The sequence below is a fragment of the Thamnophis elegans genome, chromosome 11 (genome assembly GCF_009769535.1).
Source record: "Thamnophis elegans isolate rThaEle1 chromosome 11, rThaEle1.pri, whole genome shotgun sequence".
Taxonomy (NCBI): Eukaryota; Metazoa; Chordata; class Lepidosauria; order Squamata; family Colubridae; genus Thamnophis; species Thamnophis elegans.
In genome coordinates, this window is record NC_045551.1 from 17,238,347 (window position 1) to 17,382,525 (window position 144,179).

The 144,179-nt window shown below is 40.4% G+C and overlaps 1 protein-coding gene and 1 long non-coding RNA gene across 3 annotated transcripts; one reads left to right on the forward strand and one right to left on the reverse strand.

Annotated features, from left to right (window-relative positions):
* Nucleotides 1-12,385: 12,385 nt before the first annotated feature.
* PDK3 (pyruvate dehydrogenase kinase 3) lies at nucleotides 12,386-110,362 on the reverse strand. 2 transcript variants are annotated; one of them, XM_032226974.1, is made up of 12 exons: nucleotides 109,917-110,362; nucleotides 91,892-92,033; nucleotides 86,834-86,905; nucleotides 71,122-71,306; nucleotides 54,922-55,011; nucleotides 48,429-48,506; nucleotides 47,855-47,931; nucleotides 45,814-45,915; nucleotides 45,203-45,313; nucleotides 33,699-33,812; nucleotides 32,948-33,072; nucleotides 12,386-13,848 (listed from the first exon to the last, which is right to left on the reverse strand). In XM_032226974.1, exons 1-12 carry the CDS (start codon nucleotides 110,020-110,022, stop codon nucleotides 13,845-13,847), a joined length of 1,206 nt encoding a protein of 401 aa, XP_032082865.1. In that variant the 5' UTR covers nucleotides 110,023-110,362; the 3' UTR covers nucleotides 12,386-13,844. The 2 variants fall into 2 exon arrangements, with proteins under 2 accessions (XP_032082865.1, XP_032082864.1); XM_032226973.1 differs by lacking the exon at nucleotides 12,386-13,848 and having other exon boundaries at nucleotides 31,924-33,072.
* A 157-nt stretch (nucleotides 110,363-110,519) lies between these two features.
* LOC116515076 lies at nucleotides 110,520-114,629 on the forward strand. Its single transcript, XR_004256187.1, has 2 exons — nucleotides 110,520-110,693; nucleotides 112,949-114,629. It is a non-coding gene; the product is annotated as an uncharacterized LOC116515076 (long non-coding RNA).
* The last annotated feature ends 29,550 nt before the right edge of the window (nucleotides 114,630-144,179 follow it).

Sequence of the window (144,179 nt, forward strand, 5' to 3'; positions counted from 1 at the left end):
ATGCTGGTTTGTGTGTTCTCCAACACCACTCTCACAACGCTTCTCTGAATGCATTCGCTCCCCCAACGGGCAGCATATCTAACAGCTCTGCTCAAGCTTGACTCAGCCTTCCATCCTTCGAAGGTGGGTAAAATGAGGCCTCAAATTATTGGGGATAATATGCTATGTAAATTGCTTAGAGAGGGCTGTAAAGCACTTTAAAGCGGTATATGTCTAATTGCTATTGCTTATGCAAGTGCGGCTACAAATGCTGGTATCTGCCATTGCACGAGTGGGGCTGTGCATGCATATGCACATGCCAGCCTGCCTCTCAGGTGGCTCACTTGCGAATAGGAAATGGCCCGATAGTGGGCTGTGGCACACAGGTTGGGGACCTGCTTTAATTATAGGCACTGTGTTCCAGAAGAATGGAAGACTATATTGTTTTGGCTGTCAGTATGTTTTATAAATGGGGACATGGTGGCTCAGTGGCTAAGACACTGAACTTGTTGATCAGAAAGGTCGGCTGTTCAAATCCCTAGCACTGCATAACGGAGTGAGCTCCCATTACTTGACCCAGTTTCTGCCAACCTAGCAGTTCGAAAAGCATGCAAAAATGCAAGTAGAAAAAATAGGAATCACCTTTGGTGGGAAGGTAACAGTATTCTGTGTGCCTTCAGCTTTTAGTCATGCTGGCCACATGACCACAGAGACATCTTCAGACAGTGCTGGCTCTTCGGCTTTGAATTGGAGATGAGCACCGCCCCTAGAGTTGGGGACGACTAGCACATATGTGCGAGGGGAACCTTTACCTTTGCCTATGAGCCGAGGTGGTGCAGTGGTTAGGGTGGAGTACTGCAGGCCACTTCAGCTGACTGTTATCTGCAGTTCAGCGGTTCTAATCTCACCGACTCAGCCTTCCATCCTTCCGAGGTGGGTGAAATGAGGACCCAGACTGTGGGGGCAATATGCTGACTCTATAAACCGCTTAGAGAGGGCTGAAAGCCCTATGAAGCGGTATATAAGTCTAACTGCTATTACTATTGCTATGTTTTATAAGACCATTAAGACTATCAGACTCATTATTTCTTGCATACCTAATTTCCAATCAAGTAATGGGTTACACTAGGTGAATAGCAACACTTTTTAAAAAAATGATTCATTATACAGCTGCATATACTTCAAAAGAATTTCTGTATTGGAATATACTTCAAATTACCACATTAGTAAAATAATAATGTAAGCATTTAAATGCTTATTGCTTATAATGGGTGGGGATCCAATAATGGTACCAATAGTAATATTTCTGGTTTCGATTTGTGCATACCGTATCATACCCCTTGAAACCCATCTCTGGTACAAAAGCAGTAGATAATGAACATAGGAGTAGTGCCTGCAGCAATAGTAGTAATGGTACTAGTAGTGTTTGTAGCAGGGAGAGTAGTAATGAACTGATGAACAGTTTACTGTGACTGAGGTCAGAGCATACAGTGTTAGGTATGAACCTCAGAATTACCAGGAAACGTTTGTAATACACAATGTATGTACTATTGCTGAAAGCTGTAAATGTTAATGTAATATAATAAAATTCATGAATTTTATACTTATTATAGAACATGCTTCACACCAGAGGTGGGTTGCTGACGGTTAGGCCCAGATTGGCCGAACTGGTAGTAGTGGTGGCGGGAGGCTCCACCCACCCACCTTGGCGCTTCTGCACACGTTGGCGCTTCTGCACATGAGAAGCACAGCTTCTCTGCACGTGCAGAAGTGTCGTGAGCATGCACAGAAGTGCGCCCAAACCGGTAGTAAAGAAATTGGCAACCCACCTCTGCTTCACACATAGAACTTGACTCCTGAACAACTATAGGCTTCTTATATACTTAAAAAGGCAAGAAATACCACAATATCAAAAGACATGAAACATGGTACGTGCAAAGTTGTTGGTAGATAAATTAAGATAAATGTTTCACAAATGTACACCATTGAGGGGATATAGATTTTAAGGGATGTGTACAGGTAGTCCTTGAGTTGCAAATGTAATCGAGCCTACGCATTTCATTGTAACCCAAGGATTCGTGGGAGTCTTTTACCTTGAACTTGATCACTCCCTCCTTAACCCACACATTTGTTAATGCCATTATTAGCCTAATGGAATGCGAGTGACATGCCTCGTCAGAGCTTGAATCTGCGGAGGATGATGAGCTGAGCTGGAGCTGCGGGGCAGCATTGTTGGCTTCAGAGGAATGTGGGGAGGAGCAGGATAAGGAAGGCCAGAGCCCCTCAGGATTGAGATGATTTATTAGCAGGGAGGAGCAGTGGCAGGATGACCCAGAGAGGGCAAGGAGTGGACATGATGAGCAACGGAGCTCAAGTGATGAACAAAGACTGCCCCTCCTGATCCCTGAGCACGGAGAATGGAGAGAAGGTGGGAATAGTGCAGGCTGACCCGATGACTCAGGAAGAGAACACACCTGGGGACTGAGATTTAAGGAGATGCTGTGGCAAGGGGCATTTGTCAGGAACAAACACTGAATTTGTAGAGTTTGGGGTGCCAGTACAGACATTTGGAGTTTGCAGGACTGCTTGATTTTTCCTGACTTGTGGATTCATTGTTTGTTGCTTCATGAACTCATTTCCCTGTTCCTTTGCTTTGTAAAGGACTGGACTGGGCACAGCCAGAGGCTGCCATGTGTGTATGTGTGCGCTTTGCTCTGGGACTTGCCAAGAATGTGGGAGCATTTGGGGAGAAATTTAGAGCATTAAAGGGGAGTTTGAATTCTTAGCTTGCTGTGTGATCTTCGTGCCTTGTCCTGGACTATCACAGAGAGGCTCTTTATGTGCACATGAAGTATTTCAGGGTGGTAAAGGCTGGTGGGGGGGCTACTGATGGAACAGGCCACCTTTGTAAGACCACCCAAGGCCATCCACTGAAATATTTCATACTCCCCACAATTGCTTCCCCCCCCCAACCTGCTGTGCTGGGTCACTTACCTTGTGAAGAACTAACAAGCAGTGTCTGCAGTCTCTGCAGGCTTTCCCCAGTAGGTTGTTGGCTGAAATGGAGTCTACAGAGGCGGGATCTGGCTGTCTGACACTCAGTTCAGCCCTCTGTGGGTCTCCCTGGCTCATTGCAGGCCAAGTGAGATCAGCGGAGGGCAGAACAGAGTGTTGAAGGGCTGGATCCAGCCCTCAGAAGCTCCACTTTGGCCTGCAATGGATTGGGGGAGGCCTGCAGAGGCTAATGGAGCATCAGAGGGCCGAATCCAGACCTTAGAGGCTTCATTTTGGCCTGTAGTGGGCTGGGGGAGGACCAAACGTCACCTCGGGGAATTGTATCTGAAGCTCCATTTCAGCCTGCATTTCAGACTGCAACGGGATGGGGGAGGCCTCAGTATGCCCAAACAGGGCTTCTGAGGGGTGGATTCGCCGGTCAGAAGCTCCATTTTGGCTGGCAACGCGCAGGATGAATTTTGAAGGGCCTCTGCAGTTGTTCGCAAGGGCAAACAACTACTGTGGTGCTGCAAGATTCATAGTCTCAGGCCTTGTTCACAAACACTAGAGGGCACCTATTGCGTAAATTGAACGTTTGCTAAGGGAACGCTCGTAATCCAGGGATTAATTGTACATGATAATGATCCATCAGATTCATAAGATATTTGTAACAAAATGTAGCTCACTTGTTGGATTAGTTTTTAACTTAACATGACATAATGACTGTCTACAATATTTCTGTAGGAGTCTAGGAAAACACATTTCCCAACATTTTTCATTAAAAAATCAATACAACAAATTAAACTTGAGCCATGAAAGCCATCAACCACTTATGAAAAGTACATTCATTATCACATCCTTTTACAAGTAAAAGACAGATGGTTTGGATACTAACAAGATAATTAACTTTAACAACCTATACTGAGTTCTTATTCACCAAATATTTAACTGAGTTTTTCTTATACTTCAGGGTACCTTAATATAAAGATTTTTACAAGCATTTTGTTTTTAAGAATGTTTATTGTCCTTAAACCTGTAAGTCAAGGACTTTGTTTTAAGAGACATTTCAGCAATTAAAAAATGGAATTTATGATTGTTAGTCAAGTGCTGACAAATTCTATTATGTAAATTGACTGCAAATGCAATTTGATACTTAGATTATTTATGCTGAGTTGACTTTCCTGATTTGAGTTTCTGAATGCCTCAGGTATGCATAACATATTGATAGTACAACCGACAAAAAGGATTTTGTAAAATATTTGTACCATATATGTGGAAAAAGAATGGCAAAAATATACAAGATGATCAGACTAATCAGGTATTTTGTGAGTCAAATAGATGCAAATCACTGTAAATTGTACTCCAAAAGTTCATGAACAGAAATAATAGCAAGGATTTAAAAGACATTTTGTAGCAGAAAAACTGGCAAAATAAGGTGCATAAGATCACCTACATTTGATTTACAGGGAATCAAGATTAGGCATCAAGAATATAGACTACGTGCATTTGCGGACAACTTGGTTATAACTTTAATCCAACTAGAGAAATCTATCAAGGTTTTAATGAATATGATTAATCAATATGGCCAAGTATCTGGGTTTAAAATAAACCTAGGAAAAACAAAGATGCTAGTTAAAAATATGAACACTAATCAAAGGGAAGACTTATAAAAAATAACAGGATGTGAAATAGTTAAAAAGGTTAAATATCTAGGAGTTTACATCTCAACCTCAAACGGGAAACTATATAAGTATAATTATGAGCCACTATGGCACAGTATACAGGCAGAGATAAAAAATTGGGAAAAACTACAATTATCTTTGTTGGGAAGATTAGCAGCAGTGAAAATGAATGTCTTGCCTAAGTTCCTATTTCTTTTTCAAATATACCAATACTTAAAAAAGACACAAATTTGCTTGAATGGCAGAAGGGTATTAACAAATTTGTATGGGCAGGGAAAAAGCCAAGAATAAAACTTAAAATGCAAGATGTACATGAGAGAGGAGGCTTGAAAATGCCAAATTTAAAACTATACTACGAAGCAGTAGTTTTATCAATAATCAGTGACTGGATCAATTCAACAGAGGATAGAATACTTAACATCGAAGGGCATGATTTGGTATACGGTTGGCATGCTTATCTGATATATGACAAGAAGGTGGCTAAGAACTTTAAAAGTCATATTTTAAGGAATGCTCTATTGCGTGTCTGGAAAAAATATCAACATAAACTAAAGGATAAGATACCTATGTGGACAATTCCCAGACATGCAATAGAGAACATAAATATAGCACAAAAACAGGATGTAACTACATATAGACAGCTTCTTACTATAGAAATAGGTGTATTACAGCTAAAACCCTTGAATGTACTAAAAGAGGAAAAGGTAATCCAAACATTGTTTCAGTATGGACAGTTGCAGGCTAGATGGAAAAAAGATCAGAAAATTGGTATTACGCAAAATGAGGACAATCTACTAAAACAAATTAGGGATCAAAGTCAAATGCATATAGAAATGTTATATAATGTATTAATAGAATGGATTCTGAAACAGAATTAGTTAAAGACTGTATGATAAAGTGGGCACAAAATTTTGAAGAACCAATAATGCTGGATACATGGGAAAAGATATGGGTAAGAAATGTAAAATTCACACAAGCCCAAAATCTGAGAGAGAACTTTTATAAGATGTTTTATAGATGGCATTTAGATCCTAAAAAACTGGCCTCTATGTATCCGAATTTACAACCTAAATGCTGGAGATGTGATTGTGTTGATGCTACAGATTACCATATATGGTGGACTTGTAAAAAGGTTAAAGCACTCTGGATAAAAATATGGTGGATTATGCAAAATATTTTTAAAAGAGGATAGTTTACCCCTCAGTTATTCTTGTTAGGTATAACTACTGATTGTACTGTTATGGAGACTAACTTGATTTTGTACCTAACAATGGCAGCAAGACTGTTGTGGCGCAATACTGGAAGGAGGAAGATTTGCCTACTATTCAAGAACGGACATGGAAGAAGGCGGGGCTTAGCAGCGAGAAGACAGGCTTTCAGGCTATTCCTGAAATTCCTCTATTCCGAAGCATTTGGACAGTCCCTTTTTGGACCCAAGCTGTCCCGGAGAGACAGTGAAAGGTAGGAGGAGATCCAGTGGTCCCGGAGACGTTTGCAAAGTCTCTGGGGAATTGGAAAATAACCTCCTTTGCCAGTGACTTCCGGACTAGCCACAAGGCTAATTGAAACTGCAGGCAGCCCCAAAGAATGACGAAAGTGTTTTCAACTGGTAAGATTATTTTATTACTCAGAGATAAACAGTCCGCCTAAAAATTCAAGCTAATTTAAATTAATGAACAGAAGAATTTAGTGGCGATCCTGATTTTTTTATTGGTTTCTGGACGGTGGTTATTCTACTTTTTAAATGTTTTAAATGTTATTCACACGGACAAAGGATAGATTGCTCCAACATCTCCTCTGATCTTCTGCAAGCGGGCTGTAAACCAATTCACTATAATTTGGTTGTTTACAACTTGACACTTTTATTGCTTGGCTGTATTGGTCTAAGATCTGATAAGATTGCATAGCCCTGAGCCTGCTCTTATTTGCAAAATACTTCAGAGCTCTCAAGAAAAAATACTAACTGCGTATAAACATGGCGTCTATTCAAGCCTCTATTCAAATGATTACAGAAATTATCTGCTACACAGGCTAGAATTGAGAGAAAACTTGATTATTTGGTGTTTTTACCAACAAAATACGAGGGAAAAATTGAGAATGTTCCTCAAATACAAGCTAAGGATGTCAGAGATAAAGATTCTCAACTTGCTGATATTCGGGGCAACTGGTTTACCTTTGAGGGAGAAAAAGATGGAATGTCTGAAGGGGGAGCAGCCACACAGAAGATTGACTTCGAAAGACAGGGCGCAGGAGGAGTGAGATGCATTAAAGAATTTATACTTTATGAAATACCATCTGCAAAACTTTTGATACCACCACTGAGAATTAAAGACAAGCTGATAAAGGAAATAAAAGGAGGGCGGCAGCATTATATGAGAGGCACCATAAGCAAAAAGGTGTGAAGATTTTTTTGTATGGACTTGCTCATAAAGATGTTTGGAGAACTGGACCCACGAATGGCAACAAATTTAAGGTGGTTCTGTTACTGGAGAGACACAGGCTGATAGATGGAAGAGATCTGGGTACTTGAGAGGCCACCTGCTGCCAATTACCTCCCACAGACCCATTAGATCTCACAGGGTTGGCCTCCTCCGGGTGCCATCTACCAGCCAATGCCACCTGGCTATTACCCGGGGGAGGGCCTTCTGTGGCAACTCCGGCCCTCTGGAATGAACTCCCCGCAGGGATTCGGACCCTCACCTCTCTCCAGGCCTTCCGAAAAGCCGTCAAAACCTGGCTTTGCTGGCAGGCCTGGGGGTGATGAGTTCCCTCCCCTCTCGACATGTATGGTTGTGCGACTGTTATCTACTTTTATTATTTGTATTTTGTCTTTTTATGTTCCCCTTTTTTCCCCCCCTTGAATTGTTCGCCGCTCTGAGTCCTCCCGGAGAAGGGCGGCATACAAATAATAAAATACAAATACAAATAATTTAAAACTAGCTAAACCTAGTTAAACTCATTTATAATAGATATAGTTGAATAATAATTGATAATGATAGTAATGTATATAATGTTGAGTTGCTATGATAAATAATAATTGGATATGAGAAGGGAAGGTTAGAAATATCTTTGGATTATATATAAAGGTTATTAATCACAATAATAATTAAAGGAAAATGATAATAAATTATATACATTAGAAATCTTTGGTATTAAATATTATGGATGTTTAGCTAAAACAGGATATGAGGAATTAATGTTAATGGAGGAGTATAACTTAAAATTAGCTAAACTTAGTTGAATTCATTTGCAATAGGTATAGATGAATAAAAATTGATAATGATAGTAATGTATATGATGTTGAGTTGATATGATGAGTAATAATTGGATATGAGAAGGGAAGGTTAGAAATGTATTTGGACTATATATAAGATCATTAATAACAATAATTATTATAAAAAATAAAATAAAACTATATATAGTTAAATCTTAATTAATATGGGGAAAATGCTATGATATACGATATAATTAAATAAAGAAAGAAGAATGATAATAAATTATATACATGGAGGATGAAATTTTTGGTATTAAATATTATGGGTGTTTAGCTAAAACAGGACATGAGGATTTGATGTTAATGGAGGATTTTATAAACAAGTAAATGAAATGCCAGCATGTGGTTATGGATTAAATTTTTGGCATAGTTGGATGCTTAAACAACTGTAGTCAACTAAAAGTGGAGGTATGATGATGTTAATATGGTAAACATTTGAGTTAAGATATTTGAATTAATATGAATTAATGGAAGAGATGCACAAAAACTTGTTGTAACCAGCTGATATACTTTTTTATAACATATACTTGTGTTTTTTCTCTTTGTTTTGTTTTTTGTTCTTTTTTGTTTTGACTTTTTTCCCCCCCACTGTTGTGGGTATGTGTTGTTTATGTAACAAAAAAGTAGAAAAAAATTATTAAAAAAAAAGAAAAAAAAGAACGGACATTAAAAGTAACAAACTTAGCAGAGATGGCTAAAAAAATCAGCATATCTTAAGGATCACTCAGATGAGAAATATAAACTGGAGTGGAAAAGATGGATTGACTATATTCAAAATAAATACGGGACTAAGAAATTCCAGATAGTTTATGCCTGAAAAAGCGAGGAATAATATAATCTGTTTAGAGTTAGCCTAACAAAAGAGGAGTTAAAGCAGAAATGAAAGATGATACTAACTTTCTTTTAGTTTATTTTAGAATATGATTGTTAAAGATTTATACCCTGTATTTGCTCTAGGAAGTCGGGGGTTGGGGGGTTTGGGTTTGGGTGGGGAGGGTGCGGGAGGGGAGGTAAAAGTTTTTTTTAAATTTTTCAATAAAAAAGATCACCTACATTATTATTTGTTCTATGCTGTTCAGGATACGAAGTACAGACATCATAAAAGCAAATAGGAAATTGATTCCAAGTGATTTGCATATACTTTTACCTACCTTGTCTAAAGCTTGCACAGGCATATATTCAAAATGAATATTAACTAGATTAATACCCATTTTAATATGAATCTTCCCTAAAGCAATACATAAAAAGTTCAAATTACAAGGTCCTGCTCATGGATGCAGACTCCATTCAGTCCTAAAATTCTTTTTCTGAAATCTGTCACTTCATGCAGATACCCTTTCAAGAAAAACACTGAAGCATTAGATTCGTGATGGCGAACCTATGGCACGCAGAGCCATATTTGCCGGCATGCGAGCCGTCATCACCAGCACTGAAGTTACCCAGATGATTTTCGGTCTCACAGGCTTCAAGAAAGCCTCCGGAGTCTAGGGTGTGTGTGTGAAAAATAGGCCCAAAGGGCCAACCAGAACTTCGAAAATGAACTTCCAGTTGGCCCATTGGGCCTGTTTTTCGCCCTCCCCAGGCTCTGGAGGCTTTCCTGAAGCCTGGGGAGGGTGAAAACAACCTCCCCTGACCCCCCTGGAAGCCGGAAATGGAATCAGGAAAGCCTCCGGAGCCCGGGGAGGGCGAAAACTCCCTCCCCGTGCATGGATAATGTCATGCATGCATGCACAGTTGGGCAGGAGGCATTGAATTGTGGGTTCATGCGTGCAATAGTGCACGTGCACAATTTTGGCACACCTTTACAAAAAGGTTAGCCATCACTGCATTAGATGAACCCATGTGAGGAAGTCCAAATGGTGGCATACAAAGGTAGGAATGCCTGGGTTTGTTGTGTATCACTATGGGAGACATGTTAAATTTAGGCTGAATGTAACTTTTCCAAAACAATCATGACTGTAGAGGGCATAAGCTTGGGACCAGGAAAATGAATCTTTTGATTTTGTAATTTGAATGTCATGCAAAGTAGAAAGTGCTTGGGGAAAGTTATGTTGATACATCAAACATATATTTTTAAAATAAGCATAGGTTATCCTTAAAATGCTTTTTGATCACGAACCTGAAGTAGAAACCTATCATTCGAACCATCATTAAAAAGACACAACAAAGAATGTTCTTTCTGCGTCAATTCAGGAACTTCAGACTGCCCCAGGAGTTATTGATACGGTTTTACAAAAGAATTATTGTGTCTGTAATTTGTACTTCAATAACTGTCTGGTTTGGTACAGCAATAAAGCAGGACAGGTAGACTCCCAAAGGATAGTTAATATTGCAGAAAGAACAATTGCAATTAGCCTGCCTTCCGTAGACCTGTATTTTGTATGGGTCTGAGGGCTGAGAAAGTATCTACACCAGTGGTGGGTCCCGTCACAACTGGTATGCTGCGACGGGGCTGGACGTCCACCTCGGGCATGCATACTGTGCACGCATGTGCATGCAACCGCCCTGTGACGCCCCAGCTGCTTGGCGAGGTTGCGCAGGCACCATATGCTATGCGCACGTGTGCAATAGGCCCTTTTCCCTCAAAAAAACATAAGGAACATGGGTGGGTGGGTAGGCCCACCGAAACACCGTTCCACGGTGGCCACTGTTCCCAGTACACCTGTTCCGGGCCATACCTCCCAGAACCCACCACTGATCCAGACCTGTCACATCTTGACCATAAACTGTTTCAACTCCTCCCCTTGGGATAGTGCTATAGGGCACCACATACCAAAACAAATAAACACTGTATTTTTTCCTCTGTGCCATCATACTGTGGAACACCTAATTCTACAGTGCTGTCTAATGTCGATGTATATTTATCCAAGTAGTGTGGTTGTAATATTATTTATTATTTTCTTTCATCCACCCTTTTATTGGTATGATGATGATGATTCTGTTGCTTTACATGTAGACTGCGTGCTTCTGTACTGGAGACAAATTCCTCGTGTGTCAAATCACTCTTAGTCAAAATAATGTTCAATTTAATGCAAATCAATTTAAACTAAAGATATTTGGGAGGAATTACTTCTTGCCAAAACCACTTAACATCTTCCAAATTACCCATATTATCCTCCAAAATTTATTATCCTCCATGTACTTCAAGTCTTATCTACAATATCTTGTAAAAAAATTAATCACGTGAATAATGAGTTGTAGAAAAAACATTTTCAGTTTTAATCCTTCTCCCACAACCCTTTTTATTGTTTTTAGAACGTGTAAAAAGGCAGATACTGCTTCAAGTGGTTAGAATTTGAAAAAAAGTAGCAGTCCCCAATCTACTGTATCATGACAAAACAAACTCTTCCATCTAGATTTCAACAGACCACTTATGCTACATTTCATGTATTTAATATCATGATGATATTATCCATTCAGTGTATAGGATATGAGATTTACAAGCTCAGGAATGTGCTCTGATTAATGTGCAAAATCATTCATGTATTTTTTTGTAAGAATTGACATTCTTTCTCAGATAATCCCCCCCCCTCCCAAAAAAAACCCACACCTGCCCACACATAAGGCTCTATCCAGAGTATCAATGTGGTATTCTAACTATTGGCAGAGAATATATACATATTTTCTTTTTATAGTAATCTATGTCCTGGGATTGGTTTTCAAGAAAGGAACTGTACCAAAATAGGAAAAAATCCTGTTTTCCTTTGCTAGGCTTTGCTTTTGCAAAAATAAAATGCTGCTAAGGATTCTTGTGCCAGAAGGGAACGCGTAATGCAAAAAGGGGAACATTTCTTAAATGCAAACAGAACTCTGGGAAAAATGAGCATTGCAAGGCCAAATGCAGTTAAGGATAGGGAGAAACTCCCAAGCCTTCTGGGAAAGGGAGTTGAGCTGTGCATGAGATGAGAAAGTCAATCTCTCTCCCAGTTACATGACCCAGTGTATGCAGTGTACCCTGGCTTTCCAGAACAAACAGTACACACAGATGCAACATACAGAAATTACAGAAAGATATATAGATAGGTACAGCACACAACAAGGAAAAAAGGGAGTAAAAGTATGCATCTAGTTTAATGAAACAGCTAGAAAAATCATCCAATGAAAAATAGCTTCTGCCATAGTTGTCTTGAAACATAGACAATAGATTCCATTTATTTATTTCAGAAAATTTATATGGCCCAACTCACTTTCAGTGATAGGTGGCTTATACAAATAAAAACCCAATATAAAAACAATAACAAGCAATAGTCCCTCACTTTTCCAGTGACATTTTTTTAAAGCAGACTAAGTAATAGAATGTTACAAATGAAACAAAAGCATACCATATGTATGGTAATGACTTCAGACTAAAGAATGCAGTCAAATTTGGGAAGTAAATTTAGCTGACCAAACTCTAGCTATTTTAAGAATACTGTACGTATATGGCTAATATATAACCCCCAAAGAATTAATAATAAACATTTTAGTAGTTTTATTGCACAGTATAAAGGGAAGAAGGGACATATGCAGCATTTACAGTGAAATAACTTTATATATGGCAACTCCAGAATTCTAGAATATGTTATACAGTACTATGAAGAGCTCCATGTGTTAACAGTTACTTGAAATTTTAGGATTCTCAATAGAAGCAGCACTCTAATGGAAACCATTAATCTAATTTAAATAAAAAATAACAAAAGAAAAGTTTGTATCAGTTCTTTATCTAAATTATGGAATGGAGAACTGGAATACTCAAATTTTGAAGAATCAAAGGAGTCTAATGTTAAAAAATATAAACTATACCTCCTATGATTAAAAACAAAATTAATTCACCAGAAAGTAAGTCAAGCTTTTGTATCATTCTTAACTATTTTAAAAGGGTTAGGTATTAGATTATTTTGCTAATGCTGTAAAAGATTTGAAGATTCCTTAATGCATACGATCTTGTTCAGATACATCATATTGTTTTCAAATTACTACATATGTTAATAAATTCTGAGACCTCCCATTAAATGGTTAATATTATATTGAATATGGAATCTGTTTTGGCTTTATGAAGCCTGGGCAAGGCTAAGAGATTAATTTTCTCTAAATGCAAATAAACATATCCATCTGTTTTTAAGAATTGGGTTCAGGATATGATTTTCTGTCCTTTTTAGATGTTTATGTATTCTGAAAATAAGTAAATATACTTTCATCTGACATATTTGATATATTTGTTGTTAGTTGCAAAGTCGTGTCTGACCCATCGCGACCTTATGGACAACATTCCTCCACATTTAATATATGGACTGGATTAATTTTGTACCAATATCTATGGATATTATAGGAATCTGTCTACATTTATGTTAGTTTTTCCTTTTTTTATTTTTAATTTAATTGTCACAATATATTTTGGTGTTTTATGTTTTCTTCATTTATAATCATTGTCATTTCTTCCTGCTGGCATTATTCTTATTTTTATTTCATTATTAAAATTTTTTTTTAAAGCATATAAAAGGAGCTATTTCCTCTCATACCAATGAGCTAATATTTGATTATATTCAATAAATATACATTAAGCAGTTTTCCCTTCTCTTAGGAAAGGAAAAGGCTTTCTAATCAAATAAAGCTCTATTCTAACAAAATAAAAATACTACTACCTAACAGTAACTGTAACTTCCATTTAGATTAACAGAATTAATGAAACAGACGAATTTCTGTGGAATGAGTAAAGTACCAATGAAGCACTTGATTGAGGACAATTTCAATTTCAGGAGAGAGAGCAAAGATGCGAAGAATTTTATGCTATTAAATTCTAGGTTTTCAAATTATTTTGAGAGAAGGGAGTACAGCACACTATAAGGGTGGATACATGATGTTCTTACAGCAGGAGGATTCCAAGATAGCTGAAACTTTCCTTTTGCATCAGCCAAGAACTGGCACTGCCGTTATTGCTACCTGTATGAAAGAAATAAAACAACTTAGTGGTTTCCACACATTGTGCTACAATGTGGCTTGGTTGGTTTTGCTTAGTGTGATATGTGAGCTATCAATGGTTAAATAAACTAAAATAGTACATATATGAATCCAGTCATTTTCTTCCTAATGTCTCTACAAGTTTATACTAAAATCACTGCCATCTCTGGTTTTGCCCAAATGAGACTTTTACTGTACAATCCTTCAGCACAAATATACATTTTAAAGCAGGGATGTCAAACCCACGGACCGGATGAGTCATGTGCTGGCCACGCCCACCCCCAGTTTAGTAAAGGGGGGGAAAGTCGCAATGTTATGTGATGATGATGTGACGATGTGAGTTTGACATCTGTTTCAAAGCAACTGAAATTTTTAATGTTCCATTTTATGTTTTCTTCTCAATATTTTTTTTTACTTTTTTTTTGATACTTAAAAAAGAAGAGAAGAAAACTGCACAATTCTTTTTTATTGAAAACAGTTTATTCATGGCTTCGGGGGGTGGAGCCTGCCGCCGTCGGGAGCTCAACGAAGCTCTTGCCAGGACTCTGGTTCGTATATCTTATAAGATCTATAGATATCTCCCCTTTCTGGCAGAAAGGGGCAGGGAGAAGGTCAGTCGTTAGGATCTCTTTGTAATTCATAGCTTTTTTTTTTGCTGTGAATGGAGAAGAGGTTCAACATTAGCTGAGCCTTTACTCCGGCCAGTTTTCCGCGCTGCCTTTTTTGCAGCCTAGGCAGATTGCCCCCCCCCCCAGGACAAAGCTAAGCTATTTAAAAGTCAATCCGGGCGGGGACCATTCCTGAGGAATTTCTTTATTACTATCTAAAATACCAGCTTCAATTTCGCAAAAGGCTCCCTTCCTTTTTTAGCTGCGTCACAAGATGGCGATCTCGTAGTTTTTGTGTTTGATGTGACGTACTTAGCCAGCCCTACCCTCCTGAAGGCTTCTCTGTACTAATTGCTAAAAGATTAACTGAGGGGAGCAGAGACTTTGATTTTTGGCTCGCTTGATTGCTTGTCTTTTATTTCTACTTTGGAATGGCTCCCAAATCTAAACAGAAGCGCTTCCTTAATAACATATCTCTAAAAACTGCTATGAAGCCGCTACCCTTGCCTCCCACACCCTCCACGGGAGATTTGTTAACACAAGAATTTCTTCTCAAAACGCTTAATGACTTCAGACAGGAAATTAATCAACTGATATCGGATTTATATGATCAATTTGATGCTAAAATTGCTCAGGCAAAGAAGGATATGATCGGAGTAATGACAGTCATGACAGATTATATTGCTGAAGCGGAGGACAAATTGGAACTTTTGGAAGAAACTAACCTTAATTTGATATCCAAAATTCAAACGTTACAACAGGAAATGGAAAATGCTCAAAAACAACTTGTCATGATAAATTATAATAAGACTGCCTTTGCAATAAGGGTTAGAGGACTGCGTGAAAACCAACAGGAGAATTTGAAACAGATCTTCTTTGAGGCTTTCAGCCGCTTGGTGGGAAGTCCGGGATTTAACTTTGATTGGCAGATTCAAAGAATTTACCGCCAGAATTCCTGGGTAGCAAAACAGCGACAGCTTCCGAGGGACATAATAATATACTTTACCACAAGGGAATCCAGAAATGAGATAATACAGAGGCTTTACAGCAAGAGGTTGAGAATTGACGGACAGGACTTGATTGTTTTTAAAGAGATACCATTTCAATTATTAAGAACAAGGAAAGAGTACGCTTTCTTAACCGAAGAACTCAGAAATTCTCAGATTCCATACAAATGGGAAGTCCCAGCTGGTATTACAGTTACATTTGGCAACCAAAAACACCGCATTAACTCTGTCTGTGAAGCCCGAGAATTTTACTACGAGACCCTGAAGGCGGGACTTCCTGATTCATCCGGACCTGGAGAGAGACAAGGAGAAGGAGAAGACAAACAGCGAGACACGTGGCTACAAGGCGGAGGGTGTTGCTTTCCTCTTCCGGAAGGGCAGAAGACTAAAGAATAAAGACTAAGTGATGTTCTTAAAGCTTTATGATTTCCGTCTGGGATAAAATGGAAAAGTGGTATATTGATGATGAGACATGGAGACTGAAAGAAGCGTTGCTGATTGTGGACACATATTGTATATAAGATTTGTCTGAATTCTAACTCAAATTGCGCATGAATTATTTTCTTAGGCGAGGAGAGCGGAGATTGCGATCTTTTTGAGTTGTGGTCTGGGTCGAACGGAGTTGGGAGGTGCGTGGGAGAGGGAAGGGTAGCGAAAGCTTAATTAGACTACTTGGGGCTAGAATGCAAGCTGATATTTGTTTGAGTTGCTATTTCAATATAAGGTCAAGAAAGATTGGTCGGAGAGTCTTCAGGAAAGTGGAGTAAATATGGGAGGAGCAATGGACGCGGATAAAATATATATATGGACATGGATAAAGGCAGGGTGGAAGGTAAAAAATTTACATGTGGAGGTGGGTAAGGATAGAAAGGGAGGTGTTGGAAATGAAAAATGAAAGAAGTACTTGAGTTTAATGGTTTTATAGAAAGGTTTGGATATTCGGATAAAAAAGAGAGAAATTAAAGGTTTGAATAGATAGACAAAGCAATGAGACTTTTAGTTGGGGAATCCTAATTGATCAACTTACCTGGCTCTAATATAGTTTGAAACCCTGCAAGTAGTAAATAATCGAAATTTGGAATGAGCTACATTGTTTAAGATTTACAGATAATGGGAAGCTGTGTTAACGTAGTGGGTTTATTGACCCTTCTCTGTTTCCCCTTTCTTTTTAGGTGTGTGTGTATTTTTTATTATTCTCTTTTTTTTTTTTTTTGGCTTTTCTTTTCTTTTCTTTTTTTAATTTTAAAGTTAGCTGGCCTTATTATACTCAAATGCTTGTTAAAGAATTATGCCGGGTATGGGACCTGCGAAGCCGTAAGGGGGTTAGGGAGGGGGGATTATAGGGGGGAGGGGGGAGGGTGGAATTACAGTTTCAATTCTTAGAACAATAAGAATTCACTTGTATACTGCGGCTCGTTTTCCTTTTTTTTTTCTTTTTCTCTTTTATTCTTTAAAAAAAAAAAAAAAAACAAACTGATGGATACACCAAAGCGAGGAGAAGAGGGAAAGAGGAGGGAGAAGTAAAGAGGGAGTGAGAGGGAATGTAAGGAGGGTGAGATGGAGGGAGGGGGAGATGTCTGAGGGGGAAGGGAAGTAGAAGAGGGGAATGCTGGAGGGGTGAAATGAAAGTTGGAGGGGGAGAAGAGAGGGTGTATGGGGGATTGAAGTGTTATGTTGGGGGGTTTTTTTTTTGTTTGTTTGTTTGTTTTTCTCTTTGTTTTTTTGTTACGCACAGTATATAAGTGATTGTATAAAATGAAAATGAAAATGAAATAAATAAAATGTATTTGAAAAAAAAAAAAACAGTTTATTCATTAGCGAGCACTCTACATTGGTGATTTCTATTCTATATCACAACATACTTATTGCACTGGACATATTTTTCCCCCATTCTCTCCCCAGTCTACTCTTCGTGAGACACTAATATATTCCAAATGTTTTAAAAAATAAATGCCTGATACATCAGTATAGGGCAGTGATGGCTAATCTTTTTGTCGTTGCGTGCTGAAAGCATGTGCCTGCGTGACAGCATGTGCGCCCACACCCATAATGCAATATTTGTGTGTGACACCTCTCTCATGCCCTGCCCCCTGCGCATGCGGGACCCCCCCATGCTTCCCATGGATGTTCACGTGACCACCCGCACTCTCCCGCACATGTTCAACCCCCCGTGCCCTGTTTTGGGCCTAGTAGACCTCCCTACAGCCTCCTGGGAGCAAAAACAGGCCTTCCCCCACCCCCATGCATGCAACCCCACCACGTATGCGTCTCCCACATGCGCCCCTCTCCCCATGTATGCGTGGCACAGACCCGAAAATCAGCTGGCTGGCAGGAGACGCACGTGCAGTGGAGTTGAGTTGGGGCAATGGTCGCATGCCCAAAGAGAGGGCTATGCATGCCACCTGTGGCACGCATGCCATAGGTTCGCCATCACAGACCTAACAGCTAGTTGAGCAGTTTTAGCCAATCTCAGCGGGCCCTGAAAAGCACAATAGGGTCATAGCTAATTAGTATCTGGATGGGAAAATATTTCAGGAAATCCCAAGACTTCAGGCTAGCCTGAGGAATAAAAAAGAAATTCCAGAAGGCAACAGCATATCTTTAAAAATAATTCCGCATCAAAATGGCACATCTAAGATAGAATGGGCGTTGGTTACTCATCTGATACACCCCTTCTCCAATGGTGGAAACATCATCCAGACATGGATATTCCAGCCAGTATCCAATAGGAGTGGGTCTACCAAATTGACAAGTCCCGCCCTCCGTGCTAGCCTCTCCAGCTTAGACGAAGGAAGAATAATTGTAGACTGCTGGGTCATTTACAGATTAAAATGTGATCTTATTAACATAAAAAACAAAGATTAGTCTGAAGAAAATACTCCCTGGGTGGGGCTGGATAATGTCTCCACCATTTGGAGAAGAGGCGTATCAGGTGAGTAACCAACGCCCATTCTCCCAGTAGTGGAGACATCATCCAGACATGGGACATACCAAAGCCTAAACTGTCCCATGGGAGGGAACGGAGTGAGGACTTAAGAATCCTGCTGAGCCACCACCCGCTGCAATACTTGCTGTCCGAAAGCTGCATCTGCCGACGCATATCTGTCTATCCTGTAGTGGCGGATGAATGGTGTTGGCATTATCCACATGGCTGCCCTGCAGATCTCCTCCAAAGGGGCCTGCCATTTCAGGCAGCTGAAGTGGCAGCGCTGCGTGTTGAGTGTGCAGTGATTTGTGGTGGAACCGGAAGAGATAAGGCGATATATGCCCTGGAAATAGCTGAGCGAACCCAACATCCAATGTCTTTAGAAGAAGCCTTGGACCCCTTCTTACCTTCAGGTTGGAAATTTACAAAGAGAGATTCTGACTGTCTGAATTCCGCCGTGCGTTTGATGTACACAAGCAAAGCCCTACGCACATCTAGACTGTGCCATTTGTGTTCCATCCGATGTACTGAATTGGGACAAAAGTCCGGAAGCACCAGTTCTTGTGCCCTATGAAATACGGAATTTACCTTTGGTACGAATGTAGGGTCCAAAGGGAGGACAACCCTGTCCGGATGAAATATGCATGTCCTGTCTGGTAGACAATGCAGAAATATCAGAAACCCTTCTGGCCGTAGTGACTGCAACAAGAAATACAACCTTGATTGTCAGATGATAGAGAGATGCTGAATGCAGAGGTTCAAACCGAGCCCCTGTTAATGCCTCCAAGACCTTGTCAATGTCCCAAGAAGGAAACCTATGTATTGTAGGAGGCTTGAGATTGGTAGCGCCTCTTAGAAACCTGCGAATAAGAGGTTGACGCGAAAGCGGCTTGGAAGAATCTATGGACAGGACCGAGACAATGCCACCACATGACAACATAGCATATTTGGGGACAGTCCCTTGTCAAATCCAATCTGAAAGAACTGAAGAACAATAGGTATGGAGGCCTGCAGGAAGAGAATTGAGTCAAAGTGGCATCGTAAATTCAATTAGTGGACGCATGCCTGGCCGCCTGTTCTTATTACATCATGGGACAAATTAGCTGCTGTCAAGGCCTCCCGCTCAATCTCCAAGTGGTGAGACGAAGCCAGGCTAGATCTGGGTGACAGAGGGAATCTTGTAGAAGAAGAGAATGGAACTGAGGAAGCTGCCACTGAGGACCCAGTGCCAGGTTGATCAAGTTTGAGTTTGAGTTTTATTGAGCTTGTATGCTGCCCTACTCCGGGAGACTCAGGGCGGCTAACAATAAAAAGGGAAGGGGGTACAAAATAAAAACAACAGTTAAAAAATTCAGCAACAGTCATAACATAGGATGGGGCTGGATAATTCAACAGCCCCAGGCCTGCCGGAACAGCCAGGTCTTAGTTGCTTTGCGGAAGGCCGGAAGGGTAGTAAGGGTCCGGATCTCAACGGGGAGATTGTTCCATAGGGCCGGAGCAGCTACAGAGAAGGCCCTCCCCTGGGGGGTCGCCAGCCGACATTGGCCGGCAGATGGAATCCGGAGGAGGTCTAGTCTGTGGGATCTAATAGGTCTTTGGGAGGTGCCTGGCAGGAGGCGGTCTCCCAGGTAATCAGGTCCGATACCATGTAGGGCTTTAAAAGTAACGACTAGCACCTTGAAGCATGTCCGGAGACCAATGGGAAGCCAATGCAGCTCGCGGAGAATAGGCGTAACGTGGGTGTACCTAGGTGCATCCACAATTGCTCGCGCGGCTGCATTCTGGACTAGCTGAAGTCTTCGAACACTCTTCAAGGGGAGCCCCTTTAGAGCGCGTTACAGTAATCCAGTCTTGAGGTGACGAGGGCGTGAGTGACTATCCGAAGGGCCTCCCGGTCCAGATAGGGTCGCAATTGGTGCACCAAGCGAACCTGGCCAAAGGCCCCCCTGGTCACAGCCGACAGATGATGTTCTAGAATCAGCTGCGGATCCAGGAGGACTCCCAAATTGCGAGCCCTCTCTGAGGGGCGTATAATTTCACCCTCCAGGCTGAGAGATGGAATAGCTGGACCATCCTTGGGAGGGAGCATCAACAGCCACTTGGTCTTGTCGGGATTGAGCGCAAGCTTGTTCGTTCCCATCCAGACCCTGACAGCCTCCAGGCATTGGCACATCACTTCTACCACTTCACTGAGTTGGCACGGGGCGGACAGATACAATTGTGTATCGTCCGCATATTGATGATATTTAATCCCGTGCCGGCATATGATCTCACCCAGCGGCTTCATGTAGATGTTAAATAGGAGGGGGGACAGGACCGAACCCTGCGGCACCCCATAAATGAGGGGCCTAGGGGTCGATCTCTGCCCTCCAACCAACACCGACTGCGACCTGTCCGAGAGGTAGGAGGAGAACCACCGAAGAATGGTGCCTCCCACTCCCACCTCCCGCAACCGTTGCAGAAGGATACCATGGTCGATGGTATCGAAGGCCGCTGAGAGGTCAAGAAGCACTAGGATAGAGGAGTGACCCCTATCCCTGGCTCGCCAGAGATCATCGATCAGCGCAACCAAAGCAGCCTACGTACTGTACCAGGCCTGAAACTGGACTGAAAGGGATCCAGATAATCGGTTTCATCCAAGGACCACCGGAGTTGAAAGGCCACCACTTTCTCAACAACCTTCCCAACAAAAGGGAGGTTGGAGACTGGACGATAGTTACTCAAAATGGCTGGATCCAGAGAAGGTTTCTTCAGGAGGGGTCTCACCACCGCATCCTTTACAAGGTGCGGGAAGGACCCCTCCTGGAGAGAGGTGTTAACTATCGTCTGGATCCAGCCACGTGTCACCTCCCTGCTGGTCGAGACCAGCCAGGAGGGACACGGGTCCAGTATACAGGTGGAGGAACTCACCGCTCCCATGGTCTTGTCCACTTCCTCAGGAGTGACAAGTTGAAACTCGCTGCATAAAATTCGCTCAAGACCTTTCCCCAGGACCTCGGCTGGTACCGTGCAATTGGAGTCCAGATCTGTCTGAATCAGAGCGACTTTATCCGTTAGAAACTGAACAAGTTCCTCAGCTCTACCTTGTAAAGGGTCGTCCGCATCCCTCCCTTTCAAGAGGGAGTGGGCTATTCTAAACAAGGCGGCTGGGCGCGATTCAGCGGATGCAATAAGAGCGGCAAAATGCGCACATTTCGTCGCCCGTATTGCCACGAGTTAGGTCCTGATAAAGGCTCTCATCAGTGCTCGGTATGACTCGGAGTTACTGGCCCTCCAGCGGCGCTCTAGGCGTCTCTTTTGGCGCTTCATCTCCCGGAGTTCCAGAGACAGAAAAACCTGACAAGAGTTTGAGTCCAGGATGATGCGTGTAGTTGGCTCCAAGTGGCTCTTCTTCAGGTTTACAGAGAAGCCGTGTTGCTGGAATGTTCTGATGGTAGTCCGGACATCCCGCCAGGCTTGGGCTTGGCTTGAGGAATGGATTATGATAATGTCGAGATAACACTCCAGCCAGATGGGGCGGCTCTGGAGGTGGGCAGTTACGACAGCCAGCAGCTTTGTGAATGTCCTGGGTGCCGACAAAAGGCCGAAGGGGAGAGCTTGGTACTTGAAGTGTTCCCCTTTGAAGAAGAACCTCAGGAACTTTCTGTGGGCTGCGTGGATGGGAACGTGAAGATAAGCCTCCTTTAGATCTACTGAGGTGAGGAGATCTCCCCGCCTTACACAATCCAAGATGGAATGGAGGGATTGCATTTTGAACCGCTTGTATGCCAGATGGAGGTTCAGGCGCTTCAGATCCAAGATGGCCCTCCACTCCCCTGAGGCCTTCGGCACTAGAAACAGGATGGAGTAAAACCCTTGTTTCTCCTGTTCCTTGGGGACCAGTTCTATGTTCTATCTCCGCTTGCATGAATTCCCTTTTTAGGGAACTCTTGGGAGATGGGCAATGGATAAAGGTTCTTTGGGGAAATGACAGAAATTCCAGAAGGAGACCCTTCCTGACTGTGTTCAGCACCCATTTGTCTGTGGTTATCTCCCTCCACTTGTCGGCGTAAAATTGAAGCTGACTCCCTATGGGGGGATCCCTGTGGTGGTCACTTCCCTCTGCGGAAGTTTCGGGAATTGGCTCTGCCATGAAAGGGCTTGCAAAAGGAGTGTTGCTGGTGTTGTTGCCTACCCCGTGCACCAAAGGAGCCCCTGTCCTGACCTCTATCGCCTGACTGGGAGTAGGGCCTATGGTAGGAAGAAGAGGTGGAAAGTTGGGCATTGTCCTGTGCTCGAAATGCCTGCCTCTGAAAGGAGCCAGACCCCTTGTGGTCAGATTTTTTAAGGGTCACTGGCAGAATCTCTTATCCTTAGTCTCAATGGTGAATTTGTCTAAGGCATCTCCGGAGAGAAGACCCCCTTTAAAGGAGGCGGACGCCAGCTTCCATTTGGCCTTCATCTCCGCTTGCCAGTGGTGAAGCCAGAGCAGTCGGCAAGAGGTAACGTTAGAAGCTAGCGCCCAGGATGCAAATTTTGCTGCGTTCAAGGACGCATCAGTGGAATATTCCACAGCAGTGATGATTTTTGTTAGGTCGTGCCTCCATCGAGATCCCCCAGAAGGGGGCCTGGATCTCAGCTGTCTGAGCCAAAGGAGAGAAGATCTTATGAAGAATGAGGCCGAGGTGGATGCCCTAATGGCCCAGGCGGCTGCCTGGTGAGTCTTAAGACCTTTTCTGACTTCTTATCCTCCGCCTTGAGTCTTAAGGCCTTTTCTGACTTCTTATCCTCCGCCTTGAGACCTTCCAGAAGGTCCGCTGGCAGATTGGAGGTAGAAGTTAGGGAGACCACCGGAGCGTCTACTTTAGGCAGCTTCAGGGCCTCCTCCATCCTATTCTCCACGGTGTAAAGAGACTTGTCTCCCCCGCTAGGGTTGGTCAAGGTCCCAGGTTGAATCCACTGCCTCTGGACAATGTCCATAAAAAGATCCGGCACCAGAATTAATTCCTGGGCTGGGACAGTCTCCTTAAACAGGCCTTCCTTGTGGTCCCTGGTGCTCGAGGAACCAGCGGTAGACGCCTTGGGAGTAGAGCCCAACTCAGTGGCCGCCTTTGCCTTACGGAGGATGGACTTAAAGAGAGAAGGTTTAAAAAGACCGGTGAAGGCCGGCTTATCGGGGGGAGGTCTTCGTCCTCCGACAACACAAAGTCCTCTACCTCCCCCTCCTCCAAGGCAGACTCTTCCGTAGCTACTGAGGTGCTAGGAGAGGCCAGGGCCTACTCTACATTTTGCTTGGGAACCTGTTTAGGCTTTGAGGGGACCTCTTTGTTAGCACGATACTTCATGCCCTCCACAATGCCTTGGGAGATGGCCAGAGATATGATCTTCAGTGGACAGGGCCGGCCTCCTACTGTCCCTGTGGTGAGGCCTGCTAGAAGCCCCCCGGCTTCTGCACCCCCCTGAGGTGGACTCAGGAATGGTTCCAGCTCCTCCCTCAGGGAAGAACTGGGTGAGTCAGGGTAGTCCCAAGAAGCTTCAGGGGAGGAATCTCTGGAGATATCCCCTGCTGATGAAGGAGACCTGCTCACCCGGGGGGAGTCAGGCCCCTGCTCAACCCTTTGCCCCGGGGTGGGATCAGGTGCCTCCCTGTGTTCCGGGGATGGATCCGGCCACCATGATTTGGGGGAGCCCCACCTGCCTTGCAGTGTTTGGCACTGTCCCTGTTCTCATTGCCTTCAGAGGGCCCCGTGGAGTTCCTATTTGAAGGACCCTTACTCCCTTTACCCCCTTTGGGTGAGTGATCCAGCCTATTGCGCTTGGCGGAGGGCCCTGGTTGCACCTCCTGAGCCTCTGAACCTCAGTCTGGCATGGTGGTTCAGACAAGGAAGAGATCACAAAGTGAAGCTTTCACCAGTAGGCCAGTTTGGGCACGAGCCAGCCCGCTGCGAGCACCTGCAGATCGGTGTGGAGGAGAGGGATGCCTGCGGGACAGAACCCTTCCTCAGGCCGTCCACAGTCGTCTGACTGAGGTAGTGTGGGAGCAGTGACTTGCTGGCGCCCCAGACAAGCCTCCGATCTCCTGGACGGCGATCCACTAATGCTGCTGAGATTCTTAAACCACCCGACTGTAGCGGCGCCAAGCCGATGACAATGGCCGCCGCTACTTTTAGGATTTAGGATTTTTTTAGGATTTTATTGGAAATTTATATGCCGCCCTTTTCCCTGAGGGGACTCAGGGCGGCTTACAACAGTGAAGGGAAGGGAGTGCAAGACAAGACTTAAAAAGAAAAGAATCGTGATTAAAAGAAAATTGATCATAAAAACACAACATTCACTCAACATTCGGGCGGGGTGAGAGTAACCTGCTGACACTAGAGCCCAGCTTAGGCCTCTGCCTCACATGCAGCTGCACACGGCTCTGAAAGGGTTCACCCAAAATGGCCGCTGCTGCGCGCACCGCTCCTATCCTCTGTCGCCAGGGAAAAGTGCACAAAACACTTAAAATGGCCACCGCGACTGCTGGCTTCACTGAGAACCGCCCACACCCTTCGGAGCCTGGATAAGGCTCCACGCTGCTCCGAAACGCCTGGTGGTTGGGGGAGAACACTGGTGGGAGGCCTCCCACCTTTCCCCACAGTTCGCTGGCTGCTGCCGGTCGAACGACTCACGCTTCCACTCCGCTTGCGACCAGCGGTAGCCAGCGATTCCGGCAACCTCTCAGCAGCGATAAACGGCATAACAGCAAGTTTTCGACTTAGATCTTTGCAGGTGGTCTTAAGGATGGCAATTAACAATTTAAAGAGTAAATATAATGGGAAGTCCACTCTATCTGCTTTAGGACCGAGGAACTCCCCAAATTTTAGTCCTCACAGGAGGACTGAGTTTTTAAACTGAGATTGAAGAGGCAAAGGGAGGCGTGGTCAAGGTGAAAAAAGATACTCAGTCCTAGGGCAGATAGACTGTGTTAATCCATGCTTGGACAGCGCTCAGGAGAATCGGGATGTGGAAGTATGCTTCCATGAGATCCACCGAGGAGAGGTGGTCATTTGGGCGAACACTCTCCATTGCAGGGAATGCATCTTGAACCTCCGATAAACTACATAGTAATTTAGACATTTGAGGTTGAGAATTGCTCTCCAACCCCCCGAAGACTTCGGCACTATGAAGAGATGGGAGTAAAAAACCCATCCCAGTTGGTTGGAACGCACCTCCTCTATGACCTGAATCTGAAGGAGATGCTGGATAGTTTTTTCCACCATCTTTTGATGATGTCCCTGGAAACCGGACATGAGACGAAGTGCTGGGGGGCGGGGGTGGTGGTGGAGAGAAACTCCAGAGCCAATCCGAATCTGATGGTGCGGCGAATCCACACATCGTTGGTGATGGCATCCCAACAATCTGCAAAGGCCGCCAAGCGACCTCCAATGGGAAGGGAACTCACAGTCACTTCTGCTTCTTGAATGGACAGTTAGAAGCTCCCTTGTAACGCTTTTTGTATGTGAAACATTGGTTACTCTTGCCTGACCTGTCATAGGTAGCAGATCCCTGCCTGGGGGGAGGCTGACTGTTGATGGGAGTAATTGAAACCCCCATCCGTGTTCCGAAAGGGCTGCCTGCAAAAGAAAGAGGAAAAATATTTATTATCAGTTTTACGCATAGCAGAAGGCAGAACCTTTAGCTTATCTTTAGACTCAACCAGCATAGGTTCAAATAGAGGCCCAAATAGACGTTCCGCAGAAAATGGTGCAAAAGCCAGTCTCCACTTAGCTCTGGCTTCTGCCTGCCACTGTTTGAGCCACAAAAGACACTGCGTGGACACCGAAGAAGCTATGGCCTTGGAGCGAAGCGTGCTGCATCCAAAGAGGCATCCGTGGAATACTCCATCGCAGCCTTAAGTCTGTTTAAGTCCTTGTGGGTTCTTCGTGTCAGAAGGAGGAAGTCTCTCTTGAAGTTGCTTCAGCCAATGCAAAGCTGCCCTGTTAAAGAAAGAGGCAGAAGAAGAAGCCTGCACTGCCCATGCAGAGGCCTGATGCCCCTTGACCAAAGTCTGATCAAACCTTTTGTCCTCCGGGCGGAGGGCATCCTCAGATGCAGCTGTGGCAGCGTTAGGAGCAGACAACACCATTATCAGGAATACCTCCAGAAAAAGCTTAGGCGAAGGGACCACGTCCTTTTCCACCATAGGCTGGAAAACAGAGGATCAGTCATGTCAGTCTTGTCCTGCTCCATTGTGACAGATGGCTTGGCTGCAGGAATGCCAGATACCTTCTTCACCTTAAAGAGAAGGGAGCAAAATAACACAGGTTTAAACAGTCCTTCCAAGGAGGAAGGAGCAGGCATGAGATCCTCATCATCAGAAAGGTCAGAATCCCTGGAGACTTGTTCCTCCACCTCTGAAACCTAAGATAAAGAATCATTAGGTACCCCCCGTGCCCTGGAAGGTTTAGCTTTCTTAGAAGAATGAGCTGCTTGGGAGGTAGAAGGCATAGCAGTGTGATGTTGCAAACCAGCAGCAATGCCTCTTTCTATGGCAGCTGCTATAATATCAGCCATGTCAGCAGGATAACAGGGAATGCCTCTTGGAGGAGGGGAACCACCATTCAGGTCAGGGGTGAGACTCCTTTCCCCTTCAGAATCATACTCATTAGGGACAACCACCCCATCCTCAGGCTGCAAGAGAGATGCGCGGGGAGAATGTTCACCATCTGTGTCAGTGGACAGTTCTTCAGGAGGACTCTGGGCCCTTGGAGAAGGAGTCACTGTGGCCTGAATAGGCTCCTCGCAGTGGTGAGACTTGGCCCTGGCCTTGCGGGGTCCTGTGGCAGGGGTACCATCCTGGGTCTTCTTATTTTGCGCCAGAACCTTGGCAGGCTTGCGGGGGGACCTCCCTTACAGGACCCGCCCTTTTCCTGGTTGCTTCCTCCCCAACCCCCGTAGGTGGTATAGAGGCAGGAGGGCATCTGCATTCAAATTATCTGAGACCTTGGACGCATTCTACTTACGACTTGTACAGAGCTGTCAAAATGGCGGATGGGACCTTTGGTGGTTCAAAATGGCCACCTGCTCTTTTTCTTGCTGAAACCTCTTCCAAGATGGCCACCTGGAATCTTTGAGTCCTCTGAGGGACTGTAAAGGCGAACCGACAACACTGATTATGTCACCACGACCTCCTGGTCGTCAGAGGCTGCAATCGCTAAGGCGATCAACAACAGCCATAGCCCTGGGAAGGGAATCCACTGCTTCACAACGACAATCCGGAGCGACACGTCGGAGTGGCGGCTGTGGACGGCTCGGGAAAGGGAGGCTGATGACCGTCAAGTCTGCAGCAGCAGCCCAGAAGCCGCAAGAATCCAAACAGCGAACGGAGCTGGGAAGCCTCTGTGTAACAACCAAGCACCGAAAAGGCAGCAAACAGGCCGGAGAGAAGAACTCATGGGCCCAATTCCCTCAGAAACCGTTAAGACTTGGGAATAAATCCCGAAACCTTTGCACCAAGCACCAAATTTGTCAATTTAAGATTTAGAGTAGCCAATAAATCGAATCACAACTTAACACCAATTAATCCTACTTTTAGCTAATAAATCTGTCGGAGAGATCACCAGACGCAGCCTGTCCAATGGAAACAGACTGAGTCTAAGCTGGAGGGGCTAGCACAGAGGGCGGGACTTGTCAATTTGGTAGACACAGTCCTATTGGATATTGGCCGGAATACCCAGGTCTGGATGATGTCTCCACCTACTGGGAGAAATACAAGTTTTAATCCACGGCTGTAATTTGGGAAGCAGGGATGTTTTAAAGTTAATGTTAAGTGTTGGAAACTGTATGAATTAATCCTTACAGTTTTCTTGACAAGATTTTTGGAAGTGGTTTACCACTGCCTTCTTCCTAGTGTCAAAAACTGTGACTGGCCCAAAGTCACCCAGTTGGCTTTGTGTCTTTGTGGGACTAGAATTTGCAATCTCCCAGTTTCTGGCGTGATGCTTTAACTACTACACCAAACTGGCACTCAATCAAATAGTATCTATTCCAAATCTTCTGGAAGATTTGAATTTATCTTATAGTGACTAAACCATTTTTTTCATTATTGTTCTTTTCATTCTTTCCATATGAAAAATAATTTACTACATCTGTTTTTTAGGTGCCAAGACACTTAACACAGTAAGATTAATAGTTCTACACACAAGATTAGGAGTTCTAAAAGTTGATATATGATAATATTCTGTTGATCACTCTATACCAGGGGTCTGCAACCTTAAATACTCAAAAGAGCCATTTGGACCCGTTTCTCACAGAAAACAAAACACCGGGAGCCACAAAACCTGGGTGGGTGTGGCCAACTCGATGTCACTCACTCCCACTGAGTCACAACACACCCCCAGCCATGTCTGCCAAGGTTTTGTGGCTGTCTGTTTTCTTTTCTATGGGAAACAGGTATTTTGCTCTGGCTTTCTCCCTCTCTATTTTCCTCTCCCTCCCCCTCTCATCTTTCTTTAACTCTCCCTTTCTCCTTTTGTTCCAGCTCTCTCCCTCTCCCTCTCCCATCTCTCCTTCTCCTTCCTTCCCTCTCATCTCTCTCTTTAGCCTCTTCTCCCTCTCCCCATCTCTTTCTCCCTCTCTCTCCCTTCCTCCCTGTCAGAACTGGAAGCCATTTTGGACTGCCAAAATGCCAGTTTCTACTGTGGGAAAATGGGAGGGGGAATTATACAGAGTGTGGGTGCTATGTAGCCATAACGTTCTTTCTCAGAAAGTCAAGGTCAACTGGCCCTGCAGCTGTGATGAGGTGAATGGGAGGAATTGCCAGTTCGAATGGTGCCTGATTGGATCATGTGATGGACAAGTGGGTACTAGACTGGGACTTGAACTTTCTTTTGAACTTTCTTTCTTTCGGTCTTTCTCCCTCCCCATCTCTTTCTCTATCTTCCTCTCTCTCCCCCTCTTTCTGTATACCTCTATCTCCTGCTGTATCTCCCACTCCCCCCCCATCTGTATCTCTCTCTGTCTCTCTCTATGTCTGTTTGTGTGTATGTGTGTGTGTGTCTCAGAAAGCCGCGGCTGGGCCAAGCCAGCAAACTCTCCTTGGGGCTCTTCACTACTCCTTTTATTTCTTCTTTTTTGAAATCTGGGCTGGCTGAGGCACGATCACCAGCTGCAGCGGAGGTTTCCCTTCAGACGACCCTCCTCCTTCTCCCCCCTCTTCCTTCTCTTCTCGTGACCCCCTAGCCAGCTGTGGTGGAGCTGGGAGGGTGTGCACTTGTGGGGTGACCCTCAAGCAAGTGCCAAAGCATAGCAAAGGTGCACGCGGGGCGGGTGCTCGCTTAAAGAGGGTCTTAACAGATGCAAAATGTTGTGACTTTTCTCTTGCACTAAGGCTCCGGCCATTGCTTTACTGTGTCATCCTCAACCCTGGCAGCTCTTTGGCCAAGCGTGGAAGGTGCGAGCTCCAGCCTGAAGCACCAGGAAGTGAAGGCTACCTTATGCACAAATGTTGTGTGAAGGCAGGTACAGGGCTGCTTCACTCCTGCAATAAGGCTCCGACCCTTGCCATGTCTTCCCCTCCGCAGCTCTTCGGCCGAGTGCAAAATGGCAGGATGCAAAGGCTGTTTTACCCATAAATGTGGCACAAAGGAAGGTACAAGGCTGCTCCGCTCCTGCACTGAGGCTTCGGCCCTTGCTGTGTCTTTCCCCCGCAGCTCCCTGCAGCGTGCATGCGTGGGGAGATCCTCAAGCATCAAAGTGTAGCAAAGGTGCACACGGGTGGGCGGGTGCTTGCTTAAGGAGAATCTTAACAGGACGCAAAAGGTTGCAATTTCTCTCTTGCACTAAGACTCCGGCCATCGCTTTGCCATGTCATCCTCACCCCTGGCAACCTTATGCACAAATGTTGCGCGAAGGCAGATACAGGGCCGCTTCAGTGCTGCACTAAGGCTCCGGCCCTTGCCCTGTCTTCTCCCCCGCAGCTCTTTGGATGAGTACGGAGGGCAAGAGCTCCAGTCAAAAATGGCAGAACGCAAAGGCTGTTCTAGTCACAAATGTGGTGCAAAGGCAGGTACAAGGGTCGCTTCACTCCTGCACTAAGGCTCCAGCAACCCTCCTCCTCCCCTTGTGACCTCCTGGCCGGCTGTAGGTGCGCATGGCAAGGCAATGGCCAGAGCCTTAATGCAGGAGATAAGCTGTATCCTGTTGTGCCCTGTTAAGACTCTCCTTAAATGAGCAGCTGCCCACCCCGCACGCACCTTTGTGTGCTTTGGCGCTCGCTTGAAGGTCTTCCCATGCATGCGCACCATCCCGGCCCCAGCACAGCCAGCCATGGGGTGGCGAGAGAAGAAGGAGGGGGGTCACCCGAAAGAAAGTGGTTTCTCAGCCAGCTTGAATTTCCAAAAAGAAGAAACAGAAGGAGTATTGAAGCGCCCCAAGGCAAGCTTGCTGACTTGGGCCAGCCACAGCTTTCTGAGAAAGAGAAAAGAGACACAAAGACAGAGAACACGACACACATACACATGCAGGGGGATCAGTTGAGGGCATCTTTGAGGAGGGCTTTCTCCAAGCCTGACCCCCGGGGTGGGTGTGCAAGGTTCAGTGGGGCCAGCTTCCTTTTCCCACTGCCCTGAAACTCTTAAAAGCCGTGGCTGGGTGCTGCGGGCCCATCCTCCTTTCCAAAGTCCCCTCCTCCTGGATCCCATTCCCACCCCTCATGTTAACGAGGCTGGTGTCAGTTGCGGCTGGGCCAGGGCAGTGTCTCAGAGTGGAGAGCAGGTTGAGGGTCTTCCCAAGCAACTGAGGCATGCCCAGCATCAACAAGGGCTGGAGGAAGCTCCACAAGAGTGAGGCGCTGTAGAATCAGCTGCGGTCACTTCTCCACCCCCTGCCATTGCCCTTACCGTCTCAGGCCAGGCGAGGGAAGGGTGAGGCCAGCCAGTAATGGAACAGGGAGCTGCAGCTGAGGCCCCCAAGAGCTGCATGTGACTCTGGAGCCATGGGTTGCAGACACTCACTGTATACCTTATTTTCCTTTCAATTAAATTGTGAGCCACTACAAATATACATAGAGCTAATAGGGATATTTTTCAAACTGCAAAGGATTTCTGATGCTCGGAAAGAAGGCAATAGCATAAAATTAATAAGCATGATTAAATGCTTGTATATATCAAGACACAAATATATGTATTGAAAAAGTTTCAAAAAAAGCTATGGATGCCTCAATTGCAACTCAGGTACTTCATTTTAATTAGGAATTAAGATTCTTGCTACATCTAAATAAAGATTGCCATAGTAATTTTAACCATCTAGTCAAAAAAATTTAAACTTTCTCCTTATTTTCACTTTAGAACAAACTATATTACAAATTTGTTGATAGCTTCTTGTTGTCAAAACATAAACAAAGTTACAATCTAAAGATAACGAAGAATCTGTGTGTGTTCTGAAGCTATCCTCCCTTTAGTATTGCTTCTATGAAAAAATATTATAAGAATTCTTCCTTGATTTCTTCAAAAATCAAATTCCCTTTCTAGTCATAATATTAAAGGCAGTATCATTCAAATGTGTCCTCTGTTTCACCTTTATTCTTTGTATCCATTAAAAAAAGTTCTTAAACAATTTTTAGATATTGATGGCAGAGTGCTGTTCAATATTTAATTTAACAATATTTGACATTCCTTTTATGATGCTTTTGCTAATTATTTTCATTTTAATATAAATAGGTCTCAAATGACTAAAATATTAAAATTAATACTGTAAATTAAATATTTGATGTTATGAAGCCAACATTTGAAATTATTGTTTTATGATTAGTATAAAATACTTCAATTATAAAACATAATTGTCTTATTTATCAATAGATTTGGCCTAGCAGAAGAGGCAGTTTACACATTTACAATATTGAAGCTATAAACCAAAAGAGGAAAACTTTATCAAGACTATGCCTGCAAAATGAAAGTCTGACTATTTTCCATGAAAACGAAATCAGTATTAAATAAATTTGCTCTTCAAACTGGGAATTAGAAACAAAACATTTAAAGCCCTAAGGACGTTTTTGATAACATAAAAAATCATATACTGATATAAGATCTGACAAACTTCCATAATAATGAGCATTTTTAGATAACAGATTATATAGTGCCATATCAAAATGCAGCAATGTTTTCTATGAACACATTCAAGTACACAAGATTTTTTTTGTTGCATTATAATGCGATGTAAGACATTACTGTCAAATAACAAGTCAAAACATTTTGTTCAATTATTACATAGGACTAGAAAGTGATCTTAAAAATAGTACCTTTTTACTGTACAATTTTATAATCTAACTGCAGTCATAGTGCAACCCTCTCTGTAATTTATAACTTAATAATCAAGCATGTTTTGGCAAAGTAATTACAATAACTCACACCAAAAATGCATAATGTCAGTCCTTCAAGCCCTCTGTTCTTGCTATTTCAAATTTCTGAACAGATCTTGCTAAAGAAATCTATATTTAGAGGAGTTTTGAAACTGAAACAAAGCATTGTTGAATGCAAGTATGTATCAAAGTGAAAATGTTGGTAAATTATCTGTTAGCTTTATACTTGGAAGCATCTCTTGGTTCACTGCTAGGGTTACTCCAATCATCTGCTTCTGGAGTGGTTTTGTAATGTCGCCAAGCTGACTTATTAAAAACTGGTAGTCTTTCAAAAGATTCACTTGATAATGCCTAAAGAAAGAAACAGGGAGAAAACATCCAAGTGATTACAAGAAAATTTAATCAAGTGAGACAGATCATTCTAAATGAAGAAAGAGTGTACATGCTCAATACAGATTTAATGGAACATGTATTTTATTTCATATTTATATTTTCAATCTTTATTTCACCTTCTGTATTTTTTTTTATTGCAGCATGTGGATGTGTATCTTCTTACTGCAGATACATAGTCATATTTAGTTAATGAAGTCTTACAATAAAATATATTCCAACTCAAATTTGGAGTTTGTTTCAATAATGAAACATTCAATTGTCTGTTAGCTGGAATTATGCTTTCTATCTCAATGTTTCCACTTAGGAGCAGCTTTATTGGAAAGAATAAACAGAGAAAAGTTTAGTAATGTTACAACTGAACTTTGTTACCAATCTGGTTCCGAAGGACATTTTATTATCTATGAATGTTCAAGAAAATGTTCTCAGAATGTGGAAAAATATTATCTTCAGTAAATCAGAACGACTTCTGGTACAAATGCATAGCAATAAAGCTCTTGCCTTGACAACAAAATATAATCAGCTATACAATCTCAAGAGTTAGTAGAGTACATTCATAGTGTTCTCTTAAAATAATCCATTATTACCTTCAAATAGATTACTGCATCTGTACCAACTCCTTCCATAGAATATAATTTGAGGTCACCTTGAAAATATCGAGCATAAAGACGAGATATTGGCAGACCATACCCATATCCAGCCTAAGGGGAAAAAATCATTAATAGAAAAATTAAAAAACTTGAAATGTTAACAGTGACAGAAGCAGGAATCGTCACAGAGATTCCTCTGTGTTTTATAATTAAAAATACCTTCCACTATGAGAACAAAAAGCATGCTATGCATCTTTTCCTTTTTACATAAAAATGAAAATTACATGCATAAAATGGCAATTGCTTTTTTAATATATGTACCATATAGAATTCCAGGAACATTTAAGGTGCTGTGTGTATCAGGTCTAATAGACACTCATTTCCTCCTATAAGTCTGTTAAATTGGGGCTTTATTATGTATATGGAATTGACAAGTAATGGCTTTCAAATACCTTTTTAATTCTCAGAACATTATTAAGCTATTTTCTAGTCTCAAATTCTGAAATTCATCCATGTGTTATCTTATCTATATTAACATCATTTTTATTGTCATTACAAGAAGTGCTCTCCCATACCCAACAATCACAAAGTGGATCACTCAGATCCCAGCTAAGATTCATGATTCAGAGACATTTTGAAACTGGGACTCTTATTTCTAAATAATACACCAATGGTTGTTCATTTTTAACACTGTAAAAGTCAGGTTTGTTTTTAGGGAAAAAAAATATTTTATTTCTATGCCATTCAATCCCTAAAGGTTGCTAACAATCTCAACATAATATTTTTCCAAGACTTTCTAAGTAGCCTTTTTTTAAAAAAAGAAAAGAAAAAAGAAAGAAAATTGCATTTTTCTGTCATTTTCTCCAAATCACTTGTTCTGCTTATTGCTGCCTGTTCTCTTTTATACTGTATAGTATGCATCGAGTGCCATCTAGAGATGCAAGAAAAACTATTTTACATGATTGTATTTTATTTTGAATCATTTCTACAAACTATTATGTAATCTATAAAATGAACATTCCTCATAGCAGAGTCTATATTAAACTTTCAAACATATGTAGCAAAGAACAAATCTCAGCAATTTAAGTTCTGGTCCAGATTCTGTTTCTTACTGCAATTTTTCACATGAATAACCCAATCCTCTTTCATGGCTTCTGCATTAATCATTGTGCAATGTTACATCTGCATCTATTAAACAACCTAATAGAAAAGAAATGCAGAAAGGATAGGTTCCAGTGTAATTAGATTACAATTTATTATGGTCAGTAATACTGCAGCTATGCTGATATAATATTTTTCCAATATTTTTCACAGCAGCTGCAAATGCAATTATATTTTAACTTCTCTCTCTAAAGTTATATCATAATTTTCTACAGGTAGTTCCCAACTTACAACCACAGAGGAGCCCAAAATTTCTGATGGTAAGCAAGCAGTTGGTTAAAGTCATGGTATGACATTTTTGCTGCAGTTATTAAGCAAATCATTGCACTTCTTAAGTGTATCATGCAGTTGTTAAGTGAAGGCTTCCCTCATTATCTTTGCTTGTTGGAAGCCATCTGGGAAGTTACGAATGGTAATCAGATGACCTTGAGACAGTACATTTGTCAAACACATGCCAGTTGTAAAGCACCTAAATTTTTTTATTTTATTTTAATTGAACAAAAACACAAAAAAAGAATCATCCTTCACTTCATCTTGTAGAAAGTGTGTCGATTGGTTACAGATAACTTTTGTGCATTTCTTCCACAGTCATTACTTGTAGTACATATTAGATTATACACTTTAAGTCAAAAATCTTTGTATATTTTACTATCAATGAACCACAATTCTCATTTTACTACAATTATTTGAACATGTCTTTACCTCAAATCATTCATATTTAAAAACACAACCACATAATGGCATTCATTAGCCATTTCAAAAAATCCTCCAATAACATTACACCTTTATAGCATCTTTTAAGTAAAAGTCAATTAATAAAGTTTCTAAGCCTCCCCCCCCCCCATTTTTCCAACTCACTGATTAAAATTTACATCCAAGTTACTTTTGCCAATACCATAGCATGTGTATATTGTTAAACAATGGCCATTAACATTTCCTTGTTATTATTATAATTGGCTAAAAATAATTTACTATTTATGTCCCACCTCCTGTCAGACCCCCCCAAAAGAAAAAACCTTACGACTTTATAACAATATCTAAATAAAAAATTGTTAAAAAAAATTTATAGGTCTTTTTCCCAAGTCACAATTTGCAATTTATATCCAATTTTTTTTGCTAGATTAGCATATATGTATATATTAGTTTATATCCATTATCGTTTCTTTATTGTTATTGTAGTTATTTAATTGTAGTGAATAAACATTTGATAACAATCTAAAACAATCAAAGAGTTACAGAATTCCTACTTATTAATCACCAAAATCAACTGATTTTTTATTATCAACTTTCATTATCCACCTATATCTTTCCAGTAACAAAAAATCTTATCTCTCTTGCCAATTGTGGTATAAGTCTTCTTTTTATCTCCTTTATAAGGTTTTTATAGACTTCTCTCCGCACTTTGAACTCACTGTTTAGGATTTATATCCAAGTTACTTTTGTCGATACCATAGCATGAATATATTGTTAAACAATGTCCATTAACATTTCCTTGTTGTTATTATAATTGGCTAAAAATCATTTACTATTTATGCCCCATCTCCTCTCATCAGCCCCCGCCCCCCCCCCAAAAAACCTTACACCTTTATAACAAGATCTAAATGAAAATTTGTTAATAAAATTTATAGGTCTTTTTCCCAAATCACAATTTACAATTTATGTCCAAATTTCTTTTACTAAAATTGCCCATACATGTATATATTATTATGCTGTATCCATTATCATTTCATTATTATTATTTATGGTTAATTAATTGTTAGCGAGTAAACATTTAATAACAATCTAAAACAATCTAAGAGTTACAAAATTCCTACTTATTAATCACCAACAATAAAAAACTATTTTTTTATTATCAACTTTCATTGTTAACCTATATCTTTCCAATAACAAAACAGTCTTATCTCTCTTGCCAATTGTGGAGTCAGTCTTCTTTTTATCTCCTTTATAGGGTTTTTATAGGCTTCTCTTCGCACTTTATTGCTTGAAGGGTCTCTCAGATAATCTCCTTGCCCATCAGTTGCTACTAAAGTTAACTTGTCTTTGTCAATTTTGCTTCTGAAAAAGTTTCTCTTCTTATGTCTATCATCATTAGTATTTTTTCTTCTTCTGTGTCCTGGAATCTGGGGTAGAGCTCCAATTCATTGAATTCCCTTTTCCATATTCCCTTCTTTCCATTTCCACCCACATTTGCTCCATTAATAAATTCATCTATTGTCTTATCTTTATCTTCTATATCTTCATTCTCTCCTTTAATTTTTGGGGCTCCAACCTCATCATATTTTGCTGTGAGGAAGACTAGTCTTTCCAATTTCTTCTCAATTCTCCCATATCCTTCCAATAGATTTTGAATTCCAGCCAAGATATTTTGGAATTTTAAGGTTTCCTCATCTAAGTATTGATCCTTGTTTCCAAAACAGAAGAGAGAGAAAAAAGAAAAAAAATGAATAGCGACTGCCACTCTAGTCTTCCAGGCCTCTCTTTACTTTTTAAATTGACTTGAACACAAGTTCTTTTATGCTCTTCAAAGGGGAAGGATTCTGTTTCCCCCTTCCTTCCTTCCTTCCTTCCTTCCTTCCTTCCTTCCTTTCTTTCCCTGCCAAAATAATTGTCAGAGGCACCCGTGAAAATAGTTCGTGCCCTTGGTTCTTTATCAGTTTCTGTAAACAAGTTGCAAACCCTTCAGCTGCAAAGAGTGAAGTCAAATAAGAAGAGAGATACGTTGTTTCAAAACCCTCAGCTTCTGACCTCCGAGTGGCAGTTAATTTTCACTTTCTATAGGAAACAAAGTTCTTTAGATTGCTTTTAGTGTGGTTTAATAACCAGTAGTAGGAAGAATTGTTAAAATAAAAAGGAAGGTTTTAATCCAGAAGTCAAAAAATAAAGCAACAAGAAGCAGAAGGAAAAAAACCCCAATCCGTTCACTTTAAGAGGAGAGATGAAGAACGTTACGAGTATTTCAATCCACAAAAAATAGTTACAAAGAAAAAAAAACTTTCCACGGTGATCCCATTAGGATTATTTTCGCCGCTCAGCTCTTTTGTTTTAGGATCTAATTTGGCTTTAAAGAAGTATTTCTTTGGGCAGTCTTTGGCGAAATAGAAAAAATACCTCACCAGATGGACTCACTTTCTCTTTTCACTTCCTTCCTTCCGAAACGTCCCAATTTCATCAGCCTAGGGGCTGCCTGTTTACCACAGGCTTGAAAAACTTCCCTTGGGTCTATCAGGGATTTTGCGATATCCCTGAGACCAGCAAGGTTTTGTCTTCCTGATCACCATCTCTACGGGATAGCTTAGGTCTCAATGGACCCTCCAGCGGCAAAAGTGTCAACGGTGGTCTCAGAGTATCGAGACCGCACATTGTAACATCACAACGTGGCTTCTCCTTCTCCCATGAAGCACCTAAATTTTGATCACATGAACATAGGGAGGCCACAACTGTCATAAGTATGAAAAAGGGTCAGAAGCAGCTTTTTGCAGTTCTATTATAACTCCAAAAGGTCGCTAAATGGATGGTTGTAAGTTGAGGATTATTTGTACAATCTATCCTATCTAATCATCAAAGCCATAAGTCACAAGCTCATTTTTTTTTCATTTTCAATGAAACCATTACAGGTTTTTAGTCACCAATATACATAATTCTACATTATATATTTATTTTCTCTAATAAACATCAATCAGAATAGAACTGGAATGGAGCTTGGAGGTCTTCAAGTCCAACACACTGTTCGAACACTATACCAGTGATGGTGAACCTTTTTTTGCTCAGGTGCCAAAAGGACACTCATAATGCAATGCCCCTTACACCGTGCCCTGTGCACGCGTGCATGACTCCCGCTGCCCTGAGCATGCATACACAGTTTTTTTGAAGCCTGGGGAGGGCAAAAAGAGCCTCCCCTGCCCACCCAAGGCCCCCGGGCACAAAACATATATAATAATGTAAAGCAATTATATAGCCTTCAGTATCGGCTTTCATATTTAGCCTTTCTAGTTTTCCATTTTGCATTGCCTTCCTATTGCTTTTACTTTGCCCTATAACAATAGTAGTAGTAACACTTATAATAATATTTATTATTTATATCACCCTTATATTTACATTCTCTATTTTCTGTTTAGGCTTCTGTTTTCTAGCCACTTATAAATTCTATTCCAAATTTTATAGAAATCCGATTCTTCTCTTTCTTTTAGTTCTATTGTCATTTTGTTCGTCTCCGCACATTCAAGTACTTTTTAAATTATTGTTTAATCTATGGGTATATTTATTTTTTTCCAGTTTTGTGCAAAAGTGGTCCTAGCTGCAGTGAGTATATGTATTATTATATATTGAAATTGTTTATCCATTTTTTGATCTAATAATCCGAATAAGAATGCTTCTGGTTTTAGTTCTATTTTTTGCTCTGCAATTTCTTCCAAACATTTCTGAATTTTGCACCAGTAGTTCCTTGTGATGGGGCATGTCCATCACATATGGTAGAATGTTCCAGACTTGTGACTACGTCTCCAACAATTGGGGAATAAATTTGGGTACATTTTGGCCAATCTCGCTGGGGGCAAATGCCATCTATAAAACATTTTATAGATGTTTTCGTTATAAGCTACTGCCGTCGTAAATGTATAATTTCTTTCTCATAGTTTATCCCATTTTTCTAACTCTATATTATGGCCAAAATTTCTTCTCTGGGGGATTCCCGGAAGCAGCCAGGGGAATTGTGTTCAAAGCCTTTTCAATGAAAGCATTTTTGGGTGACAGCACCACAATCCCCTCCCCAATTCCAAAAAGGGCCGTGCAGGGGCCAAAAAAGTGCATCGTGTTTCAGGTGGCAGGTGGCTCCAGCACAAGCTGCCACCTGAAAATGCTTTCCTTCCCAATTCTCCGGTGCATATCGCAGAGCCATGCGCCCTCCTCTACAGACTCACCTTCTGTTTTCTCCTGGCCAGCACCATCAGCCAGGGCTGTGGGGGGGCAGGGAGAAAAGTGAGAGAGCAGCGCAGTGAGGCGAGGCAGCCGGCCAATTGCTGGCTTACTAGCTCGGTTGCTGGCCAACCGAAATGCGCAGGCAGCAAAGGAAACCTGCGTCATGGCCTCTGCTGCCTCCTGCCTATGTGCACTGAGGAGGCCGAGCAGCAGCACCAACGAGGAGAGCACAGACCTCCTGAGCTGTGGGAAGTGGCTGCCAGCAATGCTCTCAGGGCGAAGACATTGTGAGTGGGGAGGACTCGGCCCCCTCAGGAGCCGCCAAGCGCTCGCTGCCCCTCTGACACCTGTCAAGCCTCCTCCCACCATGGACTCGCATTCTGTTTTCAGCTGACTAGATCTGCTACCTGAAACGGATCTACTGAAAAGAAAGTTTGTGGAAGAGACATGTGACCTTCTCCTCCTTCTTTCTATCGCTTTAAGGGACTCCGTGGGCAGAGATCAAGCGGGGGCAGCCAAAGTATCCCAGCTTGGTTTTCCGGGATGATCCAAGGTGTGGAGAGATGGCCTGGAGACCAGGGTCTTTTCCCAAAGACCTCGTCGCTCACGTCTTTCCTCTGCTCTGGTCCCCGGAGAAAGCAGTGATGCAGGCGTGGGCCCCACTCGGGGTAGTAAGCCCCAAACCCGACTCGCCTCCCTGAAAGATCACGGTCACCTGGGATGGCTCACTAATTTGGCATGCCCATTCAGGCACTGCAGGCCCGAAGTGAGTTCAGCAGCACCTGGCCCACATGCTGGTCCTTCCTGCCGGGGAAGGGGCATGCCAGAACTCGGCTGTCAATGTGGGGCTGGGAGAGTCTCAGGCAGCCGCTTCTTGGAGCCCACTGCCCACACCTCTAAGTGTCACTGCCAGCAACCATGGTTTCGCGCCCCCTCTCCCTGATAACAGCTGACAGGAGAGCAGCACACCGGGCGAAGTTTCTGCTGCTGGGTCCCAGGTCTGGAAGGTGCCTTCATCACTCCTGCCCCAACAAGCGAGGGGATGGTAGAGTCCGGCAGCGCCCTGGGCCCTTCTTCGCAGCTGGCAGGGATGCCAGGCACTCCATCCCTTGCCCCACCTGCCACCCCCAAATTGTGCCCCACCACGAAATGCGCATCTTAATAGAGCTGCAATGGCAGCTCCATTGCATCTCTTGGCCAGTCTTTGCAGGGAAAACCTTGCACGGCAAAGAAAAACTTCATGAGAAGTTTTACTTTAGTGTGCAAGGTGTTTCCCTGCACAGAGCGGCCGAGAGAGAGAAGCGGTAAAAGTGCCAGACTCGAGTAAGATGCGGTTTTCATCGCAGTTCCCCAGGCTACTTCGGGAATCAGGCTCCGACTAAGGCAGCAAAGATGTTAGCCAGATGAATACTGATGGATGCTGGTGGGAAAGAAGCAGAAAGGTTATTTTCCTGATTTCCTCCCCAAAAATTAAGGTGAGTCTTATACTCCGAAAATACGGTAGTTTGTTTCCTCTGTGGGCATAAGCTGAAACATATGACACATTTTGCAAGTCACTATATTGTTAGTCTCTATTTCTATGACTTTCTTTGGTTGTTTGTTAAAAAACTACAAATTACTAAAAAATAAATATTTCCGTTATAAAGTGCCAGTTTACAATCATTTACAAGAGTTATTGGCCTTTTGTTCTCTATCTTGAAAAATTCATCACTATCTTCCCTGACGTGTCTGTCTCTTTTTCCATGTTTATTTTTTTTCTCTTAGATTAAGAATTTAAAAAATTCTACAGGATTAAACTATTTTTAATTTTTAATTGAAAAAATAAATTAAATAAAAATAAAAATTGAAAATATTTTTTATAAAAAAAGGAATTCAGAGATTTTAAAAATTTAAGAATTTACAAAGATTCTTGGCCATTTATGAAATAATATGCATATGCAAAAAATAATATTTTTTGTTGGAAATGAAAAAAATCAAGAGTTTATTCATCTCAGCAAAATCTGTCAATTCAACCAACTGTTTTTCCATAGTAAATAGTGTAGATATGTGCTATATAAAGGTGATTGCATTTATTTGACAACTCAACTAGAAATATGAATAATTTAAGTTAAAGAACTTAATCGCCACTAAAAAGATGGTTTTGAAGGTCAACAATCTAAGACTGATGGTACGAATGGGCTCGAAAGGCTCAGCCGTGAGAGCTCTAAGTACTAGGGGCAAATCCCATGTAGGGTAGTGGTGAACTACCGGTGGTTTGAGGTTGGATGCGCCCTTTAAGAAGGACCGGACCCTCGGATGGCGAGCGAGGGAATGGCCTTGGGCTCCTCCCACCACAGTCAATAATGCCGCAATCTGTCTATGTAAGGTGCTGGGCGCTAGACCTTTCTCCAAACCCAATTGTAAAAAGTCTAGAACCCGTGGGATGGAAGACTTAAGTGGATCCACAGATACTGTCCAGCACCACCTGCAAAAGGCCTGCCAGGTGGCCTCATAAATTTGCGTGGTGGACGGACGGCGAGCAGCTTGGATCGTGGCGATGACCTTGTGAGCAAAGAGGTCCACCTGGGGCTGGTTGAAGCGGTGAGCCAGTTCCTGGAATAGAGTCAGATGGAGTTGCCACTCTGTCTGGTCTACTGTGGTTCTGCTCTGCCAATCCGCCTGTACATTGGCTGTGCCCGAAACGTGCTCTGCCTGAAGTGATAACAGGTGAATCTCTGCTCAATGGTGAAGAAGTTCCGCTTCCAGCATCAAGGCCTGGGACCTGGTGCCTCCCTGGCAGTTGACATGCGCCTTGGAAGCTACATTGTCTGTGAGAATCAACACGTGATTGGTCGTCACCAGGTCTCGAAAGTCACGGAGAGCTAGGCGGATTGCTCGAAGCTCTAGCCAGTTGATACTGTTCCGAATTCCTGGGTGCTCCAACGACCCTACGTCACTCGGCCCAAGGCATGGGCTCCCCATCTAAATAGACTCGTGTCTGTTGTTACTACAATGTGGTCCGGCTCCTTGAAAAGGAACTTCTTGAGGATCTTTGAAGAAGTCCACCAGCAGAGCAAACGCAGCACCTTGAGAGACAAACGGATGCTGGTCTGTGAGTGACTGGTTACTGTTCTTATGAAATGGCCGCCAGGCCTGTTGTTGGCACTGTTGGTGACCCCTGTCCCTGGTACCGGGGCAGTCCTGACTTCTGTCCTATGCCTGGGTGAACGGCCTGGAGTAGGGAGGAACATATGGGGCAGTATTGTACCCGGAGCCCCTGCCCGAAAGGACTGCCTTCTGTAATATGGTTGTTGTCTCCTGTCCCCATGCCTAGTGGTTGAAGGAAGTACTTTGCGTTTGTCTCTATTTTCAATCAAAATAGGATCCAACGCAGCTCCAAACAGAGAGCCTCCCGTGAACAGGGTAGAGGCAAGACGCCATTTGGAACGTAAATCAGCCTCCCAATGGCAAAGTCAGGGGAGCCGGTGGGATGCCACGTTGGATGCTACCGCACGGGACACGAACTTGGCCACATTGAGTGTAGCATCTGAAGAGAACTCCAGTGGTGCCACCAGTTTATTTACATCCTGGTGTAGTTGGAGGTCTTCGGGAGGAAGCCTAGACTGCAGCTGTTGCAACCAAACCAGCAAAGTTCTATTAAGGAAAGAAGTTGCTGTGGCTGCACCTAACGCCCAGGCAACCGCCTGGTGCATTTTGCGGATGGCCAGTTCAGCCTTGTGATCCTCGGCCTTAAGACCTTCCAAAATCTCAGAAGGGATCAAGGCAGGGAGGCCAACGGCGTTACAGGGGGATCCATAGTAGGGAACTGAAGGAGTTCATCCAATTCAGGCGTGGAAGCGTAGAACTTCCTGTCCCTGTTACTAGGAGGGGGAACAGCCATCGGTTGGGACCACTGTTTCTGAACAACGTCCAGAAACAACGTCCAGAAACAGCTTCGGGACGGATATGACATCCTCCTCCTGCAACTGTTCTGCAAAAAACCGGTCAGTGGAATCAAGGCCCAAGGCTGTACTAGCTTGAGTGGTGGCGCCACCCTTCTTGGTAGTTGCTTTAGCTTTGTACAAAAGCGATTTGAATAAGGTGGGCTGAAATAAACCGGAGAAGGCCGGTGTATCTTGCACCAGACCATCATCATCTGACAATTCTAGGGCAGCTACGTCCTCCTCCCTCCCAAGGATAGAGCCTTCACTGTAAGCTGAAGGTGGTGGTGAAGGAGGATCAGCCTGAGAAATAGAAGGCAATGCTGAGAGGAACAGGGCGCTGGGCCCTGCACTGCAACTCTACATCCACCCCTTGGGAAATGGCTGCAGAAATCATGTTATGGAGTTCTGGGGCAAATTAAATTCGGGCCCATCCCTGGCCCTGAGGCCTGCAGCCATGGGTGTAAACGTGGCCGCGGATTCTGATTGCGGGGATGCTTGACATGTGGTCGGGCCCACCGCAGACAGAGCTGGGGTAGATTGGGGCCCCAAATCCCCTTCGTCTGCACCCCTCCCCAGTGGTGTGGGAAGATCAGGGGACCAGCCCTGGATTCCTGCTGGAGGAATCGAGGGAACAGGGGAATGGTGCTCAGCCACTAACGTTGGAGGGGACCTAGTGGTAGGCCCAGGAGCTGAGGCCGATGACTTGGCCTTCTCATTGCACTTGGCAGCTCTGTCCAGGGCTGCAGATGGTGCGCGTGATTTATGTTTAGAGGCCCTAGTGGTGGACCTACCCACCCTGATACTGGGCCCAGCGGTCTCAGAGTGCAGCGAGAAAGAGCTGGGAGTTCCATCGCTGCCTCCGGAGATAGAATAATCGGCCATAGTAATTCACGGGGGAGCGGGAGAGATTTGAAAGGCTCAAGCTCACTTCTGAAACCAGGGCAAACCTCTGATAATTGGAGAGCTGACTCGTTACGGTGCTAAATGATGGCGGCGAACTGACCTCTGCAGCACAATGACTCACTCCGTCCTCAATCACAATTGAGTGTTCAAGGCAAGCTCCAACCCTTCCTGCTGTTGATTTGGTGCAAAGACTCAAATAGCCGGCACCAGTACCTGCGTCGCTGCGAAATTCAAAAGTGCATCCAAAAAGATAGCCGTCATCCTTCCCTGTCCGGAGTGGTGGGACAGAACGGCAGCATCCGAAATGGCGTGGCTGAGTGATGTCAAGTTGGCCACGCCCACCCAGTCATATGACCACCAAGCCATGCCCACATGGCCACCAAGCCATGTCCACTCAGTCACATGATCACCAAGCCATGGCCCCAGTAGCATGACCACCAAACCATGCCCACCCAGTTACATGACCACCAAGCCATGATCACCAAGCAAGTCATGCCCACAGAACCAGTAGTAAAAAAATTTGAATCCCACCACTGCTTAATGTGCTTTATGCTGAAAAAACAATCTGGGGAACATTTTAGCTTGCAGAAAAGAACTTACCAAAGGCACAGCTCTTGATGGCTCCAAACTAGGCCTGGGAGCAGTTGAATACATATAATTAAAAAGACGATCTATTTTTCTCAGAGGTACACCACCACCTTTATCACTTATCTATAGGATAAAACCAGAAATTGATATAACACAATGTCCTCCAAGGAATTAAAAGAATATACCATATCTGTCTACAATTTTCAATGATTACATTTACAGATCTAGAGTAGAAAGACTGAGACGCAGCAATTCCAAAACATAAAATAAATTCATCATTCTTGAAGTAAGTCCAATATCCAGCCTCCCTATATTGATAAACATAATCCTAACTATAATGTACTGAAAAGCAGGTGGCCCATGTTAGAAAAGCCTGCTCAATTCATGAAGTCGCTATAAACTAAAATGAATGTGTAAATATATATGCAGAGAGCCAAATAATCATAATAATTTCAAAATTTTACCTAAAAGTAATTAATACCTATATCTTGTCATAAAAATTTCTCACTCTGTTCCCTTTTATGTTAACTACATTATTCACAAAGGTACTCAACATATACAGTTTTTTTCTATCTCGGTTAACAAATAAAACAAGATTTTTTACATTTTAGTTTATTACTTACCTTTATTGATAGGTCTTCTTTTCCCAAAGTGACTAATGTTTTAATTGATGGATAGCTTTTGCATTTACCTTCATATAGCTCCACTGTAGCTCGCATTGAATTCTGCAATTTGAAGCAAAACTTTTCACTTCTTAAAGATGCTTAATTTATGTTAATAATCACACCAGAAAATTTTACAAATTCTGGTCATCTTTTAATTTAACACTATGAACTTCTCTATCATTTATATAAATTTTAACATTTTTAAACATTTTTTATAACATTTTTTCTTGTCATGCAAAAGTATGTATTAGAGAAAAGCCTATTTCTTTGTTCAAAAATTATTGCAATTATAATAAAGCCTATTCTTATTAATGTAATTGTATTTTTAAATTGGAACTCAATCAGTCAGTCTGCTTGGTAGATAGCTGTAGGCATATAATCCACATGTTCATGAGAGATATCCTTTGTCATGTCCCTAGAAAAATACCCCACCCCATTTTTCTATTTAAAGTACAGTATATAAAATATTGCTCTAAGATGCTCTATTTTTAAAATCAGGACAAAATTTGCTGGACCAAAGCTGAGAAAAAAGAAAAAATATTTCCAAGAGCTTCAATTTTAAGTGTCAGATTTCATGGGAATAAAGAACTGTAAAAATTTGAAAAGGTACTTTCAGTATTAATTTTAAGGGAATAATTAACAAATCTCCTGAGGAATTTTCATTGAAAGGTTGATATATCTTTCTCTCTGCAAGCTCAGAAATTTTGTTTATGGATGTCTATTTATTTATTTATTTGACAGGATTTATAGCACTTCAGTTAGAAACATTTAACATACTATAGCAGACACTTGGCTAAATTTACAGAGTATACCAAGTGGATTGTATTCATTGATCCTAGTCCATTTATACCATCAGAGTTTTATAAGAGCTGTATACAATAATATTGTGTTATTCACAATAGCAATCCTTTTTTATTCATGTTAGACCTCAGACCTGAAACCTGAATAAAATGGGCCCAGATAATCAGCTTTTCCAGATCTGAAGCCTCAATAATCTTCCTCCAAAAGAGGAGGTTGCATTGTGTATTACTGTCTAAAATATCCAGATTGAGTAATGGTTTTTTGTGGAGGAGGTGCCTTTCAAGAAAGATGCTGTCCCTCTTCACTCACAACAGGATAAATTTATAACTGCTCTAATCTAGGCACTACTCATTTCCCGGGGTTTTCACCACTTAAAAGTGACAAAAATTCAGACTCCATATGGAAGAGCTGATGCTGCAGAAAAATGTATTCATTTCTTTTGTGTCACATGATCGATCTGATATAATTTGGCATATTAACTTTTAATGTTAAACAATATTTCTGTATCTAAAATTATATATTCCAAGTTATCATTATTTTTAAATTTAATGTTGACATCATTTTTCTTTCTTTATATAATTTTATAAACTTTATTAGTTTATATCCCATGGGTAGGCTGATACATCTAACTACACCTTGATGCTATGTGAGCAGGAGATTGTACTATGGAAATTAATTTAGATTTGCCTTTTAATCATCAGAAAAGCAAAATAAGGTATGAGAGCCATACGCTTTTTATAAACCAGGATTTAAAAAGTGAATGTCAGGATGGGGCACAACCTGAAAATTAGGTGAGGCAGCAGGAAATACCAAATCACTATTCCAAAGCAGAAAGTAGGGCCAAGATATGAAGACTCAAATAATTCCTTGGAGGTGAGGTTCCACAACCTTCATCCATCCATTCCATGGGCTATCTGATATTAACTATTTTTATGAAATAATAAATGAAACAGGACAGGTGATTTTCCAACTTCAGACGGCAAAACATTTAGCATCTAAAAGTTTCCCCATGTTGTCAAAGTCTATTGCTGAAGTCTGACTTTTAATTAGCATGCACAATTTGCTATCAAAGACAATATTGTATTCAAAGGTGTACCTACGGCTATATTCAGGGTGAAGCATGATAACATTATTTCTGGCAAACTCAAAAATAAGCCAAATAATATCTATCCCCTTCCCTTGATGTTAGTTTACTCACCTTAAACAATTCGAAAAGCATATGAAACAAATGCGAGGGTACATAGACAACCTGAATGGGCCTGCCGGGTGCTTTAGCTAAAAAGCAAATAAAACTTTTAACTGAGAATTAAAGTTAAAGTTAACACAAACAACTATAAATTCTCTGATTTATATTATTTACTAGAAATGTACAACAGCTAAAAATTAAATTAGCTCCTTAAAGAAGGTTATAATACTAGGAAATATTCAAGGAAAGAGAAATGGACAACTTGCAACAAGGGAATGGATTTAATTACAGCAGTAATAGCTGTACAATCATAGGAGTTAATGGACCAAGCCGAGGACATGATTCTCCTGGAGAAAATGCATGTGGCTGCTAAGTTGTTACCAACTGGATGACACATAAGCAATCAATCAATCAAATCAAATCCAAAAGAAAGAAATGGTAGAATGGAAAGAAAAATATTTTCTGCACCATAGAAAACTCTGACACGGTTCTCAGCTAAAAATGAATCCAGCTATTAAATTTAACAATTTCTTGCAATTTCTGACAGATACTTAATATTAAAAAGCAATCATATCTATATTTGTACCATTGAATTCTTCAATTTCCAAATCAGGTGCTACTTGATAATATTGCTCGCACAACATCTTGGCAGTTGCAAAGGCATCTGTTAGGGAATAACAATAATATATATCATGTGACTGTGAGAAGATAACAGTATATTATATACTGCAAAATTTAGAAGCTGCAAATTATTCTCCTCTTTAAATAAAACCTGTAAGATTCCAAATGTGAGAAGTGCGTAATTGAATCTCCTAATACATTTACTTTAAATCTGCTAATAATACATACATATGTACGTACATATGTACATGCATATGTACATGAATGAAAGAATGAATGGAATTCCATTTCATTCCAGTTTTTAATGCTGATTTTAAAACTGCATTTGTTTGTCTGGCATTAAAAAATATATGCGTCATACAAGAAAGCAAAACTTTTATCACATTCAAAAAATTTAACATACAGTATTAACTCAGATTTACCTGAAAAATAAATTCTATTAAAATCACTGGGAACAATTCTTTCCTAGTCATACAGTATATCACAGAAGTACATCCCCTCACATTTTGTAAACATTAAAGTATATCTTTTCATGTGACAACACTTGGCTACAATGTAAAGTAGTGAGTATACAGCTTTATAACAGTGTAAATGTGCTGTCCCCCCTGATGTCCAAATGGGGCCCAAACTGTCAATATTTTCTGTGGCCACCATTATTTTCCAGCACTTCCTCAACCCTCTTGGGTATAGAGTCCCGAAGGACGGCATATAAATTTTATTAATAAATAAATAAATTAATTAATAGAGTTCACCAGAGCTTCACAGGTTGCCACTGGACTCCTCTTCCACTCCTTCACGACGACATCACGGAGCTGGTGGATGTTAAGAGACCTTGTGCACCTCCATCTTTCGTTTCAGGATGCCACACAGAACCTCAATAGGGTTTAGATCTGGAGTCATGCTTGGCCAGTCCATCATTTTTACCTTCAGCTTCTTAGCAAGGCAGTGGTTGTTTTGGAGGCGTGTTTGCGATCGTTATCATGTTTGAATACTGCCCTGTGGCCCAGTCTCTAAAGGAAGGGGATTATGCTCTGCTTCGGTATGTCACAGTACATGTTGGCACTCATGGTTCCCTCAATGAATTGTGGCTCCCCAGTGTCGGCAGCACTCATGCAGCCCCAGACTATGACATTCCCACCACGCTTGAATGTAGGCAAGACACACTTGTCTTTGTACTCCTCACCTGGTTGCTGCCACACGTTTAATACCATCTGAACCAAATAAGTTTATCTTGGTCTAATCGGACCACAGGACATGGTTCCAGAAATCCATGTCCTTAGTCTGCTTCTCTGCAGCAAATTGTTTGTGGGCTTTCTTGTGCATCTTTCTTTAGAAGAGGCTTCCTTCTGGGACGACAGCCCTGAAGACCAATTTGATGCAGTGTGTGGTGTATGGTCTGAGCATTGACAGGCTGACCTCCCCACCCCTTTAAGCTCTGAAGCAATGTTGGCAGCACTCATACATCTATTTCTCAAAGCCAATGTCAGCCTCTGTTTTGGTTATTTGCTTAAAGCTGCATGGTATTGGGGAAGGGAATAATATTGTACTGGAGGAGTTTTGTTCTCACCATCTTCTGTGCATGCTGGTGTTTCATGCTGATGTTTGGACTTGGTCAAGGCCAACCGTCTCGCATACCAATTTGATGAGGTTGTTTGAAGATGCACCCCACATGACACCTTAGGGAGTTGCAGATTGGACACTGGATTGGGGAATTGAGGGGAGGGATTGGGCAAATGTTTGGTATGTATGATTTTGCATGTTTCTGCTTCAGATCTTGCTTTACTTCGCTGCTATCTTTTATAACCAGTAAAAGTACTCTTAATTCTACAAATGGAGTTAAGTGGTCTCTTTCTTGGTTGCTGAAGGAGGCATACCTGACAATAAGCAAGGTCTCACTTCCGCACTTATCCCGGAGCTAACACCTTCCGAGGGGAGTGTAATAAAAACAAAACCTTCAAAGAAATGTCCAACTCGGGCAGCGACCAGGACGACAACATGGGGGCTGCCGGATCATCATGTCTCTTAGAGACAGAGTGGATAGTGGAACTGAATTTGGAGGAAAGATCTGTTCGCCCCAGGTGGTTGTTGGGAGTGGGACAGAAGTATGATCTTGAGGACATTCTGGCTGGAATTACAACAACCCGACGTCAGCGACCAGCAGCTTCCTGGCAGGAAGCCGAAGAAGAAGCTCTCATGATGTCCCACGCTATGAAACTCTTCCAGGAGGCTTGGGAGAAATGTCGTTTTTGCGAGAGCAGGTCTGGAAGAGAAGCTGATTTCCCTGATCAAGAAGAGAGACCTGTGTCACCCGGGGAGCCCTTGGGGCAGACAGCGGAGCTGATCAGGATGGGAGAGCCCCAGCAGCAGCAGCCGCAAGAGCCCTTCCAAGGGGGGGAGGACCCCCCCACAGATGCCGGATGGCAAAAGTTCTTCCTCTTGGAATGAAATTTAGAGGGGACCCAAAGGAGCTAGGATTTTTCCTGGTGCAGGTCTGGAATTTCATGCAACAGTTTGGGGAGGATCTCCCAAATGAGGAAGCCAAGGTAAGAGTTGTTACCATGGCGTTGGAGAACAAAGTGGCAGCCTGGATGGTCAGTCTGCATAACAATGATTCCCCCTTGCTGAGGAACTATAATAGGTTTATGGCTGCCCTGAGAAAACGCTTTGATGACCCGCTCACCAAGCGAAAGGCCAGAACCAAGATGAAAACCCTTACTCAGGGAAAAAATCCAGTGGCTGAATACATCCAAGAGTTTCGTGAACTGTCGGTGTGTATGCGGAGTTATTCGGAGGAAGCTTTGATGGACACTTTTATGGATGGCATGAACCAAGATATATACCAGAACTGTGTTAACAGCCTCCCCCCCCCCCCAACCTGCAACGCTGGTACGAATTGGCAGCAGATGTGGAGATCAACCTAGCCAGGGATAAATACCGGGAAGACAGTGAGAAAGGTAAAAATCCCCCCCCCTCAGGGGAGCTTTGAAGGGAGGAAAAAGTTGGTCTGTAAGCAAGCCCCGGTCTATTGCTTGTTTCTGCTGCAGGAAGGAGGGGCACCGAGCAGTGAACTGCCGCTCAAAAATTGGCACAAAGTCCCCTGCCGCTGGGGAGAGGAAGCCAGACAAATAACCTGGGAAACGAAAGAACATCTCCATGAAAGGGGTGGATCCTGCTGAAGAATTCCCTCCCAACTTAGGGGAAGAAGAACCCTCCTCTCTCTCAGGGAAAAGTGAAACCAATTCCGATGACGACCATCTGGTAAGTCCCCGATCGGGCCCCATGACCATTCCAGAACAGTGTTTCCCAAACTTTTGACATATGTGTACCCCTTCTATAATTTTCGTAATGCTGAGTACCCCTCATAAAAAACACTGAGTACCCCTCATAACTACATAAAAAATGTAGTTAATGATTTTCACGCTTTCATCCAGAACTTTCTGTAGATCAGCGGGCATCTTACATGTTGCCAAAGCCTCTCTGTGTATGCAACAATGTGTGGATATGACATTTGGAGCAACATTTTGAATTCTTGCAACAAGTCCTTTATTAATTCCGACCATACTTTTTGCTCCATCTGTGCTTATTCCAACACATCTATTCCAATCAATTTTGTTCTCTTGCATAAATGTATTCATAACATTAAAGATATCTTCTCCTGTTGTGATATTCCCATATGATCCCCACCAAACTCCGGTGCAACGCGTACCCCCACCAAACTTTTCCCGTACCCCTGGGGGTACGCGTACCACACTTTGGGAAACACTGCAGTAGAACTTAAAGTGCCCTCTACTGGAACCCAAGCGAAAATGCTACAAATGGAGTTAAGTGTTTTCTTTCTTGGTTGCTGAAGGAGGCATGCCTGACAGCCAATCTCTGGATATGACACTGAGTATGAACATTCAACTTCTTTGGTCAACCATGGCGAGGCCTTTTCTGAGTGGAACGTGTCCTGTTAAACTGCTGTATGGTCTTGGCCACCGTGCTGCAGCTCAGTTTCAAGTTTTGGCAATCTTCTTAGTGCCAAGGCCATCTTTATGTAGAACAACAATTTGTTTATTCAGATCCTCCGAGTTCATTGTCATGAGGTGCCATGTTGAACTTCCAGTGACCAGTATGAGAGAGTGAGAGTGATATCGCCAAATTTAACACACCCGCTCCGCCTTCACATCTGAGACCTTGTAACACTAATGAGTTACATGATACCAGGGGGGAAAACGGCTACATGGGCCCCATTTGGACAGTATCACTTAGGAGTGTACTCACTTTTTTTGCCAACAGTTTAGTCATGGCTGTGTGTTGCATTATTTTGAGGGGACAGCACATTTACACTGTTATACAAGCTGTATACTCACTATTTTACATTATAGTCAAGTGTCATTTCTTCAGTGTTCACGTGAAAAGATATACTTAAATGTGAGGGGTTGTACCCACTTTCTGATATACTGTATGTAAGATTGCACAGCCAAATTTAAGAACCAAAAATGCATGTTAATAAAATCTTCAAATTTCAAAGCTATTCCTGCACCTTTCATGAAAACTACCTGTATTTCTCTGAAAATAAGACCCATTCTGAAAATAAGCCCTAGCATGGGGTTTTTTGGGTGCGCCTAATATAAGCCCTACTCCAAAAATAAGCCTGGGGAATGGGTGTGGTCAGCACAAGAGCCAGAGAGTGTGTCTGGCAGCAGCTGCAGCCTGCTGGCCCCTTGGCACAGCACAGAAGTCTGAGCGCGGAGGCAGAGGGGGGAGACAGGTGATCTGGACGTGCTGTGCGGCTTCCTGGCTCTATGGGAGGCTCACATGGCAGCATCAACAGAAGGCAGAGGCACGGGGAAGAGGCAGGCGATCCCGCCGCCCTGCATGAGCTCCTGCTGTGGTGCAGGCAAGCCGAGGCACAGAGGGATGGAGTGGGTGGGTGGCACGTTAGGATCACCTGCCTCTTCTCCCCTGTGCCACTGCCTCCGCCCGGCTCCACTGTGCACTTTTCACCCAGAGGAAGACTGCAAGCCGTCTGCTTGCAAATGGGGCACTTTGAAATGAAGCTAATTGTTCTGTTTCAAAGTGCTCCATTTGCAAGCAGACGAAGCTTCCAGTCTCCCTCATTTCTCCATACAGGCAAAAAGTGTGTCTGCTCTGGGAAGCCCTGTAAGCTGTTGGCCACGGGCAAGCAAATGATAGGAGCAAGTGGGCGACTGCAAAATAAGACAAAATAAGGGATGTGTGTTTCTTATTTTCAAGGAAAATGGGTATCTTAAAAATTGTAGACAAAGGAATTATTTACATCTCACTCATAATGAAGATATACAATACAGCCCAAGGGAATAGTTATTTCAATAACCATATGCTATTATAGATGTTTCAATGCAACTTCATAGCTGACAAACCTATTTGAACAAGGAAATGGGTATTTAAACCCATTAATTTATTTCCAATGTTCAATGAATGTAACAAGCACAAAAATGTAAACAACAGGTCTCTAGATCCTACCAATGTATTTCATTTAGACATTTAAAAAATATTGAAATATTTTTATGAGTATTTTTACTATGATATTTTACTAAAAAGAATATACACTTGATTATATTAAGTATGCTGCACCTAATATAGTGATAAAAAAGTCTGTTCGTTCCTGAATCAATTTTGTGCATAATCAAGCTAAGCAATTTTATTTATTTAAACCGAGCAATTTTATTTATTTCATCTCTAAATAAATGCCATCACAAATAAAATACAACTTGCAATTATTTTATATAATAGCAATGGGTGTAATGCAAACGATAACATATGGTGTTAGCTGTGGTGGCACAGTGGTTATGTAGTATAGCCAGCTAATTCTGCTGGTTGCCGTGGGTTCGATCCTGACCATTTCAAAGTTAACTCAGTCTTCTATCGTTCTAAGACTGATAAAAGGACCCAGATTATTGAGGGCAATATGCTACTCTGTAAAACCGCTTAGAGAGGGCTGTAAAGCACTATGAAGATATAAAAGTCTTTGTACTATTCTTATGTGAAATAAATACATTAAGGATTAAAAAGAATTTTGAAGACAGAAAATTAGGAATAATATAATCTCATCAACTATGAGCCATTAATGGAAAAAAGTGGTGGATCAAATCCAAAGTGATGATTAATTATAAACAGGGCAACAATATGTAGAGCTCACTGCAAAACATAGTTAGCAAAGTTAAAGGCAGACATGATATTGCTTCTGAAGCTACTTTACTTGTGTGTTGGTTTAATCATTCAAATTTAATCTGAAGTGGGTATGAAAATTTTGGGCTGAAAGAAAATGACTGATTTTTAACTATGGTTAACATCAATAATGAAAAGATCAAGCTATTAAACTACAGAAAGGAACACATTTGTTTTGATGAAAACTAATATAGCTACTGACTTTATGATCAGAAACAGATGCAATCAACATTTGAAATGCAAAGCAAAATTATTTTTACTTTTACCTTCCACTACATCAGCCACATTACAAGTAGGATCAATGCTCCCAATATGTTTTGGATGAGCAGGATTGGTGACTCCACCAAAAAGCAGTGCTATAAAGATTAAAAGGCAGAATCAATTGAAATATTATTATTTTTTAAAGAATATAAAATTATAGGTTTTTATTCCATGCAAAGGAAAAACAACCCTTGTTAAAATCTTTCATAAAGAAAATATTACCATTAATAAATTATTAACATTAAAAATGTGTTTCCAATGTTTGCAAAGAAATCCTTGTACAGACAAAATGTACACTGGTAACAACTACTATACTGAAGTGTTTGTTTATCAGGGCAAACTGGTCTACCCAAATATGGGACAGCAAATACTGCTTCCACTTCTGCCTTTCAGCCCCAATCCAGGAGCCTTCGCAGGCAGTCGCTTTTGCGTCAAACTATTTTTCTGTTAAATTTATATTTATCGACAAAGAAAGAAAGGGAGATCTATTTCAAGCTATTTAGCTCTTATCACCTTCTGGGATTCAAACTTGGGCTACTTACATATTAGGTAGATGTATTAACCACTAAGCCAAGGGCTCTCCTCACTTTGTCGGCTATACCATGGGAGAGACTGACCAGGGGTCTGCAAATTTAAACACTCAAAAAGCCATTTGGATCTCTGTCCCTCTCCCTATTTTCCCCTCTCTTCTCTTTCCCTCCCTCTATATCTCTCTATATTTTTCTCCCCACTCTATGTATCACTCTATGTGTGTCTCTCTATGTCTCTCTCACCATCTGTATATGTGTCTATGTCTCCCTCTCTCTCAGAAAACCATGGCTAGGCAAAACCAGCAAGCTCTCCTTGGGGCTCTTCACTACTCCTTTTATTTCTTTTTTTGGTAATCCGGGCTAGCTGAGGAATGATCACCAGCCACGGTAGAGGCTTCTCTTTGGGTGACCATCCTCCCCCCTCCTTCTCATCTTGCACCCCCGTGGCCAGTTGTGGTGGGGTCAGGAGGGTGCGCATGAGCAGGGAGATACTCAAGTGAGCATCAAAGTGCAGCAAAGGCGCACGCGGGGCAAGTGGCTGCTCGCTTAAGGAGGGTCTTAACAGGATACAACAGCATGCGCTTCTCTCCTGCACTAAGGTTCCGGCCATTGCCTTGCCCTCATCTCCCGCTTGGCAGCTCTTTGGCCGAGCGTGGAGGGCGTGGGCTCCAGCCCAAATGGCAGGAGGCAAAGGTTGCCTAACATGCAAATGTGGCGTGAAGGCAGGCACAGGGCTGCTTTGCTCCTGCACTAAGGCTCTGACAACCCTCCTCCGACTGACCCTCCTTCTCTCATGACCCCCTGGCCGGCTGTGGCAGGCGAGGAGTATGCACATGTGCAGAGAGACCCTCAAGCGAGTGCCTGCCCACCATAGGGGGGGCTTTGCTGCTTGCTTGAGGATCCCCCAGCATGTGTGCACCCTCCCGGTCGAACCACAGCGGGCCAGGGGATCACGAGAGGAGGAGGAGGAGGAAGAGGAGGAGGCTCACCTGAAGGAAGCCTCCGCCGAGGCCGGCGAACTTTCTTCAGCCAGCTTGGATTTCTGAAAAGAAGAAATAAAAGGAGTAGCGAAGCGCCCCAAGGAGAGCTTGCTGATTTGGCTTTCCAAGAGAGAGAGAAGAGATGCAGAGACAGAGAGACAGCATGAGTTACACACACACACACACACACACACACACACACACGGGGGGGGGGGGAGATCGGCTGATGGGCAAGCATCTTTGGCGAGGGCTTTCTCAAAGCTTGACCCCTGGGGTGAGTGGGTGAGGTTCAGCCAGGCCAGCCTCCTTTTCCCACTGCTGTGAGCTTCTTAAAGCTGCGGCTGAACGCTGCTGGCCCATCCCCCTTTCCAACGTCTCCCCCTCCTGGATCAGTGGTGGGTTGCTGCTGGTCCGCCCCGGTTCTCGTGAACCAGTTGGTCACCGGACCTGGAAGTAAGTTCCAGAATGCCTGCCCCGGCCCTGTATACCTGGACGGTATTTTGTCCCTTCTGTCTCCCCATGCCACCCGCTCGTCTGCATTACAACCAGCCCGCCCCCTTTTGTCTCCTGGCATGGGCTCTCTGGAGGTGGAGGTTCTTTCCAAAGACCAGCTTCTTTCCGGCGCGGTGATGGCCAGCGAAGCTCTTACTGAAGGCAAGAATCCCACCACTGCGCCAGATTCAGCGAACCATGAGGCTGTCAGAGAGAAGAGGGCAGCGCATGCCCATGGGCTTGTGCAACAGCCGAATTCTCGCCTCCTATTTTTCAGCTGCTGCACAAGCCCACATGGCGTGCGCTGAACTCTTCTCTCTTGACAGCAGCCTAGTTAAAAAGAAGGACGAGGCTCTGCTGGTCTGAAGCCCATCCAGCAGTAGCAGTAGTTTCCCCCTCCTCTGCCCAGCTCACCGCCCCCTTTGCTTAGGCTCCCCGCTGGGTTTGGGGACTTATGCCCCTTCCTGACGTGCTTTGCAATGTCGTGCCCACATGGACCTCTTCATGGTGCTGGCTGGGCAACCTGGTTCTGGGGATCCCCTCCCCCCCATCTGCCCGTCTCTCCAGATTTTGTGGCTTTTCAGGATTTTCTTTTTAAAAAACGCCTCTCTGGGTGATCTTGAAAACCTGCGAGGTTGCTTTGGAAGGGGACAGATGGGCTGCGAGCAGGTGCCTGAAGCTGCTGCTTGCAGTCATTTATGGCTGCAGATAGATTGCGCCTGTAGCGGAAGCTCTTCACCCTGTGAGAGCTCCTCTCCAGCACTCCTAGTTTGGTAACATCATCAGTGTTAGAAGGGAGTGGGGTTGGGGGGGAAGGAGGAGAAAGGACAAAAAGGAGAAAGAGAGGGAGAAAGAGGAGGTGGGGGATAATGGGATCCTTGCTGCTTTCTGAGCTTGGTGGTTTTCTTACAGGCATTTCATTACCAAACTAGGTAACATCATCAGTGCTAGAAGAAAGTGGGGTTGGGGGGGAAGGAGGAGAAAGTTAGGACAAAAAGGAAAAAGATAAGGAGGGAGAGGACTATGGAGTCCTTTGGTGTTCTCTGAACGTGGTGGTTTTTAATTATTTTTAGGGAAATTTTATTTATTTATTGTTTATAGAATGTTTGTTACAAGAAATGTCATTCCTTTTTGCAAATGTTTTATTTGTGATGCAATATGTTGCTTTTACGTGTACAGGTTGGTGCATGGTTTATGTGTCTCAAGGTGGCTGCTTTTCTATGTGCAGGCCAAGTTGGTGCAAGGCAGCTTTGCCAGATTTTGTGGGTTTCTGTGAGATACCTGGTTCGTTGTTTAGGTAATTGTGAGGTGGTTGCTGGTTCTGTGAGCTTCCTGGCACTGTCCTTTATAATTTCCCACAATGCCTTGATGGTTTTTATTCCAGTGGCTTTATTTTTCCTGTTCTTGGGATTAGGGAAAAAAACTGGTCTTTGCAAGGTCGCCCACCCGGTCACATGGCCGGCAAGCCACTCCCACCTGGTCACATGGCCGGCAAGCCACTCCCACAAAGGAGGCCACACCCACAGAGTAGGTTCCAAAAATTTTTGAAACCCACCACTGTCCTGGATCCCATTCCCACCCCACTTCATGTTCACGAGGCTGGCATCGATCATGGCCAGGCTACGCCAGTGACTCAAGGCAAAGAACAGGTTGCGCATCTCCCCAAGTGACCGAGGCATGCCCAGCACCAACAAAGGATGGAAAAAGCTCCACAAGAGTGAGGCGCTGGAGAATCAGCCCCAGCTGCTTCTCCATCCCCCGCCGTCACCCTTGCCTTCTCAGACCAGGCAAGGGAGAAGAGGGCAAAGGAAGGGGCCAGCCAGTGATGGGAGCTGCAGCAGAGGGGCCAAGAGCACTGACAACCAATCTATACCAATCTCCTTTTATTTCCTTTTTGGTAAATATAAATTTAACACGAAAATAGTTTGTCACGAAAGTGACTGCCTGCGACGGCTCCTGAATTGGAACTGAAAAGCGAAAGCAGTATGCTTTGTCCTATATTTGGATAGACCAAGTGTTAAAAAAAAACACTTAATCTCTCCTCTGGTATAGTTGACAAAGTGAGGAGAGCCCTTGGTTTAGAGGTTAATACATCTACCTAATATGTAAGTAGCCCAAGTTTGAATCCCAGAAGGATATGGCTAACTGACGAGAGCTAAATAGCTTGAAATAGATCTATACTAGTCTCCCTTTATTGTTGGTAAATATAAATTTAACTACCATGCTTCTTTCTTCAGTAGTACTACTTAGATTTTTAATTTCTGCATACAATGTACTACAATACAGGTTAGCCTAATTGCAGCTTGAATTGAGTGGATCACCTTTACTCAATCTTTTAAACATGTCATGAAAAATCATATGAAATGCTCCTCAAAAACATTCACAATCTCATGGTTTTAAGATTTAGCATAAGGAAAGACTTAGAGAAAGCTTCTGTGGATCTTGTTTTTTAGTAGACCTGTACAGAATTGCTCTGTAATCTGTACAGTGCCCAAGACTTCTTGATAAATTTTAAAAGCATTAAATGATATCAATAAAGCTACAGATAGAATAGTATTTAATATTAAACATAGAGTACATAATTACAATAAACGCACACCTTTTTAAAGTTGTATCTGTTACCTATCTCTGTGATTTAATTCATACAGGTAGTCAACCTAACATCTGGAAAAATTAAGATTGGCTTTATGCAAACAATGAAAAATTCTGAAAACATTATTTTATGTCAAACTGCACAAGTCTCACATATCTTTGCCAATGCTGTGTTTTATTAAATACCATTTAACCCTTATATTTCTGTTTTTAAAATAATATGGTCCAACAAAACATCTTAATAAGCAGCCTTCAGATCAAACCTACTTAAGTTCATAAAATTGGTATAGTTATGACCTATTTAATTTCCACTTGGGAGGACAACCTACAATTACCTGAGTACATACATACATACCGATCATGCTATTCCCTTTGGGGGGTAAGCAAGAGTACAGAAAAAAGAGTAAGAAATAGTAAGACAAAGAAATTAAAGCATGAGAAAAGGAAATAGCTTTCCTCTCAGTTATATACAGCATCACACACTGCTTTTTTGTTCAACTTTTTTGTGCTCTCCACACCACTATTTCCACATGAGCCCTTCATAGAGGCAATAAAACCAAGGCCCTCTAGCTAACGTTCATTGTAAATCATTCCGATTCGCAGCCAAAAAATGGTATCTTCCACATAGACTTCTAATGTCACCCCAAGCTTCCTTATTCATTTATACATAAACATGGAGATACCACTAATTCTTGCCTTATTCTCTGCAGACTGTTGACCATTCCATTTATTTTATGTGTTTTATTCCATTATCACTCTTATTGCATTCAGCAACCAACTTTCATATTTATTGCAGAAATAAAAAATAATTTATCAAATGCCTTCTCTAAGTAAACAAACATATGGCAAACCATATACTGTAGTCTATTATATGCTGGCAGAAAATATTAATATAATTTGCTAAAAACAAAACCTGATTTGCATGGCCTCTGTGCAGAATAATGCTACACTTCACATACATATCTCTGCATCATCTCTAAAACATTTTCAATCAAAATATTGCAAACACCTTACTGGCCACCCTCCACAAACGAATTCTTTTGTAGATTTTGCATGCATACTTGCTACTTTTCTCCTTGGGAAATGACTTTCATATATGGGCACATATATAACTGCATAACCACTCTTTAAGCAAACCTGTCCCAAGTCTCGCCCTTTATATCCTCCAACTGTGAATCCATTGTAATTAAGTCCATCTATCTCGCTCCTGATTATCCTGTGAACTGATTTGTCCTAAGATTTATTTGTTTATTTTTGTATATTTTATTTTATTATTCAGAGTATTTTCAAGAATCATCACAAAAAGCAAGTTCAAAAATGCCAATACTTTTTCTATTCGTTTTTTTTTTAAGTTCAACTTTCATATCAATAAGAGTGTCACAGGGAAATCTACTTCTTTCTCTGTTCTGATCTTTGTAGAAATCTTTGTAGAAAAAGATACATTGGGTATTCTAATCATTTCCATAATCTTCACTGCTATCCCGATTTAGGAAAACTCATCCCAGCTGACTTGCCCTGACTATCTCGGCCCAGCCAACTTGCTATAGGACAACTCACCGTGGGATAACTCAATGCAAGATAACTGTATTGTTTTTATTTATTTATTTATTTATTTATTTATATATATATATATATATATATATATATATATATATATATATATATATATATATGTAAAATCTTGATAACATTGATATTAATTAAATATACATAATAATATGCTTTCAGCTTCTCAGATTTACATATTCATTGTAATTATAATGTATTCTATTTTGTGGCAGTACATAAAATAGTTTTTTTTTCTACTTTCTATGTCTTATTACTAGCTCCCAATACAATTCCCATACTAAGAGGTATTATCATCCCTTATTTTTTTATTTTTTAAGCCTCCATAATAATCTTGACTTCTAACATTTACTTATACATATTAACTATAATAGCTTCTATCATATAATAGTATGCGTAACAACATTTTCCAAATATTCAATTTCTAGCTCTATTTTTAAGTCTTTACTAAAACAAATCCCATATTAAGATATATTCTATATCTATCCATCATCTCTTTCCCTTTTTAATATTTCAATTCTTATTGACTTTTTAATTAGTCTCCTTGCTCCTCCCTTGGGATCTTGTATCCCTCTACATCACTCATGTTTAATCAAATGTCTTCTCTGCCTCCACACCAGTCTCTTGCTGTCTGCTCTCTAAGATACCCATTAGAACCTCTTTAGTCTCCGCTAAGGAATCTTTCTTTTTGCTCTTAATTTTTGCCTCTTAAAAAAATCATTTACTGGATGTGTGGCCAGTGTCATGGCAAGACAACACTTTCTTTGGAGGTTCCCAAGGGATCATCGATATCACAGCCATCAGGGGATCCTTTTGGACCAAAGCCATTCTGTAGGAACGCTGAAAAAGAGGAGCGCATTCCAATGAGCTCAGGGAAACCACAAATTCCCTGGCCATTTCGGAGGAAGCTCCTCAAGCTGACGGCAGAGGAAGTAGCCATTGCAAGCCATTACGAAGCTGGAGCAGCCTCAGTGGGAGAGTGGAGACAAAAGGAAGGTGTGGACAGTCTGGGTGAGATACCTTTTTTTAATACATACAAGTTTTTTTTTACAACCTCTTTGGAAAAGCAGAGAGTAGAGTATGGCATAAACAGAAGAGGTGAAACTGGGTCCCCCCCCTCACCTCTGATTGAAGAGTGGTGAGGAAGGCAGGTGGGGCCAAAGAACAAAAGAAGAAAAAATTGAACTGACTAAGCAAGATTGATTTCGAGAATATAAGTAGAAAGTCAGACTGAATATTTTCAAACCTCTTTATTTTTCAAAATGGGGATTAATAATCAAAACTAAACTGACTATATGAAGGTTTTTTTCCCTTTTTTTTTCTTTTCCTTTTCTTTTATAAAACTTTTTTTCCTTGGAATTGAGTTATAGTGCCATCTAGAGGCACCAGTACAAATTGGTTATAAGAACAAGGATCAGAAGTGGTCTTGGCAATTGGTGAACTGAAGTGATAAGAAATTGTTTTGATTACTAGAGAGCTGTACACTGGGAACTTTGTTTTTGTTATTTGCTGGAACAGTACCGCTCTTGAAACTTGAAAAAGAAATAACAGAAAATATTATTTTTTTTCTCTATTTGTCTTTTGAACACTGATATAAGATTTCCCTTTTTTAGTGGTTGGTAATACTGTGACTCTCTTTTGGATTACAAAAAACGAGACAATTGCAATTTTAGGGCCTGGTGGATTGATTTGGATTATAAACTTTATTGCTATTTTTTCTTCTTCTTTCCTCTTCTGAGATAATGTGGATTAAGGTAAGAACCACCTGAAGAAAAGAAGCTATCACAATATTTGAATTTGGATTAAAAAGGTTCACTTTTCTTTTTTTCCTCTCGGGTTTTTAAATTTTTTTTTAAAAATGTCTCTTTCTTTTTTTGGATGTTTTTCTCCTTTTTCTCCTTTTGCTTTTTCTCACTGTCCTCCCTTGGGGTGGATTTATATTTGGATTACAAATTGAATTGCAACTATAACAACTTAAATCTGGGGGATTATAAATATCAAGAAACTATCAAGATACAATGAGATGAAGAAAACAACAACACAACTGTTTTCAGCATCCTCTTCAACAACCTCTTATCCAGCTGGTCAGAGAACATTGGATAACATGGCACAAGAGAAAACCACCACTATGCAACTAGAACTAAAAAATATGATACAGACTCTACATGAAGACTTAAAGGATAGGCAAATTAGATAAGAGAATGGAGAAAGTAGAAGGGGAATTAAAAGATTTTAAAGGGATTATGGAGAAAAATGTACAATGAATACAAAAAGTGGGGAAAAAAGCTGAATCAACAGAAAAGAGTGGGAGAACTAGATTATAGATTCATAGCAGTAGATAGAAATCAGGAAAAAGCAATGATCTCTCTAGAAATGGATCGTGCAGATTATTATCTAAAATTTCAAAACATGGAAGAAGAGAAAGGGGAAAACTTAGCTGAGATAATGGCAGAGCTGTGGGCAGAAGTAATGAAGGACACTAAGGAAATGGTTTAAAATGAGATTGATGAGATATTTAGAGTGCACACTAGATATGTGATGAGAAATAACTTACCTAGAGAGGTGCACATGAAATTCACTAAGAAAGCAATAAGAACAGAAATTTTGCAGAGAACAAGGAATAATCCAATGAAATATAATGTAGAGAGATAGTTCTGTTGAAACAAATACCAAGAAGAGTTAGAGATCTGAGAAGAGAGTATCAGTTCTTGACAAAATGTTTAATTAAGAAAGGAGTGAATTTTAGATGGCTGATACTGGAGGGAATATTGGTGAATTAACAGGATCAAAGGCACAGACTAGATTCATTGGAGAAAGCAGAACAATTTTATGATCAATATTTGGGGTCACAAGACGAGGAAAGATTGAGAGAGGAGAGAGAGGTTAGACATTGGGAAGAGCTTATGGAAGGAAGAAAGAGACAAACAATTAAAAGAGACTGTAAAGGACCAAGAAGAAATAGCAAGAAGAGAAGGAGCAAGGGCAAAGGAATACAAAGAACAAAGAGAGACAAGAATGACTAGAGCAACGAAACCTACATACAAGTAAAACATGGAAGAAGAAATAAAAGCAATATCAATAAATATAAATGGATTGAATTCGGCAATAAAAAGGAAAAGAACTTTTAATAAATTGAAGAAATTAAAATTAGACATAATTTGTTTACAAGAAGTTACATTAGTAAGGAACATAAAAAATCTTGGAACAATCAAAGATGGGAAAATTATATACTGCGCTTACCCATCAAAGTAAGAGAGGTGTTGTATTGTATATTAAAGAGTCAATAAAGTCCAAATGAATTTTTGTGGATGAGGAAGGGAGGATTCCAATGGTGGAGATAATGATGAATTACAAACAAAAACTCTTAGTGGTGATATATGCTTCAAATGACAATCAAGTAGATTTTTATGGTAAATTACATAAGAATGTGTAACTGCAGATTTGGATTACAAAACTACAAAAACAAATAAGAAGCCAAGACAAACACTGCCAAAAACTTTTTTACAATGATGGAGGAACTAGGTATTCAAGATGCTTGGCGAGGAAGATATCCAGAGAGAAAGCAGTACACATTCTAGTCAAATAGACACATGTCATGGTCTAGAATACATATGATGTGGATGTCAAATGACTTATTACCAAATGTACAAGAAATACACATTGCAGCAAGCACATGGGCAGACCATAATCTGATGATAATTACATGGAAGGAACAAAAAAAATAAGATGGAAATTAAACCAAGCAGTATTAAATGAAAACAAATTCCAACAATTTATGGAAAAAGAATCAGTCATTTTTAAATAAAATAAAAAAGAAGACACTTCATTACAAAATGTGTAGCATATATAAAGCATGTATTAGAGGACTGGCAATGACATATATGGGAAAAAGAAATAAAAAGAAAAGACAGGCCCCCAAAAAACTAGTGTGGAACCTCTGAATGAGGGGCATGGACATTCGGAGGTCATCTAATCCAACTCCCTGCTGCAGCAGGAAACCTTACATTGTCTGAATTATTTTGGTGCATCTAACAGAGAGGAAAATTGTCAGAAAGAACTACAGAAAGGCTTAAACTGCAATGAAACACTAGGTGAATGTGCCTGAGGGGTTTTGGCAATTCCTATTCCTCTGTCACCATATTCAATCCACTTCTTGCAGTGCTGCCCCAACTGTAGGAACTTGGTGGACAGGTATACCTCATCCCCTATTCTAAACTCATTCTAAGGTGCTATTTTCTTGACAGCCTGCTTTTCTGCACCTCCCTTGAATGCTTTCCACACTCTATTGGCCAGATGGCTTTCCAAGTACTTATCCACCACTTATTTGTCCACCACTTATCCAAGTCGACAAAAGTGTCTCTTGAGGTAGGTCTGGCATAGGCACAAATTCCGCACAGGCTGGCCACTCAAAAGGGGGTAAACTCCTCACCTCGATCTCTACCTCAGTGGCCACACAGTACCACCCTTACATGTTGTGCCCTGGGTAGGCAATTCTGATGCAGTTCTTTATTCTGTCACTTTTGGAAATGGTAGACCAATAAGTATTCAGGCCCAATCTCCTAAGTGGCTGGCCAGGCGGTAGCAATCTTGAATTTACAAGCTAGGTATCCAGACTGACCCCAGTAGAGAAATCTGTGCAGAGCTATCATACTGTAATAATATGTGTTTGTTTGTTTCCTTGTAGGATTAATCTTCCTTCTGGAGGGCAGCATATAATGGTTGACTTGCTACACAGCTTTTCTTGCAATCAAATAGCTGTTAACAGGAGAGGAAGGGAAGGCATTGGAATGTAAGGGAGGTTTGGGAGGAAAATGAGGAATGCAAGTAAGTCAGCTGAAAGGCTGAGACAGACCTAACACTATAAAGTCATTCAGCTAGAACAGTCTGAGGCAGTCAGATCGTTCCCAAAACAAAGTGAATGCAAATGATTAGTGAACAAGGGACAAAGGTCCAGGTACAAGTTAACCTAAGTTGTTTTCACATGAAAATTAGTACTGGCTTTTCTACTTCTGTAACCACATGGAATCTTCAGTAAAGTTATACCAGAGGTAGGTTTCAATTTTTTTTTACTCCTGGTTCTGTGGATGTGGCTTGTTGATGTGATGGTGGGCGTGGATTGTTGGTCATGTGACTGGGTGGGCACAGCCGGTTGGTCATGTGACTGGGTGGGCATGGCCAACTTGACGTCACTCACATCAAGGGGCACCTTGCCTGGCCTCTCCTCGCCTCAAAGAGATACAATTTCTCTGTCTATTTACTACTTCTTAACAACCAAAATATACTATTTAATCCTATGTATATATGCCATATGTGTACATACATATTACAGTGTAGTATGTGTATAGGCACACAAAAAGATACATTATCTACTGTATATACTGCATGTGTATGTACACACACACACCCCTCTTCTAAAACTATACACGTTCAACTTCACTTACTGCATTTGGAAAAACACACCCAGAGTCCACTTTCTGCCACACATTTAACTATACCTTCTGTACATTAGAACATTACACATGCCTTCAGATGTTATTCTCTAGCTTGCACATGACAGTTAGACCCAGGAGATGTCATGGATTGAGTAAAATGTGGTGAAGCTCACTTAACAACGCTCTTGCTTAGCAACCAAAATTTTGGGCTCAATTGTAGTCATAAGTCAAAGAGTATCTCTGCCTTCCTTTACATGGCAGCCTTGTCCTAGTAAATTACTTCTTCTTTCTGACAGTTTTCCTTTCAGAGGCATCAAAATAATCCAGACAATGTAAGGTTTCCTGCTGTAGCAGGGAGTTGGATTAGATGACCTCCAAGATGCCTTCCAGCCCTAAATTGTTGTGCTGTTTCAAAGCGTCTTCTGAAGCCATGTCTAGTGTCAGGGTTTGTGGTGCTTCCTTTCTCTTCTTTCTCTCCCTCCCTCTTTTTTCTCTTTATTTTTCTTTCTTTCTTGTCTCTTCCTTCCTTTCTTTCTCTTTCTTTCTGTCTCTTTGTCTTTCTTTTCCCTCTCTCCCTTCCTATCTTTCTCTTTTTTCTTTTTCTTTCTTTCTTTGTCTCTTTCTTCTCTCTCTCTTCCATTCTATTTTCTTTCTTTGTCTCTTTCTTTCTTTTCTCTCTCTCTTTCTCTGTCTCTCTCCCACCCCCCTTCAAGTGGAAAGGGAAAGAAGTAGCACACAGAAAAAGAATGTCGGGGCGGCGGGGGGGGGGGGAGAGGATCTATCTCATTGCTAATAGCCAACCAAAAACTTGAATCATTCAGCAATAGGTGAACTGACTCACGTACGGGTTGCTTCCACCAGCAATTGCAATTTCAATTAAAGCAAACTCAAAGTAACTTGGTATGACCTGGTCAGTGGTGAAATCAAAAAATGTTCCCTACCAGTACTGTGGGTGTAGGTTGGGGTTATGGCTTGATGATCATGTGACCGGGTGGGTGTGGCCAACTTGTAAAATGTGGTGAAACTCACTTAACAAAGCTTTTGCTTAGCAACCAACATTTTGGGCACAATTGTGGTCATAAGTTCTCTCCCTCTCTCTCTTTCTTTCATTCTTTCTTTAGTTCTTTCTTTTTTCTTTCTTTGTCTCTTTCTCTCCCTTGCTCTTTCTTTCTTTCTTTCTCTTTCTTTGTCTCTATCTTTTCTTTTCTCTCCCTCCCTTCCTTCCTTTTTCTTCCTTTCTTTATTGACTCTCTCTCGTCTGCCTTCCACGCTGCCTTCCCAGTGGTCCCCCCACGCCCACTTGCCTTCTGAGGTCAGTGTCCAGCCTGGCCCAGCAAGTGGGTGGCCAGGCGGTCCTTGGTGGAGATGCAGCCACAGCTCTGGGACTAAGAGGGACAGTGTTGTGGTGGTGGTGCTCTGGGACAGCAGGCGCTAGGCTGCTGTCCAAGGTTACTGCACATAAGCACTGCCTGCCCTCCTGAAGCATCCCTGCTGGCATCGCCCCTCTCAGCCTCAGAGTAGTGGCTGCGTCTCCACCAAGGGCCGCCCGCTTACTCACTAGCCAGGCCGGGCTGGACGCTGACCTCAGAAGGCAAGCAGGCATGGGGGACTGCTGGGAAGGCAGTGTGGCAGACAGACAAGCATTGCAAGTGTGTGGAGAAGGGAGTAGGCTGCTAGCTCCCTTCCCCGTGGCTGCCCAGCCCCGACATGCTTGCCTGCCTTCCATGAAGCCCTTGCCTGGCCAGCCGCTCATGCCAAGAATACCCGAGAGCTGCTGCCTCAGTCTAAGCCGAGCAAGCCAGAGGCTCGGAGGGGCTCTTACCTCAAAGAGGGGCCCAACCTTGTTCCTTTCCAGGTAGGTTTGAATTCTGTTTTGCTGATGCCAAGGAATGAAGACGGTTGTTCACATGCTGCATCTCTGGCGACTCCTGCTATCCTTTTCCAAGCTCGCTCCACAAAACAGGCAGGCTGAGAACAGCAGGGCAGAGCTCTCCACTACCCCAGAGCTGTGCCGTGCCAAGGAGTATTCCTGGGCACCCGACGCGGCTAGTAGCAGTAGCAGTGGTGACGGCGGCAGCAGAGTATGCCAGAGCCCTCTGCCACCCTGGAACTGCACCGCACTGGGGAGTTTTCCTGGGCACCCGGCACAGCCAGTAATAACAGGTACCCCTGCAATGTCGACGACTTTGGGAGACGCTAGTCTGCAGGGACAAGGGCCCAAGAAGCTTCGCAGCCATTGCGAAGCTGGTCAGGTCGGCCCCTCCCCCTCCCCGCCAGGCTAACATTTTCCAAAGCTGGCGGATGTGAAACTTGCCAGCCCCCCCCCTCCCACCTCACCTTAGCAACACCAGCAGCTTCGGGAGACGCCAGCCCAGTGGGGAGAGGAGCAGCGGCCTGGCATAGTGTTCACAAGTAAACTGCATATTAGAGGCAGCCAGTGTGACCTCTGCTCCTGAAGGGCAGGCAGCCATTGGCAGAGGCGGTGCCGACTCTGTTCTGTGGCACTGGGGACCCTGCCAACTTTTGGAGCTGCTGCTCACCGTATCCTGGCTAAAGCCGCAGGGGAAAACTCCCCGGGAATTCCGGGATGCCCCACCATCACCATCCTCGCCGCAATCCTTACCTGTGTGTAGGCAGGAGTCAGCAGTGGATGCACGTGGTGAAGGGGAGGCAGGGCGAGGGTCCAAGCAGGCGGACCAGTTTGGGGGTGTGGCCAGCCAGTAGTCATTACCGGTTCTGCGACCCAGGCCGGTATACCACTACTAGTTCAGCTGAACCGTTAGGAACCCATCTGTGAGTTATACTATTGGTAAAAGAATATCTCAGGAGTTTTGTTGTCTAGCCTAGTGGGATGGTTTCTATCAATTTTAAATCGATGGTTAGATGTCATTATGCTGGTTTTGATTTGTTATGTTTATTTTTTAAAATTTAATTTTAATTGTACACTGCCATGAGTCCTTTAAAAATATGACACTATAGAAATACACTTAAGTAATATCCTTCAATTTATTTCAACAGTCTTGGTAATTTAAATATTAGCTGCTTCTTGAGAAGCATATTCAAATATACTGCACTTATACAAATTTGCAAACTTTATGCAATGGAATGGTATGTACATTCTTTACACATGTATACAAAGGAAAAACACCCTGAAAATAACTGAGCAAGAAACACATTTTTCTGTAACTTATTTATAATTAAATTAGTTTAAAATATGCCATCATCAAAGCAAACCTGACCAAGTGGATAATTAGTGCAGAATAATATCACTACTAATTTTAAAAATAAATCTGTGAAATAGCATCATGTTAAATGAATCATATTTTTACTGTAGTTTTAAAAATGGTTCCACTGGTATGTTTTTAAACTGGGCTGGAGGGGGGGGGGAACTAGCACTAGCATAATCACAATGACAAATACTGCAAATCTGATTTCCTTAAATGATAAATAGTATGCAATTCAAATGAGCCTTGCTTAATTTTTTTAAAATAAACCTCCTTAGCACTGAGCCTTAGCAATTAATATGACACCATACATGACAGCACTTTCTGCCTAATATACAACTATTCCTTGCCAAACAAGCAAGGACATTAATTATACAACCCCCTTTTTTTTTAGTTTTCCTGGCAATAGGTCTTGAAAACAATATATCTTTGACAATTTTTCTATATACTGTCTATTGCTCGGGTATTTTGTAAGGTTATTTTCTAGATTTCTCACCAGTTTCATTTGTCCTAAGAAGTTGGAGGAGAAAAAAAATCTGGAAAAGCTGTTGGGATGTTTCCTATTAATTTTGACTGATATGCCTTTCTCTTTCTGCCAAATAAAATCCAAAATCCCCTCCCACTCCCAATGGCTTTTTGTTCATTAAACATTCATAGTTTTTCATCTCTAATGATAAATTGTGCAGTACTGCAGTAAGCCTAGGAAAAAGACACAAATTCAATAAATAATTCCAAGTGCTAATTACTCATGACCCGTCAAATGCACGCCTGACAAAAGCGCGCCGACAAAACCACGGTGAGAAAATCGCAAGGTCGAAAGCGCTCCCACAAGAGCGCCGACAAAACCGTGCCCACAAAAGCGCGATTAGGGTTAAGGTAAGAGTCAGGGTTAGGGTTATTATGTTGTTATTACGTTGTTTTCGTGTTGTTTCTTGATGGCGCGCTTCTGTGGGCGTGATTTCGACCTTGAGATTTTCTCGGCGCGGTTTTGTCGCCGTGGTTTTGTCAGGTGCGCAGCATTTGTCGGTGAACCCTAATTACTTTGTTAGCCTGTATTAAACGAAGTCAGGGCAGGATAGTTTGCAGCATGTTCAATTAGAATGTGGGATATCCAGGTCTAAACACCCAATTGCTTCTTATACTCTGTATATTCTTTAGCCAATTATCCTCCCCATCTCTAGTACTAAACTATTTCACAAATTTTAAATGAGAATAAAGGCGAGGAGGAAAGGCAACTATACAGTGAAATGAAATTTTGAGAAACAAAAATATAAATAATGAATGTTAAAAATCAGATTCTTTAAAATATGTTTTCACTACATGCATATATCCTTTTTTTGCTGTAAAAGACCAATTTATTTTCTTACAATTAAATAAAGAGATACTTACTGTGCTGATTAATAAGCATACGAAATGAGATGCGATTGGTATAGAATCTATCTAAAAAATATTGAATATTACTGCTCACAAAAGGATCAAATCCATACTTTTCTTTGTATTCAATAACTCCTTGGGCCATGGTAGGAACAACATCATTGTGTCGATTCCTGACTTTAATTAAGATATCTAAAAAGCTGCAGAGAAAAGAAATAGAAACAAAAGTATTACATTTACTGTTATTTTCACATTTTAGATAGCGGTAATAGCTTCAAAACATTAATTTACAATTCAGAATCATAAAGTTTGTTGAAAGAAAAGTTTGAACAATGTTGTCCAGTATGTTAATGAAAACTTCTATTGTGCAATAGTTGTAGAATTTATTTTTTTTAGCAACATGCTAACATATGGCGTCACTGAAGTACTTACATCACATTTAACCGCTTATAAGTGTTGGAGCACCACTAGTAGACTAACAGTTTCATATAGTATGCAAGAAATGAATTACACACTTTAAATTCCAGCATAAATGAAATGACAACAGCACAATATAAAAGAATGCACATTGACGTATATTATGTCGCCATAGCAACATCAACTTTGTCCCAACATCTTTCAATCTATTTCTATTAATAAATTTTCATAAATCTGTATTATTATACTTTATTTTCACTTTTGATGGATTGTATTTGTCAATTCTGCTATCCATAACCATATTATAATCACCTGCCATTATCACATAACCTTTTTTGACTTCTATTTCTTTATATACCCTATTATAAAACTCTTTAATTTATATTAGGTGCACACAAGATTGCTAAGGTAACATCTTGTCCATAAATCAGTCATTGAATTATAAATCTTCCCAAAACATCCCTTTTTATAGTCTTTATCATAAATTCACATCTTTTAGCTACAATGATTGGTACCCCTCTTACTTATGATGTACCAAATGCCTTTTCATATAGATCAGCCCAGTATAACTTACGTTCATTCACCCCTTCTTTCTTTTGATGCGTTTCTTGTAAGAATACAATATCTATTTTCTCTTTGTTAATTGATTTTTCAATTCTTGCTTGTTTATATTCTCCCCCCTCCGCAAGCCATGTATATTCCATGTACATCAACAATTTCCCCATCTATTCCTCATATTACATATCCCTTTGGTCTTCATTTGTGCTTTAACATAAATCTTACAAAACTAAAACTACATAGTGTTGTGACTCAGCAGAAGTCTTCTGTGAGTCTTTTCGGAATGCAAGATTAACGATGCAGCTGGGGCTCGTTAGTGGGGTTTTGGAGATAAAAGGACGGATGCTGCCACGCCCTGGTTGCAGGAGTCAACGTTCCTTGGTTCGTTCAACATTGATTGATCATCAGTTGTTGTTTATGTAAGATATACTTGGAAAAGTGCTTGGTTTTCTGTAACCCTGATTCAAGGATACACTTGGAGAAGTGCATTGCCATAAGAGAGATTTGTTTTGTATTCTGTTATCTCGTTAGAGACTTTATTTATGTTATTTTTAGGCTCGCAGCCAGTCTGAGCCGAGAACTGATAAAGAAAGTTCCTTTTAAGTTGTTTGCCTGTCGTCTGTTTAACGAGCGGAGAAGGGGGGGACAGAACAACATAGTATACATATTACCTCAAAACGTAAATAACCTCTTACACACCCATAAATATTTATAATGTCCTTTTTCTTCTTCAGGAGATCTTCCTCTCCACTGCATAGGGCCTCTGGGGGAGAGAAGAGGGGCCAGCCACACATGGACTTCAGTCGCCCATTCCACCTACCTTAACCATCTTTATTTCTACACCCAAACATGTTATAACCCATATCCCTTGATATAACTATTACAAATATTTATATGCTATCTCTACAATGAACTTGTAATTCCTGTTGCTTCATTCAGTCTCCTTTTCTCCCGTAGATCTTTCTTCTTCTCCATCTCCTTTCTTGAAAATTTTGACATCTCGTTCATTTTCTGCCTCTGCTCCGTGAACTCGGAATTGATGATTCTGAGCTCGCTTAATTTCTCCATCGCCTCTTCTTTTGTTTCAACTCTATAAAATCTTCCACCGTATGGAAATCTCAAAAAAACTGGAAAGCTCCAACTATAAATAATATTGTTTTTCTTCATAATTTGACAAACATGACAATCTCTCTCCCCCATTGTAAAGTCTCGCTACTTAAGTCTGGAGAAACTTGTATCTGATGACCCCCAAACACTATCATCACCATATTTCATAATTTACGCATCAGTTGTTCTTTTTTTTTTTTTTTTTGGCGTAAGACCAAAATCTTATTACAATGTCTCTCGGATATTTTCTGACCTTTTTGGGCTGACTCTATGTATATTGCATCAATATCATATCTTGTAAAGGGAACATCTGGGAGGATTGAGGTAGCCCAGTCTAATACTCCTTGGATCAACTTTGCTTCATTTCTTTCACTTTTCTCTGGATATCCACGTATCCTTAAATTTGAGCGGCGCTGACAGTCCTGTATCTTGATCAAAACCTTTTTTGCCTGATGCATCATAATCACCTGGTTTTCTAACACCCTATCATGTTCTCCAATCTGAGTCTTTACTTCTATAATATTTTGTGTCATATCCTGACTTTGTTTCACCAAATATGTTCTTATATCCTTACTGTTCATTTTATCATTTATTTGTTTCAAATCCTCCTTCACATTTTTCTTTATTTCTTTTAATTCTTGTAAGAGAATATCAAATTTGTCTGATTGGGTCAGTGATTTCGCAGGTGATTTTTTTTCTCGTTTCCATTTCTAAATCTTTTTCAACACGAATCAGGTGTAATTCTGAAGGCCCATTCTGGGTCTTTGCCAAACACTTTCCATACTTTTGGTACGTTTTGACATCCGACTATCCAAAAAGAGCTCTTGACCTATTAAGAGTTTTACAGTCTACAGTCCATAAACATCACTTCCACCTTTGTCTTTGTCTCATCCTTATCAGCTTATCTCCAAGAATTCAACTTAATAAAAGTAAATAAATCCAATGGCAGCAGTTAACTTTATTATACACACCTTATCCAATCTGTGTATTAAAAGTATTTAGTTTCTCCAAGCCTCAACACTTCGACTGGAAAAGGGGAGTAATGGGCCTTCACACTTTAAACTCCTAAATGAGCTATTATCTTCTCAGCTGTCCTTTTAAATGCTTTCCAAATTCTTTCTTCCTCAGACTTCAATCAAAGGGACCTTCCTTTCCTGCCTGCCTTCAAAGGCATCTCAAGTCTCTTTAAACAAACAGAGACTCAAAGCTCCTCTGAAAAAATGTCCAATTCTAAATCAAATACAGTCCAATCTTCAGAAGAAAAGCAAGGGAAATAACACATTTCATAATCTCTAAAATTTCATCATCGTTAAGTAGGTGTTATATTTTTTTAGAACCATTCTCCTGCTATAATCCGGAGGAGGCAGAAATTCAGCATCAGTCATCCATTCTGGCAACTCCGCCCCCAAACATGCTCTTTCTAATGAGAATGATTTAACAGTGTTTCCAGGGGGTCTTTTTTTTGTAAAAGTGGGCTGAAAATACCCTATTTTTGGCATTTTTACAAAAAGTGGCAACTATACACTCAATTTGTAAACTGTAGGGGAATGAAAGCAGTAGGGGAATGAAATTTTATATTCAAAAACCTTGTATTGCTAAGTTACTACAGACAAAGGTTCAAATTTATCATACCTTTCCTTCCAGGGATATAAAAAGCCAAACTTTAACCTTTTTTCGAGCCACAATATTTTTGGCCGTTTACTCCAAATTATCTAGATGGAGATCGCCGTGACCTGACAAATGCACGCACGACAAAAGCGCACTGATGAAACCGCGGTGATATATGGCAATGTCATAAATGCGCCCACAACAACGCACCGATAAAACCGCGCCCACAAAAGCGCGATTTCAGTTAAGGTAAGGGTTACGTTCAGGGTTGGGTTTAGGGATTTCAGTTAACGTAAGGGTTAGGTTTAGGGATTTCAGTTAATGTAACGGTTAGGTTTAGGGTTAGGGTTAGGGTTAGAACTCGCGGTTATTACTTGTTTGTTGAAGGCGCGCTTTTTTATTTTTTATTAAAGGTTGTAAAAAAGGCAAGGTTTACAAAATACAAAAAAAAAAATAGAACTCATTACATGTTTACAATGCAAATGACAAAAATTCATACATATATATATACATAGTTCATCTCACCTTGCCTATCTACATATCTACCTAAGGTAAGTAAGTAAAGGAAAGGGAAAAGAAAAAAGGGAAGAAAAAAAGAAAAAAAAAGAAACAGTATGAAGCTAGATTACTAATTCTATGCAGATATTCATAACGGATTTTTTCTATCAGATCGTCAAAGTTTTTTCAACACTGTAGGCTATTGATATTACTTGTAGGTGAATTCTCACCTCTAATATATATCTTATCTCATTTGTTACTTAGTCTTTGTACCTCATAATCTCTTTTAAATTGTTCCCTAAGTCATTTTAAGTCAATAAAATATCTCATTTATATATCTTAATTCTCATTGTCTTTCTTATCAAACCATTTGTATAGTTTCTCCCAGACTTTATAGAAGTCTGTGTCTTCTTTTTCATTAATCAGCATTGTTAGTCTATTCATTTCCGCTATTTCTAAAATTTTATTCATAACCATTGTACTAGTGGGGGCATTTTCTTTCTTCCAGCACTGCGCATATGAGATTCTTGCCGCCATCAGGATATGAACGAGTAAATATTGATTGGTTTTAATTATTTTTGGATCTATTATCCCTAATAGAAACATTTCCGGATTGAGGTTTAATTTAGTTGACATAATTTTGTTTAACCACCTTAGTATTTGCTTCCAATATGTCTTAGCCACCGGACACGTCCACCACATGTGGTAGTATGTGCCCAGTGTTATTTTACATTTCCAGCATTTGGCCGATAATTTTGTGGAAATTTTTGCCAGTCTTGTCGGAGAGACATGCCAGCGGTAAAACATTTTATACACGTTTTCTTTGTAGGCACGCTTTTGTCGGCGCGCTGTTGTCGGCACGCTTCTGCGCTCATTCATCGGCGCGATTTAGAACTCGTGGTTTTCTCGCCGCGGTTTTGTCGGTCGCGCTTTTGTTGAGCGCGCATTTGTCGGTGAACTGGAGATTGCTCGTGAGAATGTTTTTATTATTTTGTTTAATACAGCACAAAAAGTTGTACAAAATGGCCAAGTTTTGTTTCTCTCAACAAAATATTGCTGGAGATATTATGTCTTAAAGTTGCTGGAACTTCAGTCATACTGTAGAAGGCTGCGGTATGGGGTCAAACAAGTGACTATGTCTCTGCAAGTATTGCATCGCCACACATGTAATACTTTACCAATGTTCATTGGAGAAAGGTGTGCATGTTCACACAAAATTTCATCAAAATCTGTGATGGTCAAGGGGGAAATTTTCTGAAATCAGACCACTTGACATGGATTGACCTTCTGGTTGCACTTTAGTTCTAAAATGAAAATGATGTACCATATATGTCCCAAAGATGCTTTTTTCAGGAAGCAACTTGTTTTTTTCTTTGAAGATGTTCGCTTTTTATGCAAGAAGCTTTTTCAGCTCTGATGGGATAGTGGGGTGTTCTGACCCCCAGGCTTGTGAATAAACGAGAACACATGCTTGGCTGTTTGCCACTGTTCAATTACTGAGATAACAAATCCTTTGGCTGAGAGCCCAGGCAACTCACGTTCAATAGAGTAGCTCTGCAGTAACCCAGATAGTTCAAACCCAGCAATGCAGATAGTCCAAATGAACAGACACGGCTAGAATACACAGATAGATTTTCTTAACTACTACTAATTCGAACGGTTGTTTCCTGCAAATGTCCCCTCCCAACGCCTCACCTATAATCTCTCTTGGGAGGGGCCAATCAACCACCATTGGTGCTTAATCATCTTCTGTGACTCTGCCTATGGAGTTGCTGCTTCTGTTTCTCAGCCCTTCTCAATCTACCATCAGGGACAAACTGCCTTTGATCCTCCCCACTGCTCTATGCCTCAAGTGCCTCCTGGTGGCCAACCAGCCTCTCTGGTCCCTGCTCTGAGTCTGAACCCTGCCCAGGGTCGTCCTCCACATCATCCAGGGCAGACTCATATGGTTCCTCGCTATCCGAGTCCATCAGCAGCTCAACCGGATCCTGCTGGGCCACAACAGTGGGGAATGGAAGGATTTATATTCCTTGCAGGCAGCTGATCATTTGCATTCTTCTAGAGAGTCCACAAACTTTTAGTTTTGCACTTTGGGATGAATAGTATAAACAGATTTTTTTTTTTACAGATTACAGGAATTATTTGCACTTCAGTTTGAAATGTAGACAACACAGATTCATCCCCAACAGCCTGCACCTATCTTCAACAGGGAAGGGACACAGGGCAGAAAACATCCTGCACCCAAGAAGACTCCACACCCCTTTATACTATTTAGGTGACTCTAGGACACAGATAAACCTTCAAGTGGCATTAAAGACTCTATAAAAGAATGCAAACGATCAGCTGTCTGCAAGGAATATAGATCCTTCCATTCACCACCATCCAGGCAGAACTGAAGAAGTTTCTTGCATGAGAAGCAAAATGTCTTCAAAGAAAAAACAAGAAAGTATAGTTGTCTCCAACAAAAAGCACCTTTGGGACAGCCATGACCGGGATGATTGAGAATCTCCATAGATATACCGCATACCATATTTTTCGCTCCATAACAAGTACTGGACAATAAGACGAACCTAGGATTCAAGGAGGAAATGAAGAAAAAATATATGAATCTGGAGTGTGGTCTCAGTGTGCATATGGAGCGCCAAATATGGAGCAGCAGTGTAGTGAGGGCAGGAGGGGGAGCCTGAGAGGACCACAGATAGGTGTCCTTTCATGTGCCAGCTGTACCTATTGACCCCTGCACTCTGGCGGGGTTCAGCACTGTAAAAGGACCCCGCTGCGATATTTGCTCCATAACATGCAGACACATTTCTACCCACTTTTGGGAGAAAAGAAGTGCGTCATATGGAGCAAAATATACAGTAGTTTGCATGGCGATTTTGGGGTAGCTGTTAGGTAATTATTGAATATTTTCAGACTTAATACATTATTAGTATTAGATTTATTTTAGTAATTTTGGCCCAACCACTATTAGTTTAAACTAGTTTTGAATTTTGAAAATTTGGATCATTGTTAATAATATATACAAATTGTAGATGGAAACTAAAAATATTTCAGGCAATTAAAAAAGAAGAATTGTAGAGGAATGGGTGTTGGCTTATCTGAGACGCCTGTTCTCTGGTAAGGTGGAGATAGCATCCAGGAATGGGTTAACCTCATCTCTTATCCAATCGGACTGAGTCCGCAAATGTTGATGTCCCTCCTGCTCTGGTAGCTCCTCCCAGCTTTATTACGAAGGCAATCTGCAGACTGACATGTGATGAATGAAAAAAATCTCTCCTTGGTGACGCCGGACCAGAACTCTTTCAGGGCGGGGCTGGATGCTATCTCCACCTTCCTAGAGAACAGGCATCTCAGGTAAGCCAACACCCATTCTCCAATGTTGGTGGAGATAGCATCCAGGAATGGGACATACCAAACCTGGACTGTCCTTATGGGTGGGTCATTGTCCGGGCCAAAGTCCCCTGGGTCTCATGAACTCATTGCAAAATCCGCCTGCCAAATGCTGCATCTGCAAACACATAACTGTCAATCTTGTAATGGCAGATAAATGGCAACGGAGAGGCCCAGGTGGCGGCTCGACAGACTCGAAGCCTGCATAGTCCAAGCTGCCGAAGTGGTGCACTCCTCATGGAGTGAGCTGAGATACAACCTGGAAGAGGCAGAGACTGTTAAGTCATAGGCCTTAGCAATGTAGGCACATATGCAACGACCCAAAGATGAAGGAGCTGCTTTGTGCCCCATGGAGGTTGGCTGATAGGAGACAAAGAACGCTTCCGTGCATCTCAGTGAAGGTATCTGACTGAGGTAAATGCGAAGCGCCCTCCTAATGTCAAGTTTGTGCCACTGTCTTTCTAGTCAGTGAACTGGTGACTGGCAAAAGTTTGGTAGGACCAACTCCTAAGCCCGGTGGAACTTTGTGTTAACTTTGGGAATAAAAGAAGGGCCGAGTCTCAAAATTATCCTGTCAGAATCGAAAATGCAAGTCTTTCCTCACCAACAAGGCTGCCAGTTCTGAGATTCTCCTGGCAGAGATGATAGCCACCAGGAAGACACCTTGGGAGAAAGGTAATGAAGACAGGTGTTCCTCAAGGGCTTGAATAGGAGGGGCCTTGCGGGCAAGCAGCACTTTGGTCAAGTCCCATGTCGGATATCGATGTACGACTGGAGGGCGAAGGTTAGTAGCTCCTTGTAGAAAACGATGAACCAAAGGTTGGTGAGCTAAGGATGTGAATTCTCCACAGTGAAGAACAGAAGAAAGGACAGCTATCTGTTGCTGGAGAATATTACATGACAGGCCACTGTCCAAGCCCTCCTGAAGAAAGTCTAGCACCCAATGGATTGGTGCTTGCAATTGAATGATGTCCTTGCTGGAACACCAGTGACAAAAAACCTTCCAAGTGGTGTTGTAGATGCAGTTGGTCGACAGACGTCTTGATGCTTGGATCATATCGATGACGTGAGAGGACAGACTGACCATGATCAGGGCCCACCACTCAATTTCCAGGCAGTCAAACTGAGCCACTGGAATTAGTCCTAAAAAACCAGAAAAATAATAAAACCCCAGGACCAGACAGAATACCAGTGGAGCTATACAAATATAATAAAATAATATTGGAAGAGCTGGGAGTGGAAATATTTAACGAAGTTTTAGGAAAAGCCAAGATACCTGAATCATGGACAGAAGCAATAATATCGCTAATACCAAAAGAAGAAACCAACCTACAAGAAATTCTAAATTACAGGCCAATTTTATTACTAAACTCCGATTATAAAATATTTGCAGCAATTATGGCAGGAAGAATTAAGCAGGTTTTAAATGAACGAATACACCCGGACCAAAACAGATTTTTACCTCACAGAGACATTAAAAATAATACGAGAGTCATCCTAGACATAATAGAGTATTATGAGGCGCATCCAGAAAAACAAATGGTACTGGTTTTCCTTGATGCACAAAAAGCATTTGACAACGTAATCTGGAAATTTATAATAACTATTGGCCGAGATGAAATTCGGAGAAAAATTTATAAAAATGATAGAAGAATTTTATAACAGTCAGACAGACAAAGTTCTGATGAATGGAGATCTAACAGAGAAAATTGAAATAAAAAAAGGAGTCAGACAGGGATGCCCCCTCTCTCCTTTGCTGTTTATATTAACTTTGGAAATTTTATTAAATGAAATTCGGAAGGACCAGGGAATAAAAGGTTTAAGACTAAAAAATAAAGAATATAAGGCCCAAGCCTATGCCGATGACTTAGTATTTGTTCTAGAGGAGCCATTAGAATCCAGCCTGAAATTAATTCAAAAATTAGAAGAATATGGCGAAGTGGCAGGACTAAAGATCAATAAAGACAAAACAAAAATAACCAAAAACATGACAAAAAAAGAAAGAAGAGGAACTGGAAGTAGCAACCAGAATGCAAATAACTAAGAAAGTGAAATACTTGGGAATCTGGGTGTCGGCAAAATGTTCCACAATTAAAGATGATAATTATAATAAATTAGTGATACAAATAAAGAAAGATTTAGAAAATTTGAAAAATATTCATGGGACGTATAGCGACAATTAAAATGAACATTTTACCAAGAATCTTATTCCTGTTGCAAACTGCACCTATTAATCCGGGTAAAGAATTCTCTCAAGAATTAAACAAAATAACTACTAGGTTCATTTGGCAGGGACGAAAAGCGAGGATTAAACTAAAGTCAATGCAAGACAGCAAGGAGAGGGGAGGTTTAGCATTACCAAATTGCGATTTATACGCATCAGCAGTAACAATAACATGGGTGAAGGATTGGATAGAGCTAAAGAATAAAAGAATTTTGACCTTAGAAGGCCATGATTTGCAAGCAGGCTGGCATACATTCCTATGGGATGATAAAAATAAAACGCACAAATACTTTCAAAGTCATTTAATTAGAAGAGCGTTATTGAAAAATGGCTCAAAATAAAAAAAATCCACTATGTGAAAATCCCGAATTGGCTATCACCGACAAAAAGGACAACCCATCCAAATTTTATAGATTTGAACAAAATGCTAAGATACAGAGATTTAATTGATAGACAGGGAAATTTAAAAACAATTGAAGAATTGGCAGAACAGAACATGAAAGTTGACTAGCTAACTTACCTCCAAATCAAAACTAAATACAATAATGATACTAAATTATATGACATCGAAACAAAAGCTCAGATGGATGATAGGGAGAATATATAAATTTCTCCTGAAATATAAAATGGAAGAGGAAATTGTGAAAGAACAAATGATAAAATGGGCGCAGAACTTTGGCTATAATATTGAATTAGACAAATGGGAAAAAATTGGGGGAACAAACTTAAAAATGACACTATCAGTTGCATACAAGGAAAACCAGTACAAAATGTTTTACAGATGGCACCTGGCACCAACAAGGTTAGCTAAAATCTTAACAAATATCTCCCCAAAATGTTGGAAATGCGAATCAATACACAGAACATATTACCATTTATGGTGGACCTGTGAGGAGACTTAAAATTTTTGGAAAGGATCAAAAATTGGCTGGAGGCAATAACAGGGGTTAAAATAGAATGGAAACCTGAAGTTTTTTTTATTAGGAATAATGTCTGTGAAATACAAAAAAGAAATCCAGTATTTAATACTACATATAATTACAGCAGCAAGGATTGCCTTTGCCAGAAATGGAAAAAACAAATTAACTCCAAGCAAAGATGAAATAATAAGAAAGGTGATGGATTGTGCTGAAATGGACAAACTAACTAAAGAAATCCAGGGAAAAGAAGACTCAGAATTCTACCAGATATGGGATAAATGGTATAGGTGGATGGAGGAAAGAAACAAGAAAATGAAGGAATATAACAAAACTCAAAAATAATAGTTATGAGTAAAATAAGAGGGTTTTAAGAATGGTGAAATCCAAATGAAATACAATAGAAGGGGAAATAAAATAAGGTAAGCAGTATCGATTGATAATTGCTATTAGAAAGAACAGGAAGTTCCTGTTCATATTATATTGTGTAAATGTGGTGTACGTCTAAGTTGTGTGTGTGTGTATTTTACATGTTGTTAATAAAATAATAATAAAAAAAATTGAGCCACTGCGGGTCCGGGTGGACAAGGGTCCCTTGCTGAGCGAGACCCTGGAGGCAAGGAGCCTCCAGGGGGGCGCCACTGACAAGAGCCATCAGGTCCGCAAACCAAAGTTGACATGGCAAAAATGGGGCCAGAAGTAGAAGCTCCGCATCCTCCTCCAGCATCTTCTGGATGACTTGCTGAAGGAGGTGCAGAGGGGGAAAAGCCTAGAGGAGCCCATCTGGCCACGGGCATCGAAGAGTGTCTGTGCCTTTCGCTCCCAGAGTTGTGTATCGTGAAAGGAATCATGGCACCTGCTTGTTGTCCTTGGTCGCAAAGAGGTAGATTGTCAGCATCCCGTACTGGGTGGTCAGGTCCTAGAAGAGGTCTGGATGTGGTTTCCATTCAGCCTGGTCTATTTGGGAACGGCTGAGGCAATCTGCTTGAACGTTTGATACCTGGGATATATGCTCGGCTCTTATGGATAGGAGGAGGTGGGCTTCTGCCCAGACTCCAAGCCATGCCACCTCCTGCATCCGCCCAGACCCCAAGCCATGCCGCCTCATTGAGTGGATCCAATCCTGTCAATTTATGTGTGCCTTGGCTGTCATGTTGTCCGTGAGGACCAGGATGTGCTTGTCGGTGACTACCCGCTGAAATTGAATCAAAGCCAGCCAAACAGCTTGCAGTTCCAGCCAGTTTATGTTGTGCTGGAGGTCCGACTAGAAACACTGACCCTGGACCATCCACAACTGCAGATGGGTGCCCCAACCGGACAGGCTGGCATCTGTGGTCAATGTGATGCGGTTTGGTTCCCTGAACAGGGATCCCTTGGAAATGGCTGGGGACAACCACCACCCCAGGAGGGATCTGGTCACCTCTGGAGGTACCTGCACAGTGATCAATGAGCTGCCATTGCCTGCCTTCTGGTGCGGCAGGAGGAACCACTGAAGCACTCTGCTGTGTAGTTGGGCTACGGAATGATTGCAAAGCAGGACACCATCTTCCCCAGCAACTGGGAGAGGACGAGCAGTTGAACTCTGCGGTGAGATCTGTTGGCCAAGGCTCGAACGCTGTCCTGCTACTCCTGGGAAAGATAAACCCTGCCCTCTGAGGTGACTCTTGCCTAGGTTTATTGAAAACCCATGAGCCCTCAGAACCTGAAGGGAGACCTCTAGATCCCTTTCTGCCTGACTTGGGTACCTGGACAGGAGAAGGATATTGTCCAGGTAGCACTGGATCCTGATTGGCAAGGCCCTGAGGTGGGCTGCCAGGATCTTTGTGAACATCCTGGAGGCTGAAGAGAACTGAAGGGAAGAGCCCTGTATTGAAAATGCCTCCCCTGATAGCAGACTGCGGAGAAGGCAGCCTGGATGTTATTCCTTGGCAAATGGCCTCCGTAATGATGGCGGCAATATTGGCCTGTTGAGGATCAGCCACTAGCAGGGGTGTTGTGGAAGGCGAAACCAGGGACCCAGGCCTAGGGCTGAGATGAGCTGACTGTGGTTCTCTGGGTACAGGAGAATCTAAAGTCAAACTTCCTTCCTCCTGCTTGGACAAAGAGAACTCTTCCTCACTGTCCAGGGACATATCCTGTGGTGGAAAAGCGGTGAGGGCTGACCTACGCCTGCCTAGCCTCTTCAGCTGGCCTGGCCGCCTCCCTTTGGGCCTTGACAAACTCTCTGTCTAGGGCCCTCTGGCACCTGCTTTCGGCCTTTTCTGTGGAGGACTTCTTAGAATGTCCCTGTCTCTAGAGTGGGAGGCCACCCTTTTCCATGCAGGCCTCGATCCCAAGGGGCCTGTGATAACTTCCTGCTGAGCATTGGGGGTCGCCAGCCCAATTAAACCTCAATTGAGTCAGCCATGTCCAGATCTCACCTCAGCCTGTACGATGGTTGCAGTGGTTACTCTGCTTGACTGGTATGACCTGGGCCTGCACAGTGGTGGCGTAGTGGTTGCTCTGCCTGGCTGAAGGAATGAGCGGGAGGCTCGCCTGGGCCTTCGCAGTGGTGGCATAGTGGCTGTGCTGCTGGGCAGTGAGGCTGTATGGTTTAGGGCTCACCTGGGCCAGTGCCGCTATCCTGGGGAGTCTCCGGCCCTCAGGACTGACAAAATGGTGCCCATTCCTCTTGGCACCAAAACACAATGGCGCCCATCATTCTGATTACCTCCAAAATGCCCCCCTTGTGAAATGGCTTCGAAGAAGCCGCGGGAGTATTGCCACCATCCTCTGGATCCCTCGTAGCTTACCCTGATGATCTGCCTTGGATCCTTGCCAGATAGGGACAGTGAACCAGGGAAACACCCGTGTCGCTACCCCAGTGGTAAAAATTGCAGCCACACAGTTTGCATGACACCGGGAAAACCCCAGTCACTGCAAGAGAGGCTGCTCAACCTGAGTTGAAAAAGATAGCCAGCCTCTAAAGAACTAAATTGATTGAGGTTCGAATTTTACTTTCTAGCCAGTTTTGTTAAAACAGGAGAGACAAAGAAACACGTCCAGTCCTTAAAGTAGACTGAGTCTGGGAAGTAGACTGGGAGAAGCTACCAGAGGAGGTGGGACATCAACATTTGCAGACTCAGTCCTATTGGATAACAGACGAGGTTAACCCATTCCTGGATGCCATCTCCACCAACGTTGGAGAAAAAACTATGCAAAAGGAAAAAATGATCAGAGTCTATAGTTAGCAGTTCAGGTTTACATTTTCACTAAACGAAGCTGGATAAGTTCATTGTTGGAAACATGATGGCTAGAGAATAATGGACAAATGATGACATTATCTACTCATATTGCATGAAAAAATGACAATTTCCATATACAGATAGCTATAATCCTAGGCAATTACCGTATTTTTTGAGTATAAGACGCACCTTTTTTCCTTAAAAAAGAAGCTGAAAATCTGGGTGCTCCTTATACACTGAATACAGCATTTTTTAAAATTTGCCTCTTCAAAACCTTATACTCTGGTGTGTCTTATACTCCGAAAAATACGGTATTAGCTGTTACTGGTATAATTCATAAATACATAGTCAAGAGTACAAAGATGGCTTTCTATGAGCATTCTGATTAGTATTAGTAACTTTGTTTTCTCAAATTATCTTAACATCGAAGGAACAGTAAATGTTAATACCTACAACAGCCCTCTCTAAGCGGTTTAGAGAGTTAGCATATTGCCCCCAACGATCTAGGTCCTCATTTTACCCACCTTGGACTGATGGAAGGCTGAGTCAACCTTGAACCTGGTGAGATTCGATCTGCCAAACTGCAGAAATAGCCTGCAATACTGCACTCTAAACTACTGCGCCACCGCGGCTCTTAGTATTGGACCCAGCAGCAATTATTCATGAAACTCTAAGCTTTCTTTTAAAAAAAAAAACGCATACATTTGACTTCACTTCTCCCATCAGAAATTTCTTTTTGTCTGGAGGAGTGAAGAAATGTAAATATAACCTTTTCTATCCAGTAATAAAATCATATCAATTTTCCTTGCAGGTAATTTTCTAGCATATATTTCTGATTGCAAGAAAGAATCACTTTCTAAGATTCCTTACTTGCCTTTTTCTTCATCTAATCAGTGCAGTTTAAGGTTGAAAATTCCTCAAGCAGTTTTCAAATGATTTATTACTCTAATAATAATAACTGAAAAATCTGAGCAGTAATACTAAATCCCAAAACTTTATATTGACCAAGGAGTATTTAAATACTCATTTGGCTTGCTGATTGGAAAAGCACCCCTTCTTGGAAATTATTTAATGCTTAAAAATTTAAGTTAGATTAGAACCTGCTAATTCCATGAGGATTTGATAATGCCAAAAAGGTCAATTTTCTACTTTGATGCTTCAAATTAAGAAAATAGAAGTATACAGAAAACATGAATTTAAAAGATATTTTTTCTTAAAAACACCAGATATATGACAAATAGGAATATGATACATGGCAATAAAACTGGAGCACCTGATTTTTATGACATACTTTCAAAGGCAAAGTACGGAAAACCCACTTAGTAGATTAATGTTTTTCACAAAGACATTTGGCTTGCAGCAGTTTGTGCTTATGATTAGTCTTTATCTATGCTCTGAATTAAACTTATCCAAAACATGTAATGTTATGCTCAATGAAAGCTTTAGCTCAAGAAGGAAAAACAAATAGTTTCAAGATATTCTTATATTTATTTGTTCAATTTTTATTTATTAAACTCAATCTAGTTCTTATATCTTTCTGAGGTAATTTCACCTGAAGCTGCAATATTGATTTCTCCATTTTAAGCAAGATCAAGCTCCTAATTAGAAACACACCAGTATTGCATAATTTGTTCTAATACAATAATTAAAAAATATCACAATTAAAAAATTTATTAATTAAAAAATTCAAAAGTACTAATTGAAGTATTGCAAGCTTTCTGAATTACAAACTAAACTCAGCAAGTTCAACATATTGATTCATGTTTAAACACTTTACTTACTTATCTAACACATGTGGATCTTCAGGACTTTTATTTTCATACTGTAAAAGCTCAAGAAAGCTCTGCATATACCTGAAACATAGAAAAATAAGGTATTTGATATTTGCACATTAAATATGTGGACACCAACATGGAGGGAAATTGCTAACACTCTAGCAGGTAGACTCAAGATTTAGAAGAGTCTTGACAGACTTGAACATTGGATTCTATCCAACAAGATATAGTTCAGCAGTGAGAATGGTCCTGCACTTAGGAAGGAAAATTCAAATGCACAGGTATAGGTCAGTGATGGCTAACCTTTTTCCCATCGCGTGCCAAAAGCAGGGGGAGCGCAGGGAGGTCATGTGCAATGTTCCCTCTATTTTTCTTTTCAGTGTGCGTGGAAAAGTATAGTGTTTGAGCGGCACATTTTCATGCCTGAGCACCTGAATTTTTTTCACAGATGTCACCCAAGACAACAACAAAATCAGTGTTATTTGAAACTCAAAGTTATGTTTATTCAAGGTATCCGCTTAATTAAAAGTGTTATATAATATCAGTATCACTTATAATAATGCAGGTCCGCAATATTAAAATATTTCACATCTACATATTGTAGGTAAAACACATAATAGAGCGAATGTGTTCTGTTCTTGCAGAGAAGGGAATATTTACCCATCCAGTCTGCCTTCAGGTGTGTTTATGTATGTTATCACACCTGTACTCAATTCCTGAGTCCCCACATCTTCTCTTTGTGGTGCACATTACAGGACATTTTACACAAGAAAATGATGGCGACAGAACTTAGAAATTCCAGGTTTCAAGTTCTTACTATTAATCACCACAGCTTAAACACAATAACAACTAAGCCAGACTTTTTAAAAAATTTCTCCTCCACCCACTTTCTGCCATATTTCGTTTGATCTCTCCAAGGCTCCAGGTTAATTTAGGAGGGGAGGGGGAGTAATCCCTTTAAAGGTGGAGGAGGGGATTATTCTACCGTAATTAAAAATAATCAAAGGGGGAAGGAGGGAGAGTGGTGAATGAGCTCAGTTAATTAAGGAGGAGGTTCGAATCCTGCCAACTTCAAATAGAGCCTTCTTTTGTATCCAGCGCTTCTGTCTTATCAAAAGAGGGAAGGGGCTTCGGGTCTCCTAGAACCTGGGGGAAACCGCGATTCAGGTTAAAAAAAATGGGAAAGTCCTTCAGATTGGGCACTTCTAGACAAGCAGGGAGGAAGAAGCGAGTAACCCCGTGAGTTTGCGAGGGGTGGCGGAAATCCGAATCAAACCTGGCCTGCTCAGGCTGCGAAAGCCTCCTGAAGCTCTGGAGGGCAAAAAATAAAAAAGGCCCTAAGACCGTTTTTTACCCTCCAGAGGTTTCGAAACCCCCGGAGGGTGAAAAACAGCCGAAAATGAAGGCCGAAGTTAGCTGGCCAGTATGCACATGCATGCTGGAGGTAACAGGCAACACCTTGCGTGCCCTATCAAATGGCTCTGTGTGCCACCTGTGGCACGCGTACCCTAGGTTTGCCATCACAGGAATAGGTTGTACCTGGCTCAATATTATAGAGATGTAGGGGTCCTAGTGCAGGGGTCCCCAACCCCTGGGCTGTGGCCTATTCACAACTGGCAGTCACATGTGCACACATGCACAGCTCAACTTGTGCAAGTTGAGCTGTGAATGCATGTGCCCCAGTCCAACACTCGCATGGTGCAGTTCCCCTCTCTCCTGCCAGGCCGCTAAGCCATAACCACCATTTAAATATTAGTCAGTAGTATGATGCAGCTGTCAAAAAGTCAATGCAGTATTAGGCTGCATCAACAAAGAGTTAACATCAAGATGACAAGAAGTGACAGTAAGTGTTATATACTGCACTACTAAGGCCACACTTGCCATACTGCATTCAGTTCTGGATTTCACAATACAAAAAGTACTAGAAATACTAGAGAGAGTGAAGAGATAAGGGGTCTGAAGGCTAAACTGCGTGATGAACAGTTAAGGAAACTAGGTATGTCTACGGATGACACAATAGCTGTCTTTCAGTACTTGAGGGGTTGTCACAGGAAAGAGAGGGTTGACTCATTCTCCAAAGCACCCGAGGACAGTCCAAGAAGTAATAGGCGTAAGTTCATAAAAGACATATCCAACCTGGGACTAACAAGAAATTTCCTGACAGTGAGAATAATCATTCAATGGAACAGCTTGTCTCCTGGAATTGTAATAGGTGTTTGACTAAAAGCCCTCCAAGGTCCCTCCCAGCCCTGATTCTATGATTTTATAAAATTATTTTGGGAAATGAAATAAAAAATTCAGCTTCCCCCAGAAGTTAGTAAAGCTGTAAATGTACACCCTAAGGATGAACAACTTTTTGCTGAGAAAAATAATCAACATGGAGTAGGAGAAATGGAAGGTTCTGATGGATAGAACAATTTTTCAATGCAAAAAGGCATAACACATATCCAGATTGGGCTGATTTTTTTTACACAGAAGTTAACTAAGATAATAATCATAGCTATCATAATTTTGCCATATGAGAGACCAATATTTCCAATATTATGTTACATTATACATTATATTATAATATTTCATTTTTCATTTCATTTTTCATTTTATTGGAAATTTATATGCCGCCCTTTTCCCTGAGGGGACTCAGGGCGGCTTACAACAGTAAAGGGAAGGGAGTGCAAGACAAGACTTAAAAAGAAAAGAATCGTGATTAAAAAAAAAAAAATTGATCATAAAAACACAACATTCAGTCAACATTCGGGCGGGGTGAGAGTAATCCTATCCCCAGGCCTGACGGGATAGCCAGTTCTTAAGGGCTGTGCGGAAGGCCTGGACTGTGGTGAGGGTACGGATCTCCACGGGGAGGTTGTTCCATAATGTCGGAGCAGCAACTGAGAAGGCTCTCCTCCGCGTAGTCGCCAGTCGGCACTGACTGGTGGATGGAATTCGGAGGAGGCCTACTCTGTGCGATCTGATGGGACGCAGGGAGGTGATTGGCAGGAGGCGGTCTCTCAAATAGTCAGATCCACTACCATGGAGCGCTTTATAAGTGGTAAGTAAGACCTTGAAGTGCACCCGACGATCAACAGGTAGCCAGCGCAGCTCACGGAGGATTGGTGTTATATGGGCGAACCGTGGTGCGCCCATGATCACTCGCGCGGCCGCGTTCTGGACTAGCTGAAGTCGCCGGATGCTCTTCAAGGGCAGCCCCATGTAGAGCACATTGCAGTATTCCAGCCTAGAGATCACAAGGGCTCGAGTGACTGTTGTGAGAGCCTCCCGGTTCAGGTAGGGCCGCAACTGGCGCACCAGGCGAACCTGGGCAAATGCCCCCCTGGTCACAGCCGACAAATGGTGGTCAAAACTCAGCTGTGGATCCAGGAGGACTCCCAAGTTGCGGACCCTATCTGAGGGGAATAAATTTTGCCCCCCCAGCCTGATTGGTGGAACGTTAGCCAAATTTTTGGGAGGAAAACACAACAGCCACTCGGTCTTTTCCGGGTTGAGTACCAGTTTGTTAGCTCTCATCCAGTCTTTAACAGCCTCAAGGCCCCGGTTCATCACGTCCACCGCTTCATTGAGTTGGCACGGGGCGGACAGATACAACTGAGTATCGTCCGCATACTGGTGGTATTTTATCCCGTGCCTTCGAATGATCTCGCCCAGCGGTTTCATGTATATGTTAAATAGCAGGGGGGACAGAACCGAACCCTGCGGCACCCCATAGGTTAGGGGCCTCGGGGACGATCTCTCCCTCCCCACCAACACCGACTGCGACCTGTCCGAGAGGTAGGAGGAGAACCACTGTAAAACAGTGCCGCCCACCCCCACCTCCCGCAGTCGTCGCAGAAGGATACCATGGTCGATGGTATCGAAAGCCGCTGAGAGGTCGAGGAGAACCAGGATGGACGCATAGCCTCCATCTCTGGCTCTCCAGAGATCATCGGTCAATGCGACCAAAGCGGTTTCAGTGCTGTAACCGGGCCTGAAGCCAGACTGGAAGGGGTCAAGGTAGTTAGCTTCCTCCAAGGTACGCTGAAGCTGTAAGGCCACCACCTTCTCAACAACCTTCCCCAGAAAGGGGAAGTTGGAGACTGGACGATAGTTGTTAAGAACTGCTGGATCCAAGGACGGTTTCTTCAGGAGGGGCCTCACCACCGCCGCCTTAAGCGCGGTGGGGAGGTGTCCCTCCCGAAGAGAGGCGGTAACAACCGCCTGGATCCAGCCTCGTGTCACCTCTCTGCTGTTGGCAGTCAGCCAAGAGGGACACGGGTCCAGTATGCAGGTGGAGGAACTCACAGCTCGCATAGCCTTGTCCACATCCCCAGAGGCAACATCCTGAAACTCAACCCAGAGATGGTCTACCAAGTTATTCCCCTGTGTCCCGGCTGGATCTGCAGGGGTGGAGTCCAGTTCCGATCGAAACCTATCTATGTAATAGAGAGAGCTATATGAGTGTTATCACATAATATGAATGTTGGTAATGCCCATAACTATGAAGAGGTTGTCAAGCATCCACATCACACTCACATGATGTGTTGTGTGCATGTGCATGCTTTGTGATGGTGGGAAGTGCTTTATAGGCCTTAAGCAACCTTTCCAAGGATATTAAGCTGAACAATTATTAAGTTACCAGCCATTAAGCAAGGACTTATATAGAAAAATAATTTTTTTAAAGAAAGGTCAACTTAACATAATATAAATTATATTCAATGGCAAAGGATAGCCTTAGTTTTATACTATAAAATTACATAATTAATACATCCATGCATCCATGTTGATAGATATATACAAAATTATTTTAAATGTGTTGTGGCAGATTTAAAAAAGTTAGAAAATGAGGGGAACAGTAAAAACAAGGAATAGTTTCTACAAACAAGGCCAGGAAAAAAGGGAATTGCATTTTCCTAAAAGGAAAGAAAGAAACATGCATGTGAGAAGATCTAGTTAAGGCAAGTACAGCAGAAACACAGTTACTGAATCAATTATAAGTAAATACAGTATGCTATAACTAATTTTTGTGGTGCAACTCATGTTAATTTGATTGCTCTTATCTTAATGAGCACTTACCAACTTTGTACTAGCTTAACAGAAGGCCTATTCAACAAGTTGTCAGGCAACAAATTTACTTCTCTCATTGTATTAGCAAGTCGCACAGGAAGCTCTTTTCTCAGGAACATGTATGATGTTTTCTCACATGCATTATCACGCCCTGTGGAAAGAAAAGAATTTGTTTTCATGTCCTTGAAACATTCTAAGATAATACAAATAAGATATTAAAATATGATTTATCAGCACTTTATGATTATAAGTTTTCTTCTTGGTTACTAAATATGATTTAAATCTGATTATAAGAATTCTATATCACGCTTAACATCATTCATGGCTATGGCTCTTTTATTACAGCTTCTTTTGTTACACTAATTATGCCATTTTGTAAAGGATGAAGATCTGGAAAATATAATGAACTTCAGTGATTAAAATCTGATATGTAAAATATAAACATACATTGCAATTCCATCCAAATTATGAACTACAACAAAATCATCAGCTGTAAGAATTTCTTACCATATATCACATATCATAATTATTAAAGGTTTAAAGGCTTCACCTCTCCAGCAATGGCCAACTCAAGAAGTGGGGTGCTCAGCTCTGATTCTCAGCCAAGGAATCTGTGTTGCCTGATAATAGCAATAGTGCTTTACAGCCCTCTCTAAGCTGTACACAGTCAGCATATTGCCCCCAACAATCTGGGTCTTCATTTTACCAACCTCAGAAGGATGGAAGGTGGAGTCAACCTTCAGTTTGTGAGATTCAAACTGCTGAACTACTGGTAGAATTAGCTTGTGGTTAGAATGCAGTATTGCAGGCTAAGATGAGGCATTGTGCCACTTAATGCAATGATTAAGACATCCGAGTGCAATAACACAGCCACAATGCTCTGAAATTCTAATCCTGTGAATAAAAATTTTTAATAGACTATTTCCTATTTAATGTACAAATGGGATCACAAGAAGGCCTTCTCTTGAAATTCTCAAAATCTAGATAAACTCACAATAAACTCATAATGCAATCTTTAATTAGCTTCCATTTGCTTCTAATGAAGATTAGATCCAACATCATATATTGTTTATATACTTTCATCTATGTTAATTCACATTCAGGATATCACTCTAATACTTAATAATAAATCTATGGTTCAAATTATTTTTTCCAAAACAAATATTAAAAGATTTTAATAGTACAGTATTTGATTTTGTGTCTATGCAGATGGTTTTGTATGTGGATAGTTTTAGAAATGGACAGATGGGTTAATTCATTATTCAATTTCTCTACAATGATAGTTAGACTAGTATCACAGTACAAACACTCATATATATCAACAAACTCCATGTACTTCCGCATGTTTGCACTAGGATAAACCAATGGTTCTGGGTTGGAAAAGAATGTGAGAAAAGAAAATCTGCTTTCTGAAAAAAAAGTAGTCTTAAAATGCTAGGGACACTTCAGAAAGTTAGATTTCCTAAATTATTTCCACTGAAATTAATGATAATTTATGAAGAAGGGACGTGGTAGCTCAGTGACTAAGACACTGAGCTTGTCGATCAGAAGGTCAGCAGTTCAGTGGTTCAAATCCCTAGTGCTAATGGAGTGAGCTCCTGTTACTTGTCCCAGCTTCTGCCAACCTAGCAGTTCAAAAGCATGTAAAAATGCAAGTAGAAAAATAGGGACCACCTTTGCTGGCAAGGTAACAGCACTCTGTGCGCCTTTGACATTTAGTCACGCCCACGGAGATATCTTCAGACAGCGCTGGCTCTTTAGCTTTGAAACAGAGATGAGCACCACCCCCTAGAGTCTGGAACGATTGCACATATTGCACATATGTGCAAGGGAAACCTTTACCTTTACCTATGGTGCCTCATCCACATGAAATTTAATGAGCCTTTAGCTTTAACCTGGTTATGACTTTAAAGTATAATCTTATGTACTCAGCTAAGCATAATAGGGCTTGTTCCCAGTCAAGTGGATATTGGATTGTAACGCTATCTTCAAATTATCAAAAATCCCTTAAAATGTATTCACTGTTCCTATAAGGAAACTTAAGCATGCAATACAGAATAAAGTCAGACATTTAAATTTCATATTAGAGACTATATCCACTTTCATTCCTCTTACCCACCTCTTTAATAGCAGACACCACCACAGTAATATTGAAAAAAGCCATGTGAACTCAGACCTAAGTTTTACCTTAAAGAGCTTGTCGGTATTCCATTTTATGGAAAAGAAAGATTGCAAATGCATTAGTCATAGTCACAAGGAAGGTACTGATTAACTTATGTTCTTGCAGCCCAAGAAATAATGTTAAAAGCATTGCTATGCATATAATAACTAAGATTTGCAATTTGAAAAATCCTTAAGTCTAGTACAACTGGTACAATCAAGATCACACTTTTTAAGGCAGTCCCATTATAATCAGTCCAATAGTACATCGTTCAGCGTCTGTTCACAGATAAATGCACAATGACAGGATATAACCCAGTTAGTTATTTCTTAGATATACATTTTCCCTTGCACTTTTAAGTTATGGCTAATATGAACCTAAAATATTAATATATTTTTTGTGCTTGTCCATAATTGAGGGATTTTTTCCTTTCAACTGGAAATCTTTCAGTTAAAATTAAAATGTGATATTAAAATACATATCAGGTTCTTCCATGTAATTAGCTGTATAAAGATTGGGAAAATATGCAGATCACAAGTTCTAGAATTCTTCCTAATCACTTAGCAACAATGGCTCAACTTTTTCTGCATAATAAAGTCACATGTTGTCTTTACGCGTGCACATGCATTACCTCCTCAAATATGAATCAGTGTCAGTACCAGTGGTGGGTTCCGGAACGAGTTCGGCATCGTGCACATGGATGTGCGCAGCGCATGCATGCGTCTTACCGCTTCCACGAGCCTCCATAATGCTCCAGCTGCTCAGCGGAGCATTGCACAGGAGCTGTATGTACCCTGCACATAAGTGCCAAAAACTTAAAAGAGCGATAAGGAGCTCAGGCGGGCAGGTGGACCCTCCAGAGCACCGTACCGGAACGGTACCCGGTGCTCCGGGCAGGCTCCAGTACACCCCTACTGGGGCGTACTGCCTGCAACCCACCACTGGTCAGTACATACTGTATTTTTCAGACTATAAGACACTCCAGACTATAAGACATACCTAGCTATTGGGAGAAAAACAAGAAAAAACATCTGCCTCTGCCTCCCATCAATTTGCCTCCTTGAAGCAAATAGCAAACAACCTGGTCAGCTTCAGCACAGCCAGATTTAGCATGAGCAGCTGATTGGCGGTTGGATCTGCCTCCTGGAATACTACCTATTAGCTGTTCCAGGCTGCGGGAATTGCCACTGCCATTGCTGCCTATTGCCAGCTCTGCACATCCCATTTTTAGCCTTTCAGGCCAAAAATGAGGCATGCTGAGGCAGGATAGGCGGCAGCAGCAATGGTGGGGATAGGCGGTGGCGATCCTGGCAGCCTGGAACAGCTGATAGGCGGTATTCCAGGAAGACAATCCAACCGCCAATCAGCTGCTTGTGCTAAATCAGGCTGTACAGAAGCTGACCAAACTGTTTGCTGTAAGGAGGCAAATTGCTGGGGGGCAGAGGCCAAAGGGTGGGGTTGGCAGGTGGGCGGGGCTTCAGCAACATTAGCTGTATAAGACAGACATTTCCACCCACTTTTGGGGGGGGGGGAATGCATCTTATACACCGAAAAATACGGTATATATTATTTGTGTAATCATGTTTCTGCTTTCCCTTCCTGTATCTCTTCTCTTTGAGGGTATGTGTGCGCAATGGAAGCACAGGGCTGCTTGAGTATGCTCTAATCTGCATCAAATGACCAGGAGGGAGAAGGGAGGGAGGAAGAATAGAAGAGTCAGCAACATACCAAAGTACAGACCAAATGCACTTCCTGGAATTTTTTTTCTTCACAGTCCTTACATGGATCTTGGCCATTTTTGAATTTAAGCTTTCTTTTACCAATTTCTCTTACCATATCAAATTTGACCCCATTCTTTTTTACTTTTCGAAAGTTATCCTATTGATTGAGTTCTGAGTCATTGCACATTTTTTCCAACATTGAGTTGTGTTGGAAAGAATAAAAATGATTTAATATATTATGATCTGTCTGAAATTAATAGTTCTGCTGAAAAGAATAAGGACCTATTCTTCTAATTAAGCATGTCAGTCCTCTCATCACAAGGAGTCAAACTTTATAATTACAATACTCTAAACTATTCTCTTCCATAAAATTTCAAGCTTTTCATATTGCAGGAAATTTTTGCCACAATACAGTGTTAAGAATCTCTTACAGATAAATTGATACATACGATGCATACAAACCTATTAATAATCTTTTTTTGTCTTTCTTTTTTGTATTCAGTTGTATATGTACTGTTTGTATTATTTATATTTTTTTAAAAATTAAAACAAACAAACAAACCTATCAATAATTACCACTTTCTCAAGCCCAATTTAAACTGCTAACTTAATTCTATAAAGATGTTAATGGCTGATATCTTTTCAGAACTATCTCCCTGAACCAGAATTGATGCATCCCTGATGCAATGCTTCAGGAAAATTTGTTAGTAATTTTCAAGTACTGTAAAATTGAGGAAATGAGGAAATGCTTCTAAGGCGGGGCTGACGTTGTGACGATACAACATGCGATCTTGCAGCTCCAAGATTGCCGTTGATATCTCTGCCACTGGACGATCCTTTTGGACCTAAACCGTCCCGTAGAGACGGTGACAGAGAAGGGCACATCCTACTGATCCAAGGGTCATCACAAAGTCCCTGGTTGATCCAGGAGGAGCCTTTTTTTCTGGCGGCTGTGAGGAAATCATCAAAGCTGCTGAAGTTGGGGACAGCTCTGGTGCGGAAGAAAGAGCAGGAGAGAAAGCGTGTCGATCTGGTGAGAGGACTTTTCATCATTATTATTTGAGAGAACACCCTAAAAGATTAAAAGTTAAATTAAAGCTGAAGACTGAAGAGGCTAAGCGGTGAGATTAAGGCAGAGTCCAGTTGAGTTGGGTTTTTCCTTCCTTTTTATTGTTGGAATTTGGCTGGATTTTTGCAAATTCCTTTTACTTTTTAAACTGGACTGTTTTTTTCCCTTTTGTCTTTTCTTTATTAAATATTTACATAACAATTTTTATTGTCTAAGACTTCTTTCCCCCTAACTTTTTCTTTTCTTTTCAATGCTTTAATGGTATTTTCTTTTTAAATCTCTTTCTTTTATTTGAGCATAAGAAAAGTAAGGGAAAGTGGAAGAGAATAAATAACACTGCCACCTAGAGGCCTGGGAACATTGTTTTCTTTTTCTTGTATGAGTGTTCAGAGAAAAGACATTTCAAGGTCTTTGAACCTGTTTATGAAATGATAGTGAGATGAGCATGAAGGATTGTTTATACAGGTGCTCTTCTGGGATACTATCAGTGCATGGAGTTTGGGCTTGAAAGAGAATTTGGAGTTCAAAGAAAGAAGATTGTTGTGACCTTGCAAAGATAACTTGCTAATTTTGTTTGAAACTTAACATAAGAGCCTTGGATTTTACAGTGGCAGTGCCCCTCCCCCCATTTTTTTCTTTTTACTCCCTTACTCTCCTTCTCATTTAGCCATTGCCAGCTGGTCGGAGGCAGAAGATGTTTGGTTTTCTTTTTCTTTTCCCTTTTCTTAAAGGTGTGCTTTTTTTATTTTTCTTGTCTATTTTTTGGGATGCATACATAGACACATATTTTTCCATTTTCTCTGCTGGATTCTGTTATTTTAGTCCACTGAACTGGATTAAGATAAAGAAGAACCTGAAGACTTTAATTTTTGTTCCTTTTTGTGATTGATGTTTTTTCTTTTAAACAACTGAAACCAATTGGATTAGGACAAACAAGAGCATCTAGTTTTTTTTCTTTTTCCCCTTTTTACCTTTTCTTCTTTTTTCCATTCCTTTTTTCCCCTCCTCTTATTTTAGGGCCACTTGGGATTATAACTGTCCTCCATGTAAATCGATTAAAGTATAGAAGAATCTTAAGACTTCGTATTTTCAACTACCATATAGTTTTGAAATGAGTAAAAAGATAACGACCGTTGGTTCTGCAATACCAACTTCCTCTTCACCATCTGGAGGACAAAGATCAATACACATGATGTTGCAACAGGAAAAAGACAAGGAAGTGACACTGCAGATGATTATGCAAGGAATACAAAAATACAAGTAAGAACAGAGAATATAGAAAAGCAGAGCGCATTGAAAAGAGAATAAAAAATATAGAACAGAGAACAGAGAACAAAAAACAGGGAAAACATGAAAAAATGAGAACATTCACCAAATGATGATGAAATATAAGAAAATTTGAGTTAGTGATAGCAGATTGAGTGTGGTTGAAAAGATAACAGTGGAATACTGGGATTGGAGATCGATAAATCAGAATTCTACCTTAGATTTCAAAACGTAGAAGAAAAGGAGAAAATTTGGCAGAAATAATAATAGAAATTCTGGCAGACATCTTGGAGATAACCAAAGAGAAGATGATGGATGGCATAGATGAGGTGTTTCAAGTCTATACAAGATATGCAGTGAGAAACAAATTCCCAAGAGAAGTTTATATAAGATTTACTAAGAAAGCAATTGAGACACAAATATTACAGAAGGCAAGAGACAAAAAACTGGAATATAAAGATAAGGAGATTGTGGTTTTGAAGCAAGTACCAAGAAGAGTGAGAGATGAGAAGAGAATACCAATTTTTGACTAAAATCTTACTTTAAAAGGTGTTATATATGGCTGATACCAGAAGGTTTCCTGTTTGTATGGCAAAGACAAAGATACAGAATAGATTCAACTGAGAAAGCAGAACTATTCTATTCAGAACATCTGAGGGGGAAGGATGAGGAGACAAGAAAAGAATCACGACTAATGGAACTCCAAGAGGAGTGCATAGTTGTGACTGAGAAAGAAGAAGGTGCGGTAGGCGGCATTGACCTAAGAGAACAACGGGAACCGAGATCTAGTAGAGCAATAAATCTTTTTATAAAGTATAAATATGGAAGAGAAAAAAATGATTACAATCAATATAAATGGATTCAATTCAGCTATTAAAAGAAGGAAAACATTTTATAAATTAGAGAAATTAAAATTGGATATAATCTACCTACAAGAAGTACATATTAAAAAGCAGCATGAACAAATATTGGTGCAGACAGAATTAGGGAAAATATTTACTCCATTGCCAAGATGTAAGAAAAGAGGAGTGGTTTTGTATATTAAGGATACAATTCCAGCGGAACAAATCTACACAGATGATGATAAAAGAATCTTGACGGTGGAAATTATGGAAATAAGAAAATACTTTTAATAGCAATTTATGCTCCTAATGACAACCAAGATGAATTTTATAGAAAATTACACATGACAACAATTGAGCTTGACTATGTTAACATTTGTATGATGGGAGATTTTAATGAAATTGTAGATCAGAATATGGACTATAAAACATAAAAAGCAACAAAACTGAATAGAAAGACTCTTCCAAAATCTTTTTTTTAAATGACTGATGAAATAGATTTAAAAGATGGAGAGAAAGAAATCCCACAAAGAGACAATATACCTTCTACTCAAATAAACATTCATCATGGTCCAGAATAGATATGATATGGATTTCAACGGAATTGATTTGTAATATACAGGAAATTGACATAGAAACAAGTACTTGGGCAGACCACAATCCAATGACAATTAAATGGAAAGGACAAAGGAGAAGATTTAGATCGATGCTAAACAACACTATATTAAAAGAAAAGTACTTTGTACAGAAAATGGAGAAAGAACTGGCATTTTTCTCTAAAGAAAACAGAAAAGAAGAAACATCAATGCAGAATCTTTGGGATACAATGAAGGTCTACGCCAGAGGCTTGATAATAGACTATACAAGGAAAAGAAATACAAACAAAAGACAAGCCTTTAAAATACTAGATGACGACTACAAGAGATTTGAAAAAGAGTTACAGAAATCTCCACAAAAAAGGACATTAAAATAAAAATGGACACAATGAAACATAAAATGGGGTTAATGGAAAAGGAGGAATTAGCACAAAAAATTAGAGGTGCTAAACAGAATTACTTTGAAAATGCAAATAAACCAGGCAGGTGGTTAGTGTATAAATTGAAAAAAGAGAATCAAGAAAAATAATGCAATTAATAGATGATCAAGGGCAAATTTGTTATGGAAATGAAGAGAAGAAAAAAATTGTACAAGATTATTATGGAAAATTGTATGAACAAGAGAATATAGAAGAGGGAGGAGCCAAACAATATTTGCAGAAAGTGAACTTACCCCAGATACCTAAAGAAACTGAAACGATGCTAGAAGGCAATATAACGATGATGGAGTTAACTGAAGTACTTAAAAAACAAAACAATGGAAAGGCTCCAGGTCAGGATGAACTACCAGTGGAATTTTATAAGACATTGCAGGAATCGTCGTGTCTTCCATTACTAGAAGTTATGAATGAGGTTATATCGAAGATGAGGATACCCAAATCGTGGTCAGAAGCATACATTATGCTTGTGCCAAAAGAGGAGGCTGACCCACTTCAAATTAATTATTATAGACCTATTTCTCTGCTAAACTCAGACTGTAAGATATTTGCTTCAATATTGGCAGAAAGACTCAAAAATATTTAAACAATTTTATTCACCCTGATCATAATGGGTTTTTACCAAAGAGACAAATTAAAGATAATATGAGAATAATTCTGGACACTTTGTAATATTATGAGGCAAATCCTGAAAAACAAATGGCATTGATGTTCTTAGATGCACAGAAAGCCTTTGACAATGTGAACTGGCGATTTATGTTGCTACAGCTGGAACGGATAGGCTTTGGTAAGAAATTCACCCAAACCATACAAACTATATAATACAAACAAACAGCAAAGATAATGATAAATAGAGAACTGACAGACTCCATTGAAATAAAGAAAGGGACAAGACAAGGTTGTCCACTATCGCCTCTGTAGTTCGCTTTAATATTAGAGGTCCAATAGAAACATTAGAGAAGAAAAAGACATAAAAGGAATGAAAATTAAAAAGGAAGAATATAAATTGCAGGCATTTGCAGATGACCTGGTCTTCATATTAGGGGATCCACTAGAAACTGCACCAAAATTGATAGAAAAAAATGAGGAATATGGAAAAGTAGCAGGTTTAAAAATAAATAAAGACAAAATGAAGATTTTGACAAAGAGCATGTTATTAAGACAAAAGGTAGAATAGGCGGAAGCTTTGAAGATCCAAGTCACGAATAAGGTCTATATATTTGACAGCAAGATGTAGTACATGTAAAGAGAACAATTACCATAAACTCAAACAACAGATTGCAACAGATTTGGCAAAATGGAAAAATTTACAACTATCAATTTTAGGGAGAATATCAACAATCCAGATGAACATTCTACCCAGGATTTTATATTTGTTCCAGACAATTCCAATTAGATTAGGGAAAGATTACTTTGACGATTTAAACAATATAGTGTTGAAGTATATTTGGCAGGGAAAAAAGCGAGAATAAAATTAAAATTGTTGCAAGATGCTAGAACAAGAGGAGGATTTGGTCTACCTAACTGGGAATTATATTATCAGGTAACAAATTTGATGTGGGTTAAGGAATGGATAACATTAAGAAATTCTAGACTACTGACTGTAGAAGGAAATGGTTTGCTGTTGGGATGGCACACTTTGTTATGGTACAAGGGAACTAAAATACATGGGTATTTTAGAAGAAATTATATACGTGAGGCTTTGCTATTAAATTGGAAAAGATTAAAAGGCAGCATTATCTAAAAAATTCCAGTCTGGTTACCAACTATTGAAGCATTTTCATATCCAATAACATACAAAAACTAACAAACAGATATGGTGAAATACTGAATACAAAGGGTGAACTTAAATCTATGCAAGAACTGGAACAGCAAGGTATAAAGATGAACTGGTTTTCATACGCGCAAATACATTCTAGATATGATAAAGATCTTAAAATGGAAGGTTTCTATGATAAAATGACTGATAAAATTTTGATAGGTGCTGATGAAAAGGTGATTAAAAAACTGTATGGATACTTACTAGAGGTTAAGTTAGAAGAACAAGTTAAAGAATCTATGATTGCTTGTGGGGGGGGGATTTTGGACATGGGATTGACTTAGAGAATTGGCAGAAATTGTGGTCTCAAAATTATAAAATGACAATGTCAACTGCATATAAAGAAAAATTGTATAAGATGTTCTACAGGTGGCACCTATCCCCGATGAGAATAGCAAGAATGTTCAAGAATAAAGCAGAAAAATGTTGGAAATGTCATCAGATACCGGGTTCATATTACGTGGTGGACATGCATAGAAGCTAAAAGATATTGGACTAAAATCCACACTTGGGTGGAAAAAATGATAAAAAAACATATAGACTTTAAACCAGAGATCTTTTTATTGGGAATCATACCGGAAACATACCATAGAGAATTGAAATATTTGATTGTAAATGTGTTAACAGCAGCTAGAATTGTATTTGCAAAAAATTGGAAAAATGAGAAAATACCAACGCAGGAGGAAGCTATTCACAAAATAATAGAAAGTGCTGAAATGTCTAAATTGACATTTGAAATTAGAGAACAGGAAGATAAACAATTTTATAAGATATGGGATTTATTTTATCAGTGGTTAGACAAAAAAACATGGGAATGAAAAACACTAGAGAATTTTATAAATACAAGAATAATAGAATGATACAGAATATAACATAAAGATATATTATTATTGGATAGATTTAAGATGATGTAATGAATTGTTATAATACAAATGAATTCAATACTAGAATATCTCGTTTAAAATGAAGGAATAATAGTGAGTCAAATAAATGATGTACAATAATAATAATGTATGCAAATATATTTGATTTGATATGAGATTTCATATAAATTGTAAGTGATGACTATGGAAAGGATGCACAAAAACCATGTAACCAATTGACACACTGTATGTAATTGAAGATGGCTTTATGTTTTATGTTTTGTTTGTCTATGTCTGTCTAAAAACAAAAACTTTCTTAAAAAAAAAAAAAGGAGATGCTTCTCCATTATGGCCCTCATGCCCTAGTGTAGTCTTCCACTGAAAATCAGACTTGCCCTAAAGTACTGACATTCCGGAAGAGGCTAAAATAGTTCATTCTCTTCCAGAGGGCTTTTTAAAATTTAGTTAAGATAGCACTGTGGGAACTGATCACATAGTGTTCTGATTTTACTTAATTGATAAATGAATCTTGGCATTAATGCCTATTGGCATTAATTCTGACAGTGTATTCAGGAACTGTTGATCTATTCAAACAAGAATGCTTCTACTAAAAGTCCCCAAAGTATATCTTGCAATTGTTAAATCCGCAGGTCGATTTGTTAATAATTATATCTCTGCAACTTTTAAAGAATTGAAATCAACAATCCAGATTAGATATTAGTGGAACTCAGCTATTTATTTATAAGGAATTAAAATCTTATTATGAGATTAATATTCAACTCTTAATGCTCTAATACAAGTAGAATTAGATTGATTTTCTCTTGAGTCCAATTAAATTTTTGCTGCCTTAAGATTTTGACTGAAACAAGTGTACTGGAAAACTTCCTTAATCCATCTCACTTTGCTAGATACGTTCTTTTCCACCTTAAGCAGAGATGGTGATTATTTGGCATACTTAACTTGTCAACACTAATTGTTTTGTAACTTAATAAAGCCATAACTGAATTGAAGCAGATGATTTGGGTTTTGGATATCCAATGATAGAGCCAATGTTCTTCTTTTATGACATGCTTGCACACCTGTTTCCTTAGACTATCCCTAATTATTTCTTCAGCATTTTATATGTTCTTCATATAATTAGCCTAGTATGAATAAGGGCACTGCCTACAGCTAGTCCTTGTCTTACAATCACAATAGAGCCTGGAATTTTGGATGTAAGCTGTTGCAGTTATTAAGCAGATCACCATGTGACATGACATGATTTTGCATCCATTTTACAATGGTTGTTAAGCAAGTCACTTTGGCTGTTAAGTGAATCATATCATTGTTAAATGAAGGAAAAAAAGCAAACAGCCCCACTCACCCCATTGCAAATCATGATCATGTGACCACAGAATACTGCAACTGGTCATAAATGTGAGCCTGCTGTCAAGTACCTGAAATGCAATCCCATGAGTGTGGGAGTGATGGTGCAGCAATAGCAACTTCAAGGAGAGATCATAAATACACAGTACACAGACTTTTTTGAAGTCTGTTGTAACTTCAAACAGTCATTAAGTTACCAGTTGTTAAGCAAGGAATAACTTATTAGGGCAACAAATGGTAGATACATATGTCTGTCCCATGAAAATAATAGGGATGCTGCGACAGGCAGAATTCTGAGGACCATTCATAAGTCCCCTTGTTCAGTGCTGCCATACATTTGAACAGTAACTGAAAAAGTACCAGTAGCCATAACCTGAGATGCCCTGTAACATACTGTCAATAAGCAAGATACTGTATATACTCGAGTATAAGCCTAGTTTTTCAGCCCACTTTTTGGGCTGAAAAAAGCCGCCTCGGCTTATACTCGAGTCAGTGAAAAAATTTGCCCGAAATGGAGGAGAAAAAGGGGCGGGGCCATGCCACTGGGTGACACTCGTGAATGGCCCAGTGCCCCTGTGAGTTTCCCCTCCCTCTGTGTCAGTTTGCCACGCAGCGCGCACCGCACCATCCCCCCTCCTCACATTCTGATGTAATGCAGGGCTGTCTTACGATTCCCCTTCCTCCCCCTCCTGCCGCTCTGCAACGATGTCCCACCTCCTCCTCGTTATGGCAAGCAGCCACATAGTGATGTCCCACCTCCTCTGGTACAGTGATCCAATGATAGGAATCACTGTGCCGTGTGTCATAGGAGGCGGGACATCGCTCCCGTGGCTGCACGGGACATCATCATCACAGCGGGACGTCAGCATCATGAGGTGAGTGAAGTATTTCATTGAATACACCGCTAGTTTACTGTTTTTCTTTGAAATAAATATTCAAAAACATTATTGGTATCTATTTTTATTTTTGAAATTTACCGGTAGCTGCTGCATTTCCCACCCTAGGCTTATACTCGAGTCAATAACTTTTCCAGTTTTTTGTGGTAAAATTAGGTGCCTCGGCTTATATTCGGGTCGGCCTATACTCGAGTATATACGGTAATAAAAGCATAACGTTATTACTCTGATCAAAAATAGAACTACAACCCAAGTCTGCCATCCATATCAAAGCACGAAAGGAATAGAACATTCTTAATCAACTTACAAAATATGGATCAAATGGATATCTCATAGAGATGGTTCCATAAGATGTGGGCTGTTAATAAAGAGGCAGTCTCCTACTTTCATCATGGGATAAATGGGACCTTAGGATAAATACACAGAACAGGCAAAAACCGTACAGGATAGATTAGCATGTAAACTCAGAGCTGCTATCTTGTGTGTTGGCCATCATAGAAAGCCAGACAAATATCAGGTTTGAAAGGTTTTCTTGCTGTTTTGTAAACTTTCTAATAATAGCGGAGCTTTCAATGAATAATTAGCTACAGAGCACTTAAGACTTAAAACACGGGTGTAGAACTCAATCACATCATGGGCTGTATTGTGACATATCACTTTGCCTTTGCAGATCCGGGGTGGGCGTTGCCTGCATATGACACATCTGGCCCCTGGACCACCAGTTTTGACAGGCTTGATTTAGAAAATAGAAGTAGTCTGTATTTCTTTTTATAATATGGATTGTACAGCTATTGAGTTAAGTATAGTTTTATATATTAATACTGATATCTTCAGTTCTGGAACTGTAATAGCTAATACAATGATCAAAGCACAAGTGAAAAATAGCTATTAGTTAATAATCAAGGTGATATATTTTGCATCAATTGGAGTTTCCAGGTCATTTTGAAGGACAGGCCTATGTCAAGCATTTGCAGTAGCCTAAATGTGAACTGAAGACTCACTATCATGAGGGTATCCAAGTCCAGGAATGTTCACAACTGCCATGTATACCAGAAATGGGCAAAGGCACCTTAGGTTATGGCTTCCTCAAATTGCTTAGCAGAGGCCATGACTCCAAGATGATCCCTGTGAATGAACTAAAATAATGCTCTTTTAGAAGTACAATCCCATCTAGTATTAACTTCAGGATTTGAAGTCAATCAGATCAATTACCTAAAACAGAAACTATTTCTGGGATTTAATTTTAGCTTGTCAGGCTCTATTAACTGCTATATCAAATTTATTTAAAATTTACACAAAAGCTAGTAGTCACCAACCAGATGATTATGAATTTATCTATATGCTACTGAAACTGTCTGTTTCTAATCTTCAATTTAGCAAAATAATGCATCACACAGCAACAGTTTTCCAATAAGATACTTCAAATAGGTTAATGTACTAGACAAGAATTTGGTGGTAAACTAGAATTATTTTGACACACAAAAAATTGTACTTCAATGTCTTACTGATTGAGAAATGATGAAATGTTTGTTTTAAAAGAAATAAAACTTTTGAACCTAAAAAAAATAATAGGCTAATGTAAATACTGTATCTGAAATCCAGGCTCCATCACTGCTGTGGGGCTGAAATTTGGCAAAATTTGTGGCAGCTTCAGGGCTGTTATGATCAGCCATAGTTATGTGATCATTTCTAATGCTTCCTGTCAGTTTCCCACAAGGAAAGTCAATGGAAGTTGGAAGTCCCAGGCCAAGTAGGCAGGTTAGATGTATGATAGTACAAAGGAGGCACAGGGAGGATAAGAGCTCATAAGTGGCAGGTAAGTAAATAGTTCTGAAAGGATGACCCAATGGATCATGTGTTACCTAGTATTCTCTAACAAATGAAAGAGCTGGGAATTTTTCTAAGTGCCTCATTTGACAACCGAGAACGTTTCTTACCAATTGTGATCATAAAACCAATAGGCAAGAGCAATAAACTGACATATATAATTTGTTCATTATTTATCATTCAGGACGACTAGTGGCATTTGGATTCCAAAACAAAAAGATAACTTTGAAGCACATAATGGATGCTTATGTAGCACTTATTTGCAACTCCTTGAAACAGCAGCTTCTTTTCCAAGTTTCCATGAAACTGCCCTCAGCACCAGCAAGCTATTCCAGGAAGTCAAAGAGTTGTAGACAGGTACTGCACACATTTTTGACTTTGAATCCTGCACAACCTTATCACTAAAGGGTTTTTTTAAAACTCAATGAGAATTAGGCTTCTCATGAGTAGCTGCAGGCATTTACTAAATATCTATGCCATTCATTATTTTCAACTACTTCTGTTCCCCAGATTATTTCAGCAGCTGAAGTTTTTACTAATGTAAGCTTAGCTTTCAGAATTTTCTACTTTTTATATTGCAATAATCACAAATCAAATTGGGATGTATTGTACAACTGAAGATCATTTTTCAATCCAAGCACAAATAATTCAACATAGGAACAACCTGGTTCCTGTTATAAAACAGGATCTGATCTGGAAAACATTTATGAATGATTATGGTTATTATACTAATGTCTCTTTTGTCACACTTCTTTTGTAAATCAGAAAAATTGTGAGGTTTTTTAATATATTTTATTTCATAAAATTAAATAAGACAAGTTTTTCAGTGTAAGAAATATGAACTGAATACTTTTAAGAACTTTTCATTAGTTCTGACTGGTACTTTTTGCAGAGGTTTCTTGTTGATGGCACTACTAAATACGAAAATATTTTTAAAATAAATGTACAAAAAATAATACTTATTTTAGCCAATTTAGTACTTTTTCATCCTTTACAACAACAAAAAAACCCTTCACATTCACTAGAATGTGGCTGGTTAATAATTAATGTAATCTTTACATTTGGATTAAATCAGTGCTAGATACTTGGAGTTTGAAGCCTTTCCAAATAGCTCTACTTTTACTTGTATGCACTCAATTTAGATAATAAAAGTGTTAGTTTCTGATTTGCAAGAATTCTGAATACAGAAATGAATATTAATGTATTATATGATTTAGCTATTTTGTTATTTCTATCACAAAAGTATTGTAACCTCTTAAAAAGATTTTCTTATTGCTCAACGTTTTGCATAAAATATATTTATGTGCTGCCTTTATTATTTTTATAAATAACCTAAGACAGTGAACATACCTAATGCTCCTCCTTCCTATTTTCCCCACAACCACCTTGTGAGGTGAGTTGGGCTGGGAGAGTGATTAGCCTAAGGTCACCCAGCTGGTTTTAATGCATAATGCAGGAATACATACAATACTCTGGTTTGTAGCCTAGTACTTTAACCACTAGACTAAACTGATGCTGACAAAAACTATGGAACAAAATATGTAAGAATTATATTTAAGCCAAGGGTTTCCAATGTTTTTGTGCAAAGGATGTTTAAGAATCTGGTGATCCCCTTCTGAGAAAGATGTATTTTAAATTTATAAAATAAAATAGTGAAAATAAAGTTGTAAATATTGTTATCTAAATTCTTGATCCACTGATCAGTCCATATTATAGTGACTCTGGGACATGGACAATCTTAAATCAATGTATAGGAAATATTAATATAGACATAAAATATGATTCTTTATAAATTAACACAGTGAAACTGTAAATTATGGAGAAACATACATTTATGAAATCACATCACTTGTGTATTTTAAGGCAAAACAAATTATTTCCATTTTTGTTCTGTTTAAAACATCTGAATGGTAATCAATACAAGTAATTCTTGAATTGTACTTCACAAATATAAATCAAAGTATAATGTTCTGTTTTAAATATCCAGTGCAAATAATTATCCTTAATTATTTCAGTCATACTTCAATAAGGGTATTTCAATTCTAAGGCTGCAAAGGTGAATGTAAATGTGCAAAACTCCAATCAGCTCTTCAGCTTCAAAGCTGGTAAAAGACTGAGGACTTTTTTTGCAGTGTGAAAGAAATGCAACAAGAAGCCAGAATGGCCAAGGAACTGATATTTGAAAAAGACATATAGCATTGCACAAAGCAAATTCATTTCTGTACATTATATCAAAATACAAATAATGTAATCTTCATGTAAGTCAACTAGGTTCAAATTAGTTGAAATCAGGCTGCTATGTTCTCACTTTGAAACCACAAATAAAGGATTCAAATAATTCTTCAAATAAGAATTTTCCTGAAAGCCAATCCATTTTTGTTTCTCCTGAATTCTGTTCTTCTTGTACTCCAATTTCCTTTGATTTACAAATTTCCTCAAATGAACTGCTATACTGAAACTCAAGTACTGTAGGGTGAGAACACAAATGTAACATTGCATACACTGAATCACCAAACTCATATATAAGATTCATGATTGAAGACTCTTCCATAACTAGCACAATATTGAAAATACAAGTAGCACTAACTGTAATCCGGGCTTTGCAGGCCTGAGTAAAAGTATGATTGATTGCCTACTTTGGACAGTGTAGCACTAAACTTGAAAAAGCTGTTCCACACTGGAAGAAAAAAAGATTTAAGAAACTAAAATTCAATAACGAATAGGTTCATGAAATAGTTTGAAGATGCATAGTGCTGGCTAAGTAAAGCAATATTTGCTTTTATTTTCAGTTCACTCTCTGGACAAGAGACCTATGGAGAACATTGAAACAGTTTTTGACGTAGTTCTTCGGCACTCTTTGTCGAAGAAAAAAAATACAATTTGTTGAGCTTCTGTTTTCCTGTAGCAGGTTTCAAACTACCTTCTAAATTCCCAAACTAATATTCTACTCATTCAGTTATGTCTCCTTAGACCCTACCCACGCTAGATGCCATGCTACACTGCCTTGTCTCCAGCCCCTACCTAACATTGATTACGTCACACACAGGAGAGTGGGAGTACCCTAGAGATCTTTCTCCCACGTCAGACTGAAACAAAAATCTTAGTTGGGCGGAGAGAAGATGGTAGAATGTACGCGGCACTGCGACCGCACAGGTGCCGTTTAATAACTCACCGAAGTCCAGGAACTGCTTAATAGAGAGCGGCGACGGGGAAAAGCGAGAGTAGTATTCGATTTGTTTGGGAATGGGGCTTTTTAGAAGCGCCCCACATAGCCGCATGATTTCTTACTGGAGTTGAGGAAGCGCGTAAGGTTCGCGGTTATGCCAGGCCGCCACCACGACGGACGTCGACAGGGCCCTGGTCCAACCGGCGACCCGCGCGGGGAGGCTCACGCACATAAACAGCGCGAGGAGACGGCGGGAAGACGCTCGCAACTGTCACAACGGCTTAATAGCTCCCCAGGGCCACTCGAACGCGCTGAAGAAGCATCAGCAACAGTTCCTATTGTCGCCGCCGCTACGCTCTCCGCGCCAAATCGTAATCTACAAGAGAAAGCGAGAGGACGTATTATCCTCCCCACCTTCACGCCCCATTCCCTAGCTGCTCAGCCCGCCCCGTCATCGCCGGCTATTTAAGAAACGCCCGCCCTCTGTGCTTACCCAGTCTTCTGACTGGATAATAAAAAACCAACATCCTCCGGCCCTCTTGCTTTCTTGAATGCCCACCCACCTACCTAAGCACCGCCTACTATCACCATGACACCCAAAAGAAAGCGCAAGCGCATACGCAAATGATAGTGCATTGGACCTCTAACCGGATTTGAAGGTGAAGATGAGATATTCGTATGCTCGGAACTGACATGCAAATAAACCCATGTTCTTTTGATTCTTAATTGAAGCCCTTCTCCCGTTTTCTCTGTCTGCAGAAGCCTCTCCTTGGGAAACAAGAGGTACTAAGTTCAACTGTATCCTTAGAAGAAAAATAATGCACAAGTTAATTGCGGAGTTCATTGAAAATCTTTGAAACACAAATTCGTTTAGTAATTTTTATTACCCAAATCAGCAGTGATAATGACTGAATATATGTGTGTGTAAGCACACATGCAACCGCTAGCTATTTTTAATATCTAAGAATGCAAAGAAAGGAGAATTTTAGTAACGGTAACAGAAACATACATAGGCACTAGTGCAGTTTAAGACCGGTCTCTAGGTTTACCATATTTGTACTCCAGAAGACAGATAGTATAGTTTTCTGACCTCTTATACTGTCTAACTGTCATAACTGATCACTAGATTGATTGATCGTCTACCAAAATGTATGGAGTTAGTTCAACCAATTGGCAAACTTTCAAGTTAAGCAATTCAAAATTTTAATTTATTTAATATTTGCCTGTGGAAGACTAATATTATAAAATCTCATTTTTGAAGTACATTTTGCAACAATTCCTGTGTTCCAGGAAATCACTTAAGACATGAATATAAAAACTTTAAAAAGAGAAACTATATCGATAGAGTAAAAAAAGGTGATTTTTGTGTCATACACTCACAGAAAAAACTTGCTCAGCAATAAAAAGTGGACAGCATCAACAACAATACAGTAAATATAAAGGGAAATCAAATATAATTTACCTGAACAATTTGTTTGACAATATCTATATAGTCTTGTATCTGTAACCTTTAACTGGGTGAAACTGCATCATGTGCAAGAGTTTTTCAACCAAGATAGCCCAAACAAATCAATTTACTGAATGTATTAAAGTCTGGGATTCATGCCATCTGTGGAACTGAAAATTGGCAAATTTTATAAACAATTACTTTATAAACAATTTTATAAATATTATCATAAAGCCATTTTATGACATAATAGTAAGATGCCATAATGTCACAAAACATTTTCTGTGGTCAACTCCTTATGTGTGGCTGTACTATTCAGTTCAACATGAGCAGATACATCTCTGAATATCTCCCTGGATTTTAAATAACTTTTCAAGTGAATTAGAAGCTCTGCATTGTTGAAGGCATTGAGAAAATCTGGTAAAGAAATATCTCTAAAACAATGGCTCATAGGTTGTCTAGTGTACTATTAAAATATGTATTGTTAAAACAACATGACCTTTATGAATGTAGGCGAATATACATGTCCCAGGATATTGTTGCAGGATCTAATTTGGATAAGTCACTGGGACCAGAGGTTTTGTCTTCCAAAATTTTGTACTCATGCTGGAACCTATCTTCAGTGAACTTCTCTCTAGCAGAGTGTGTGCTGTTCTGTCTGTGGTATATATAGTGCCTGTTATAACGGCCTTTTTAGATGTTGATTGGGGGGGCGGAGGCGTTGGCTGGCTTTTAAATCATTAGCTGTCATTTGCTTGTGCTGCCCAGCCCTCCTTTTCTAAGTACTTGATAGGCTGGTGGTAAATCAGCACACATGTTGACTGACAAGAGGCCTGTTTCCCAGTCTTCAATCATTTTCCTTGCTGTTTTTGTGCCTGCTCATCCAAGAATCTTGGTAGCTGCAAAATTGAATATGTGTCCTTGTTCACTGCAGTGTGAGGCTACCAATGTGTTCAAGTCTCCTCAGCTGACCACTCACTTGTGTTCTTGCAATCTAGTAATTAGCTTCCTCCTTGTCAGTCCTACATAGTCACAGGGGCAATCCATACAGGGGATTCAGTAAATTACATTGGAAGTATCTCCCACCTCCAAATAATCTTTAGGATGCATAATTTGTCCTCATATGGTAGCTTCTGTGTGGTGTACGATACCCACTTGCAGATCTCACAAGCTGTATTCTACAGCTTCCTAAATGTTTTTGATGTATGGCAGCGTGTGCTATGTGATTGGTCTTGTACCTTGTTTCTTTGTTTCTCTCCCTACGATGTTGCACAGACATCTTGTGACATATGATTATGGGTACCCATTCTGCTTGAATTGTTCACATAGGTAGCTGATCTCCATTTGGCTTGCTAGGTACTACAGTGAGTTTTCACCCTGCCATATAGTGTTCTGATGCAACTCTTTTTTGTGTGACAATGGATGGTTACTGTTGAAATTCAGAATGCATGATATATATTCTATATATTTCATTGAGCTGTGGGTTGATTGCTATTGTTACAAAAATAGGGTGTTGAAGGAGGTATACCAAGGGTTGTTTGGAAAAAAATCCTTAGCAGTGTAAAAATAATTACTGTATTTGTTATTTCAGAGAAATACTTTTTGACTACTAGAGATGTCAAGCACTTCAAATATATCAAAAATAGGAAAGAAGGCCTCATTGACACCCTCATCAGCAAAATCATCCCCATCGAATCAACGATCGATAGAAAACATGCCAGGCTTGGAGAAGTTAATCTCTATGCAGAATATGCAAGTGATGCTACTATCAATCCAAGAAGTCATGTCAAAAACCACAATGAGATTAAAAGCAAAATGGGGGAGATGAAGGGGGACATAAAAAAGATTGATGAAAAAATAGGGAACATCCAGCAAATGATAACAAAGAGTAAGCAGAGAATACAGAAAGTAGAAATGCTAAACAAACAGAAAAAAATGGAAGAAATGGATCAAAAACTATCCTTGGCTAACAAAGAATAAGAAGAGACAATTTTTCTTGAAATGGAAAAGGCGGCTTTCTATCTGAGATGTCAGAATATTGTTGAAGAGAAAGAGGAAGACTGGTTGAGGTGATGATGGACTTGTTGGCGGAAGTATTGCAGAAAAACAAGCACAATGTACAAAGTGACATAAATGAAACATTCAGAATCCACACAAATTATGCAAGAAGGCACAAACTACCGAAAGAGGTGTACGTAAGGTTCACCAAAAAGACAATGAGAGATGAAGTATACAAATGAACGAGAGATGAACCCATGATGTACAGAGGGAGATAAATCCAGACATTAAAAGAGTTACCCAGGAGAGTCAGAACAGAGAAGACAGTTTCAATTTTTGACCGCACAATTTATTAAGTACAATGTAATGTTCAGATGGTTGATACCAGAAAAAATTCTGATCTTCTGGCAAAATAAGAAATTCATGGTGGATACCTTAGATAAAGCACGTGAATATTTTGAACACCATTTCAGGACAGATGAAGATTAGGAAAGTAGAGAGGAGATATAAAGTAAAAGCCAAGATGAACTGCAAACAGAAGTAAAAGCTTTAGAACAAGAAGAAAGAGTGAGGGTGGAAAATGACCAGGTGGAATGAGAAGGCACCAAAACAAAAGGATAGAGAGAGACAAGAACAACTAGAAAGACAAGACCTGTATATAAGTGAAAAGATAGATGAGGAAATTAAGATGCTATCTGTTAATATAAATAGATTGAACCTCCCCCCAAAAAGAAAACAAATCCTTACAAAACTGCAAAGATTAAAATTGAATATAATCTGCTTCCAAGAAGTGCACATCAAAAAACAACATGGCAATCTATTAGAATACTCCAAAATTGGGAAGTTGTACTCGTCTCGAGTATATCAAAAGAAGAGAGGAGTAGCATTATACATTAAATCTAAACAAATATATGCAGTGGTTATCTGGGATATCTTTTTTCTCTCTTTTCTCACTTTTTTCTTTCCCCTTTCTTTTTTCCTTATAGTCAACATTAATTGGACGAGCTATGAAAAGAAAAAGAGAGAATAAAATCAGGAAGATGAGCAGAAAGACAACACCAGTGGGCTCTGTAACAATGACTCCTGCCTGCTCCCCGGCAGGAGGTCAAAGGTCAATACAGATGATGATTCAACAGGAAAAAGAGAAGGCTACATCATTAGAGGCAATTATGCAAGCAATACAAAAATTACAAACAAGCACCGATGAAAAACTAGATACGCTTGTAAAGAGGTCTGAAAATATGGAAAAGAAGATGAAGACAATGGATCAGCGAATTGGGAACATAGAACAAAAAATAGGCTAGACAGAGGGAAAAATTGAAATTATACAAAATTGGATAGTGAAACAAGAAGACAGAATGCAAAAAATTGCTGAAAGAGAGGAACAAAGAGAGAAGAAGGATGAAGAACTCAACAGTAGATTGAGCGAAATGGAAACAGAAAGCAGTGCAATAATAGGATGGGAGCGCTCTGAATATTTTTTAAGATTTCAAAATATAATAGGGGAAAAGGGAGGGAATGTGACACAAATAATATCTGAAATACTGATAGATGTGTTAGAGATACCCCAAGAGAAGATGATGCATGGCATAGATGAGACATTTCGGGTAAATACAAGATATGCAACGAGAAACTCTCTTCCAAGGGAAGTCCATGTAAGATTTACTTTAAAAAGCATTGAAATCACAAATATTGCAGAAAACAAGAGACAGAAAATTGGAATAGAAAGGCAAGGAGATTGTAGTCTTAAAGCAAATTCCAAGAAGAGTGAGAGAGAAGAGAAGAAAATATCAATTCCTGACTACAATTTTACTTAAGATAGGAGTTAACTATAGATGGCTGATACCGGAAGGTTTAATATTTCTATGGAAAGGACAAAGGTACAGAATTGATACAATTGAAAAAGCAGAAGCCTTCTATACAGAACATTTGAGAGGAAAGGCCGAGAAGACTGGAAAAGAAAAACTAATGGTGCAACTGTTAGATACATCCATGACTGAAACTGAAAAGTTGGAGGGCACTGTAGGTGGGATTGATATTGAAGAAGGTGCCATAGGGGGTGTAGATATTAGAGAATGATGGGAACCAAGATCAACTAGAGCCATAAATCCTATATATAAAGCATAATGATGGAAGGAAAAAATGCTCACAATTAATATAAATGGACTTAATTCGGCAATCAAAAGAAGGAAAATATTTCACAAATTAGAAAAGTTTAAATTAGACATAATTTGCTTACAAGAAGTACATATTCAACAAAGATATGGTCACATATTAGTTCAACCAAAACTTGGAAAAAAATTTACCTCCTTGGCGGACTGCAAGAAAAGAGGAGTGATCCTTTATATTAAAGACAAAATTCCAGCAAAACAAATTTATACAGATGAAGACGGAAGAATCTTGATGGTGGAAATTATGGACAATACTAGGAAAATACTTTTAATTGAAATTTACGCACCTAATGAAAAACAAGATGAATTCTATAAAAAACTCCACAAGAAAATTTGCGACCTAGACTATGTTAACATCTGTATGATGGGAGATTTCAATGGCATTACAAATCAGAACATGGATTATAAAACACATAAAACAATAAAACCAAATAGAAAAACACTTACAAAGTCCTTCTTCGGGATGATGGATGAAATAAACTTAAAAGATGTTTGGAGAGAAAGAAATCCTACAAAAAACAATATACTTTCTATTCAAACAGACACTTATCATTCTCTAGAATAGATATGATTTGGGCCTCAATGGAATTATTTGGTGATGTACAAGAAATTGAATTAAGTACTTGGATAACCCAATTATAATCAAATAGAGAGGTCAAAGAACAAGATCTAGATGGACATTAAACAATACGATATTGAAAGAGAAATACTTTGTACAGAAAATGGAAAAAGATTTGGCTTTCTTCTTCAAAGAAAATAAAAAAGAAGATACATCCATGCAGAATCTTTGGGACACAATGAAGGCCTTTTCTAGAGGCCTGATAATAGACTACACAAGAATGAGAAACTTAAAGAAAAGACAAACATGTAAAGATTTAGAAAACAACTATATGACACTGGAAAAAGAGCTACAGAAATCTCCACAAAAGAAGGATATTAAAATAAAAATAGATATAATTAAACACAAAATTGATTTATTGGAAAAGGAGGAATTGGCACAAAAATTAGAGGCACTAAATAGAATTACTTTGAAAATGCAAATAAGCCAGGCAGATGGTTGGCATATAAACTGAGAAAGGAGAGAGAGATAAAGAAAATACAACAACTAAAAGATGAACAAGGACTAATGCACTATGAAAATGCTGAAATCATACAAGACTATTATGCCAAGTTGTATGAACAAGAGAATATAGAAAAGGGAGGAGTCAAGCAATACTTACAGAATGCCAATCTGCCCCAGATACCAAACGATACTAGAATTATACTAGAAGGTAAAATAGCAATGATGGAGCTAACTGAAGCTCTTAAAAGACAAAATAATGGGAAGGCCCTGGGACTGGATGCCGACCAATGGAATTTTACAGAACACTAGAGGGATCCTTGTCTCTTCCTCTTCTGTGAATGAAGCAATGGCTGAAAATAAAATACCAAATTCATGGTTAGAAGCATATATTATATTGCTACCTAAAGAGGAGGCAGACCTTATGCAAATTAAGAACTATAGACCAATCTCCTTGCTAAACTCAGACTATAAGTTATTTGCATATATACTGGCAGAAAGACTTAAAATATATTTAAATGGGTTTATCCACCCAGAACAAAATGGTTTTTTACCAAAGAGTCAAATTAAGGATAATATAAGAATAATTTTGGACACCTTGGAATACTAAGAGGCTCATTCTGAAAAGCAAATGGCCTTGGTGTTTCTTGATGCGCAGAGGGATTTTGATAATGTGAACTGGCGATTCATGATATAACAAATGGGACAAATGAACTTTGGTAAGAATTTTATTCAAACTATACAAACGGTATATCACAAGCAAACAGCTAAGATAATGATAAATGGGGAATTGACAGACCCTATTGAAATAAAGAGAGGTATGAGACAAGGAAAAATGAGAAAACACCAACACAGGAGGAAACTATTCGGAAAATAATAGAATGTGCTGAAATGAGTAAACTTACATTTGAGATTAGAGAACAGGAGGATGAGCAATTTTATAAGGATTGGGATGTGTTTTACCAATGGTTAGATAAAAAAACCTGGAAATGAAATTGTTTATTTATGTACTACCAGAAAGTTATAGTCATTATTATGAAAGTTTTTTGCTATGAAATAGTGTTTGACCATATGATATATAAAGGACAATAATGTATTTAATGTATAAGAGTGGGATGATTTGAACCCTATGTATAATTGTAAGTATTGACCATGTTATACTGGAAATATTTTTATATGTTAAATGGACTAATGATGATGTAATGAATAATTGATACATATATGAATTGAAATGTTCAATAACTACTTGGATTAACAATGGAAAACTATTTCTGGAGTTGAATATGCCACATTATAATTATTGTATACTCTATGGATGATTAATATTAGTGGTAACCTGAACACATAATGCTCAATGATAATGATGTATTTCGTTATGTTTGATGGATAACCAGTGATCTTATTTTTAATTGTAAAAACTGATGTACAAAAGTTTGTAACAAAATCAAATTGCTTGACGAAATTGAGGAAAGTTTTTCTATATGTTGTTTTGTTTTTGTTTGTTTTAAAAATAAAAATAAAATTTTTTAACAATCGGTAGGTGGTTGACGGCTGGCATAGCCCTAGCCTATGAACAGTAATCTAGAGCTGTACCTCACCGCATCATGGTGCATTCCACCTGTAGTGCTTCCACTACCACCACCTGGGCAACTCGGGCATCGGTAGAAGACATCTGCAGAGCCGCGTCCTGGACCTCATCATCGCCATTTATCAGACATTATCGGCTTCGGCAGAGGTGGCATTTGGATGACGCGTGCTGCAAAGAGTTCTCTCTACGGAAAGGACCCTGGACCAGCCTGTTGCCCGCCCTTGTTCATCTATGCTTGGGTATATCCCATGCATGAAGTCTCCAAGAAATGCACAGAGAGTGATGGTTGGTCTTACCTGAACAGCAGTTCTCTGTGCACTGCAAAAGAGGCTCCATTCCCTTCCTGAGGAGCCGGTCCAGGACCCATCTCGAACTCTGCATTTCTAACCATGACTCTTTTTATGACTTTCTTTAATCTATGCCTTCGTTAAGAACTGACCTACAGTAAGCTGAAGGAGGCATGTCCAAATATTCAAACTCGGTCTCGGGGCTAATAGGCACAAGTTATAGCACCCATGCATGAAGTCTCCAAGCAGTGGAAAGAGAACTACCATTCAGATAAGACCAACCATCTTTTCATTGTCAACCTTTTCATCTCTGCACAATCTAATATCTTTTTTATGATCTCTTCATCTGTTGGTAGCTTATTTAATTTTCAATTTTGGGGAAATACAATTCTCACTGCTGTAGTTACATGTATAATCAAATAAGTATCCTCTTTCTTGAATTTCTCTGGGATAATACTGTGTTTCCCTGAAAATAAGACAGGGTCTTATTTTATTTTGTCCCTTCAAATAAGGGGTTGGCCTTATTTTTGGGGAGGGGGTCTTATTTTTCAGGTGCAGGAGGCAGAAAGCCCACCAGCCCCACGATCTCCGTTCCACCACCTGCTTGCCTGCAGCCACAATGACCCAAGTTCTCCTTGCATCCTGGCCTTCGCCTGCCCTGCTTCTTGGCTGCTGAACAGCTGACTGTGCTTCTCTGGCCTCGCTGGGGCTTTTCCTGGCAACACACACACACACACTCCCCCTCCAAAGCAGCCACATCCCTTCATTAACTTGCTTTCCAGCTTCATTCTCTACCCAGGTGCAGGACAAGACAACTTTTGTCTGGCGTAAGATTTTTGGAGTGAATCTGGACGCCCTAACTTTTCTTGAAGAGTAAGTTGGAGTTACTATTTGGATACTGCATCTCTGGCAATCTTTTTTTTTTCTCTTTGATGGGACTTTTAGCGGCAATTAAGATAAACAGGAGTAAATGAACTAACAATTGAAGACGGATTTACATTATAAAGAGTCTTTGAAGGCGGCTTAGGTTGGTGGAAACATAGAAGAGGGAAGCTTTTTTCTACCCAGAGGCATAGCTGAGAATACTCAGCGAATCTGCTCTGCTTGCTATTAAGACCTGTGGAACTTGCTTTGCTCGCTACTAAGACCTTTGGAAAACTTTTGCTGAGTAACCAGCGAACTTGCTCTCTTGCTACTAAGACCTTTGGAAAACTTTTGTGCTGAGGCTCCACGTGAGACAGTCAATATTATATCCACCGTGTGCATTGTTTTCTCTTTTCTCCTTTTGGAACTGATGTTGGACACTTGAAAGGGGAACACTTTGAGTTGAACCTTTCTTCTTTTTTATTCTCTCCTCTTTGAGGTCTGTTTTTTTCTTTTTTTCTTTTTGTGTTGATGTATTTGCCTCCCCCTCTTTCCTTTCTTCCTGATATGAGCCCCTCCCTGTACTTTTTTTAGACCTTTCTATGGGACTTTATTTACATATAATTTTCTGTATAGATAGCAGCAAAATAAGTTGGAACATTGCTCAAACTGGTAGCAGATAGCTTATGAAGCAGTGGGATATTCTTAACTTAATTGATATGAGCTGGGCAAAGGTGGGGAAAAAAACCTCGACATTACCTACTCAGCCGTCCCCATCTTCAACTCCTCCAATATCACACAGAACTTTAGACAATATGGCTGGGGTAGAGAAGGCACCCACATTGCAAAGTATACAGACAACTTTGCTATCGATACAAAATAATATTGCTAGGAATCAAGAGATCACCGAAAAATCCCTGGCCGACATCAAAAATGAAATGGGAGACATGAGGGGTGAACTGAAACAGTTGAATTTACAGCAAAAGGAGATTTGGGCAAAAATGGAGAAACAGGAGGGTCAAATTCAAGAGTTAGGAGTAAAAATGAAGGAAAGTGAAGAGAATATGGCAAGGTGGGAAATGAGGCAGCTACATATTAATAGAAGGTTGGAAGATGAGATTGCTATGTTGGAATTAGAAAAGTCAGCCTTCTTTCTCAGATGTCAAAATATCCCAGAGGAAAGAGGGGAGAAACTGAAAGAAATCATGGTGGAGATGATTGCAGGGATCGCCCAGAAAGATAAATTGTTGATACAGAGCGACATCGATGACGTATATAGAGTCTATACTTCTTATACTAGGAGACAGAAACTGCCACGTGTAGTGCACGTGAGGTTTACCAAGCGATCCCTGAGGGAAGAAATTTATCAGAAGGCACGTGATCAGAATACCATGTGTGCGGGGGAGATGGTCATAGTACTAAAACAGATACCAAAAAGAGTGAGGGAAAGGAGGCAGAAATATCAGGACCTAACAACACAACTGAGGAAACTTCAGGTGATGTATAGGTGGCTTTTCCCAGAAGGGTTATCTTTTTTTCTGGCAAGGCCAGAGGTTTCGGATTGAATCATTGCAAGATGCGCAAGACTATCGAAAGCCAGCTGAAGAAGGGAACTCAGAATAATGAGGGAGAACTGGACAATAAGAGCCAAGGAAAGGAGCGAAAGAATAGTGTCCCGGGAGATGAGAAAGGGGGAAATGAGAAACAAAGCAGAGATGAGAGACCGCAAACGAGGCAGACAACAAAAGCTAAAGCCTTAAACAAATAAACATGGCGGATGAACTTCGCTTAATCTCCTTAAATATAAATGGTTTGAATTCACTAAGAAAGAGAAATAAAATACTAAATGCTTTACAGAAAAAGAATTGTGATTTGACATGCTTGCAAGAAGTACATATAGCGAACCACCAGCAAAATGTGTTGTATTACCCCCGGCTGGGTATAATGTATACAAGCTTAGCAGATGAAAAGAAAAGGGGCATTGTGTTGTATGTTAAAGACCATATCGATTCTAAATTGGTGTATACGGATGGGGAGGGTAGAATCTTAATGGTCGAATTGAAATTTGGTCGAAAAGTAGACTGTGTGCCTATGGAAAAAAATATGGTTCCACCACAAAACCGCGGTAGACAAAAGCGCGCTCGACGAAAGCGCGTACGTGACGTCATCACAGCGTGATGAAAACATCGCGCTGTGATCGATAAATGTAAAATTAAAGCGAAAACCTTACCCTAACCCCCCCAAACCTAACCCTAAACCTAACCCTAAACCTAACCCTTAACCTAACGCTAAACCTAATGCTAACCCTTAACCTAACGCTAAACGTAACCCTAACTCTCTAAACCTAACCCTTAACCTAACCCTAAACCTAACCCTTACCTTTATGTGAATCGGCTTGCTTTAATTTTATTTTTATTTCAATGTTTAATTTTTTTCGTCGCGCTGTGATGACGTCATGTACGCGCTTTCGTCGAGTGCGCTTTTGTGGACCGCGGTTTTGACGGGTCACGAAAAAATATATCAGAAAATACTTTCCAAATACTTGCAAAAAAAAAAAAAAAGATCTTGTGAAGTTGGAAGTAGCCATTTGCAAAAATGCCTCATTCCAAGCCTTCAATCCTGCAATCCTGGATAATGTGAAGGCTTTGAATGGGGTATTTTTGCAAATCACTTGAAAATGGGGAGGGGGGATTTTGCCTCTTATCCTGTTCTCAGTCTGTGCTGACCTTCAGAACAGGGTGAGAGGCAGGAATATCCTCCTCCACATTTTCAAGCCATTTGCAAAAACACTCCATTTTTAGCCTTCAATGTGAATATGCAGGTGAGAAGCGACCTCCTGTAGCCATGAAAATCCATACACTTGGAACATCGGAAGAAGCTTTGCGAGGAGATGCTGCTGCCGAAGTGCAGGAAATCTCCCACACACACACACACACACACACACCTGTAGATCACCCTTTCAAAGAGGAGCTTCACCAGGATGAAGAGGTGGCTGAAGGTTTGTGTCGCCTTCATCCTGGTGAAACTCCTCTTTGAAAGGATGATCTGCAGGTGGGGTGGGATTTCCTGCACATAAGCAGCGACGTCTCCTCGCAGGGCTTCTCCCGATGTCCTAGGTGTATTGATTTCCATGCCTTCCTTTCCTGTTCCGTGGATGGAATTGCCTGCTATGACTGTCACCGTTAGGTAAGGAGGGCATGAAGTATTTGGGTTGTGTTGCTTGGCCTCCGGCTTCTTTTGCAGCCACAATTGCCTACAAAAGTGAAAGGTGTTTGCTGGAGGCAGAGGCCTGAGTGGCACTCTCAAATCAGCTGTTTTGTGAATGGAGCGGTTCAGGTGATTCATTTAAGGGGCCAAGAAGCCCTGAGGAGATCGGGGAAGGGAAGGACTTGCCTCTGTTCTGACTAAACCCACCCCTTCACTAGGGCTTATTTTCAGGGGAGGGTTTATATTTTTGCCCACCCCAAAAATCTGGCATGGCCTTATTTTCAGGACATGTCTTATTTTCAGGGAAACACGGTACTTAGTAAAAATATCTCTGGTCTAAATTTTATTTCTTTCTGTAACATTTCCTTTAACCATACTCTTATCTTAATGTCCAATATTTTCTTGCTTCTGCACATGTCCACCACATATGATAATAGGAACCTATTGCTTGTTGACACTTCCAACATTTCACTGATTTGTCTTTAAACATCTTTGTTAGTTTTCCTGGTGACATGTGCCATCTATAAAACATTTTGTATAAGTTTTCTTTGTAAGCTGTTGACATGGTTAATTTATAGTTCTTTTCCCATAGTTGTTGCCACTTTTCTAGCTCAAATCATATGGCCAAAAGTTAACATTGTATCTTTAACCACTTCTTTTTCTAGCCTTGTTCTTAATAGGTAGCTATATAGTTTCTTAATTATTCTTTCTTCCATTCCCATAAGTATCTTATCAAATGCCAAACTTCCTAAGTTAAAACCATATTCCCGTTTATCTTTTTCATATCTTGATTGTATTTGCAATTGTGAAAACCATCCTATATCAATCTCTCGTTTTTCTAGTTTTTGTTTTAGTTCCCCCCTTTCTGTTAAGATATCTTTGTATTTATGTAATATTTTTCATGCTACTAATATTTGAATGTGTCAATGCTTCCATTGTTGAAAGCCATATTCAACACTAACAACAACACTAAATAGTGTTTCCCTTTCATTCTTTCCCATATTGTTAACAATCCATTCTTTACATAATGTCTTTGAAAATAGCCATGTGCCTTACTTTTACCATACCACAAAAAAGCATGCCAACCCAGTTGCAAATCATGACCGTCCAATGTCAATAATCTTGTATTTCTCAATAATTTCTCATTATTTCATCCAAGCAGGTCTGGCTGCTTGATAATACAATTCCCAGTTTGGTAATCCAAATCCACCTCGAACTCTTGCATCTTGCAACATTTTTATATTAATTCTTGCTTTTCCCCCCTGCGATATATATTTCCCCACTATTTCATTCATACTTTCAAAGTATATTTTTCTCTAATTTTATCAGTATTGTTTGGAATGGGCATAGCAATCTTGGTAATATATTCATCTTTACTACTGCTATTCTTCCCATCAATGATACCTGTAGGTTTGTCCATCTTTCCAGATCTATTTCTATATATCACCTTATAATAGTACTCCTTTAGTGTTACAATCTTGATGTCAATTGGATACCCAAATATTTTACTTTTTTCACCACCTGTATGTCCAGTTTCCCCATCAACTCTCTTTTCTGTTTTTCTGTCATATTTTTCACCAAGATTTCTGTTTTATCTTTATTAATCTTCAAACCCACTACTTCTCCATATTCTTCTATTATTTCAACTAGTTTTAGCCCTCTTTCTATTGGATCCTCCATAATAAACACAAAATCATCTGTGAATGCTTATGCAAGCCCCCTTTATGGACCTCTTAGGAATGGGGTGAGGTCCACTGTAGACAGTTTAAAGTTGAAACTGTGAGGGTTTGAGGCTGTAACAATAGAGTCAGGTAGAGCATTCCAGGTGTTGACCATGCTGTTGCTGAAGTCGTATTTTCTGCAGTCGAGTTTGGAGCAGTTTACCTTGAGTTTGTACTTCATTTCATTCATTTCATTTATTGAATTTCTATGCCGCCCAATCCCGAAGGACTCCGTACTTGGAAACAATCTATATAAATCGTAAGGATACAAGCAACAAAGTTACAGTCATACAGTGATAAGTGGGAGGAGATGGGTGATAAGAATGATGAGAAGGTTAATAGTAATAATAATGCAGACTTAGTAAATAGTTTTGACAGTGTTGAGGGAATTATTTGTTTAGCAGACTGATGGCGTTTCAGGAAAAAACTATTCTTATGTTTAGTTGCTCTGGTGGGCAGTGCCCTATAGTGTCATTTTGAGGGGAGGAGTTGAAACAATTTATGTCTAGGATGTGAGGGGTCTGTAAGTATTTTCACAGCCCTCTTTTTGACTTGTGCACTATACAGGCCCTCAATGGTAGGCAGGTTGTTAGTAATTGTTTTTTCTGCAGTTATAATTATCCTCTGTGTCTGTCTTGTTGGGTTGCAGAACCAAATCAGACAGTTATAGAGGTGCAGATGACAGACTCAGTAATTCCTCTGTAGAACAGAATCAGCAGCTCCTTGGGCAGTTTGAGCTTTCTGAGTTGGTGCAGAAAGAACATTATTTTTATTTTTTTTATTTTTAAACAAACATAAACAAAAAACATAAAAACCATCCTCCAATTACATACAGTATGTCGATTGGTTACAAAACTTTTGTGCTTCCTCACCATAGTCTTCACTTGCAATTTATATAGAATCTCATATTATCTATCTAATATACAATATATATATATATATATGTATGTATGTATGTATGTATGTATGTATGTATGTATATATACATACATACATATATATATATACACACATACATACAGACAGACACACACACACACACACATACATACATACACACATACAATTATTATCATCATTAAACATTCATTTGACTATAACTTATTACATCCTTTTATGTGAGATATTCTAAATTTAGAATAAATTTATATTATGGCATTTCATTACATCATCCTAAAACCATCCAGTAATATTGCATCTTTATATTGTATTCTATATAAAATTATTTATCTTTGTTTACAAAACTTTTGTGCATCCTCTTTATAGTCCTCACTTACATCATTTTATATAAAATTTCATATTATCAATTATATATATATATATAGTGTGTGTGTGTTTTCTGAGGTTTTCGTGGGTGTTAGTATGTAGGTCTTTGGTTATTCGGGTTTTGTCCAGCGTAAAATTAGAACTTCTAATTTTACGCGGGACAAAACCCGAATAACCAAAGACCTACATATATATACACATACATACATACATACATACATACATACATACATACATACATATACCATTGTTAATCATTTATTTGACTATGTTATTACTTCATTTTATGCGTAATATTCTAAGTTTAACTAAATTTAAATAGTTTTTATTGTAGCATTTAATTACATCATCCTGTATCCTTCCAATAGTAGTGCAATCTTATATCTCTTGCCATTTGTAGTATTTGTGTTCTAATTGCTTTCTTAGTACATCTTATATGGACTTCTCTTGGCATCTTGTTTTTCATTGCATATCTTGTGAAAACTCGAAACCCCTCATCTGTTCCTTCCATCAACTTCCCTTTGGTTATCACCGATGCTTCTATCAAAATTTCTATCATTACTTCTGCCAAGTTTCCTCCCTTTTCTTCTCCTATCTTCTGGAGTCTAAGATAAAATTCTAATCTATCGATCTCCCATTCCAATATTCCACTCTTGTCTTTTCCAACCACGCTCAATCTGTTATCAATATCATCAATTTTCTTATCTCTTTGTTCATCTTTTTCTTCAATTTTTTTGAACTCTGTTCTCGTATTTCATCATCATTTGGTAAATATTCTCAATTTTTCCATCTATTTTTTCTGTTCTTTGTTCAATATTCTCTATTCTCTTTTCAATGCTCTCTGTTCTTACTTGTATTTTTTGAATTTCTTGCATAATCATCTGCAATGTCACTTCCTTTACTTTTTCGTGCTGCACCATTCCTCCAGATACTAAACAACTGCCACTATATAGAATCCAAGGCTTTTTTATTTAATTCCAAACAAATTCACTGCAATCTTCACTTTTTCAAGTCAAGGCTTTCTTTCCACTCCAGCTGATAGTACCCCGGAGGAGCACCTGTATAAACAATCCGTGCTCATCCTGTTATCATTTTCACTGAACAAGCTCAAAAACCTTGAAATGTAGATCAAATGTTCAAAGAAAAAAAAAAGAAAAACAATGTTTCCAAGCCTCAGAGTGGCAGTGATACTTCTTTTCCTCTACTTTTACTCCCCTCTTTATATTCCAAACTTAAGGAGAAAAAGAAAAGTTCTTTTAAAACATGCAATAGAGTGTTGAAAAAAGAAAAAGAAAGAAAGTCTTAATAAGTATTTTTAAAAAAAGAAAAATAGAAGAAAAAAACTGGTCCAGTTTAAAAAGTAACTTTATTTTTGATCTTTTTGGGTGTTCTCTTCTCTAATAATAGAATTTATCTCATCAATTCGACACACTTTCCCTCCCACTTTCCTTCCCTTCTGGAGCTGTCCCAGCTTTCAGCAGCTTCAATGGCTGCTTCCTTTTGGCCAGAAAAAAGGGCTTCTCCTGGATCTACCAGGGATTTTGTGATGTTCCTGGGATCGGCAGGATGTGCCCTTCTCTATCACTGTCTCTATGGGACGGTTTAGATCCAAAGGGAACATTCAGCAGCAGAGATATCAACGGTGATCCTGGAGCTCCCAGATTGCACGTCGTATCGTCACGACGTCAGCGCCACCCACCAGAAAGAACATTCTTTGTTGTGCTTTTTTTGATGACGTTTTTGATGTTAGGTGTCCATTTCAGGTCTTGAGATATGATGGGACCTAGAAATTTAAAGGTCTCTACTGTTGATACTGTGTTATCTAGTATTGTAAGAGGTGGTAGTATGGCAGGGTTTTTCCTAAAATCTACACCTTTTCTATAGTTTTGAGTGTGTTCAGTTCCAAATTGTTCTGGTTGCACCACAAGGCTAGTTGTTCAACCTTCCATCTGTATGGGGATTCATCATTGTCTCGAGTGAGTTTTAACAGATGATTAAAGCAAGATGCAAGTAAAAACAATCTGGAACTTAGAACAGAATGAAGATCTAGCTGTGACTACCTAACAAGAATGTGGAGACTGAAAAGCTTGTTCAAGATAGAAAAAGGAGAAGGATAAAAAAACTGATTTATAAATTGTAAATATTGTAAATTATGGGCTAAATACCCTACACAGACTGATCTCTAGGACAAACTTTATGAGACTAAAGCTCCCACTTCTAGAAGCAACAATTCCATCAATAGAAAACAGATTGACCACAATGACTGTACAGTGCACCAATTCAAAGGAAAATGCCAGTTTTGCTACAATTGCCAGTAAACCAGACTAAATGGAAATTAAATCAATACTGAAGAAAAATAGATGAGGCCATTAGATCAACACTATCTGAAATTAGTCTCAAAATGGTTGTGCATGGATCTCCTTGGAATGATGCTGTCAAGGTTCTGACCGATGCCTAATTAACACATGAGCATGAAGCCAAGTTTCAAGAGAAAACCAGTTATTTATTAGGAATAGCATGCCAGCATCTACTCAAGTGAGGTCATCTCTACTGCACTTAGTTTATAGTTCAACTTTGTCCCTGTTTCCCCCCTCCTCTCAGTCTGTGTCATAAATCACATTCTCCAATGAGGCATTCCCGTGGGCTGTAGAAATCGACGCCTCACAAGACGGCTTTGGTAATCTGAGATCCAGCCCTGGAAGAAGGTATATGTGGAATGTTCTCCCCCCTTGCTGCCCATGGCAACTTGAGAGCAGACTAGAAATGCTTTGTGAGTTGACAGATAATTATTTTTACTATAATCCATATAATTCATTATAAAATTACCTTTCTTCTAATATTATTTATTAAAACAGGTATTGGTTCTAAATTGTCTATTTCCATTATAGAAATGGTTTTGTATTAGTTGCATTTTGACAATTTTAATAATTGGCAAAAGTAAATAGCTGAACTTTGAATAAATATGCTTTTTTCACTTCTCTGCATCCTTTTCATTCTTTATAAAATTTGTATAATATTAGTCAAACATTTATGTCCCTACTATATTAGATGTTGGTTGCAGGAGCGTCCAGGAATCGGATTATCTTTATCTGCCCAGAGAATGAGACATAATTGTAGCCACGTGTCTCTGACTCTCTCCATGGCTCCAGTTTCGACTCAGTCTGGCCCAAGAGATGACATATTTCTTGGCTCAGGACAGTTCCTTTATTCTGGACCCTTCTACAAACTTCAGAGACAGTGGATAGTTTAAATAGTCGGTTAGTGATGGCCGTGCATCAATAGCCATCCGCAGCCTAGGAGCACTGTCGGTGCCACTCCGTGAGGCACTCAGCAAGCCGAAACCACGTGGAGGAATCAGTGGCCTCGTCAGGATTCCCCCAGCTGGAGGAAAATACCTGTATGCCTCCACAGCCGCGGAGAAGCAAGACAAGCCTCCCGGACATCAGGAAATACCTCTGGCTCTTGCTTCGTTCAGCGGCGTTGTTTTTTTGGCACAAATTGGAACCATTCATTAACTGGTGGCTATTTTCTTGAGCGCTGCACAGCCAGTCACAGCGATGGAGGAGATCACCACAGATAGCAAGAAGATACCGGGTCTGACCTCGCAGATTAGAGAGGGAAGCTTGAAGCCACTGGTGGCAGCTGACCCAGAAGCAACCGGCAGTAGCGCAACTGGTGCTCCTCTCCAGGCTTGGAACTTTGCCTCAGTAGTGGTGATAGGCCCAAGGCACTCCTGAAGTTTCCCATAGGGCATAAGTATAGAGGGCCACATGATTGCAAATGCCCCACCCATTGGGGCAGGAGGCACATCTATTTCTCCAAGGGCAACTAGGGAACTGAAGAGAGGTTCCAGCAAGTGTTCTGGTTCCAGACAAAAGAGGAAAGCCTCTACTAACCGCCCTTCTAGAGCCACTGAGAGAGATGGGAGGAGAAGGCAGAAGGCCCTGGACAAATAGGTAGCCAGGGCAGAAAAAGAGCAAGAGAAGCAGGGAGCTAGGCCAAGCCCATCTCTGGCCAGAATTCAACCTCCTGCCAAGAGATTGCAGAGCCTGTTTCTCCCCAAGATTCCCTGAATCAGCTTGGGATCTCCTAGGGGTGATGTTTTCATGTCCCCTCCTCTATCCACTAGGGAGCTAAGGGATTTCCCTGAGGACCCTTTTGAGTGCATCACACCTGTATCCTGGCATCAGGACCACGTTAGACCCAGACTTCCTCCCCAGGCCACTTTTACACCTACAGCTGCTGGAATGAAGCCTGCCGATCATCCGATGCCTGAGGTCCTTGAACATCTTAGGTCTCCTAGGCCATATCCCATGGCATAGCATCTGGCCTCCAGCAGAGGAACCCAACCATGCCATTAACTCATGATCCACAAGTAGTTCCAAGGCAGCCCCTTGTTCATGCAGATATGTCAGAGTTACATAGAAACAGGCCTCATTCACCTTCCCTCGGGAGCAAGGGCTCTATCTTAGGTGAAGAGGATCAGAGCGATATTGACCTATCAGATGACAAGGGTTTAACCCCAGACCCTCCGGCCTTTACAAGACTATTTCCACCAGCCTTGTTCAGGTCTTTGCTCCACAAAGCCAAAACCACAACTAAATTAGGATCAGTCACCTCAGCTAAGGCACAACCCATGGGTAATCAGGACCAGGATAGGGGACTCTTCTCTGAGCCCACAGCACAAAGGGAGGAGATTCCAGCCCATCAACTTTTTCAAGATGTAGTCAAAAAGCAGTAGTTTCACCCAGGCTCTTTTCCCACTCCAGGGGGGAACGATAGGAAATTTTACAATGTGGAACCTGAATTCTCCCCCGACCTTCAGTTGCCAATAATAGATGTACCCATGGCTGCTCTGGCTTCCTCTTCCTCCCTAGTAATGGATGACATAGCAGACAGTTTGAAGGCAAAGAACAAGAAAGTTGAATTGACACTATGTGAGACCTTTCAGTCTGCTGCTTGGGCAATTAATGTGGGAGTTTCATCTTTCTTTAACCACACAACCCTTCTCTGGCTACATCAATTACTGGAGGGAGTTTCCCCTCAGGACGTTCGGCTACAGCAAAATATAAATAAGCTGCTGGCAGCCACTCAGTTTTCCACAGATGCTACTCTGAATGTGGTAAAATATGTGTTCAGAGCTCTCTCTCCTGTTATATCCAGACATTTACTATGGCTTCACAATTGGCAAGCGGATGCCAAATCTAAATGGAGGCTAGCCCCTTCTCCATTCACAGGAGGTTCCCTATTTGGCGAGTCCTTGGAACCAATCCTGATAGAAAATAAGGACAAATGTAAGGTTTTACTAACTATGACTAAATGGGCAGATCATCGCCCATCTCTGTACTTCCAGAGACCTACCTTCTGAGCCCCAGATAATGACTTCCAGCAGCAGCAGAGATTCTTTCCAGCCCAAGCTCATAGGCAGTCTGACAGGTCCTCTTTTCATGACAGGCCTAGATTTCAGTGACAGGGCAAACGGCCCTTTGATGGAGCTGGCGGCCATCCTTTCTGCAGGGGCAAGGGACTCGCAAGCAAGTCCTCCAATAGGCGGCCACCTAGCCTTATTCACGGACCTATGGGAGAACATCACCTTAGATACCTGGGTCCTCAATACAGTACGATTTGACTTCAGACTGGAATTCCTCTCCACACCCCTGAACCACTTCAGAATCTTTCCTGGCTCCAAGAACAAAGTAAAACATGGCCTTATGTGGACCACAATCCAACACCTGTTGGAAATTCAGGCCATCGAGGTAGTTCCAGAGGCCTGGAAGACGAGGGGGTTCTACTCCAACCTCTTTGTGGTTCCAAAGAATTGGGGGGGGGGGTTGGAGGGTAATTCTAGATCTAAAAAATCCAAACACCCATTTGATCTACATGAAGTTCAAGATGTCTTCTTGTGAGAATAGGGTAAAACCCCAAATTATTTAGGTAAAGGAGATTCCATTTTGAATGTACCACATATCCATCTTGTTTGCTACTTTGAAATATTCCAGCCTGGAGCAAATTCAAAAGTTACGGTGACCCAGCCAGAAATAGTTTAATGGTTTTTGGAAATTCTCTATGTAACAGATATATTTTTCAGGAAGCTGGTAATGATCTTGCTATTGTTTAACTCTGGGAAAGCAGGAAATAAAAGATTTTTGGGGACTTTCTGAAAGGTCGAATGATGCTGACACGCATGTTACTGGAATTCACCTGGCATTCCCAGAAATATTCTGGGGAATTTTATTTTTGTATGTGTTCGCATTAGTGCCAACTTGGGTCAATTGTTGCCAAGAATTGTTTTCGATCATTCAAATGTATTTTTGTATTTGTATTATGACACACTATGATAATACTCAGGAGACTTCATTTTGTGTATTTAAGGCTCACCTGTGTACCTTGCAGTTATTCTCTCCTTGTGAGAATCCTATTATGAGCATGGTAGTTATCAATAAGACCCTTTTATCAATGAATAATGCTTTTTGTTGTCTATAATTTTCTGGTTTAGTTTTTCTTATGTTTATAGAAAATATATCTGGGATATTTTTCTCACTCTTCTCTATGATCAATTCTAGAAGGCAAGGGAGACCACCTAGCCTCCATAGACTTGACAGAGGCATATCTTCAAATTATGATTCTTCCAGAACACAGGAGGTTCCTCCAGTTTTCTTATGCAGGGGTTCACTACCAATACAGACCCCTGCCCTTCAGCCTGACATCGGCCCCCAGAGCTTTTACCAAGGTTCTGGCAGCACTAGCTGCTTACCTCCAGTCTGTTCCGGTAAGATTCCAATGCTACCTGGACGATATAGTCATCCAGGCAGCCTCTGCCTCACAGATGTAATGAGACCTGCTACTGACTATTCCAACACTGCAGGACCATGGCTTCTCAGTCAACTATGAGAAGAGCCATCTGTTCCCCACAACTTGGCTTCTTCAGGTGTGGTGATAGACACCAGAGTAGGGAAGGTGTACCTATCACAGGATCATCGGAACAGCTTGGTGAGCTTGATTCAGCAAATTCGCAAGGAAAGCATGGTCCCCATAGCTCTTCTCTCAAGGCTACTAGGGAAGATGATATTGTTCATAGACATAATGTCCTGGGCACAGCTACATGCCTGGATATTACAGTGGTTCCTTCTCTCTTACCAACGGAAGGGCACCAGCACTTTCAGCGCCCAGATCCAGGTTTCACTACAGGTACTACTCTACTACGATGGTGGACATCCCCAACATTAACCAAAGGTTGTACATTCAGAGAGCCCAAAAAACTCACTGTGACCACGGATGCTAGTCTCTTCAGCTGGGAGGTGCTACTAGAGTCACATCTAGCTCAAGGATGGTGGACAAAAGCAGAATTGCATCACAACATAAATTGGTTGGAGCTCAGAGCAGCTCATCTGGCCCTCTGCCACTTTCAGTCATTGCTCAAGGGGTGACAGGTTCTCCTCTTGATGGACCATATAGCCGCAAAGGCACATGTCAGTTGTCAAGGGGGGACTCATTTGAAAGCCCTATGGGTCAAGGCAGAAAGGCTAGGAATCTGGGTGGACAAGCATCTTATGTTAATCAAGTAAGAGCACATCTCAGGGCTGTCGAATCATCAGGCAGATTGGCTCAGCTGGGCCACAGTGGATCATGGTGAGTGATAGCTGCATCCTGATCTTTTCAGACAGATATGCCAGAGGTTCAGGTGTCCGGAAGTAGACTTATTTGCAACTCCGACAAATGCTCAACCTTCCAGATTCTTTTCCCAATTCCCAACTCCAGAAGCAGAGGGGACCAACGCCCTTTGCAGCCAGTGGCCCCATGGGGTTGCTCTACACATTCCCCCCTTTCTCTGATCCTGGGGTACTCAAAGATAGTGTTAGAGGGGGAGGTGGTGATTCTCCTGGCTCTGTATTGGCCGAGGAGGCCTTGGTTTGCGAATCTAGTGAGTTTATCCATAGCGAAGCCCTGGAGGATTCCCCAGGAGAAGTTCTCCCTGTACCAGGGGATCCTGGGACCTTCCCATGATAGGGAATGGATGTGCCATAGACTAGACATTAGGACGGCACTCTGTATCTATATAAAGCAGACTGCTTCTCTCAGGAGAACAGAGATTCTCTTTGTCTCCTTCCATGATTCCAGCTTGGGTTCTTGGATCATCCCTTCCACTATAGATCGTTGGCTGAGGGCATCCATTGCATGAGTTTACGAGGCTCAGGGATTGTCAGCACTGAGTGGGATTATGGCCCACTCCACCAGGAGCGCCGCAACTTCTGTGATGTGGGCCACTCAAGCTCCTATTGTGGATATCTGCAGGGCAGCTGGCTTCACCATTACCTTTCATAAGGCACTATAGGCTGGACACATTTGTGTCTGCTGAGGCATCCTTTGGACGAAGGGTACTTCAAAGAGTGCATACTACATCTAGAACTCTGAACCAGTCAGTTCCCCGCCCTTAGGACAGCTTTGATATGTCCCATTCCTGGACCCTCCTGCAACCAATACTGGAGAAGGAACGTTGGTCCTACCTGACACGTTTCTCAGGGGGGTGCAGGAGGGTTCAAACCCACCCTATAGTCAGTTGGCCCATAGTTTGGCCCGATAAGGGGGGGGATTCTTCTATCAGGTCATTTCTACACAGCTCCGACCTCGTAGAAACTGGAGCCAAGGAGAGAGTCAGAGAGGCGTGGCTACAATTATGATTCAGTCTCTGGGCAGATAAACCTATCCCTGGACCCTCCTGCAACCCACTGAGAAGCAATGTGTCAGGTAGTACCAACATTTCTTTTGGGAAAATGATGTTTTGAAATATATCATTAGAGAAGAAATAAGAATGCAAAGCTTTTTTCCCAGATAAAAAATGTTGACAGCCATGAATCCTGTTTTGGAAAGTATTTTATTTGGACCCTATCAATTTCCCTCCTAATCTGAAGAATTGAAATCACATGAAGGCAGTACTGAGACCCTTGATGTCCCCAACAAGGAGAGCAAAACAATTGTGCACAGTCTTTTCAATCCTTATGCGTGATTCATTACCATGTATTTCAAAATATAGATTTGTGTCTTTTGTTAAAAAGAGTAATGTATTTTCTCCTTAATGGTGGAATTTATTTTTTTCCTGCTTTCACTGGAACCAAGAAGATCCCATGCAAAGCTGTACTTTGAATTCTGTTTCTACTGTGGTCAGATATGCCTCCAGGAAATCTATAAGCAGCAGAGCCAACAGCCATGTAAGCTAATAGTCATTCTTACTCAAGTGGCAATGTCTTTAAAGTTGACTATTTCAAGTTATATCACAACATCCAAAATTGAAGTATCTCATTATTAGCATTATACTAAAAATAGAGCAGCCTAAATTAAAAATATGTACTAAAAACAGTAAAAATCCTAGCAAAGTCAGTTTTACAGCAATTAATGTAACTGCACCAGCAGAAAATTCATTTCACAAATCTGTTCTTCTAAACATCTTTCCTGTGAATACATAAATGACATACAGATGATGCTAAGCAGATACCAAGCTTTACATTTCAGTTGCTCTCAATTTTGTGCCTGCTTAAGTGTATTAGACTGATTGGCAATAGGCCTTAGTTGCTGAAGATTAAGAGAGATGTAGGCTTACATCTCTGAAAGCCACAAATTGGGGAAGGCTGACATACAGATCAAAACAGTAAGATTCTGAGCCATGGTTTGTTCAGCCATAGCTAGGCTACATTGAGCTCATAATATGTTAAGCCATAAAACATGACTCCACAAAGGCTGAGTTCATGCATCATGTTTAACCATAATATACTTTGGATTTGGCTTTTTGTGTTGTTTAAAGCTAGTTATAGTGTCAGCTGTATTGATAATACAATGCAATCCACCAGATTGTTGGAGACAATATGCTGACTCTAAACAACTTAGAGAGGGCTGTAAAGTACTATGAAGCCCTATATAAATGCTATTGCTATAAATTAACATTCTCTATGGAATCAGAATGAAACACAAACCAACTTGAAAGAACAATTAGAACTGTCTGTAAAAGTTAACAGATGTACAAATGACAATGTTTAGCTAATAAAATATCTATAGGACATCACAGATTAGTTCAGCTTTTTTCTCATCCCACAGAAATGAATTCTCTCATTACATAGGTTAAGATGTTATACATTGTGGTAATTATTTCCAAATCACAAGTGCAAACACTTATCCTGATTGGAAAATTAGCAGATTTCAAACTCAAGTAATTTGTTCTTAATGAGGAACTTGTTGAATTGAATTTAACAATTAGCTCATTCCCTTTGCTAGATAGATGTGTTAGTTATATGTGAGTGATCAAATATTCATTCAAGTATTTTCAGCCAAAATAAATTTGAAAAATCAAAACTATAATTCAATATATATTTATCTTGAACTAATTTCCACTAGCTATAGATAAATGTGTGATCACATAGCACAAAACCCATGGGTCATTTTCCATGACATTCCTTTTAATAATTTTTGAAGCAGTCAAATCCAAGTAGGGCTATCAGATCTAGATGACCATGAGATGTCAGTGAAGAAATATAATAAACATTAACTTTCTGCCATCAACTAGTGAGTGTCTGCATTTTTATCTGGTAACTATAAACCTTTATGAAATTGATCATATCTTCAATTGAGACAGTACGAGGTACAGCATGATGTGAATGCAGATATTTTTTCTCTCTCTATAACAGCATGATTACGATTCTATCTTGTCACAACTGTTGCAAGTACAGTTGTATGTATTTTGTTATTGTGAAACCTAAATAACGAGAGTATCATTATGAAAGCAAAGATAATAAAAGTGGCAATGAAGACAAATGGCTATAGAGTACCAAAGTTTGTGAAAAATATAAAATGTATCCAGCTTAAATTTATAAATTTTCCATCAGTCCAATCCTACATCTGTTTACTCAAGAATATTTGTGTTGATACCAAATAAGAATCTATATATCTATCTGATAAAATGAATGCAAAGGTTCAATCAAGACCACATTATTTATTTAAGGGGCCAATGATATGTGAAAAACATTATCATGTACTAACTATAACCATTTAGAATATAGGATTTCCAGGGGCACCCTGGAGAGAATGGCTGGGAAAATAGCGAGCTCTGCCGAACTATGCAAAAATCCAGCCAGCAAGCCGTCGTCGAGAGATCCTTTGTGGACTGGAACCATCTTGAAGAGACAGGGCATACGGAGAGGTATTTTGGATGCCTGCAGGGAACGAGGCAAGCTCCCCAACACGTCCGAATCAAAGCTCTCTGGAGATTGGTGGTTGGGGTGGCAGCCACTTTCGTATGACTGCTCTGGAGTTGGGGCATCTGGAACAAGATACGCAGGTGCGTAGAAGCGGACAAAGTGTTTGATCCAGAGGAAGATTGGCCAATGTAAGAGTAAGAGACACAAATTTTGGAGCTTAAAAATTTTCCGGAGCTAAGCTAGTGGCTAAACGTCACTTGGAATATGGAGGACAGAAAGAAAGGAGGAGAAAGCTATTGGCGAGAGAGTACTGAGATCAAGAAGAACTTTGTAATAAATTTGGAATTGGAAAAACCTAAAGCTAAAAAGTGGGGGAGGGGTCAGGAAAATTGGAATATGGACTTTGAACTTTTGGTTCGACTACTGACAAGATTTGACAAATTAATGATCTGATTACATAAAGGAACAATAAAAGCCACCTACTAGAGAGAGAAGACATAACACCATCTTGAAACAAAGGAATAGAAGAATGGTGTGGTCCATCTTTTTACTTGACTTTGTTTTATTTACACTGGAAGAAAATATAGAACTTTTTGATTTTGGAAAAGGATTGGATTGTCTTGGAATCTGATATCAAAGAGAAGAACTAAGAAGAAGGACTAAATTGTGGTAAAATATAAAAATATTAAAAGTGTATTAAATTTGATCATGGAGGGTGGGATGTTAGATGAGTTGTTGGAAATGTTAAAATGTTAAAAAGTGCACGAGCAACATTAAAAGGTAACAAACAGATAGGAAAGGAACCAGAAGAATTGTTGAAAGTGGAGACAGGAGGGGAACAGACAAGCAATGTAAATGAACAAGGAATTAACAAGGTAAAAATGGAAAATAAAACAGTGGGGTAAAGGCCCAAAGAGAGCAGAGAGGAAAAAAGGGAAAAAAGACATCCAAAAAAGAAATTAGCAAAAAATAAAGGGAGATGGGAAAGGGAAATTTGGGGGAGAAATACTCAAAAAAATTGAGAGGGAAGATACAGAAGAAAAGATAAATGACACATAAAAAGAAGAAAAAGAGAAAACAAAATTTAGAAATAGGAGAATAGTAGAATGATATGAACCAGAAGAAAGAAATATTGTTAACAAGGTAAAAATAGAACCTTAAAGCTGTTAAATAATTATATTATGTTGATTATATAAAACTTGAAATTTGAAACTTGAAGATTCATATTGTTAATGGAAAATAGATGGAAAAGAAATGATAAATTGTTTATTTTTAAAGGGAAAGAAAAATTATATTGTTTATATATGTTAAAAACTAGAAATTTGAAAATAGGAGAAGAAAAGTAATATGGCTTAAATTGGAAATAATGGAGAGATAATGTAAAATGAATGGGTGGGAATGTTAAGGGGGGAATTCAGACAACACCCTGTTTACAAAAGAATTTCTATTATGTAACAAAAATAAATAAAAAAGTTTATAAAAAATCAATTTAGAATATAGAATCACAGGGACCCCAGTGGTCTTCTAGTCCAACCCCCTACTCAAGATAGGAAACTTTATACGTAAAAAAATTCTTTTAATTTTCAGTAGTAATTTTAATTTTATCCTAGCTTTTCCCCCCAACCAAATGAATTTTGAAGTTATTTTATTTAGTTTTACAAAAAAAATTCCCTAGTTTTATTGGTACAGTTTAGAATAGAAATAGAATTTTTGTAGGATATTCATTTTTATGGTTGCAATTCTTCCAATCAGAGATAATTGTAATTTAGCCCAATTTTCCAAATCTTTTTGTATTTGTTGTAGTAATTTCAAATATTTGTCTTCTTTTATAATGGAGCATTTAGCTGTTAGCCAGATTCCAAGATATTTTACCTTTTTAATTATTTGTATTTCCAATACTCTCTCTAACTCCCCATTTTGCCTTTGTCTGAGATTTTTAATAATTACCTTTGTTTTATTTTTGTTTATTTTTAAGCCTGCAACCTTACCAAATTTCTCTATTTCCTGAATTAATATTTTCCCTGTTTCAAGGGGGTCTTCTATTATAAATACCATGTCAGCCGCAAATGCCTGTGTTTTATAATCTTCCTTTTTAGTTTTTAACCCTTTTCTTCCCCCCCACCAATCTGTGTTAATAAAACCTCCATGAGATGATAAACAGGAGAGGGGGTAGTGGACATCCTTGTCTGACCCCTTTATTTATAGTAACTTTCTCTATTAGTTCTCCATTCACCATTATTTTAGCTGTCTGATTTGAGTATATTGCCTTAATCATTCTAATAATTTTTTCCCCAAATTTCATAATAGTTAATTGTGTGATAAGGAACTGCCAATTTAAATTATCAGAAGCTTTTTGTGCATCTACCAATACTAATGCTAATTGTTTCTCTGGATGTGCTTCATAATATACTCATATGTTCATTATAATTCTTGTATTGTTTCTTAATTGTCTTTTAGGTAGGAATCAGTTTTGATCCAAATGAATAATTTTATTTAATATTTTTTGAATCCTTCTGCAATAATCATCGTAAATATTTTATAGTCAAATTTAGCAGCAAGATTGACCTATAATTTTTGATCAGTTGATTGTCTGTTTCTTCTTTTGGAATTAATATTATAAATGCCTCAGTCCATGAATTTGACATTTTAACTTGCTCTAATAGTTCATTGTACATTTCTAACATGATTTCCTCAAAGATTTCTCGGAACTTTTTGTGTATCTCTGCGGTAATCCCATCTGGTTCTGGTGATTTTTTGTTTGTTTGTTTGTTTCTTAATTGCCTCCTTCATCTCTGTTAAGGTTATTTTCTCGTTTAGCATTTCACTTGCTTCCTCTGAAATACTTGGTAGGTTTCTCTCTTGTAAATAATCTTGGATTTCTTTTTCTGGGATGTTTTCCTGACTATGAATTTTGAAAAAAGTTTTGGATTATATTTTTTCTCTCTCTCCATCTTATGAAACAGGTTCCCATGTTTGTCCTGTAGTTGCTGTATTAACTTTTTGGCTTTTTCTTTCTTCAATTTATTTGCTGTTTCGAAATAGTTTTGTTTTGCCATTTTTATATTCCATATCATTTCTTCTTGTAGTGTTAAATTAATTTTGTGTTTCACCAAGTCTCTTTCTTCTTTGATTTTAGTATTCTGTGGATCATAGAGCTGAGGTGGCGCAGTGGTTAGGGTGCAGTACTGCAGGCCACTTCAGTTGACTGTTATCTGCAGTTCAGCGGTTCAAATCTCACCGGCTCAAGGTCGACTCAGTCTTCCATCCTTCCGAGGTGGGTGAAATGAGGACCCGGACTGTGGGGGCAAGTTGCTGACTCAATTTGCTAAAAAAAAAAATTGTAAACTGCTTAGAGAGGGCTGAAAGCCCTATGAAGCGGTATATAAGTCTAATAAATAAATAAATAAATAAATAATAAATAAATATTTCTGCAACAGTGAAATTCTTTGAATTTCTCCTGCAATAGTGTTTACTGTTTCCTTTTTTCCTTATTTCTCCTTGCCATATACGCTATTGTTATACCCCGCACATAAGCTTTGGTAGTGTCACATAGATTTTGTAGTGTTGTTTGATCTTTCTTATTCTCCTTGAAAAAATATATCTAATTCCTTCTCCATCATTTGTACACATGATTTTTCTTTTACAATTCTCTGATTTAGGGTCCATCTTGATTTTTTTCCTCTGACCTTTCCATTTTACCATTAGTGGATTGTGGTCTGCCCATGTATTTGGTGAAATTTCTGTATCTTCTATGTTATTAATTCTGGGTTCATCTACACCATATCTATTCATGACCACGAATTGTGAGGATGGGAAAAGAAGGTATACCATTTTTTCCTTGGATTTAGCTGTCTCTGTGCACCCCTTAAGTTTAATTCTTGCACCATTTCAAAGAAGGTACTCGATAGTTGTCGTCTTTTCTTTTTATTCTTCTTTGTGTTTCTGTAATCTCTTTTATTGTCTGCCACCACATTGAAATCACCTATTATACAGACATTTTCCTAATCTAATTCAATTATTTTCTTGTGCAGTTTATTATAGAATTCTTTTTGATTTGTATTTGGAGCATAGATTGTCACCAGAAGGATTCTTTTTTGGTTTATTGTTATTTCCGTCATTAAAAATCTACTTTCTCTTTCACTGAATATTTTCCTCAAATTTAACCAATCTTTTATATGTCAGGTTCCAAAGGGTTAAGGAAAACAGCCAAACACAGAGACACTTTGAAAATGCAGTTTATCTTCCTCCAGCACAAACTGACCAACAAAGCACTAAGGCAATTAATAAATTGTCAGAGCTGACATCTGGTGCTCCCGACCACTTTTTATAGTTTATTCGATTCTCCTGTGCACTGCTTGGAGAGTCCAAGCATGGGTTAAACTCAACCTATCTGCCCAGGACTGAATTGAAACTTTAGCCACGCCTCTGGTGCTGACTTGACTCCAGTTTTTTCAATTCAATCAGACCAGTGGACGGTTTTAAAGTTTCTCCTACAGACTTAGTAGATAGCTTGGACTCTCCATTGTTTTTTTCCTTTAATTTTCCTCCTTTTATTTGTCAGAGAGCAGGCTTGGTGACCCTTCTTTAATTTTGTATACTTTAAAAGCATTTCTTTCACCTTTTTTTGCTCACCTCTTCTGCCTCCACATTGTCCCGAGCTCGCCCGGGCATTGTGGAAGTCGCGAGCTGCTGTCATCGGAGACACGGAGTCGGAGCGCTGACACCCACACGATCGCAGCATTCCCGCTGTGATTGGTCTCCCTGATAAGGAATCCGCAGCCTCCATCCATGCTTGTCAGCTGAGCATGCAGCTGGCGTGCTAGCTCAGCGGTCCTTGTTTTTTTTAGTTCCAGTGGCCATTTTGCTTCGATCGAGGTCGCAGCCGCCATTTTATTTCATCTTTTTTTCTCCACGATTTTGAGCTGCAGTTTCGAAAGTGCCTCTCCCAGCAGATCGCTGCTAGGAGCCTTCCTAGTCATCCGGCAGGTCTGCTCCTTCCTTTCCCTTGCACATTGGAGAAAGCGGCAGCAGAGTCTTTGGCCTTCCTCAGTCATACTCCTTGTGATCGGATCTGCGTGGATGCTGGGATTAAGCTTGCATCAGTATTGTCTGCACTATTGCCTCAACTTGGCAATCCTCCATTCCGAATGCCTCAGTGTCTCACCCTTCGAGCGCTCCAGCATTTATCTCCACATCGGTGAAGATGGTGAATGAAGATATCCCTGCCTCTTTAAAGACATCCCCATAGATCTCAAGCATGGCAGACCAAGTGTCAGCTTCCAAGTATCATGTAGAATTAAATCAGAGACCAAGGCAAAACTATCCTTAAAGTTCCAATTTAATAAAGCAGACATCTTAGGCACATCTATGTTAATCCCAATACTGGAAATGACATCAGAATTCCACCTAGTTAAAAGTTCATAATCTTGTCCCCATACCCACAATCCATCACATGGTCCAATCTTCTCCTTCCACGCTGACATCCACACCCAGCTTCTTCCGGTCAGGTGTAGTGGTGTGGAGACAAAGGATGACCTTGGCTTCTAGTAAAGAATGAAAAACAATACATTCCACAATCTCACTCCTGTCTATTCCCCCCTCCCATCAACTATACTAAAGAAACAGCATAATGAAATAAGAGAAAGTGTGGCAGGCCAAAATTCTAAAAGGAATATAAATGCAGACTTGACACCAGGGCCATGAAGATCTGCCTCAACCAGGCCCTTCCACCAGCAGGGTCTTTTCTAGACAGGCTGGCAAGGCAGCCAGGGAGGCCATTAAGGAGAACAAGTCCTATTCTAGGCAGGGGAAGTAGCAGGGTTCAGGCCTGGACAGGGATGCTCTACACTGCTGGAAGGCACTGGAGAAGCAATTTAGCAAGGCCCAACAACAAGCCCAGGCCTCTAGTGAGGCTTCTCTCAGGGATCCGAGGCTCAGGGCAGGCACAGGCCTCCCATCTCTGAAAGTGAAGGGTAAGGGCAAGATCTGTCCCCTGAGTCCTCGCTTGTCATGGCAGATTCCCAGGGTCCTCAATGGCCGACCATGTGGACCTTGAGGAGGAGGAGGAGGAGCGAGCTGCCATAAGACCACTAGCACCCCAACTCCCACTGATTCAACCCTCCACCAGGGCCCACCCTGCAGAAGATCGGGGACTCGATCTCTCTGCTGAAATGCAGGAGATTATTGCCAGGGCCATTTCCCAGGGGATTGAAGCTGGTTTGCAACAACGCACCAAGCACCCATGCAAGTCCCATTCCACCCTGGCCCATGCTCCCTCCAGGGAGGCTCCACAGGCCCAATGACCATCCTCTCCCCATTCCTCACTGGAAGTGAGGATTCTGCCTGGGTGGAGAACATTCTTCCTGAACCTGACTTCTCAGGTGACAAAGGGGTGGTTCCCGACAAACCCTCATTTGCCGGGTTATTCAAACAAACTAACTTCAAGACTATCTTGAATAAGGCAAAAGACCCATTTGTTGTCATCTACTCCGGACCAAGCAGAGCCTGATCCATCAGATCTCAGTGGGGGCCTTTTTGAGGAACCGGTCCAGGCACAGGAGATTGTTCCTATTCCCAAACTATTCATCAATATAGTGCAGAGGCAATGGGCACAGCCAGGCACCCTTGCCACCCCCAGTGATAGCGACAAAAAGCTGTACACCGTATATGCTAGTTTGGAGAATTTACTGAAGTTATCCCCTGTGGACATGCCGGTGGCTGTGCTCACATCTTCCTCAGTACTCCCCCTGGTCTCCTGGAGGGGCTCAAGGCAGAGGACAAGAGAGCAGAGAAAGTCTGCCACAAAACACATCAGGCAGCGGCTTGGGTGATTAAGATGTCCACCTCTGCATCTTTCCTCTCCAGAGCCTCTCTCCTCAGGCTTAGACAGCTACTTACCAAACTTCCTGCTGGGGATAGCAGATTGCGGCAGAATGTCAACAAGATTATAGCAGTGACAGAATATACAGCTGATGCCACCTTAAATGCCGCTAAGTTTGCATACAGGGCGTTAGCTTCCAACTTCATCACCCATCACCTCTTGTGGCTCAGACACTGGAACGTGGACATACTGTCCAAGTGGAAGCTGGCGTTGGCTCCATTTAAGGGAGGCAAGCTCTTTGGGGAGGCCCTAGACCTGGTCCTTATTGAAAATAAGGACAAGAAAAAGGTCATGCCATCAGTCACAACAACAACAACAACAACATAACAACAACAACAACAACAATAATAATAACAATAACAATCAAAAAAGAACTTAGATACAATTAAACTTTTGATTATTAGGGGAAAATGTTATGATACAGGATATAGTCAAATAAAGCAGTTAGGGAGGACTTGTGCCTGATTCAGCCTGACAGCGTGCTCCTTACACCTGGACCTGGCATTTCTCCCCAAGATCAACTCCTAGTTTCACTGGGCCCAGGAGGTCAACATCCCAGATTTTTGGCCACATCCCAAACATCCCAGAGAAAAATGA

Excerpts from the sequence above, each read along its gene's own strand:
- PDK3 (XM_032226973.1), bottom strand. The coding sequence starts at position 110,022 with ATGCGGCTATGTGGGGCGCTTCTAAAAAGCCCCATTCCCAAACAAATC. Across the intron at positions 48,507-54,921 it reads TGTGGCTGATGTAGTGGAAG|ATGCCTTTGCAACTGCCAAG; the intron begins GTAAAAGTAAAA and ends ATTCCCTAACAG. Across the intron at positions 33,813-45,202 it reads CATCAAGAGCTGTGCCTTTG|GCTGGATATGGGTATGGTCT; the intron begins GTAAGTTCTTTT and ends TTTTCCCCTTAG.